We start from the raw sequence: 108,897 nt of genomic DNA on the forward strand, positions 1-108,897 counted from the left end.
CCAACTACTTCTATTTTCACCTCCAGTCTCTTATCCTCTCGCCATGACTATTTGTGCTTCAGTTATGACTGGACCAACAAATACCTATATATTTATCATCACATGCAAGTTTTTCATTGGATAATTTTTCATCCATACCACTCAATCTCAGGCTCTTCTCATTGCCCATCATTGGCCTTTTCAGCCGTGATTTCCTTGACTTATCCAGCTTCCTCTTTCTCCGTCTATCTTCCTTCTTTTGTAACTCAAACATCAGTGCCTCATCTTGCTCTTCTTGTCCTTCATCTTCATCCTTCGTTTTTACCTGGTCCTTTGTGAGAATTTTTAAGCATGTTAGAATATGCAGTTTTATTTCTGGAATGTTACATTTGCCCCTCCTCCATGGAATGTTAGTTAACTAAATGGAATGTTTTGTGACATTGGTCTCCGGGCCAGGAGTTTTCAGCCGATTGGACCATTGTTCATTGTATTTCTAAGATTATTACTTGGATTTTTTATTTGGAATACTCTATGGCCTTTGGTTTTCTGTTATCGGTTGGGTTTGTCCCACATTTTTCATTTTCTTTCAGTATCATAGGGTATTTACCTCTCACTCCATATTGATAAGTTTATTTCAGATTTGTCGTCCTCTGTGGTTTTTCTTAACTGATATTTTAATGTGGTTCTCCAATGCCTCAATCAGCCCCCATTCAAACCACTTTCTACGTGTTCTTTGTTCCAACTTTTTCTTAATATTTCTTTCATTATACCCTTAATCTTGACGTTGGTAGTCTGATTTATTTGCCAATGATATTTCATTTATTCTTTGTCATCTTACATATCTTCTTTTTTAGTTGAATTGCTCATTATTTTCCAAAACCTAAAAGACTAGGGAGAGTATATTCTACTTTTCTCTGATTCACCTTCCTTCCGTTTTTTACTCTTATCCTATGTGTAAATCAGAAAGACTTTTTTCCTGTGCGTGCTCTTCAATGTTACATTGCCACATGGTTTCCATCTGTGATTTTCCTTCCTGCCTCTCTATCCCTTTGCAACCATACTCTGTTTGTGATATTTCTTTTTCTACGTTTTACCGTCTATCTGCCTTCTTTTGCAACTGATATAGGGTTTTGGATATAGTTTGCTTGCTTATTCGTTTCTTTCGTTGTCCTCTCATAGTTTGTTCCAGATCTCTTTTTTATCAAATTTGACACCTTACTTTTTCTCTGTCGTCTCATCTTTGTTATTCCCAAGAGGAACTTCTTCAGTCGGGCATTTAGACGATTACTAATACATTAATCTCCCACTATTTGCATGATATCAAATTTCTTCCTCTTTGGACTATCGTATTCCACATGCAGTCATTCTTCAAATTTCCATGTGACTTTGACTTGTTATTTTTTAATTCTTATTTAATTTTTTCAGGAACCTTATTTCCTTTTTCATGCTAATTCTTATTGTTTAGGTCTCATTTTATAGTGAATTGTACCCGACGAGAGTTTCTTTAACGTTTGAAATTCACACTGTTCAGCCATATTGACTTGCTTATTATGTTCCATGGCGATGCAGTGCATACTGCTGGATTGGTTTGGTTGTTTTGAATTTCGCGCAAAGCTATACGGGGCTATCTGCGCGAGCCGTTCCTAATTTAGCAGTGTAAGACTAGATAGAGGGAAGGCAGTTAGTCATCACCACCCACCGCCAACTCTTGGGCTACTCTTTTACCAATGAATAGTGGGATTAATTGTCACATTATAATGCCCCCACAGCTGACAGAGTGAACATTTTTGGTGTGACGAGGATTCGAACTTGCGACCCTCAGATTACGAGTCGAGTGCCTCAACCACCTGGCCATGCTGGGCCACCATACTGTTGGAAAGATCACTTGAAGGTTTTCCTCACGATGGAATTTCTTTACAAATACGCTCGTCTCTGACCATACCACTTATGGCCTACATGGCTAAAGAACAATAGGATAGCTGTCCATCCCTACCATGTCTTGTATTGAGTAAGTCATCATGGTCTGCTTTTAAAATTTGGGTTTTTGTGGTCATCCATTGCACTGTTTTAGGTATTATTATTCCTTTAGACTCTCCACTGTGTTTTATGCGCCTCCCTTTTCTTCTAGTGGAGATTGGTAGTCCTTACTACCTTCCATTTCCAAGCTGGTGGGGTGGTGGATTCTAGGGGCATACTTTTTAATGATTTAATGCCTTAAAATTCTACATAGAAATATCATTCACTGCAGAGTAGGGTGGTGGTGTTCTGCTGGTGTAGAAGGCATAATAATCTCTACATTAAAGCATACAAAAACCAAGGAAGTAAGACGTCAAATTTCAGTTGAACCCATAAATTTGGATCTCTCATCCTACCCAGACCTCGATGTCAGTTGCCAATGGTTGAGTTTTGAATTTAGAGTAAAACCAACCAACATAAGTCCTCATACGTGTATTACAGATGCCGATCTTTCACGCTCAATAAATACTCCATCTGTGTCGTGGGTCATAGTAGAGGTGCTGAGGAATGTTACAGTTCCTTATGTTCTGCTGTCATTGATGTATCTTATTCCGAGGATGTTGCTGCACCTGGGTTGGTTCTGGTCAGTTTGACTCTTGAGAGAGTTAATTTCTCTGTGGTAGACATTTTATGAAGACTGGATATTGGGTTCCCAGATTGATATATCATTTTGCATTCTTAAAATGTGCTCTGTTCTGAAGTCGGGGGTGGTTTGAGATCCTCTATGTCACTTAAACTTGAAGAAAGTATGATCATTATCCTCCCACAGTATGTATGTCGGCTCCCAGAAGTATAGGTTTCGGATATAATTCGCTTGCTTGGTGCTGTTTGTCACACTCTAGCCACTCTACACCCACTTGGATTATCTCCTTTGATTTACTACTCGTATCTATCACACCTTTCTTGGATGGTTGGAGAGTATACCTGGTTCAGACGTGGTACTGTCTCTCACATCAACATTTTGAATCTGACTCTTGTCTCCAGAAATGATCTTTGGATGATTTTGACGGATCCTTTTTTTCTCTCACACTGGATACTCTTGATAAACTGGCCACATGCATAGCAGAATGCGTCTGGAGAGTGCTTGCAGCTTCTTGATGCTAGCTTAGATAAAATCAGATAGGTCTATGTGTTCGCTTAGGCAGCTAGAACTAAACTGAAGTGGTTAGTGGTGAGCAACTGTATGTATATTTCCATGGAAAGTTCTAGAAAATTCCAAAAGGTTTTTGTAAATTCTTGGAAGACATACCACATTCTAGAAAGTTCGAGAAAATTCTTTATTAGCTTCTTAGCACTGAATCTACATGGAATGTTCTGGAAAATGGGTAAATTTGAATATTTCATTACCCAGGTCACAAAAGTAAAGTTTGAAGAGAAAAATAGGTCTTTTTCATTTACATTAGGCATAAGCAATTGGGATATAAAACTTTCTACCCAGGAACAAGAAAAAGTAAAAATTTTGTAATGTAGTGTACTTTCTCTTATTGTTTTAGTGGATCAGGAACTGTCTATACTGCTGTAGCAACTGAGACTGGGTTGGAAGTTGCTGTTAAAAGATCAATGTAACGAAGCAACTTAGAAAAGACTTTATCATCACCGAACTTTTAATAATGAAGAAATATAAACATCCAAACATAGTCAACTATTTGGATAGCTTTCTTGATGGTGATGAACTATGGGTAAGTGTTGTTAGTGTTACGTACAAATTAATTCTCTTTTGTTTTTAATCTTACCTGTTATAGAGTGTAGGCTAACGTACTGTTTTTATTTAATTAATTGGTCAAATTCAAGCAACCCTACAAGTTTAAGAATATTTTTACATATCACTCTCAGAGGTCTGCTTTGTTTAAATTATAGTTATAAATAATACTTGATAGTTTTAGTGTGGGAGGTCGCAGCCACATTTGCTTCTGACACAATAACTTTCTATTTCCATTCTGAGCTTCTATCAGTGTGTTATCTCTTACCAGCATTCTTTAGTTTGTACTTTGATTTATTCATCTTCCTTGTATGTTTCACATACAAAGTTTTACACGTGGTTATTGAAATTATTTTATTCAGGAAAGGTTAACTTGTTAAATTAGCATATTATACAATACCCTCAAATGCAGCATTATTTACAAAACTGTAAACATTGGTTGGTGTGTAATACAATAAATATTAAATTTTCAGTTTCTCACACAAAATACAATCCAATTTAATATTTTATAAACATTGGGAATCAGATTACAGCTTTAGTTACCAATATATGAAAGAGCATATTTCATAAAATGTAAAACATCTTTTGAGGTAGAAAAATAAAAGTTAGAATTGAAGAAGTAACAAAACTGTAGAAAAGTGGTCTTTGTTAATTCACGCTTCCTTAACACTTGAAATTGAGTTTATATATTTTTTTTGAACCACAAATCTTTCTAGACAATAAAAATCTCACACTTAAAAAATGTTAAACAACTGATGTTACTTCAGTTCCTACTTCATGAACGATTGTTTGAAGAACTTTTCTGTTTTTTATTAGATGTATGATTACTGACAGAATCTTAAAATAGGAAAAATATATTATTTTGTCTCATTGTTAGGTATAATTTTATTAACAAATGTAAGTGAAATTTTAAACTTTATTTATTTAGATAATAATGGAATATTTAGGAGTTGGCAGTATGGCTAGTGTTCTTGCCAAAACCCATCTTTATGAAAATGAAACAGCAGCAGTATGTAAAGAAGTAAGTTATATTGATTGTTGTTAGTAACTATTAAGAGGTTTTATAGATCTGATGATTGTAATTTATTTTAACGTTTGTTCAACAGTCATCGTACTTCCTTGCCAAAACTCTGTATACTTGAGAGATGACAAATTTTAAATAACATTTCAGAGAGTAATTATGAAGCTCCATCTAGTGTAAACTCTCTATAGTTCTTTCTAGAGTTACAGAAAGTTTCATTTCCAGTGTATTATATAGAGCACATCTTCAACAAGTGTACAAAAATTATTATTAATTTACTATTGGGAAATTTCAACTGCACTAAATATCACAAGAAACTTATATCTGTGGTATTAAATGCATAGCACCTTTTTAATCTTCTATCACACCAGCTGTTAATTTCAAAATAGAGTAACATTAAGAAAGAAGTGATAGTTAAAAAAAAATAGATACTGTGTAAACTTACAAAGTGGTTCGGTATGAAAATGGGTTACAAATTTACAATTATAGAATTGATTTTGTCCAAAATCACAAAACTAATTAAAGTTATCAAGAGTACACATTTAAAAAACTACTGCAGGCAACAGTCTAGTCTTTCAAGATTACATGGAAACATGAAAAATCTACTATGTATGTCGTGCAAGCAATATTATGCTAAACATTGTTTATCTATAATAATAAAATGGTGTGTATCTTTGTGTATGTGTGGGCACCATAGCTCCAAAAGGAAAGAACCTTGAAATGTGAAATTTTGCACCCTTACTAAGTGGATCTTGATGGTGTGCATCTCTGTGTTAGTACTTATACACCTGTGTATGCATCTTCTTAATGTGGAAAGGAAAGGTAGCAAAACCATGTAGAAAAGAAGTGGTACCTTGTATAACAACTTCACGTGTATAAAATGGTCAATATATTTTGGTAAAGATGTTTTCCAATAATGAGTTTTATGTCATGTTGCTGAGCAAGAAAACTATATAGGTTGTAGTTTTATAGTGAAATAGGCTCAGAATATCTACAATCACATACTCATGTAGCAGAGGTGGTCTGAGACCCTTTGTGTGTGTGTGTGTGGAGGGGGCATGCCATCTCATTATGAGATGGGGCTCATACCATCCCACCAGTAATCAGAGTCATATGTAACCTATAAATTTCATACAAGGAAGCCCATGTGCCTTGGCACAATAGCCAGTTCACCTCCGTCACACGGAACATATCAACCTTAAAACATGACAGTTGCTGGGTACATTCGTTTGTTAAACATCTAATATATAGAGAAGCCAATGTGTTTTGGTAATCGTACTTACTTTTGTCATGTTGCTTAGCAACAAAAGTATCGCTTAATATTGTACTGTAAATATAAAATAAAATATATAAATAACAAAATGGAAAATATTAAAACTTCATTTTTCATTAAAACATTGGTGACATAACAGCAAATACCTTAATTCAGAAATGATTTAATTTTAAAATTACCGAGGGTAGTCACTCAAGGTTTGGGTGTCAACCTACAGAGCCAACACTTCACTCATGGCCAGCTTGATGTTGGATGTTAGTGTTAGTAAGAATCTTTACCTGTTGGCAACAGATGTTAAAACAACTAATATATCAACCTAATAACATGATGAAAGTACTTCTGGAAGTTATTAATGTGCAGAAACTTTGATATTTTTGTGTTGTTGTCTCCAGCTATCACAGTATATACATACATATATAAAATATTGAATACAATAAGCATACTGAATTAAAATTACACTTCTCTCTTAAAATATTTAACTTTGAAATAAATTCATATTTTATTTAGATACTCCAGGCAATACAGTTCCTTCATCAACACAATATAGTCCACAGAGATATCAAAAGCCACAACATTTTACTGGGAAAGGACTGGACCATAAAACTAGGTAAGTGTTTAAACATATAATGCCTTAGTGAACACAAGCATTTTTAAGTATTTTAGCTTGTTTGTAACAGTTTCACGTTAACATAGATTACTTGACAATGTATATATATTATAATGCTGAAACATCACGTGATATCAGTGGGTTGCTTGATTATATAAAAGTAACTTATTAATCAACATAAATTGCATACCTGTAAGTACAAATGTTTCCAATTCTCACGTTCAGTACAAAATATGTACATTTTATAACTTGATACATCTTCTGAATGATTTCTAAGAGAATATATCCATGTTTTTATTTTATTATTTTAAATAGTTGCTGTTATATTTCATAGTTTGAATTTACACTCTGGTTCTTTATTTTTTTCGTTTCTGCTTCAATATCAAATTTGAAAAATATTATTAAGAAATAACTCCCAACTAAAACTTGACTTTTCTAGCTGTATAAAGCACTGAATACTTTTAAATCTTAATTCGATTTTTTTCTGTAAACTTGCAACATATAATGAAATAAATCCAACTGTGTAACACAGCTACTTATTGTGCTGTTAATCAATAGGATTGTAACTTGACATAAAAGGAAGATTTTATGTGTACTTACTAGCAACAATACAATCTATGTCAAATGAACTACTAGCCCACATTGTTGCAAGAAATTATCATAAATTATTTTCTGATTTGATACCTAAACGTTTATAAATATATGATCCATATGAATAAAGAAAAGGAAATCTGTGGCAAATCGATTGCAAAAATGGAAATCATTTCATTTTCAGACTGTATTTTTAAGTGTTGGATTTAGGTATTTGGTAATTATAAAATTAACTAAATTGTATATTTAGTTGGATTTGACATTATTTAAGGGATTTATATCTACTTTTCGCATGCTGACAAGTTTTATTTGTGCATTTGGATGATTAAATATTTCTATTTTACAGTCAAAATTTACAATAAGAGCAGAAGAAACCTAAATTAGAGTTAAGCTAGTTTTTTAAGGCTGACTACCAGTTATTTATGTTTTCTTTTTCTCTCAAATGGTAACTTAATGTTTGTTTCTTTCCATCACATAGCTGATTTTGGAACAAGTGCTCAGCTCTCCCCAGAACAAAAGAAGCGAACATCATTGGTTGGAACTCGTCACTGGATGGCTCCAGAATTAGTAAAACAGATAGAGTATGGACCTGAGGTTGACATTTGGTCCCTTGGCATAACAGCCATTGAAATGGTCAATGGTCTACCTCCTTATCATCAAGAAAGTGGTGACATGGTAAATATTGGTACATTTACAACCAGTACCCAAATTCTTAAAAGCTACATATTTGTACTTTAAAACCCAATTGTATGCTTTGTCAAGAATGTCTTTCACCAACTACGGAGAATAGCTATAAGAAAAACAAAACAAAAATAACACTGTTCATATTATTCAAACATGAAGATGTATTGAAGATAGTGATGACAGCAACAATGAACATTTGACAAGACTGTATACAGTAACAAACAGTTAATTATTGAATGTTGTGGAATGTACATGTTATATTATTATCTTTCAACTTCTTAAACTATATTTTCTGCAGTAGTATGACTACCATTTTGTTACCCCCTAAAAATAAACACTAAAACACTAGATAATTCACCCACAGTATTTAACTACTATAAAGGTATACCTTTAGTGATATTTAGACATTATTAGGAAGGATTATCCAAAATTTGTACATACTGTTAAGTTAGGTTATTGATTTAGTCATCAAGTCACACTCTTTTCCAGGTATTTGATTTAATATCAAAAAATGGAAGACCGAACATTGAAAATAAAGACAACCTGTCTCCAGTGTTTCAAGACTTCCTGGACAGGTGTCTAGAAGTGGACATCAATAAACGATACACTGCATCTGAACTCTTAGAGGTGTGGTATAAATTACTGTTATTTTACGAGGCTATGTTTGTTTGAGTTGAACCTATTATCCTCATAACACACACCAAAAAAGCAGTTTCATTAAATGTAGGAATTCATTGTTATTACTGGCTGTTCATCTTATGTTGTGAAAACTTCAGCTTACTATGGCACCATCTCATAGAGATAAATTTGATGGAGAGATCAACTAGTATCACATAAAGCTCTTATGCAAACTATCTGCTCTACTGACAATTCTTGGACATTTTGGTCTGTGGAATGACAAGATAACATTGTATATGTGTTATTACTGTTTTTATCAAGATTTATTTGTGGTTTGCTATTTAATTTATTCCTTCTAGTATATACTGGTACAAAATGCTCGCTTCTTTGTACACAGTTAATACATTGCATACAGTACCATGACATTTATTTCAGGCCCTGAATTTTATCACTATATTCATTCAAACAGAACCCTTATGACATGTTCAAGGTACAAGTGTAGGGAATTCTAAAAATAATAAGTAACACTATCCTGGCTCATTTAATTGTTAAAAGTGATCAGTGAATCACCACCATCACTACAGTCAGTAATAACATGGAAGAATTTGTCCCATAAAATAGAAAGAATGACAAAATATTCTTTTGTCCTAACACTTTCACACAGTACTGTATAAAAAGACTAATTAACCAAACTGTATGTGATGTAGAATAAGCACTTTTGTTAAACTAATGTTTTTCTTAATTTTTACACAGCATCCGTTCATGGAAGTTGCTGATCAGTGAAGACAGCACAGGCCGCAACAGTAATAACTATATATATATTAAGAGCTCAAAAACCAGATATCCCAATATACATGTTGAAATATGGTGGCTATGAAGACTGGCATCATTCTAGGACAAGAACAGTAGCAAGTTGAGTGGCATGATTTCCTATAATTCAGTTTCATAGATTTTGAAAATAATATTCATTTTCTCTACCGAATGTGTAGCTTTGTGCTTAATTCCAAACAAACAAACTAAATTATGGAAATTATTTTATTAATTAGTAAATCTTAAACCATATCAAATGTTTCATAGTTTAAAACACAATGAATTTGAAACATAAATAAACCTTTTGCATGAAAAATCTTGGAATATGCTTTCATTGTTAAGGAACTTATCAAAGAGTGTTTTATTGTGGAAACCCAAGAGTATCCTTTAATATCCGAAGATTTGTGTGTTTTATGTAATATTTATAAGTTAACAATAATAAATCAATTTAGAATACATAAAAAATATATTTTTCATACATATATGCACATTATTTCAAGTTGCTCTCTACTATTTGTTTTCTATTCATTCCATATATCTGATGATTCTTTTGGGAAATATATTAACAAAGCACCTCTTACATAAAACTTATAAATACTATAACATATTTATCTATAATTTTCTTGTTTTATCAACTTTTTGATGTGTAGGATTTGGTTAAATATATAAGTTATAAATTATTCATTTCTTTAAGTTTCATGCCCTCCTGGAGAGTTCAGAAGTAAACAACAAGAAGAACGTGTTCCTGTCCCAAGGACCGTCACAGTGGTTATTTTGGATCCTGCAAATGTTCGGCTTGTCCAGAAAGACGATTTACAAACCCTGGACCCTCTTTACGGGATGTATGTAAATGTAAGTTTTATCAGATACTTACCATGAACACTATGAACAACTTTATCTCAGTTAGATTTAGAAACTATATTGCTGCAAGTGCTCAACTCTCAAATAGCTTTAGAACTTCTAGTCAGTATCATTAACAAGTAATGTTATTTATGTAGTTTAATATTATACACTTCTCTTACAGAGAGTAAAGATATGAACTTTATACCAAGTTCAGGCAATTTACCTGTTTCTATTATTTAGACAAATTATTTTGCTATAATTTTATTCTTTGGTATCCATAATTTTTTTTGAAACAGACGTTTGACTGGTTTTTGTTTAGATGTTCGTTATCAGTTACCTTTAAGGTTTTATCTTCTCTTTTTTTTTTGTTGGTCTTATTGTCACTTCTGTTATTTTTATTATCACCGTTTGTTCTCCGACCTTCCTGTTTGTTGTTTAAAAATACATTTATCTTATCTAGCGATCTGAATTATACGTTCTCACAATACAGAATGTAAAATACAGCAGAGTGTTGTTGTATTTGCAAGTTATGGCCATCTTATATCTGAATAAATACAAAAACGTTTCAAAATAAAAATATTCTTGTGTTATGGTTGACAACGACATAAAAGTGTCTTTTAAAAGTTTTGTTAAAGTTTTAATTTACTGGAGTACAGTATATTGTATACTTTTAACGACCATGAACTCCAGAAAAAATAAATAACAATCTGCTTAAAATTTCGTTTCTACCGTTCTTTTTTTCAGGAAATATCATTCATAAGAAGAATATTCAATAACATGTGAAACATACATTTATTTATTGAAACAAGCCTCATTTGACAATTATTAAAATAATTTTTAGCATACGAATTAAATGAATTCAAATGTTTGTGATAAAAATTACATTTATCTCTAGATGTCACCTCCTCCCCCAACTCCCCCTTAATCAAGGGATCGCGGATTCGAATCCCAGTCACATCAAACATTCTTGTTCTTTTAGCCATAATGGGGTTACAAAGTGACGGTCAATCCCACTATTCGTTGGTAAAAGAGTTGCCCAAGAGTTGGCGGTGGGTGGTGATGACTAGCTGCCTTCCCTCTAGTCGTACACTGCTAAATTAGGGATGGCTAGCGCAGATAGCCCGAGTATAGCCTTGCGCGAAATTTAAAACAAAGAAATCTGACTTTTAGCATTAGGCCTCTCAAAACATTTGACATCCTAAATAATGACCCTCTCTTAACGGCTTCACAGGGAAAATAGTAATATCCTTTTTCAGGGATATAATCGCCTGAAAACAGGTGCGGTAATTCCGAAGCTCAGAAGAGTGCCCAGAATGGTAATTGTTATGAAACATGTCTTCTCAGGCGGAATTAAAGCATATGCACACATTTTGTGTTATAGCATATGGTTCCCAGATGAATTGACAAGGAGGAAACACACGAGATCAGTTCCCCCATATTTTAAATTTACTGGTACTTCCCCGAAATTCTTGCTAGGTTTATTAACATAGTTATTATAGTGCCTATCACTCGTAATCACACTGAATTAGAATTTTAAAATTCTGATATTAAATTATATACTTTTCACTCATTCTTTCAGTAAACTGATGTGCAAATTACAACTTTTTGAATACAAAATTTGTATTCAAACAAAACAGGTTTGATCCATGTTGTTTTTATGTTAGTTTAATGAATTTATTTATTGTACGAAATAATTTGTTTTCATTGTGAAAACTAGAAGTTTTGATGAGGTGAAGAGTTCGCTCCTCAGTGGATTTATACACTGAAAACCCCGTATGTACAGAGCACAGCTAGCTTGTTATCTAACTTTGTACATAACTATAGAGAAACAAACGGAGGGAACGCTTATTTTTTTATCAATATCCAAAGGAAGTTCTATCTAGTTTTAGGTAGCCAGTGTTTCTTAACTTTATCATTGTAGTCTTATAATCGAAATAAGAAACCAGTTTTGGGTTGACAACATTTAAAGTCAGTTAACACTTAACATTAAATAACTATGTTCATGGAGTTATTGTTTTAATGAAAGTCTCCCGATGGGACAGCGGTAAGTCTATGGATTTACAACGCTGAGATCAGGAGTTCGATTGCCCTCGGTGGACACAGGAAATAGCCCGATGTGGTTTTGTTATAAAAAAACTATGTGTATTTGATCATTCGAAAAGCTTTTCATTCTCTACAGTTAATTAGAAAGTTAAGTTCTTGTTTTCTAATCTAAGTAAGTTGTCAAATCTATTAGACAAAAGTGAAAGAAGATTATCTCATACTTACAGTTTGTGGTCCTTACATATAGTTTTCAGATTTTCATGTATTACACGTGGACTGATATTAATAAGTACAATAAGTACAGTTCTATGTAATAATTTGTCTAAACATTTTCAAGATATCTCTTATTGTAGCTGTATTAATATCAGTCCACGTGTAATAAATGAAAATCTGATAACTTTGCATTGGGACCTCAAACTCTAAGTGTGAGGTAATCTTTCACTTTTGTCCAACAGATTTGATAGCTTACTTAGAGTTGAAAGCGAAAACTTAACTTTCTATTTGCGGTCATAAACAGTGCTTGTACTAACTTAGCTAATTCGGATCTACTGTTTTCCACCGTAAAAGCTAACTACAGTCAATTATCCTGAATTGTGTCATTGAAAACTAACATCTCAGCTCTTGTTTTATATATATATAATTTGTTTTTCTCTGATATGTATTGATATATTTGCGATACTTACCAATGATCTGAATACTTTTCTCATCATGGTATTCAGTTGGTTTTGTTAAATAATTCATATTATTCATTTGTTCACCTACAAAGTAAATAATTTCTCTCGAGATTTATCTCTGCTGATCGAACTGTTGTTACTGCACCAAATAAGAATTTTAAAACATTCCCATCTACGTTAATTAAACTGTGTTTTTATCGATTTCGTTCACAAAACGATACGTTATCTTATATATAATTTAATTCTAATGATAATTGAACTGTCTTATCTTGATATGATATTTTTTAACAACCGTCTAATACTAGCTGCGTTACGCTTAGTATTCTCAGAATATTTTATAAATTAAAAAATATTGTATATTAAAATTATCATCTTCAAATTATAATACATCGAACAAGATTTATTGATGTTTATTAATATAGATATAAAAGTGTTTCTTTATGTTGGTTTAACGTGTGTTTGCCCTTGTATTACAAGGAATTATTTGGTTTATCGTCTAATGATGTTGGATTCTCTGTTTGGAATTTAAAACTTACGTGTTGTATATTTATTTGAGTTTCAGTGTTCAATTTAAAAAGTGAGATTCTATTTTTTTGTGTTACATGAAAGTTGTTTTGAGTTTTGGGCTTGTTTCTCCGACATAAAATACGTGGAAGTTGCCATAGTGTATTTTATAAGTGACAGTATTGTATTTGCTTTATTTTCAGAAAAATTTAGGTATTTTGTTTATTGTATTTGGGGTTATTGACTAGGTGAGTATCGCGTTGTTGATTGAGGTTTCTCTACATCACCGTTATTTCAAATCTCATTCGTAATCGCTTTATAACCTACAAACGTCGAATTATATATGAGTTTTGTAATAAAAAGGTTTAAGTTACCCATTTATTATCAAAATTTATTAGCTTCAAGTGGATTCCTCAGAAATATAAATGCATAAAATAGATTATTACAATGAATTATTACTTTAGAGATAACATGAAATCAGTTTCTCTTAATTTTCATGAGAGGAAGTGTTAATGTTGAAGAATGGTATGAATAAGTATTGGTAAACATGTTGACATATTATTATTATAAATGTTACCATCAATGTTACACATTCTAAAGATAAACCCCAGGACCCTTTGTTTGTCCATATACTGGTCCAACTACTCCAGTAATGGGTGATATTGCCCAACTCAAGGTGCTAAGTGGGTCGACATATTATTTGAAGATGTTGATATTGACAGCTGTAATATACTCTTGGATGATGCATCACATTCCATAAGTTGATGCTAGAGATGTCCTAAAAAAGAGCTATTTCAGGGTAGTGATGAAGACGAACTCGTAATCTTATTGGCACTCGTATTGTAAACATACACTATCAATGACAGGCTGCCACTGATGTTCATAACAATAATACTTTACAGTTTATAGGGATTAGTAAGCCATACCAAAACAGTTTTGAAAAAGCAACCTGACAAATAATGTGACTCAATCTCATATAAAATAGCGGTAGAACAGAATTTATCAGAACTACTTTATGACACAGATTAACATTTCGTAAATGGTGTGATGCAACCGAAAATTGTTTGTTTTTAGGAAAGGTATGGAACAGATCTTTCCAATGTAAATATTTATATGCTCGAATCATTAAAAGATATTCAAATGAGAATATAAATTTTTTGAAACAAAGATATTTATTGTACTTGAGAGCATCGAAAAAATAATTTTGGTTCATCAGAACAATTTGGAAATAGACCTGCAACAAGCCATACGAACACAAATGTAAAAGATAAAAAACCTCCTAAGTGTCCCAGGCAACAGTACGCTAAATATTATCTGAGGCTAGGAACGAGATAAACCGGTGAGTAATGAAATTGATATGCATGTTTTTGTACACAGACATACCATTCAAGTCACTGATGTAGTAACTATGGATTTCTGTGTGATCAGAGACGAGATGGATTATGCAAAACCTGTATAGAGAAGTGGTGAGGCTCCAAAGTTATTTTGCTATAATGAACTCAACTTCTGTATACTGAAGAAAAATCTTATGAACTGTAAAGAAACAAATCATATCTACAAAGTGTTTTAATAACGTATTATGAATAAACAATATTTAAAATTTACAGCGACAGGTGTTATATCCCAATATTGTTTATCTTGATAAATTCACAAAAAATGAAGTATTAACTTTTATATTAACTTCAAATGAAAAATTTACTCGGAATGCATTTCATGCAACTTCTGCATCATATGGATATTATTTGATATTTTGTTGTTTGTAAGACACAATCATATACTGATCATTTTACCAACGTAATATTCCCAAAAGAATCTGTACTTTTATAACTGATATTAACATAAACAGTGACAACAGTTTTACGTTTATCTGTTAGAAATAAAAATTTTGCAAGGGAAACACCAACAGGCATCAAATGTACCTATAGATATAACGTAATATATAAAAAGATCGTGTCTAATTTCATAAATTTCCAAGTTTGTGTGATTAGTGTCATTAGTTAACTCCATTAGGAAGAACATAAAGAAACAAAAGTCTACTGTTAGGAAACTGTTTTGACACGTTTTATTTTTCTCACTAAAAGTAACATTAATGTTGTTATTTTACAGAGTGAGTCATAATTAATATTATAACTAGTGCGTCGTGCTCATTGTGAAAAACCTTAAAATTCAAACGGTGACACAAAACGTGCTAAAAAATATTAACTCTCTGTTGTTTTCCCCAGTGTATGTTCCAGCTGAGAACCTCAACTGTACTCGAGGATACCGAAGAGATGCTGGCAGGTGTTGTAAGTATATGTGACACTCAATTACTTTAAACTGTTCATATTAAACACAAATAGATGAAAGACTTTTATAAATATGGAATTTTAGCTCAGCAAATACGTTTTTTGATACTAAAGACTTTGTTAGAACAATAAAAATTAACACTGGGTAAATAAATGCTTACCTATGTACTTTTAACGCTTTCAGACCCATTTCCTCCTGGTCACTATGACAATGGATTCCAAACTTACTGCCTGCCGTGCCCAGGAGGGACTTACATGACATCTTTTGCTGCTAACACCTGAAGAAACATAAGGATAATAAATGTACTACTTTAAAAATTGTATTTCACAAACTAAAATAAAATGTATATAATTGTTTTGTTTTGTTTGGCGCAGAGTTACACAATGGATTATATCTGTTATAAGCGTCCTCTAGCCAGAAATAAAGAAATTAAATGCACATAGAAGGCCTTGTAATTTCTAATTTACTGAGTTAATCAATATACAACAAATCGACTGAATTCATAATTTTTTAGTTCTGCTGGTTCCACAAAGTACATCTTTATTTTCTGTGCATCTTATTATAAGAAAACTAAGTTATATTGATGCATGGAAACAATTTGTTTGATTCAGAGCAAAACCATATTTGTTACTGATATGTCAACCGCGAGGAATCAAATTCCGGGCTGTTGCACTTTAAGTCTGTAAACTTACTGTTATCCCACCAGATTATCGAAGAAAATGTTGTTTTTATTAATAAAAGTAGGTTTGAGTGCAGGTTTACGACTGCTCTTAAGCCATAAATATTTAACTAAGTTCCATCAGCTTTTAAAAGAATGTTTCTGATCTATATATTTATATATACACGTTACAATTTGATGACATTTGGTCAATTATTTACGCTGAAATAGTAGGACTTGAAATAAATATGGACTTCATCGGTAATAAACTGTATAAAAACATATCAGTAATCTGAAGGTTAATTATCTTTGTACGTCTTATCGCTTACTTCCTTAATACATGTGTTATTTCTTATTGAAAACAAACTATACTGCTCATAAAACGCCAATATAAGAAGAGTTCCAAACAACTGTTATGATATTTTTTCAATGTCATAAATAGTGTAATATATCTTTATTAATATATCACGGTACTAGTATTACTTAGTGATGATTTTAAATTAAGTTTATGAATATTCATGTAATTTGACACGATTATAAAAAAATTTAAACAGAACTTATGTGAATGTAGTGAAGCAAGCACGTGCTTCTCAGGTAGAACCGTAATCATGGCTGGGTGATCAGAGCAGTTGAGAGAAACGATGAATTCTCATGTTACTGTTCTATGATATTAGCCATTTTCTATTTATAACTATACCTTACTTTGAGTGGGTAAAACATAGAGGTTTCTTCTTAATTCTAACTGATGTCTAAAGTTCGCTTTAGAGAAGTTAACTTTCATTTTAAAACAATACACACCTCACTTCAGATATTTCCATATTGCGGTTTTAGGAGGATTTTGTGACAGTTTCACAGCTGTAACTCTCCAAATCCAATGCATGTGTTATTTACATGCAATTTTAGTTTGAACACAAATTTCACATATCATATTTAGTGGGAGTATTCGCGTACAGATAGCAGCAGCAGAGGCTATTTTTGTTTTGGTTTTTTTCAGGAGTGAAGTTCAGTAAACCTACACAATGGGCTGTGTGTGTTCTGCCCCTCACAGGTATTGAAACCCAGTTTCTTTGCAATTGTAAATACGCAGACATACCGCTGTACTTCTGGGGGTCGTTCAGAAAGTTCCAGAAGGAGTTTTTGTTATTATTGTAGCACGAAGTTTTACAATGAACTTTCTGTAATCTGCACTCTTAAGAAATTGAAACCCAGATATTTACACTGTAAATTCGTAAAGTAAGCGCTAACTGAAAGGTGAACATTCGAAGGAGAGCTAAGATCTATAGCAGATGTTCTGAAAAATTTAGTTAATTAATCCATATATAGGTGTTAAGATAATTTGCTATTCTGGTTCAATATTTAAAAAAAATACTTTGTTTAACTCAAATATATGACTGCAAATTAGAAACACAGTAATGTAGAAAAGACTTAATTAACATAAAATACTTAACATGATAAAATACAACCATTTGTTCGTTTTTAGTTATGAGTACTTTACATACACTCTCTGCTTAGTGAATTTTGTGCAAAACTACTAGAGGGTTATTGCATTAGTTGTCCTTAATTTTATAGTGATAAATTATAGAGGACGGTAGGTGGTTAACACTATCCGTCACCAACTCTTAAGTTTCTCTTTATCATCAAATACCAAGATTAATCATCAGATTTCTACACTCCAGTGGCTGACAAAACGAAAGTTTTCGGGAACTGGGTTCGTTCCTACCACAGGTAGATGGGCTATGTCTCAAACGTTACTTTTATGACAAAAACATGAAACACGTTTAAAAATCTGTAACACATCTCTCATCGAAACAAAGTATATCATGTAAAAGCAACAATCAATTCAGATTAACATGATTGTTTCAATATTTCGCAAAAATTCTTCTTACTTCCCTGGTCACTCTCTTAACAATGTTGCGTTACTTAAGATAGATGTAATTTTCAGATGAAGAAAATGACGAATAAACAAAACAGGCGCTTTGCAGGACAACCACAAGAATATTACTCCAAATAAATAAAATGGACACTTTGCAGGGGTACCATAAGTAATGTCACTCCTGTTACGTATTATAATTTATCTCGGATTTATTATGTTACGTATTAATATTTCAAACAGTCGGAAATTTTGGTTTAAAAGTTAATTAAATGTTAATAAGGATCAAAATTATGATATTTGCCAACAATATTAATATACGTAATTTTATTTGTTAATACAAATATATTTTACTATACAAACAACAATACACTTTATAATAACAGTGATTACTAATAGTTGTTACAAACGATGGTTTAAATACAAGTTTTACAAACTTACAGACAATATCCAGTCTAAAACTGAATATTGTTATTGAAGATCTAATGCACGCCGAGCCAATCAATTAGCTAGTTAGCTTGGTTAACTTCATAGCGCTTATAAGTTTGTTTTTTACCGACGAGATATTTAATGTCCTGGTAGAAATGAAAACGTCCGAATTTAGTTTAGTAAAGTTAAAAGGTTTCTAACGTTCTAAATCTGTAAAGTTCCTGGTCAAATTCTGTAGATTTCCAATTAATAAGCGTTAATCACAATTATAGCGTCCGAGGCTGACCTGTAGCTGACCAATAATATTCTGTTGCCGTTTTTAGGCAAGCTGCTTTTATACGAATCACGCGAGATTCAAGAACTTACAACAATGATCGAACACGCTAGCATGTTCGTAAAACAAATATCTTTTACAAATTTAGAGAACTGGTAGGACTTGCACAATACACATTCAACTATATACGTCACACTCATCAAACTGAAGAAATGTATGTATTAAAATAAACGTGTAACGCTAAATCCACTACCTTCCAAATAAGCAAAACAAGCGCTTTGCAGGGGAATTATAAGTAATGTCAAAACGAAAAATTAAATTTGCGTCTTGCAGAGGAGCCATAAATGGTAATGTCACTCGAAATAAATAAAACAGGCATTATACAGGGGATCCATAAGTAATTAACTTTAAATAAATAAAATAGGTGCTTTGCAGAGGAAACTTAAGTAATATCACTGTAAATTACATGGAAGTCGATTCTATATCTTATCAGACAAGAACTTCAAAATTTTATATGTAGTCTCAAAATTTCACTTTTCTCAGCTTGTTTATATTTTATTGAATATTGTTTGGTACCTGTAAGGATATATCTTACGAAGAGAGGTATCACTGGAAGTAGGATCCACACAGCTGTAGAAACACATTTAACAAATTTAATATTTATTTGTAATTCTGAGACTAGAACGAGAGCGAAAAGCATTAGAAACAGATATGAGTACTCAAGCCCACAGAGTCGCACATCTGAAAGTACTAGTTATGAGAAGGTAGAAGCTTCTAATGAGAACATATTTCTAGACTGACATGACATTCCGAAACTAGCCTTCAAATAGATTTAGCCCCAAAGCTATTAAATGAGTTAGTACTAAATTTATTAGCTTAGTGTACAGAAACAAAGTGATGATGTAGTTTTTCTTTTCAGATTTTTTTTTTTGCATTATTATTTATACGAGAGGTACATGGTCAGATGACAACAAAACGTATTCATACTGGGACTTCATAGAAATGTTGAATTCCACCAGACATACAACTCGAATAACATCTTTCACATCAAACATTTCTTTTTGAAATGTTATTATTAACTGTTACGTATTACTAGGTCATTCTTTTCTTAAATCGCTTTATTTTTACTTGTTTTGTTTCTTTTATATATCACTTGACTTGTGAGAAAAAATACTTAGATCTTGAATAATCCGGCAGATTTAGACCGTAAAAAAATAAAAATCCGTATCAGAAAATATTCTTGAACCATAAAGCTAAGAAAAGAACAAAAGTATTACAAGCTACAGTGGAGCGCCGTTAAGCTGCGGTATTTGGGGGGGTCAACCTGCTTAACCGCGGCTTAAACCTTTGTGACTGAAAAGCCGAAGTCGCCAACAGCTCCGCCGAGGAGCCTCATCCGGGCCATTGCGTGATCATTATATCGGATTATCGAATTAAAAATAATACTTAAATTATTGATCACTTTTTACACGGATTTACCGCGGATTAACTTTAATGTATGGAGAGGTGTGATTCGGTAACAATGGCGGCCTCCATAAAGCTGACATAGAGAGCGGATAAGGTAGATTAACGGTCGATTTCTATTGTAATATATTTTATTTATTTCCCAAATTAAAGCAAATACTTTTTAAATATCCCCTTGAAGTTATAAATCCAGGATTAAATTCGTAAGCCGCGTTTTTACACGTTCTTAAATTAGCGGTGAGCCGCGATAATCCTCGCTTGCAAGACTTGCTACAGCGGCTTAAGCGATTTTGCGGTTTACTGGTCCGCGGCTTAATGGCGCTCCACTGTATATAAACAACAACAGAAACTCCCAACCTGATGAGTCCCAAAACTTTCACTGTAAATTTAGTCACACATTCACGACTCATTTTATCCGTTTTTTTTACAAAATATGAAAAAAAGTTGACATTTACTTTTCACCAACTAAGTAATTATTTAGCTTCATTGTTTCTGCTGTAGAAAGGACGTGAATTTGGTCACTCAGATAATGTTGTTGTTGTTTTTTAGCTTTTATAGCATTGTTAGGTCACTATTATTTTTGACAATATTTTTTTCCTTTTCATTAATATACAGTAAAGTATAGATAATATGACCAAAGATTTAGAGATAAATACAAATAATCCTAAATAGTAGTCGTTACACTGTAGTTTTTATACAGTTAATAAAACAATGCAATCGTAAATGACTGACTGAACTACACAGAATCGTTTTTTTAGAACTGTTAGATGAAACGAAAAAATGTATTTGAAATTTGTTATACTTTAATTATTTATTTGTATAAAATTTCTTTAGACATTTTGACAACTCGAAATATTGCACTGAACTGAGCTACATAGTAGCATTATCAGACATTTAATTTCTAATAACATTTAAACTCTTGGAGATAATAATTTTTTTTAATCATGCTGGTACAGACTAGGTAAGACTAATGACTTGTAATATTTGATTTTGACTGCATTGGTTACAAAAAAGTGTTATTTTTCATCGGTGGCTTTAAATTAGTTTTCAGTGACGCAGCAGTCATATTTGTATTGAAAAAGTCTACTTCAAAGATCAACATCTGAAGTACACTGCACGTAACTGAATGTAACGTGCTTAAACAAGGAAGGCATGTTGAAACACAAAGATCAACATCTGAAGTACACTGTATACGTAACTGAATGTAACGTGCTAAAACAAGGAAGGCATGTTGAAACACAAAGATCAACATCTGAAGTACACTGTATACGTAACTGAATGTAACGTGCTAAAACAAGGAAGGCATGTTGAAACACAAAGATCAACATCTGAAGTACACTGTATACGTAACTGAATGTAACGTGCTAAAACAAGGAAGGCATGTTGAAACACAAAGATCAACATCTGAAGTACACTGTATACGTAACTGATGTAACGTGCTAAAACAAGGAAGGCATGTTGAAACACAAAGATCAACATCTGAAGTACACTGTATACGTAACTGAATGTAACGTGCTAAAACAAGGAAGGCATGTTGAAACACAGAGATCAACACATTACAATATATTATGCAAGCATCAAATACATGCTTCATCTTTCTAAATGTGGACTTCAAGTCGTGAATGATGAATTTGTTAAGACAAGAGGAAATTGGAATTTCGAGATGCAATTATTCATTGTGTTGAAACGTGTTTTATCGTTGGGCAGATTTTTACCTAATACAGGAAGTTTTCAGCTTCTACAGTAGCCTAAACTTTCATGAACTTTCTAGAATTTACCAATCACTATTCATGTAAAAGAAGAAAAAACACCCTCTAATGGACAAAAATTAAACTATTAAAAATAAAGTTATAATTTACAGTAATTGATTAGTTGTTATCGTACTTTTTGTTTTCATGATTTTGCTTGTAAAGTAAGGAAATAAGTGTCATAAGTCACTTGTTGCTTTGTTGTTCTAGTACAAGTAACCATCTGTTCCTTTTATTATTCTAAGCACTCTTGGACTTCAGTAAAGAGAGAGTTCAGTAAGAAAAGCACTTGTTGTTCTTTAACTTACCGTGAGAAGGGGAGGGTCGAAATATCTAGTTTCATTTTTCGATCTCAGTTCAAGCTTAACTGTTGGACGTGTTTTAACGTTGACTACTGTCTTGGCTTTTCTCCAGTCACAATCATATCAATGCAGATTTATTAGCTAATCTTACTGGTTTGGAGATCCTTATTGTATTTATTTGTTCTTTGAACGTGTTTTAAACCAACCAATTGAAATTTCCAGAGGATCAAACTGTTCTATAAAACTTTTTCTTGTGATTGAAAGATTGGTCTGTGTATTTGAACTTTTCATACTTTTAAATGCAAGGGAGCTTACAATAAAAAGTAAAGGAACTACGTAACGTTAGTAAAATGGGAATAGGTGTGAGGGGGACAATCCTTGCATCCATATATGTATAAAACGTATCTAAATGATGTAAAAACAGTCTCTGGTACGATCAAACAACACCATTTTTGTGAAAATTTTAAACATTCTGAAGAAACATGTCTGCTAGTGCTGTATTGCTTTGGCATTTCTTTCCTTTTCTGGTGCTCTAGTTTTCAAAATAAAAAATAATACATTTTATTTATAACTTCTCTATAGTCGGTTCCTATTCCAGTTGAGAAAAGATGGTGTTTGGCATCAAAACTGGCAAATTGGACACAAAATCATTATAAAACAAATATGGATAAGAATCACGTGGTATGCCAGAGAGCTAAGATATCACCCAGTAATCAATGCTGCCCCCCTATTCCGAAGGCGGGGATATACATTTAGTTTCTAAGAGAAACAAGTATTTTTTTTGGGTTACTAGAGTTTTTTCCTCAAGAGGGATAAGCGTTGATTTCGTTGTGTATGAAACATTTTCGTCGAAAAAACGTTTGCTTGTAAGAAGTGTGAAGCCAGCCAAGAAAAGACAGCGAGCTAGCTTAACACTCCTACGAAAATTGGGGCCTAATAGGCCCCAGAGCAACTTGAAAGGTTATTAATATTAGGCTAATAATTTTGTATTTAAATGAAATTGCCATTAACTGACCCTATCCCTTTATATTTTAAGGAGCAATAATATTTTGACTTTTCAGTCATTTGCGAAATAATATTTAAAATTTTTTTTAAAACATCCACTAAGGGTATTTTGGGGCCTATTAGGCCCCAGATCAAAAAACATAAAAATGACTTTATTTATTTCCTGAATAATTCTAGAACAGGCCTGGGCAACCGAAAAAAGCAAATTATAGTAAAAATATATTAATTTTACAACTTTTTTTTTCAAAAGATGGATATTTAAGATAATAACTCTACTCCAACAATAATTTTAGACGGTCCTGATTATTGCCTAGTTTGCCCACGCCTGTTTTAGAACATTCTAGAAACTTTACAGAAGTATTTAGAATAATCTAGAATATTTTTGAAGCTTCTAGAATATTCTAGAAGAATCCACAAATCCTATATATATAGGAGCTGAAATCTTCAAACCGTGTCAAAAATGATATCTCTTGATGAAGCTGTACATTTACTGACAAAACCATCCGACGATGAAAGTGAACATGATAATGTCGAAGACTACTCTGAAAGTTGTGATAATGATCCTTCTGAAGCCGAAAATGATGAACAAATCGCGCCGTACCCTATTGAAAGTGAAGAAAGTAATCAAGAAGATCTTACTACGATGCCAGTGAACGAACTTTTGTCCAAAGATAAGAATTTTCATTATTCAATAACACCTTCAAGGATCAACAGGAGAACCGCAGCTCTCAATATATTCAATGGAAACCCAGACATTACAAGGCAAGCTGCTCCAAGAGTCTCTACACCATTCGAAACATTCAAAATTTTCATTTCTGATAATATGATGGAACAGATCATACACTCAACAAACACCGTCATGAAAGAACCAATTTTTGAAGAAGACCTCTGGAAATGGATCGCAGCTAATCTTTTCCATGGAAAAAGCAAATCCAAAAATGCATAGATAGACGAAATGTTTTCAACCGAATTCGGTTTGCCATTTTTGCGAAAACTGATTACACAAGAGAAATTCAAAAAAATGTGCTCAAAAATCAGATTTGACATCCACTCTCAAAGAAATAGAGAAATAAAAAATGCCGCCATCTCTGGAGTCTGGAATTTTTTCATTGAAAATTGCAAAAACAGTTACAACCCAAGCGAATACCTGACAGTGGATGAACAACTATGTAACTTCAAAGGAAGAGTTGGCTTCAGAACATACATTCCGACAAAGCCAGGCAAATACGGAATAAAGATTTGGTGCCTAACAGATGCAAAGACAAGTTACCTCCTCAACGCTCAAATTTATACTGGAAAGGTTGGAAATACGACAGAAACAAATCAAGGAGAAAGAATAGTCAGAGAACTGAGTCAGCCATTTCTTGGAAAAGGAAGGACAATAACGACAGATAATTTCTTCACAACAATGACACTTGCCAAGTACCTACGAACAAAAAGAACAGGACTTGTTGGAACCATACGGAAATCAAGAACCTTCCTGCCTCCTGAAATAAATGCAAAATCTAGAGAGTTATCACCAAAGTTTTTCTACCATGATGACATCACTCTTCTCAGGCACTCAGACAAACCAGGAAATTATGTGCTACTACTGAGTTCTCAGCATCGGTCTGGTGAAGTGGAAGAAAATGGAAAGCCCGAAATCTTCAATCTTTACAATGCAACGAAGGCAGGTGTCGACACTCTCGATCAACTGGTGAGATATTATACAACAAAGAGGCGATCAAAACGCTGGTCAGTCTGCATATTCTATAACATTCTAGATCTTGCTGCGTACAATGCTTTCGTTCTATACTCGACAAAACATCCAGAATTTCTTCGTCAACATAAATCAAGAACCATAAGAGAATTTATACGGCAATTGGTGCTTGAAATCAAAGAAATTTACTGCAAAGATAATGACAAAACAACCTCATGTGAACCGCCTACAAAGAGGCAAAAGAGGACGATGCCATTTGTGCGGCAGATCAAAAGATAGACAGTCGAAAATTGTTTGCTCAAATTGTAAAAAAAATGTTTGTCAGAGCCATTCTAAAGTTGTTTGTAATTAATGTTGCTAAATCACTGTGTTTCTATTGGAAAAATATATGGGGGCTGATAGGCCCCAAAATCACTTTAGTGGATGTAAATATTTTTTTCGTAGGAGTGTTAAGCGAAGTGTAAGAGTATCAGAATTAATTTGCTCGTCATGGACCTGAACCGTTGATAAAATATTCAGTTCCAGACCAGATATAAGACTGTATATTGTTCGCGAGTTTGTAAAATATTTATAGCAACTATTGATAATAACCGTTAGTATACATTGTATTGTTGTTAAAATGTTAAAACATATTTGTGACAAGAAAGAAAATTGTGTGTTTCACTTTTGTTTGCAAATATCATAAATTTGATATGCATGAATACCTCGCACAATGTGGTTAATGCGTTGGAAAAAAAAACTACTGCATTGATTGAATAGGCACTGAACGGGGAATAGTTTCAATAGGAAAAATAATGATTCGTGGTGATCATAGAAATTAATTGATAAATTTTATTCTGAAAAATTAAAACAATGATAATTTTATTTTGAAAAAATGAAAACTATAAACATTCACTGATTAAAGAAAAATCTATCTAATCTAAGTTACACCATTTTTTTTTTTTTTGTGGAGTTCTCGGTAACATCGAATGGCATTTTTCAACGCTTATCTGGCATTAATACTGTGCTCTATGTCTGGATCATGATTCATAATTAAGTCTGAAGCAGTCTCCATTGCTCTAAACATTTTGTCAAGTTTATGTAAGGGAAATTATTTTTCCCGCTCTTCACTAGCACCTACGTTACATTGTGGACATTTCTTCTTCCTGCCCGATCTTGGTATAAATTAAGGAGTGTATCATTGTCGAGAGCTTGAGAATGTGTGTAAATGCACTCTCGAACATTAGCAACTTCCAAAGACTCGAATCCTAGATTGTGTCCAATTTCGACGACGTCTTCAGAAACATCCCTAATTTCGGACTCAAAGCCGCAGGAATCGCTTGCGCAATGAGGCAGAACGTGCTTCCGCACTGCTCTCAGGTCGCTCTCGCTAACTTCGAACCACGTTCATATTCTCGATAGCACTTCTGATGATGTAATTTTTTCAGAATTCAGTCGAAGGTAGCGCAGCTTCTGTAGTTGTAGTCTTTATTGCTTGAGAAAAGTTCGCTTCAAATAATAAACTTTAAACGTTGCACCTTGATTCATAAATTGCAGTAGAGATGTTGTATTGAAGAAAATGAATTTTGGCATTTTCCTTAAAGTCACAAAGTCCCGTTGGATAGCTTTAAAGTCTAAGTTGTTTTCTTTTGCAGTAATGTTCAATTGCAGGAGAAAAATAACTTTTTAACCTGTCTTCAAACAACCATTTCGTGACCCATGTTTTTTTATTTGATCGCCAAACAACTGCGAGAGTCTTCTTTGCACAGCTGATGAGTGTTCGGGGGGTTTCCGCACGATACACAAGCACAGGTTTTAATTTAAAATCGTCAGATCCATTTCCGCCTAACAAGTGTCAAACTGTTTTTGACGCCTTTAACGTGACAGAGTTTTCATTTTCTTATAGAAAAGTTCAAAAGGCTTTTTTTTCCCAAAATAAACCCATTTCATCAACATTAAAAATTAGATTATCTTTGTACCGACCTTTTTTAATAATTTCTATAGATTCATTAGGAAATTTTTCAGCAGCATCTTTGTCTACACTTGAACTTACGCCTGCAATACGAACATTATGAATACCAGAGCGTTTTTTAAAACGAAAGAACCAATCATGGCTTGCCGAAAATGTTTCAATAGCTCCCCATTCTTCATCGTTTTCTTTTAAGGCGTTTACAAGACTCGTAGCTTTCGTTTGAATTTCCATTTGACGTAAAGGAATTCGCTTCTGATTGCAATCTTCTATCCATATTGATAGCAGACGTTCCATATTCACCATTAGAGAGCTCCTTCTCTTTACGATTGTTTTCGAAGCAAAACAGGTGGTAGCTATTCCATACTGTTTGTACTGGTTCTTTCATTTTACAGTCTTATAGATGATTCATTTATTCCTTTGTCTCGTGCGAGTTATGTTTCTTTGGCTCGGTGTCATAACACATTCTTTTCTCACGCATAATAAAGAGATCTCTGTAAAAGGATAAATCCATGCTTAAGAATAAAAAGCTTAACTTAAACTGCCGCTGGATGTAAGTGATGCTCAGATTTATATTGTACAGTATATAAATGCGCATGCGCATTTTATAGGCTTGCAGAAAGATCTAGAATAAACAAGTGACACAAATTTATAGAAATATTTTCATAAGAGGCCCCGCTACTACAGCGGCATGTCTTCGGAAATACAATGCTGAAATCAAACGTTCGATTCCCTGTGGTGGGCTTAGCAGATAGCCCGATGTGGCTTTGTTATAAGAAAACACACACTCTTTCTAGAAATATTCATTAAAATGTTAGCCATAATAAAAAGAACCCAAAGACTTATACGTATATAAATATAGTCCCACTACAGTGAATCCCGTACTGATTAAGCTGCACTGTGCGAGGTATTGCCGTACATTAAATTAAATAAATTTGAAAATGTAAAATAATGTAGGGGTAGCAGGGACAAACAGAACACAACAAGTATATCCTTAAAGACGTTATGATGTGACAGCCATTCCTACTATTTGTTGGCTAAGAGTTGCTGGTGTGTAAAGTTGAATTTTTATCTTACTCTATCACTTCACTTGCGCAGGCAGCTTTCACGTAACGTTTCGTGAAATTCAACAAACAAACTTTATTTGAATCTCCTTTAATATTCAAGAACATTTCAAAGGCGAAGGGAAATATATAACAAGATATTTATGAAATTGAACATTTATAGAAACATAAATCTACGTTTCAAAAACCGAAGTGTTACAGTTACAAAAATTACATTTAACAAAGGATCTCATTCATGTACTATCTTGTAATTGATTTATACGTTAGTTTTGGGTGCTATTCTTCTCAGTTTTTGGCAGTTTAACTTAGAAATGAACAACTTGAAGAACTAGAAGCAAAAGTATCTTAACATCAAATAAAGATAAGTTTGATTGTTTTTTAATCTCGCGCAAAGCTACACGAGGGCTACCTGCGCTGGCTGTCCCTAATTTAGCAGTGTAAAACTAAAGGAAAGGCAACTATTCATCACCACCTTTCGCTAACTCTAAGATTACTCTTTTACCACCGAATAGTGGGATTGACCGTCACATTATAACGGGGATTTGAACCCGCGACTTTCGGATGATGAGTCAAGTGCCTTAACTACCTGGCTAGGCTGGGCCCGAGGAGGAAAGTGGAAGTTACATAATATATATTATAAATCTTAGGCCTATTTGTTTCAGGGTATCAATTTTCTTGCAACATTACAACAAAACTATGATAGTATTTTACCTGGCAGCCATGAACAGCGTAATGAACATAGTACGAAAGATCTATTGAAATCTTATTAGTTTTGAAGAACAAAATGTTTGATACAGCTAATTGTAGTCATTAATCTCTCTATGACACTATGGAATGCAGTATTTTTCACATAAGTTACATATTTGAATAATCTTTAACTGATGCGAACCCCCCCCCCATGGGTCAGTGGTATGTCTGCGGATTTACAACGCTAGAAACCGGGTTTCAAGACCTGTGGTAAGCAGAGTACAGATAGCTTATTGTTTAGCTTTGTGTTTACTTTAAAACAGTAGCTTTAACTGATATTTTAATTTAAATATTGTTACAATGTTTATGCATTTATAACTACTCAATTATAATTTATATGTATCATGAAACATCTGTTAGTGGCCTTATTATGGTTAATATCGTAAAACTTACTAAGATTTGTATTGCCAAAAGAAATTGCAAAACTTCGTATAAATTTTATTTGCTTTTACCTAAATTTTAAGTTGAAATCTCATGTAAGTGTTGTTATCGATTATTGAATCTAAATTATTGAATTGGTATTGCATAACATAAACATGATTACAATTTCTCTGTTCAGGCGTCTTTCGCACTACAGAAAACAACACACTTCGCAATCATTATCGTTAGTAAAACTTTTTCCACCTGACAATGTTACTTCAGTTCATGACGTCATTGAAACAAGAATACTTTGTGCGCATAGCAACACTGGTATTTCACTTAGAAACAAAACACAAAGCGTACAGTGCAGAGAAAATTCAATGGCTATTTACACTCAATTACTTTATATTTTCGGTAGTTTCCTGCTTGTTTCAGGTTTTAAATTAGTCTACGAAACAGAACGTGGTTCTACTCTTACATTAATATGTTCAACATAAGCTTATAAAAGAGCGAGAGAAGAACCAGTTATTTGGTACTCAAATCTTAATGAACTAGTTATTAATAGTGAGAGAACACAAATAAAGTACGATGGCGTATTAATGCTAACTGACGTGCAATTTGAAGACGCGGGAATTTACACGTTCAAAAATCGTGAAGGTGATTACAAACATGATGTCAGAGGTATATTCAAAGTTTTTTTTAGACCATATTTTCATTTATTAAACGATACTAATTCAACAGAAATAACATCTAAATCGAAATTGCTTATCTTGTTTTTAAATTTCTTTCAGCCATAACCTTTTCGTTTGATATTTCACTCACCATGTGTATTGGTTAAAAAAATAATTGCCTGTGCATGCGTAAGATTACACTATGTGACAAAATGTTTACCTTTTCTTGTTCCTGGGCCCAAAATGTTATTTCCTAATTACTTATGCTTAAAGTAAATGGAAAAGGCCTATTCTTCTCTTCAAACTTTGCTGACACGTGAAAGGGATTTATATTACAGTCGCAAATCTCGAAAAAGTACTCATTTCTAAACATTTTTGCATAACTTTAGTATAAATACATGTAAATCTTGATTCATGTGTTGTTTTATTCAGACATTATGTAAGTGAAAATGTGCAAATTTGCCCGTTTCTACATGTGTATTGACAACAAAATTATTTATATTGCTCATGTATACGTAAGATTATGATGACAATAGTATCACTTAACTTACTTCACAATAAAAATTTTATATCAATGTGTGATGTTTTAGTAAACAACCAAGCTGGATGTTCATACAAAGAAAAAAGAAAATTAATGCTGCCATTAATTATCGTTTGTAAAGCATTTGCCATTAAAAATTCGATAACCAATATTTTATCAATCTTACTGTATGTTTGTGATATTTATTTCTATTCATTGGTTAGAACTACGGAATTCCTGATTTTTCTCTCACAAAGCTTGGTAGTTAACGAAGTAAACAAGATATTATCTGACAAATCAGCCTGAGGAATCTAAAGATTTGGTGAAAAATTTGTAAATGTAAATATATCTTACTGATACACTAAACTTTCAATCGGTTTAAAGTTTCCATACTGTAGTTTCAAACTGTTAATACCAATGCCGTTCGATTCTTTTATTTTTCGCTAGGCTAGCTCTTAACCCTGTTAGTACAGTGATAAGTCTACGGATTTACAACGCTAAAATCAGAGGTTTTAATCCACTCGCGGAGTTCAGCAGATTGCCCGCCGTGGCTTTACTAACAGAAAACACACAAACATAACTTATTTCTACATTTATTTTTACGTATACAAATTAAATATTTTCATTCTAAACTTCGTTCTTACCATAAACGGATGTTTCTTTAATTGTATAAAGTTTTGATGGAGAGTACAGAGGATAGTGAAGCCTAATAATTATGTTTAATGTCACATTTGCTCATTTTTCTCAATTTGCTCATTACGGATTTTAGGTCAGTGGTGCGCGAAAATCGCGTTTTAGATTTCCTAAATGCTGGAACTCGTTAGTAGGTCTCATCTATAGCAATCAAAAATATTTTTTTCTTTATGCGTTGTAAAATATGTACAGGATGGGTGGAAAATGTTTACGTTGGCCAAGCAATGATATTACACGCCCGATGATTTAGTGTTTAAACTGGAATAAATGCGACTAAAGATTTTTTTTTGATTAAAAGGAATTTTAATTAAAACTTCATTTGTTAAAACTTTTTTCTTTTTTGATTTTCATATACTTGTGGTTAAATATTTTCAAATGACTTGCAAATACGTTGTTTTTTATATTATTTTTGAATAGGTTTAAATCCAAGTCGAAAACTATGTGTTTAGTTTAAGTAGAGTCCATATTTACAAAGAAAAATAGAAACAAAAACTCAAAGCTTAAAAACGTGTAGAATAATCTACTGTACTATTTAATCATTCATTAAAAGACGTTACGATTATAATCTTATAATCGAAATGATAAGCAACCAGTTTTGAACTGACAACAGATAAAGTCAGTTAACACTTAACACTAAATAACTATGCTCATGGAGTTATTGTTTTAATGAAAGTCTCCCGATGGGACAGCGGTAAGTCTATGGATTTATAACGCTGAGATCAGGAGTTCGATTGCCCTCGGTGGACACAGGAAATAGCCCGATGTGGTTTTGCTATAAAAAAAACTATTTGTGCTTGATCATTCGAAAAGCTTTTCAATACTTACCAATGATCTGGATACTTTTCTAATCATGGTATTCAGTTGGTTTAGTGAAATAATTCATATTACTCATTTCTTCACCTACAAAGTAAATAACTTCTCTCGAGATTTGTTTCTACTGATCGAACTATTGTTACTGCACCAAATAAGAATTTTAAAACATTCCCATCTACGTTAATTAAACTGCGTTTTTATCGATTTCGTTCACAAAACGATACGTTGTCTTATATATATAATTTAATTCAAATTATTATTGAACTGTGTTATCTTGATATGATAGTTTTTAACAACCTTCTAATACTAGCTGCGTTACACTTAGTATTCTCAGAATATTTTATAATATTGTAAATTAAAAGTATCATCTTCAAATTATAATACATCGAACAAGATTTATTGATGTTTATTAATATAGATATAAAAGTGTTTCTTTATGTTGGTTTAACGTGTGTTTGCTCTTGTATTACAAGGAATTATTTGGTTTATCGTCTAGTGATGTTGGATTCTCTGTTTGGAATTTAAAACTTACGTGTTGTATATTTATTTGAGTTTCAGTGTTCAATTTAAAAACGTGAGATTCTATTTTTTTGTTACATAAAAGTTGTTTTGAGTTTTGTTTCTCCGACATAAAATACGTGGAAGTTGCCATAGTGTATTTTATAAGTGACAGTATTGTATTTGCTTTATTTTCAGAAAAATTTAGGTATTTTGTTTATTGTATTTGGGGTTATTGACTAGGTGAGTATCGCGTTGTTGATTGAGGTTTCTCTACATCACCGTTATTTCAAATCTCCTTCGTAATCGCTTTATAACCTACAAACGTCGAATTGTTTGTTTTTAGGAAAGGTATGGAACAGATCTTTCCAATGTAAATATTTAAATGCTCGAATCATTAAAAGATATTCAAATGAGAATATAAATTTTTCGAAACAAAGATATTTATTGTACTTGAGAGCATCGAAAAAATAATTTTGGTTCATCAGAACAATTCGGAAATAGACCTGCAACAAGCCATACGAACACAAATGTAAAAGATAAAACCGCCTAAGTGTTCCAGGCTACAGTACGTAAAAAAAAAAAAAAATCTCAGTATAGGAACGAGATAAACTGGTGAGCAATTAAATAGATATGCATGTTTTTGTACATAGACATACCATTCAAGTCACTGATGTAGTAACTATGGATTTCTATGTGATCAGAGACTAGATGGATTGTGCAAAACCTGTATAGAGAAGTGGTGAGGCTCCAAAGTTATTTTGATATAATAAACTCAACTTCTGTATGCTGAAGAAAAATCTTATGAACTGTAAAGACACAAATCATATCTACAAAGTGTTTTAATAACGTATTATGAATAAACAATATTTAAAATTTACAGCGACAGGTGTTATATTCCAATATTATTTATCTTGATAAATCCACAAAAAATGAAGTATTTGCTTTTATATTAACTTCAAATGAAAATTTACTCGGAATGCATTTCTTGCAACTTCTGCATTATATGGATATTATTTGATATTTTGTTGTTTGTAAGACACAATCATATACTGATCATTTTACCAACATAATATTCCCAAAAGAACCTGTACTTTCATTACTGATATAAACATAAACAGTGACAACAGTTTTACGTTTATCTGTTAGAAATAAGAATTTTGCAAGGGAAACACCAACAGAAATCAAATGTACCTATAGATATAACGTAATATATAAAAAGATCGTGTGTAATTTAATAAATTTCCAAGTTTGTGTGATTAGTTTCATTAGTTAACTTAATTATGAAGAACATAAAGAAACAAAAGTCTACTGTTAAGAAACTCATTTGACACGTTTTATTTTTCTCACTAAAAGTAACATTAATGTTGTTATTTTACAGAGTGAGTCATAATTAATATTATAACTAGTGCGACGTGCTCATTGTGAAAACCTTAAAATTCCAACGGTGACACAAAACGTGCTAAAAAACAGATTAACACTCTGAGGAAAACAACAGAAAACAATTGTTCTAACAACGTCTTTAGTATCAGAAAACGCATTTGTTGAACAATAAAAATTAACACTGGGTAAATAAATGCTCAGTCATCTACTTTTAGCGCTTTCAGATCCATGTTCACTCTGACAATGGATTCCAAACTTACTGCCTGCCGTGCCCTGGAGGGACTTACATGACATCTTTTGCTCCTGACGCCTGTGTAGCTTGTCCTGAAGACGAAATTACTGATGAAGAAGAAGCTGATAATAAAGATCTTTGTAAATGTAATGGAATAAAAGAGTTTTAAAGTTTCTTTTTATTGTTTCCTTAACATTTTAAAATGTTTATTTTTGTTGAAACAGATTGTTATAATAAGACACTTCTCCATAACTTTCATGGTTTTTAGTGCTTTAAAAAGCTTTGCTTTTACTGGGAAATCCTACTATTTGTTTTTAAAGATGGGCTCAAACATTTACGACAAATAGCACTGAATAGCTATCTTAAAACTGGTATATCATTTCAAACTTAGGAACGTTTAACACTGAAAGCCCTCGTTCAGGTATCCGCGAAATTGAAAAACAAACAAATATATTTAATAAAGATATTTAACTAAAATAGTATATGTCCCAAAACATAACTTAAATCTATGTTTAATATTTTATTTTGTGTACATAATGTCGTTTCTGTAATAAAATAAAGGGGATTTGTCCAAATTCAAATCAAATGTTTTAATATAAGATTATAATTATATTGGATTATCAAAATGTTAGCACCGTCTCATAAGACCTGAATAACGTATGTTTGGAATGGAAATCCAGTAGGTTTATTGTTATATTGTCGAATAATGTAAATATGTTAAAAAACCTAGCTGGTTTCCGGTTATATAACTATATAGTTGTTATTAAATAACTATACTACTTGTCTGCTAGTAAGGAGCTCAAATAATATAATAGGCTTTATTTTTCTTTGCTAATTATCTGTTTAAACTGTAAAGAAATATATATATATACAGTTGGCAAATTGTTATCAATGTTGAATATAAAATATATTATAAATGTAAGAAATATCATGTTTATTTAATTAAAATTTTTAATATGTTAAATCAAGTTTATTTTTTAGGTTAAAGAATAACACACTTCCCTATTATTATTAAGTTACATTTGAAGTTTTCTTTCGGTTTTATCAAATCGATACAGTGCGTGAAACGGTTTTGAAAACAACTCTCTTAAGATCCAACTGAAGCGGTTCTCAAGGTTACGTTTCCCTGGGCTTCCAAACAGGCCTGGCATGGCCAAGCGCGTAAGGCGTGCGACTCGTAATCCGAGGGTCGCGGGTTCTCGCCCGCGTCGCGCTAAACATGCTCGCCCTCCCAGCCGTGGGGGTGTATAATGTGACGGTCAATCCCACATTATTTGGATAATGTGTTGGTAAAAGAGTAGCCCAAGAGTTGGCGGTGGGTGGTGATGACTAGCTGCCTTCCCTCTAGTCGTACACTGCTAAATTAGGGATGGCTAGCACCGATAGCCCTCGAGTAGCTTTGTGCGAAATTCCCAAACAAACAAACAAAATCCAAACCTACAGTTGTAAGATATCCTTAGTGGATGGAAGAGCTAACACTAATTTTGATTTGTCTTATTGCTTTGTGGTAAGTTACATGCTATATTCCAGTTATTGGTAATTAATGTATGTGAAATAGGGGGTGAGAGAGCATCTGACATCAATACCCAATTATCTTTTAATTGAATAGTAGGGTTGAATATTTGAAAATGTCAAGTGTGTTCAGTGTCCCTTTGATAGTTAATTTGTGAAAACACTTATATGAACCTAGTAAAGCTGAATATGTTTAATTAATCTTACAAATGAGGTCAAAATAACTTTTTCAGTTATAGTTAACACTTCTTACCAAATTTCTGTACGGTGATTTGTCAAGTCTTTTTGTAGATCTATTTGCTTACGAAAAAACCAACAAAAAAGACAACTATTTACTGTTAATCTTTATTAGTATTGTTTATATAGAAAACTGAAAGACAAAAATCGCGTTTTTATTTCTCATTTATTTTTTATTGATCTATTATTTTTATTCTATTATTTTTTAGCGTTCTTTGTTGCTTCTGCAATTTGAATGAAAAAGCCCGGGGAAAATGGAAAGCCCTGAAAAACCGCATCCTCGGGTCTTGTGGAGTTTTTTGCCTATACAAAGCTGGAAGACCAGGAGCTTGTAACTGAAAAGATCACCCCTAGTGAATTAGATGTTTTAGAAGCTGTTTCAAGGATCCCTGAATGTGAGAAGGCCCCGACAAATAAGTTTAATAAAAGAGAAAATAATATGGTGTAAAAGGAAAATCAAACAGAACCAATCATCTTGCAGACAATAAATGAAAAGTACCCAATAGAAAGGAAAACAGAAAGAGCGGAAAACGTGAGCAAGCCTGCAAGCAAGGTCTGATAAAATTAAATCAAAGAAATGCGTTAGCATAATTGTGAATGATGACAAAACTGAAGAGACATTAAAATATGATTCACTGACAACGGCTCGTATAAAGAAAAAAGTTCTTTTCTTTATAGTACTCAGTATTATACAGCATAAGTATATAACCATTGATAACGAAGATGTGCTCTTAATATTAAACTTTCACTTCATACAAGTTTATTTATACCTACATATATATATATATATATATATTGCACAGAGCAACTGAAATATAATGGGATTAATAGTACCCTGTTAATGTTAATGCAAAATTATTGTTATGAAATATTTACAACCATTCTCATATTTAATTTCTGTGAATATCTGACATCTTATTATCTGTATTTGGTTCAAAATTCAAATAATTTCTCATTTACCTTACGTTTCCGATTAATATTTAGTGGAATTGAGTTCACATTTTTAGAGTTAAAACATTTCACTTTAATGTAATGTATACTATGTCAAACTGCGTAACCAATATCATATCGATGTTGTGTGCTTAAAATACGTGTTGTTTAGAGCCTGAGGCATCCACAACTACAGAAAAATATGGGTTCAGAGAATCCTTGATGATCAGAGTCATTTGAATACATGTAATTCTTCTTCCAAAAGAGACCTATACATGTTCGATACTATTGAGGTCTGATAAGTCTGTACCCTAGTTAAACTGATCAATCACCTCTTCTTCAATGTTATTAAGACAATTATCATCCATTCAGCTGAAGCCAGAACCAAACATTACAATATATAATAGTGTAAAAGGTAATTCCATTGTTATTATGTATAGCCTTAATGACATTTGGAAAACATTAAGGTCGGAGTGTCCATTCGTGATTTTTCATTTCCACACATACTTCCACTACTGATATTAAAGTGAGTTATTTTGTGTCTTACTATAACTATAATATACCTTTTGTTGTTAACATTGCCAAGCGTCTTGTGTTTGTTAACAGTGTGTTCACTGAAATGAAGTTCTCTTGTAACTACGAACATCTGATTCTGTTTTTAACAGTTATCACTTAATTGCGGCGAATCGTTAGATAACGGTAATCTACTTAAAATGTGGATTTAATATCCAGTTCTCATCTTTGGACTTTACTAAGATTATTGAATATTTTAAAGTACTATAAACTGTGTGATTTACTACAGTGTTACAATTATGATAAGACAGTTTGAAAACTCTTCCTCTTTATAGTCATTTGTAGTTCAGTTTAATTAACTTTTCATGCTTAATTTATATAACAATAAAATGAGGAGAACAACTGATATTCATTTATAACAGTAGTTTTATCTTGTTTCAGCAAGTTAGTATTTGTGAACGTACAAAACATAAATGTAAAACATTATTTAAAGCTATTGTTTGCTGTATATTACCTTCCTCACAATTTGGGACAATGCTTGAGATATATTTCATAATTTCCAGAAAACGTTTATCGGATATCTGAAACCAATTTCATAATTTACAATTTTCACATAAACATTTATTTGGTTTTATTCATATTATAGTAAAATGATTGCTACATAAAGAATAAATTATATATTTTTAAAATGTTTATTAACTGATTGTTGTTGTTAAAACTTTCCTTTCGATTGATGAGTGTCGCCTCACTGATTATGATTTACATCTTTAGGCAGAAACTCCAGCTTCAAAACAAATAAAAGATGATGAATGTATCCAGAGGAAGGTGTCAAGCAACATCAGGCCTCCATCTACTAGGCTTGTCTACAATGCTGATAAAGTTATCACTGTAACACTTGGCAATAAACCAGAACATCACCAGAGACATGTTTTTATTGCTATTGAAAATACTGAAAACCGAAACAAATTTATTATTGGTAGAGCTCCGAAACCAACACCCATGGGTCAATTAAAACGTTGCCAAAACATAATCTTATTTTACAGGAAACTAAAAAGAATAATCAAATTAAACATCCCTCACAAGTTGTTTTTACAGGAGCTACGAAACTGAAACCAAAACCCGAAAATTATATAATCCATGAGCTGCACTCAAGCACATCATATTAAAAAGAATTACTTTACCTTATCTCATAAGTTACTATTTTTTACATTTTACTCACTGATATAAATAATAAATAAAACACACTCATGAAAAACAAAGAATATAATATTTGCCTGGGTCTTCTCTATTTTGGCTGTCAACTGTCATGAAACCTCAGCTCACTTTTCTATTTACTGAAGGTACTGATACAATCAATAATGTTTTTATGTAATTAAATAATACAACTAAGAACAGAGAACTGTCCTATAAATGTAATAATATTCTTTAAGAAATTAAGCTAAGCTCTCCTGTGTAATTAGTAATTCTCATTAGAAGAAATTTGAAACCAAATGATGAAATACAAAGCTGCGTAAAGAAAACAACAAACCAGATCGCTTGATAGATTGAAGCTTTAGTTTTGTATTGGGTATAAATGATATAGTGTAAAACACTAAAGATAACTATTAGCATTTGTGAAAGATGGAATTGCAGGAGGTTGGTCTGATTATCTAGTGAATGGTTTGTTGAAGAATAACAAATAGATCACTGTGTTAAGTTTTGTGTTAATTGAGCAAGAAACGTAGAGACGTAAAAGAAACAGACAAATACTGACATTTATTTATATAGATTCAATGATAGTGAACATTTTAAAAATTCAATTAAAACCCAGTAAAGTATGGCTGAAAGCTCAATCGTCGAAAACAACAGGTCGTAATGAAACTCCTTTATAAATATAAGGTAATCCATAGAACATTGTGGCTGATATCTATTGGTATAATATTCAAATTGTTTTTATAAGTAAGAATGTCATCTTTTTTACTTTCAATGAATATCTTGGCAGTTTTTCATCACTTTTATTAACAGGGTTACTATACAGTTCCTCTGCCTTTACTTTTAACGAAAGTTAAATGTTTATAGGAATAAGATAGCTCACACACTTGTCTTGTTTGATATATTTGAATAAATAGTATATTTCTTTGTATGCTAAAAAACTGCTTAATTTATCATGACTCACAACTCATGTTCGTACATTAATTTACTTGAAAACTAAGTCGATCACAGATATAAAACATTAAATGTGCAATCGTAACATCTTTTTTTAAAACTTCGATGTTCCAGAAGAAGACCTTTAATTGTAACTTAGTAACTGGGAAAAAATTATCATCACCTTGTACAGATCCTGTTGAAACTGTAGAACAGAAAAAGGACATTTTATATTTGAACGTTTTCATGCCCTTCTTTCAGTCCGCAAACCCCACATAACTTTAAAAAATGCTGTCATGCAGTAATCTTAGGGTAACGTGTTATAGACTTGAAGGATGTGACATTTGATGTAAATTAGAAAACAGATATAGTTTTATTCTCATATGATTATTATGAGTGTCTAAAACGTCCAATATATTCTGTATAACCCTTAAACAGTGGAATGTTGTACGTAACAGCATCAGTTGATGATGGCTGCTGTTTAAGAGATAAATTTGTAACAATCATAGATTGTTGTTCAATGTCAAACATATTCAGAACCATATACTTCACTGATAAAAAGTTTAAGTTTCTCGATTTAATACATTAATATGCGTAGTTTTCCAGTCCAATATTGACCCACGATGAGATGTGATCTCCATCAAGTTCATATGTAAAATCTACGAGAAACTATCCTAGAGGTGGATCGTTAGTTCCACCTCACATATGAACGATACTACACCACACAATACAGACAGATCTAACTTTCCAATATGTTGCGCAATTTCAGTCAAGTGTGAGAAGTGGTGAGTCAGCTGTAAAGATGTTAGTCACTCTGAGGAAAATATTCATATTTGCCTTCCAGTGGGGAGAAATAACTCCATCATTGCTAAAGATAACATCTCTAATAATCTTGGCTGGATCACGCATTAATGTACAATATTTTTAACAAATGCTACAACATCAACTGGGTGGCATCCATGACAGTAACACTCACTAAACTTTTAGACATTGTTTTGTTCCGTACAAAATAATCTACCCTTTAATTAAGAAGTTGTTTTTCTGAACTATTCACGGTATATCAATTGTTAATCCCTTTTGATTCCCCAATAAAATCAAGCCACCGTATACTGACTGACCTTATGTGTCATATCCACGGTTGAGGATCAGAGCGATTTGTAATGAAGGACTAGAGTTACTCGTTTATATAACCGTACACGTGAAACAATGCTGGTGTACATAAGAGGGAATTATCGTACGTTGATAAACATCTTGTCCTTGAATTAGATAAAGTACTATCGGAATGTGTTGTTATCGGAACGATATATGTGAATAAAAAATTTAGTTATCGGTTGGTTATGTACATATGTTTTAAACCTGTATAAAAATTCAGTGATAAAATATCTTAAAATTTGAGGTTCAATATCAAAATATTTTCTGTACATCTGTTTCTAGAAAACAAGGATGTAACTTTCCTCCTGTTACTATCGATGCCATTCCAGGAATTTCTTGGCTGACATGGTGCCTTATGAATAAAGTCTGATGTTTGGTATGAGTCTCTGGCAGTTATCTATGGTTCTTCTGTGTAACAAATATGGGAAATATTCCTTCTATAATTTTAGTAGGCCAAAGGTTTTTGAGAACACAGCTAAAGCTACAGGAATAAAACTGAGGTTGTTAATGATCCCAACTTGAGGTATTTTATCTCCACTGAATAAGATATTTGGCTTCGTGTAGTTTTGTGCTTAACGTCAAACAAACAAGCTTTATATCCTTCAAACTGTTTTTCCTTACCGTCAAATTCATGGACCACTTAGTAATAAATCTGCCTTTATTTGTATTAACGTATTATTAGCTATTTTTATATTTAATATTAGTTCTATTTGAACATATTGTTAGCGATACTACAGATGTTCAAAACTTGAAACAACTGAAAATTCACCCTTATAGCCTTTTTCCTCGCATAGCTTGAACGTTCAATGTGTCGGACTCTTTCTCGTGGTTAGTGTGTCGACTTGACTCTTTCTCCTGTTTAATGTGTCGACTGGACTCTTTCTCCTGTTCAGTGTCGACTTGACTCTTTCTCCTGTTCAATGTGTCGACTGGACTCTTTCTCCTGTTCAGTGTCGACTTGACTCTTTCTCCTGTTCAATGTGTCGACTGGACTCTTTCTCCTGTTCAGTGTCGACTGGACTCTTTCTCCTGTTCAATGTGTCGACTGCACTCTTTCTCCTGTTCACTGTATCGACCAGACTCTTTCTCCTGTTCAGTGTCGACTGGACTCTTTCTCGTATCCAGTGTGTCGACTGGACTCTTTCTCCTGTTCAATGTGTCGACTGGACTCTTTCTGCTGGAGACATTGTATCGTCATTTTAATTTCGTTGTCATAGTTTTCAGGGTGAAGCTTCAGTTGTGCTTGGTTTTCGTCATTAAGTTTTACGTATTATGCACGAGAATTCGTCATTTTATGTATAAGAGGAACGAATACGGTGACACCAAAGAGTGACTGATAGATGAAGAAAGAATACGCCGGAGAATTTTTTTTTTAAATCTTAATACAACGCCTCATTGAAATAAGCATTGCAATATGAAATACGTGGTCCGGATATTATTAACTGGTTTTAATGTGCACTGCTTAACTGATGGCAGAGGAAATGAAAGTATTCAACTAAGCCTATTTCCGTTAAACCATTAAAGCAACTGAATAGAAAATTTGATAAAAAATCACGTTTATTTTACTTTCCTGTATTTGTCTTTCTATCTTTGTTAACTCGGCACATAGCGCCCCAGTCTCACGTTCTGACGGCCCTAAGTTCGAACCTTACCGGAAGCACATTTTCTTTTTGCACTTCCTCTCACAAGTGTCTTAACAGTAAATCTGCAAGGAAACGACGCTAAAAATCGTGTTTGAATACCTCTGTATGGCAGATAGACCGTCTTGAAAGTTTGCACCCAGTCGACTTGAGCTCAAACATCTTCAGATATTTTTTCATTCAACCATTGCATCTGCTACTTGTCTATTTATTTATGGTTGTGTACACAATATAAAACTTTCCATATACCAACTCTCTATTGTCAGTTTTTTATCAGTTTCTATTTAAAATGCTCGCCAGTTCCTGAGTTAAGATACATAGTATTATTCCAATAAATTCTGCTCTTTTCATTTACATATGTTAGCCTACTAATCAATGATGGAACAACTTTAAAACCCGTTAAATGTATTAAACAATAACAGCGCGTGTAACATTCCAAAAAATATGATGGATTCAAAATTTCACTTGTTAGAATTGATAAATAATGTGAAGGAGAACTAACGTTCTGGGGATTACGTTGGATCCACAATTTCATTTTTGAGGATTCTATAAAGTGTTAAAGAAATCTTAGATCGTAACAAATATGTATGGAATATTAGAGTTCTCTTGTTCAAATGTATATTTTGGATCAATATATACTTGTAGATAATTTTCTAGACTCGTGTTAAAGTGAGAGTTCACATGTACGACTTACATATGACTACATTAAACCGCTCACATGAAGTTTGAAAATTACTTGTTCATTTAACAACAGCAGAGGTAGTTTTTAAACAATTTACACAAACTATGATGTGAGACAGGTCTTTAAACAATTTACATAAAGTATGATGTGAGACAGGTCTTTAAACAATTTACATAAAGTATGATGTAAGACAGGTCTTTAAACAATTTACCCAAACTAATGATGTGAGGCAGGTCTTTGAAACATTTACCCAAACTATGATGTGATACATATCATTAAACATGTATACAAACCATGATATTAGAAAGATCTTTAAACAATTACACAAACTATGATGTGATACATATCTCTAAACAATTACACAAACCATGATTTGAGACAGATCTTTAAACAATTACACAAACTATGATGTGATACATATCTCTAAACAATTACACAAACCATGATTTGAGACAGATCTATAAACATGTACATAAATCTTGCTCTGATGTACCACACCTAAACAAGAAAATATACTTATTGTGTAGCTCAATTGAAACAGAGGAATATTTTAATATATCGGTAATTATTTTCCATGAACCAAGATCTCGTTATATCTCTTTATATGACTCATGCATAGTGTTTCATAAGGAAAGTTACTTTGTGTAAATCAACAAACATAACATATTTCCGGATAAAATTATCTCAAATTCATGGGCCACTTACTAATAAATTTCATATCTTCCTTTATTTGTATCAAAATATTATTTTGATACAAAACCCCACTGATTTCTCCAAGCCCCTTCCCTTGGCCGTGTTTCGCTAGATAGTAGATAGGGACAGTGGGAATCTCGTTAATCCATTCATGCGCGTCACTAATTAGATGAGATATTGTTACATATGTGTAACATCTCTAAACTGAAAAAAATACCAATGATTTGGTTCTATAAACATAAAATTTACAGCCTTCATACTTAATTTTCCACGCCAATAATTATCTGAAAAACGTTGTTTTATTGGTTTCTTCAAGATTTTGAAATAATATCTGTTTTGATAAAATCTGAGATGATTGGGTTTGAGTTTTATATATAATTTGTAACTGTTATAACAGCCTACCGATTTGAAAACTCAGCTGAAATCTACAGATATTGACCTTTTGTAGAAATGTTAGAGTAATATACAACATAATAGGTGGAGCAATGATGATCATTTAATTATGCAAATCCTTTATCATAATTCGGGCAATTGAAACTTAAGCCAAGGTAACCTTTCAACGTACTTTTGATCGTGCCTATGAGAAGAACAAATAACAGAAAAACGGCCAGACTGATCATCATTAGAACGAGAACACTTGACCCTTGATATATACCTTGAGAAATGTGTATTATAAAATAATCAGCAAACATGTAAAGAGAATTTAATTACATGAAAAGACTTTTCCCTTCTTCATTCTACAAAATCACATAACTTGTTTTTGTCTCTTTCTTTAACTAGTAAGTTTCCTTATATGTTAATAGTTGAGGGTGAATGTAGTGAAATCTAAACTGTAAACTAGCTTGTCTCTCTGGCTTCCCATTTCACTAGAACTAGTGAACAGTGAGTTTAATTCCTACACAAAAATAACAAATATATATATTAATTCAAGCTTTATAAAATATAAAAATATTAATAAAGGGTAAATATGCTTACAAAGTCAAAATCACTTTTTGTATTCCATTGCAGAAGTAGATAATGTTTGTTACATAACCTTCCTAAACATTGCAAAATCAATTGACCAATATGTGTAACATGCTGACTTTATATACGTAGACTTGACCTTCAATCTCTAGTTATATATTTATACCATATAAATCTGAAAACATTAAATATATTAAAAGATACTTTTATATATGGTCGTCTAGAAACAGGTAAATACAACTGTACTACGTTACTTGGCTTAACGATAAAACAAAGGGCTAATAACGCTACAAATCGGGTTTCATTACTTTCGGTGATAAGAGTACAGATATCTTTTTATGTAGTTTTCTGCTCAGCAACACAACAGTTTAATACATTACGGCAAGTGATACATTTTAAAGATTATTTACGAATATTAAACTTTGATATTTGAGATAACCTCATGAGATTTAGTGGAGTATTTTGTTGGTTTGTAGTTAAACACAAGGCTACAGAATGCTGTGTCGATTAACCTAAGTGTTACAAGTCCGAAAACATATGCTGAGTTGCTGGGTGGCTTATTAGAGTTGAAGAAACAGTGAAAGGAAATCAAGTAAAAAATAAAATAAAAAATAGACAAACGAGACAGAAAATTAAAATATTATATAAAAAAGTAAAATAGAAATAGTAAATTATATTAATGAGCAAGAAAACCCAAATATCAGGAAGAAAATAGTGTTTTAAAATGTAACTTGTTTTATACCAATTTTGTTTTAAAAGTGTAATAGTAATCATTCTTTGCCAGCTTTCGGGATGCGAACACGACAGAAAGTATTAATTCACTATCTTATTGTTCACAATAATTGATAACATATTAACTATCGATAATAAGTTGTTAAGCACAGTTGAATATAAAATACGCTATGCTGTAGATACAACATTTCAGACAATGACATTTTTCTCGTATCTCAAGCTGAATATTAAATTCGTAAATTAAACAGTTCCAAACATAAGGTTGAATGTAAAATAACAAATATCCATGTATAACAACGTTTACAAACAACTGAAACCATATGTTTGTGAATTAGTTATACACGTGTATATACATTAGAAATATACGAAGGTCAAATAAATTACTTTTTTGAGACAAATCATATCAACAAACTTGGTATGCAATGTGGAATACTGATTTACGCACAATTACCGACATTATTCAAATATTTAAATTATTTTATGTTACTTTATTGATGATTGAAGACGACTTAACCACCTTCCGTTAGCGTTGTATACAAATCACGGTTATAGGAGGCCGAACTACATTTATTTGATTAGCCAGCATAATTTCTGCTGATGAGCCTTCAACTGACGAAACTGCAACCAACAGCAGTGGGTACGGTCAATCAAGTGAAGTATTATGTCTCAACGTTGTAGATTCTTTCAATTTTACCTTTTGTAGAAGCATCGATATGTATATAGTATAATGGATTTATCGCTGTATATTTATTTGAATACCTACGTTTGTTTCTGTATAGTTTTCTTTTTCCATGTGACGTATATCGTTGATTACCAATTGTGCAAGTCCCGCTTTTTTGAAATTTGTAACGAATGTTTGAAAGTGAAAAGCAACTATATTTATTTGACAAAAGCGCGCGAGAACAATGTCAAAATAACTAGAAACTTTCGTGATTCTTACACAAAGCCGAGAAACAGAAAACAGTCAGTGAGTTATAGGCCTAGGAAGCTATAACTGTAAGTTACGGCTATTAATCGGAAACTAGAGAATTGGACCAGAAGCGTTTATTGATTTTGAACATTACCAATCGTTCAACTTCAGAGAATAACTTCGGACGTTAATATTCTTACTGTGATATTTTCATCGATAAAGTTAACTGGTCAGGGCGTTAGAGCAAGCGAGGTGTAACAATAGGAACTTGGAATTAATTTGTTCGACGTGGAGTTGGATCATCCATCACATATTTAGTTCTAGACTGGATATCAAACTCAATATTGCCTGTAAGTTTGTAAAATTGTTGTACACAAACCATCATTTGTAATAACAATTAGTAATGCCCGTTATTATGAATAAAATTGTTGTTATGCTTTTGTATTAAAATCTATGTAAACAAAAGAGAAATTGTGTGCCTCCAGGGGCGTAGCCAGAAATGGCAATTAGGCGATATTTTTTAGTGCTTGATGCGCCGCAGGCGCGAAGTCATGTTAGGGGGGTCCGTGGGCATGCCTCCCCCGGGAAATTTTTAAATAAAAACATAAAAGAAAAGTCTGAATTATGCATTCTGAGACCACCTTTTTGGCAAATTTCAGAATGGCACACTGAGGTGTTTGTCTTATTTTTTAATAATAAATAAATATATAGGCCTATATATATAATATATAACTTAAACTTATCAGGCCCAGCAAAGTAGGCCTACAGTCTTGTCATCAACATATAAAATGTAGAGTCACCCAGGAGAGTGCAAAATATACGTATAGTGTCTATAATCTGTATTCAAATATCATGGACAGTGTATGTTCAGATTCCCTGGATTTCAAGAATTAACTTCACAAATAAACAGTGGGTGGCACCGTGGCAGGCTGGCAGCACCATGGCACTAACCTAGTACCATTGGCGCCATCTATAGTGAATGATTCACTATAGATAGCGCCAATGGTACTGTGAATATGACGTTGACAAACAGAAGTTGCGATAAACAATCATTCACTATGTCAAGCCTGAAAAAGCAAAGACACTGCATGGGTTATTTAAACCCATTCATGAGGCTGAACCTGATCAATCTGCTGCAGCTAATCAGGTTGAATCTGAATTGTCAGAGTCATAACTGTGGCCTTCTACCAGTGCTGCCACTACCACCTCAGGTCCAGTCTGGGACATTGGAAATTAGATTTCTGATTATTTCAGCATTGGTAAACAGGTAAGTCGACTCCTCGTTTTATTAATTTTGTATTAAAAATCATGCAAACACTCTGCATCGTTGGCTTTCACAGTGGAGATGGAAACTCTACAGCCAACGTGCAAAAGGTGCTTTCTGAAGGTACTGATGTCTTTTTGCTCCTGATGGTGCTGGTGTTGGAAGCCAGAAATTGGGACAACTAGTGAAATTTCCATACACAAACTGGAAGAAGGCTGTTTAAGACTTCGAGGCATGTGAATTGAAACAGTACCATCAAGACAGCAAAGAAAAAGCTAACAATTTTCTACAGGTCGTAAACAAAAGTTCAACTGTGCACTTGCAGCTTAATGCAACTTACAAGCAAGAAATTGAACAGAACCGGCAATTTTGCCCTACAAGGCAAAGGATGATGTCAAACTTTCAGCAAGCTTTAGAAGTACAAAGAGGAATGCTACGTACCTGAGTCCTCAAACTCAAAATGAAATCATCAATGCCTGTAATACTCATGTTATTGATGCTTTTGTCAACAGGATTAATGCTCCAAAGTGTTTCTCAATATTAGCTGATGAAACAACAGATATTTCAGGCATTGAACAATTTTCGCTGTGTGTTAGATATTTGCATGCCAATGACAACTTTGTTGCAATGAGAGGCAGAAACTTGGCTGATGTTATTATAACCGATTTGACAAAATATGGTACTGACATGGCTTACCTGCGAGGACAAGGGTACAACGGTGCTACCTCTATGAGTGGGAAATTCAATGGTGTCGAGAGACACATAACTAATAATTCTAACTTGCACCCTATGTACACTGCAGTGTCCATTCCCTAAACTTGGCAATTTCTGATGCTTGTAAAGAGGTTCCTGTTCGAAATTGCAAGGAGTAATTTCCAGCATTGAAAACTTTCTCAATACACCCAAACGAAAGCACGTTTTGGCCTTTTCGGTGTAGAATAAAGCACTTGAATCGAAAAAAAGTTTGAAAGGTCTCTATCTCTCCCGATGGGGCGAGAGGCATGATTCATTCATTATCTTTCTAGAATTAATCCATGCAGTTGAAAATGTCTTTGAGACAATATCAGGTTGGCAAGACAGAGTTTCTGCCACGCAAGCAAATCAATTGTTGTGTTCTATAACACAGCCAGAATTCATCATCACTCTACTTACTATTGTTAAATTGTTTTCCTTTAGTTTACCTCTGTGCAACTTACTGCAGCAACAGAACATTGATTTAGGTGCTGCGATGCATCACGCAGAAATAGTTGAAGATTTAATCCGTTCACTCAGAAATAATACTGTGAATGAATTTAACAACATTTTCTGTGAGGCTCAAACTGTGTGTAGTGAGCTTCAAATTGACATCATAATGCCAAGGCAGGCTGAAAGACAGATGTACCGTGCTAACCCACAAACCACTAGCCCTGAGGAGTACTTTCGTATTATTGTATTTGTACCATTTGTTGATCACTTTCTTGATCACTGTCCAGTCACAAAACTCTCCTTACAAACTTCATGTGTCTACTACTTTCACGATCTCCTACAGAACGGTCAGAACCTATAGCACAACAATGTGACCAAATTAAAGAATTGGTCAATATATACAAGGCTGTCATTGACAGCACTTTACTAGCTGCAGTAAGTGAACATAGGGTTTGGTACAAATCATTTGCGAACAACAGACCAAAAATTGTCATAGATGCATGTGCAATGTGCAATGCAGAAATGTTCCCAATCATTTCTAGACTGTTGAAAGTATTTGCCACGCTGCCTGTGTCAACGAGCTCAGTGGAGCGTTCGTTTTCAACTCTCAGAAGACTCAAAACGTATTTGAGAAATACCACCACTGAAGATCGATTGAATGGCCTGGCCTCATTATACATTCACCGTGATATTGAAGTTGAACCAAACTGTGTTGTAGATGTCCTGGCAAGAACGATCAGGCGTTTGAGCCTTTCATAGATATTCGATTGTTTTCTATAGTTCTGTCAAAACTTTCTGTATTAAAGAGTGTTCAATAAGAAATTTGCATTTGACCATTTGTTGTGTGTGAAATTATCTGCCATGAAATCACGGATATGTATGAAACTTCACAGGTGCGAGCACGTTTGGTGGGAAAAGGATTCGAACCAGCTGCTCGCAAACTGTGAGTCTAGCGCCTTAATCACGTGATAATGCGTGGCCTAGACATCGAAAGAGTAAAAACCACATTGATCATACAACTACGACATTAATCTAATTTTTTTGAGAGTATATTACTTTTTCTGAGAACAGTTTACAAGTTCTTCCTTTCGTCATTACGTGTTCTACGAAACTCCAATCTTATTAAGGTATTGCACTGACGTTAAAAAATTATGTGGTCTTAAGATTACTCTGCTATTTTTGAATGTGAGAAGGAGTTTGGTTTTGTTAGTATATTAGTCTACACGGTCTTCATAGGAATAAACATATATACATGCCGTGAACAAAGAGAAATTCAAATGTGTTTAGTCAGAAGTAATCTTGTGTGTATGACATGGGGTTAAAACTAATCTGGAGCTAACACATAATTTGTGAGTTATAAAAAGTCTTTACCAATCACCTATTTCTCTGTATCTTTTTTAACCTTTTGATCTTTTAATACACCTGTTTTTATCCGTCCACAACTTGTTAGCATCTTCCTGGCTATGAATGCACACACACATATCAAATTTTAAACTTTAAGTAAAAAATAATTATAAATCTGTAAGAACAGTTTTACTCAGATATACTTTATAATTTTGTAACACTTAGTGAGTGTAAGTCACAAAGAAGTGAGAAACCAATCCAGACTTTCATGTTTGTTAACATGTAAATGTGATGAGTTTCTCCAGTAGACAATTTGCCTATTGTTTTTTAACCCCTGATGCCAAAGCCTATGGATGTGTTTGTTAAAAGTGGACAATTTACCTGTTACTTTTTAACTCCAAATCCAAAAGCCTATGGTTGTATTTGTTAACAACTTTTTTATTACTTAACATACAAACTACTTATGTCTTGTTTATCGTACTGTTTTCTTAGTGGTTCACTTACTACAGATTTTTTATCTTACTATTTTATGATACTGCAGAATTCTATCTGAAGAAAAACAATGAAGATCGACTTTGAAAGTAGCTGTAGACAATGTTTGAATGTGACTGGACAGAGAGCATTATGTATTACTTGTTTTACATTGTGAACCGTAGTGTCTATCCATCCGTTCATCTGTCTCCTGTTTATGACGGTCACTTCTCCTATTGAGTGTGAAAAGCTACGGATGAAGGCAAAGATTAACATTAACTTTTTAAATAACAGTAGAACAGGTATGAATAATGTTGACAACAAACAGGATATTCTACACTAACTTGTTAGGAATTAATAACACTATCATTCATATATCAACATGTGACGTAACGGTATGTTATTGAGTGGCTCTTAGTAGAACACTTTCTATACAAACATCAAACATAGAAAACCAAAAACTCTTTAATACACTTACTTCACTTACATTTTTATTCTAGCTTATAGTTATTCTTACTTGCATTATCTGGATTTAGAGACTTTGGAATATTTGTGGCATGTTTGGAAAACTGACCAATTGAGTTTAGTTCAGCTGCTCAGCACACAGTTATCCTGCCTATTCCTGATCCTTCACTGTATACCTCCTTACCTTTTGTCTCACCAGAACACTAAAAATATGAGTTTTCAGTTACCAGAAGTCCCACCAGAGAGCCCCAAACATGAGTTATAAGTAACCAGAAGTCTCACGAAAACGTAACAAATATGAGATTTCACTGCCCACAAGTCACACCAGAACACTACAAACAGGAGCTTTCAGTAACCAAAAGTCCCACCAGAGAACACGAAACATGAGTTATAAGAAACAAGAAGTCACACCAGAACACTACAAACAGGAGCTTTCAGTAACCAAAAGTCCCACCAGAGAACACGAAACATGAGTTATAAGAAACAAGAATTCTCACCAGAACTCTTCAAACATGAGTTACCAGTAACAAGAAGTCTCACCAGAACACTACAAACAGGAGCTTTCAGTAACCAAAAGTCCCACCAGAGAACACGAAACATGAGTTATAAGAAACAAGAATTCTCACCAGAACTCTTCAAACATGAGTTACCAGTAACAAGAAGTCTCACCAGAACACTACAAACATGAGTTACCAGTAACAAGAAGTCTCACCAGAACACTACAAACAGGAGCTTTCAGTAACCAAAAGTCCCACCAGAGAACACGAAACATGAGTTATAAGAAACAAGAATTCTCACCAGAACTCTTCAAACATGAGTTACCAGTAACAAGAGTCTCACCAGAACACTACAAACATGAGTTTTCAGCAAAGGAATGTCTCAGCAGCATACTAAACAGTGATAAAACTTTCAGTGAAATTGAAGACCAAGAGTGTTGAAAGAGTCAGTAAAAGTGAAGACCAACAGTATTGAAACAGTCAGCCTGGTTGTCTTCTTTACTGATACGTCTGCATGACGTACATACCTGATTGACTACCGATACCTTTGAACAACATACATGCCTGGTTACTAATTTACCTATACACCTGAACAATGTACATTCCTGGTTGACTACTTTACTGATATCTCTGAACAACATACAACTTTAAATAAATATAATAATTATAAATATGTACAAACAGTTTTACTTAGATATACTTTAGACTTTTTTATGTAAGATTTATTCAGTGTAAGTCACAAAGAAGTGAGAAACCAATCCAGACTTTTATGTTTGTTCATGTGAAGTTTGATGAAATTACCCAGTATACAATGTACCGCTTGTTTTTAACTCCTAGTCCCAAATCCTATTATTGTATTTGTTAAATAATTCTCATTTCTTGACATACTAAATACTCAAGCATCGTTTTTCGTACAATTGTCTTAGTGGTTTAGTTTCTACAGATGTTTTACCTTACCCTTCTATGATATTACAGAATTCGACCTCAACACCAAGCAGTGAAAGCCAGCTTTGAAAGCAGCTGTAGAGAATATTTGAATATGATTGGACAGAGAACATTATTTACTACTTGTTTTATTTACATCGTGAGCAGTGGTGTCTGTCCATCCGTTTATCTCTGTCTCCTGTTTATGGTATTCTTTTCTCCCGCTGAGTTTGAAAGAAGTTGACGAAGTCAAAGTTCAACATTAACGTTTTAAATAACGAAAGAACAGGTACGAATAATGTTGAGAACAAACAGAATATTCTACACTAACTTGTTAGGAATAATAACACTGTGACGTGTTACAGTCTTGAAATAGACTGAATGAATGCTGTTATCGCTGCTTTCAAAACTGCACAGTGACTTTCCGAACACCCTGTATAATCTCACAAAAAGCAGATTACAATTGTAGTGTGTTATAAAATAGAAGGAAAGATAGTTTCACTTGATAATGAACCAGTAGACAGTAGAGATCAAACTTTAACAGAAACTGAAGGGAGGTCTTTAACAGGATAATCACAACAAACAGAATATTCTACACTAACTTGTTAGGAATAATAACACTGTCATTCACATTCTAAAATGTGACGTAACGGTATGTCATTGTTGAGTGGTTTTTAACAGAACATTTCCTACGCAAACTTGGAAAATAAAACATAGAAAACTAACACCCTTTTGACACACTTATTCTAGAATATCACAAAATATCACAATTTGTTTTTATCACTCGTATTAACTTGTGTATCCTTTTAACTTTAAATGTTTGTTACTTACTGGCATTTATTTGTGTACTTTAACATAATCATAAAACATTTTGTGGTTTTCTCTAGATTTATATGTCATATAATGCAAACATATATGTATAAAAGGTTAAAGCTGTATTTACAGAATATATCTATAGACGACATGTAAGACTTGTCACATTTCAAACTTTTTGCTCTGAGATATACACTAACAGTTATACACATAATCACGACAAACAACCCTTTATTCATACTCTAGGTACAATTTGTTTAACAAGTTTAAAGGATAAATTGTTTTTTATAACTCAACTTTAAATATCTGTCTTTTCCAACTGCTATCCCTCACTTATCTGTTTTATATTTCTGTCTTCATTTTCCTTCTCTTTCGCTTACGTCATATATTTACAACAATTGATTGACAGGTATTGCTTCATTTCTGACCAATACAAACTGAGAAAGACAATAATAAAATGGAACCATAATGTTATTGAATATTTGCGTACAGTATTAAGGAGACAAGATATTAAAGTAGAAACCGAACTGTGCGAAGAAAATGCAAAATGCTTTAGTCGAAAGTTTCTGTTTCTCACCTTACATTTCATGGGTACTTCGGCCAGTACAATGTGCAGGTATAAAGTTTTGTATAAATATTTGAAATGTGTATTCACATAAGATCATTCTATAAATTTGAATCAAATTATTGAAATGAAAAACATGAAACAATTTTAAGAATAAATAATTATTTGCATTTTAAAATATTCAAATTATTACATAAAAGTATACGAGTAATTTAAAACAATAATTTTTTTTTCTTATTTCTTTGGAGAATTTAATCTTTCCTTGTTACTTGACGTGTCCATAATTGTAACATTGGTTTCAATATAGCTACAAAATACATTTGACAAATTGTCACATATCTAAAGTAAAACAAAACAAAACAAGAAGTTTGACAGTCGACGAGAATGTAGGTTAAACATTATTTATGATGATGACTTCATTTGATGGAAGTTTCTGGTTACTAAGAAGATGAACAAATATGTAATTATAAAACACTGTACGACGCAACCAAAACTGTTTTGTTTTTCACAGATTTTGTCTAAACGATAACATCGTTGTTTCGTTTTACCAGAATCTTCATTATAATTCATAAACGTCACAAAAATGTGAAGTATTAAATATATTTATATACTATCTATATATAATATACGTAATAATGATGAAATCTGAAAACAGAAATAGCCAAAAATGTGTTCGTTGTCAAGTCACAGGGTAGCTTTGGTTTGTTTCGAATTTTATGCAAAGCTACAAGAGGGCTATCTGCGCTAGCCATCCCTAATTTAGCAGTGTAAGACTAGAAAAAAGGCAGCTAGTCATCACCACCCACCGCCAACTCTTCGACTACTCTTTTACCAACGAATAGTGAGATTGACCGTCACATATAACGTCCGCACGACTGAAAGGGCTAGCATGTTTGGTGTGATGGGTATTCGAACCCACGATCTTCAGATTAAGAGTCGAGTGCCTTAACCACCTGGCCATGCTGGGCTCACGCGGGAGTTTCAAATTTATATAAAATTTAGAGATTTATAGAAATATCTGAGACAAAACAGAAACTACGATAACACACAGCACAATATTTATTAGAAATACAGGGTGTTCGGAAAGTCACTGTGCACTTATATATTTATTAACAGATATGTTTCAATATAGAATACAGGAGGTAAATATGATTGAGAATTATAAACAATGTTGAAAATGACCCCCGTTGGCATCAATACTGGCTTGGATCCTTCTTATTTTGTTTCTAAACACCGCTATCAGTTGCTGGCTTGAAATAGACTGAATGAATGCTGTTATCGCTGCTTTCAAAACTGCACAGTGACTTTCCTAACACCCTGTGTAATCTCACAAAAAAAAGCAGATTACAATTGTAGTGTGTTATAAAATAGAAGGAAAGATAGTTTCACTTGATAACGAACCAGTAGACAGTAGAGATCAAACTTTAACAGAAACTGAAGGGCGGTCTTTAACAGGATAATTACAATGTGGTTGGCACAGAGAAATAGCAAGCTTTTCGTGGAACTGTTGACAGTTTAATCCACACTGAAATACAAGGATGAAGGTAATATTGACAACAGTAAGATACACATTTAGTACAAAGTAATCCAAATGGGTGTATAGCCACTACAAAACTACCACTGACAACAGGTGACAGGATTGAAGGTTTTAAGTGGACAATGAAATACACACAACGAGATGACCAAAGTTAGAAACGTGTACTTTTAGCAGGTGCATTCTATATCGAATTATCCAGTAAGGATGAAAGACATTTTTTTTAATGGGATAGAGAAAAATGGATCAATGGAATATTCACAACAAAGGTTTGGATTTCACAATTCACACGTTTTACGCTGAGTAGGCTTATATAAAAACTGAGAAAGTTAATTAAAAGGCTTAGCTGAACTGTGGAGACATTAGTAACGATAATCCACAATTACATATTGACAAACGGTAGAGCAGCATGAGAATACGGTGTAATGTTTCATGTGATGAGAAGGTCTCACATCAAAATGATAATCACGACCCTCGTCATGTTGACAAAACGTTAAAATCCCTGCACTATAGATCTCTTTTAGTAGGATGGTCAAATTCCTGAACTCTTTATGGTTCTTATTCTGTTAAAGATCTCAATGCCGTAAGATTAACCAGATAGTAAAACTTGTGTCTATAAAGATAGTAACGAAGATGGTACACTACATGGAAATTTCTAAAAACGCTTTATCAAAAGTGTAGCATCTTTTTACACAGTTATTTCATGACTTCCTTATATAGAAAAAAAGATTTGCCTTTCTCTCCTATTACACTATTTTTCTAGTGATGGTGAGCTTTTGGTAAGATAACACTGGTATTGTCGCAAAACTTTCTTTTGGAATACTTAAATGTCTTTTTTTCTCTCAATCATATCTTAATCATTAGGATAAAATATTATGGTATGGTAATCTATACTTTAACATACTCCATTGATAATTAGAGAGTTAAACAGCAGTATCAAATCATATGGCATGGTAGTCTATACTCTAACATACTCCATTAATAGTTAGAGAGTTAAACAGTAGGATAAAATCATATAGTATTGTAATCTATACTCTAACATACTCCATTAATAATTAGATAATTAAACAGTAGGATCAAATCATATGGCATGGTAGTCTATACTCTAACATACTCCATTAGTAGTTAGAGAGTTAAACAGCAGTATCAAATCATATGGCATGGTAGTCTATACTCTAACATACTCTATTAATAGTTAGAGAGTTAAACAGTAGGATAAAATCATATAGTATTGTAATCTATACTCTAACATACTCCATTAATAATTAGATAATTAAACAGTAGGATCAAATCATATAGTATTGTAATCTATACTCTAACATACTTCATTAATAATTAGATAATTAAACAGTAGGATCAAATCATATGGCATGGTAGTCCATACTCTAACATACTCCATTAGTAGTTAGAGAGTTAAACGGCAGTATCAAATCATATGGCATGGTAATCTATACTCTAACATACTTCATTAATAATTAGATAATTAAACAGTAGGATCAAATCATATGGCATAGTAGTCCATACTCTAACATACTCCATTAGTAGTTAGAGAGTTAAACGGCAGTATCAAATCATATGGCATGGTAATCTATACTCTTACATATTCCATTAATGGGTAGAGAGTTAGACAGTAGGATAAAATCATATGGTATGGTAATCTATACTCTTACATACTCCATTAATAATTAGAGAGTTAAACAGTGGGATCAAAATCATATGGTATGGTTATCTATACTCTAACACACTCCATTAACAATTAGAGAGTTGGTGCAACAATTTATGAAACAAGTTTTAAAGTAGCAAATTCTCACAGGTGAGTACCTGTTCCATATATTGTCTTCTTTGTTCTTCTCTTTGCCTTCTACAACCTCTGCATATTCAAGATTGAAAATTAAGCGATAATATATAAAGTATTTGATGCTGGATACAAAAATCAGCAAGTCATATGACAAACAGCCGATACAAAATTGCGATAGAATGGTATATATGAAACTATAATTTGTCATTGTTTGGTAATACGTAGTAGTGTGATGTTGTACTAAATCTGATTCCTTTTGAGAACAATAAGTAATAGTTCTTTCGAATGTAAATTATTAATACGTTAAAATGATAGACTGGGGACTTACAATTTCGAAGAAAGGAACCATGGTGTCGTCAGAAGTAAGTTCCTGGACTTATAAAGCCATATTCTGGGGTTTGATAGCTTGTGGTGGACAAAGTACAGATTGGGGCTATGTACGCTATTTAATGGCATTATGAAACAAAATAATATGGATCAATTTGGCAGTCTAGAACTAACAAAAAAGAGATTCGTAATAAAAGTCATACCTCAGACATGAGAAGAAAATTGTAGCGCCTTTTAACAGGCAAGAATTCACAAATACAAAGGACAATGACAAAAGCTGTCTACATGACCCAGGCAACAGTAGGCAAAAGAATCAAAAAGGATCTCTCTCTATGAATAAACTATACGAGTTGCTTCAACGAAATATCCAGGATTAGAGATCCAGTTGTTGAAGACTCTATGAATATATCTATTCAAGATAAATGCAGTACGTCACGACACCCTACAAAGAGTATGTGCACTTTGTTAACTATGAAAACTTTGGTGTAATTTTGTGTTAGGAGACTGGTGAAACAAATTTTCAAAAGGTACATGACATACCGCGAAACTTTGTCGAAAATATTCACAATTATTAGTGGAATTGCAACCAGAGGTAAGTTATGAATCAAGAGGGTAGGTACAAAGGTCAAAGTATTTTAGTTTTGGAACTTCGTGTAAAGCTGCTCGAGAGCTATTCTTTATTCAGTAGTGCCAGACTGGAGGAAAACCAGCTAGTCAACAATACCCACTGCTTACTCTTGGGCTATTCTTACCAGTGAAAACTGGGATTGACTATTACATCATAATATCCTCCTTTGACTGAAAGTTCGAGCGTCGTAACCACCAGAACAGGTCAGAGTATACTCTCGTTACAATCAAATCAATCTTCTTCTTACTTTGTACTGCATATAAATACAGAATTTGTCATGAAAAGAGGCCTAATCAAGGACATGGACGGCTTTCTTTTAGTGGACATTATTCAAAATCGATGTCCCCAGATATCGATTTCATACAGTTCCATTATTGGCTCTTCGGTCATTCAGCGGTAAATTTGAAGGTTAAAATAGCCCAATTTGTAACTTTGTGCTTGACAACAAACACGGCCTTCAGTGTATGTGTTAGTTTTTATCGACAGTTTGGGTAGCATATAAGAGGTTCATGTTTATTTGATAGTTTGAACTGCATATCTAGTATTTCTGTGGAAATATAAAATGGTATAAATCTGTTTCAAGTTTATTTGAACTTTCATGGTCGTAATATCAAAAAGTATTGATTTCTCTGTTGAGAGTTATATAATTTTTGGAATAAAACATCAGGTTTTTATATACCTTTATAGATGTGTTTGAATCTTATTTGGCCAAATCTACTGAAAAAAAATCTAAGTTATTTTATGCATGGAAGAAAAAACATTATTAAAAACGAAAATGTCATTCTAATCTGGAATTGATCAGTTACTGAGTGCTTTATGTGTTTTGGTAATATTATTTGTTAAAATCCTCCCATACATATTTTAACTAAGGCTTATTGTATTTACTTGCTAGAAAATTTTCCACTGCATGTGCTGATATACATTTACTGCAATGTCTACGCCTTCAAAACCTCAACTACATGACAAGAGTGAAATGACGAAAAACAAAACAAAGAGCTCACCTTGCTGGTGAATCTGGATTTTATCTTGCGGAAAAGAATTCCTGGTGACGAAAACGAGAGCGAAGAACATGAAGACGGTGCCGGTAACGTGTTTGCTCTTTCGGCCTCTTCGATTATTTTTTTCTCACCAGGGCTCTTTGGATTATATTCTGTTTTTTGTAAAACTCTGCAAAGTTGTTGAAAATGATTGGTACAGGCATCCCAACAACCACTACACCAGCAATACAGCAGGCACTCCCAATCACTTTGCCTGGTAAAGTAACGGGAACCATGTCTCCAAAACCAACAGTCGTCATGGTAACACAAGCCCACCAAAAGGCAGAGGGAATGCTGGTGTAAAGTGTTTCAGTTTCGTTTTCTCTGCAAGATAAGCGAGACTAGAAAAAAATACGATGGAAATTACAAGGGATAAGATGAGCAACAAGAATTCTTGGATACTTTTCTTCATTGTATATCCCAAACTTTGCAAGCCTCTCGAATGTCGAGCCAGTTTTAAAATTCTCATAACCCTTGCCACACGGAAGATTAGGATAATTTCGTGAATGTTTTCAAAATCTTTAGGGACAATATTTATAGTTACAAGAATTGAAGACACGATGAAAGGGGTAATAACTAGTAGGTCAACGATGTTTAGTTTGTTTGTTTGTTTGTTTTGGAATTTTGCACAAAGCTACTCGAGGGCTATCTGTGCTAGCCGTCCCTAATTTAGCAGTGTAAGACTAGAGGGAAGGCAGCTAGTCATCACCACCCACCGCCAACTCTTGGGCTACTCTTTTACCAACGAATAGTTGGATTGACCGTCACATTATAACGCCCCCACGGCTGGGAGGGCATGTTTAGCGCGACGCGGGCGCGAACCCGCGACCCTCGGATTACGAGTCGCACGCCTTACGCGCTTGGCCATGCCAGGCCTGTTTAGACAAGTGATTTACTTTCATTAAAATCGGGTCACACTTTGTAACGCTTAAAATATTGACAATCGATAAGAAACTCGCGTAGCCGATTGGTCTGTGACCCAAACATAGTAATAAAAAAATGTTCATTGTGAGTAAACGAAATAATAATTTGATTCAAGTAAGAGTTTTTCCTTTTATGATTTGTAAATAATCCTTACATGAGAGACAAAATGAATATTATTTTCGAAATCTGCGTAGCTAAATTACGAAACATCGGTTATTAAAACGAAAACAGCTTTTATAAAGTTCTAATTCGCAAACCTGTGTTACGTAAGAATTAATAAAAAATACCAGTTATAAAATATCATAAAAAGTACATTTTGTAATATAACAAATAAGGAATAATTGCAGCAGTAGTACCCGAATAGAATGAAAACAATGATAAATTAAATAATGTTCCCAAAGCTGGTGGCCCTTTGAAAAGCTCACTGTAGATATAGCACCAGTTTTTCCCTCATGGCTCCCACCCACTGAACTGTTAGGTGAAAACTAAAGACGTGTAACAATTCTACCATGTCACATGTTATTGTTGCATGATAATATATTTTGTAACCAACTTATTGTTCTTTCTGTTTCGTGCTATGTCCCGATAGTTCATCCACAACAATTCCTTCTGAGTTTTGTGCTTTCTAAAACTGATGATCAACACCCATATTGTTATTTTGTTTGAATTTGAAGATCCAGCAAAACAAACAGTACCGCTCTTCTGCTTCTTGAAATACAGATTTTACATTTTAATTCGGTTAAAAAGGGTTAGGAGAACAGTGAACGAATGTAAAACCATTCCTTGTTACCCATTAAAAATTTACTTCCAATACTTACATATGCACAGAAACGGTGATTTGGAGGCTATTGGACTTTGGCCTGATTAATTGAAGATTTCGATACCCCCTGAGGCTATTATGTATGTATCTATTTTCCCAGATTCAACTATACCTACTTCGAAGTTATTTTAGTGTACTAGAAGTCCGATCAAGGCCTGATGCGTGCTTCTATCGATCTTTTAACATTGGAACAGTAGAGGTCAGCGATACTTCTGGACTTAGAATGCTAAAATCCGGGATTCGATTCTCATCAGTATACGAAATACAGATAGCCCATTGTGTAGCCTCGCGCTACAACAAACGAATGAATCTAGGAAAGTTTTCAACCACAAATTGTAACAGGAGCTCAGTTAATGCCAAGTCTTTTGTCACTGTGAATCATCTTATACTTAAGTAACAAATCTCATGAGAATAGTCCTAACATCATGAGATAAGACATTCAAAACGGTGAACGTACTCTTCTACAATATATAAAGCCATAAGTTTAAGAATAATCTAAATATTTTTTTTCAAGTTACTAATATGCATACGCATGTGAAAATAGTTTACTTTTAACTAAGTACAAAACTGCACAATAGGCATTCTTAGATAATTCCTTCACAGGTATTAAACCCTAAAAAGTTAGCGCTGTAGGTCCCCAAGCTTATGGACGTGCCACGTGGGAAGGGGAGAAGTAATTGGAGGACTAGTGAAACAAACAAATTAGTAATGAATGTACTTTATTTATACGACTTCATATAAGATAAAAGGATAATAAAATGAATGCAGTATTCATCTGGTAGTAATAACATGAATAAATAAAAATGAACGTACTTTGGCAGCCACTTAAATATCAGGTCTTTCCATTAGTTTCCAGACAAACTGTTTACATTGCGCATACTTTCCTTCTTCAAACTTTTCAACTTCTGTTCTAAAAGTAAACCGTTGAACGTCTAAGTCAGTAAAAATTGATTCATTTTTTTCATAATACTTGCTCATATAACAAGGCTCCATACAAGTTTCTTTTAACATCCAGTAATCAAAATCTTCAGTGAGCGCCCTCACACAAAGTTCGTCCACCAAATGGAATTTTCCAGTGCGGTAAAAATTAATAATCGAAGTGAATGATGCAGGACTGTGATCAAAGAAAAACTCGTTTTCATCAGGATTATACTCGTCACAGTATTTTTCAAATTCCTCAGGATCTCGGCATCGTCGTAGACGACCTAAGCGGGTTTGAGGGAAGCGCTTCAAAGTATTCCACATCACTTGATGTTTGACACCACCAGCATTTAGAGTCACCCTGTGGTTTTTTGGTTTCAGTAAGATCAGCCACAGAGTCATTTGGAGACAAATCAAGAACATCTTGTGTTTGCGCATCATTTATATCCATTAAGGAAATGGGTAAATTAGAAGAATATTGTGACTCTTCCACAGATAGGATTGAATGGTTACTTTCTATTTGATGCCAACCAGAGACATCTCGATGAAGTGAGTTATTCGTATGAAGTTTCTCTACCAAGTCCATTTCTTCAAGTGATACTGATGACCCCAGCGAAGACATTCAAGTCAGTTTTAATTCACTTGAAATATGAATTCGTTTCATAGGTACTGTAATGTGGCTTCAGAAGCAATTGAAATAAGAATATTTATGATAGGATATGTAACATCTTTCATCTTAAAATGTGAAGGGTGATAGGTTTTTGCAAAAGTTTTCAACTGAAAAACGAAAAAAAAGATGAAAATCTGCAAGAATACGAAACAGTTATTATTATTTTTACAAAGAAATACAAAATGTTTATTCTATCATGCAATAAATCTAGAAACCCCGTCACACCAAAGCATGCTCATCTGTTTCAGCAGGTGGGGGCATTATAATGTGACGGCCAATCAACTTGTCTTTTGTAAAAGAGTAGCCCAAGAGTTGGCGGGGGGGATAACTAGCTGCCTTCCCTCTAATCTTATACTGCTAAATAAGGAACGGTTAGCGCAGATAGCCCTCTTTTAGCTTTGCGCGAAATTCAAAACAAACCAAACTCTTTGTGCCTCAACTAATAGGATCGATTCTGCGCTTGGACAGGGTAAAGGAAGGACATACCTCTGAAAGGCTCTAGATTTCTACGTGTTATATTTTGCTTCATATTTTGTTAGTGTTTTTACTTTTCACTTCGAATTTTAGTTTTACGCCAGTAGACAGAAGACCTTATTTGAATTGGCCCAAGACAGGAAATACCCCTTCGCTAAACAACGAGGCGACATGCCGGTCGGGGAGTCGGAGACCAGGGAAAGCGATGTAGCGTCTGAGACTGAGGGAGCAAGCCCGTCTGTTTCAGGGACAAAAAAAAGTAAGTCTAGTGACTGTGGCCAAACAGATAATGATAATTTAAAATTAAAATCTTTAATGTTCATAGCCGAAAAGAACTAAAAGCTAAGTTAACGCCGGTTAAAGAAAATACTGTAAGGACTCGAAAAAACGAAAACTAGTAAAAGATATTATGATTTCAGCATGTGAAGACAATGTACCTAAGACTACGGTTATAGACTTTAATATGCCAAAAACTAGCAGTACTAGCAACCCAAACCCCACCCTGGATATTCAAAACAAACATGTTCAGACAAAGACGAAGTTCTTTCTGACGACGAAGGCTTCACGCTTGTGCAGACTCGAAGTCAGAAAAAACAAATTAAACAAAGAACAACCACCACAGACACACATACACAAATCGCACCAAAATCACCTAAGCGCAGTTATAATCCAAGGAGTTCCTGGTAGTTACAACCAACCACAATTGGCCAAAGAAATATACAGGTGCAAACCTAATACAAAGATTACTAATATTAAGCGTCTGCCCAGAGGCGGTGTTCTGGTTCAAGGACAGGAACCCGCTGACTTAAACAGTCTACTAAAAGCTTGGCCTGCAGACGCATTCAAAACAGGAAGCATTACAATACACCTACCAGGAACTAAACCAACACCGAAATATTTTGTGATACGAGGTGTACATAATTCAATAGACATAGAAGACGTTAAGGAAGAGTTAAATTACACAAAACATAAAACACATTTCAGTTGAGCATATAATTTCAAATATTACTAAAGACCCACAAACCTAATCAAAGTAGTCACAGACAACAGCCAGGATATTACACAATTCATTAATAATGGTATCACTATGTGGTATCATAAGTACACAGTAGAACAAACAAAAATACCAGCAGTGGTTGTCACACAGTGCTACCAATGCCAAAGGTTTGGACATGTAGCAGCAGCATGCCAAGCAAACGCGCGTTGTGTGGGCTGTGGGAGAATCACCACATTACACATTGTACAAAACAGAACCCCAAACCCAAATGCTGCAATTGTGGGAAGAACACACGGCAAATTATAAAGGTTGCCAGAAATATAAATCCATAAAAACACACTTATACGAAATTAAAATCCCAACATGAACAAGCCGCCACCACCACGAACAATTAAGGAACCCACACCTACCACTCCAGCACCACAAAGTACAACTACACAGACAAACACATACGCTGCAGTGGTTAAAAAATTCATCATCCCGACATGAAAACCATTACCAAGTGAAGAGGAAATACCAAACCACCTCAAAATACACAACCAACAACAATTGAAACAACATTGACAACTGCCATAACTTCCACCTTCTCGGAAATAATGGCAGAATATACAAATCCCACAAACACCAACAGTCTCACAGACATAATTGTTAAAATCATATTGAAAAACATACACAAGTTCTTGCCGCAAATTTTAACCTCCATCATAAACTCTACTAGACATGGATAACTTCACAGTTCTACACATCAATATCCAGGGTGCTCTTGCTTCCAAGAAACATGAGATTGAAGATACAACAAGCTCCATAAAACCTGATGTAATCATAATTAGTGAAACTCTTCTATATAACTACCATAGATTTAAATTAAACGGCTACTCTACTATTAGACATGACAGGAAGGATAATAGAGATCCAAACAGAGGTCTTTTATTATTGAATAAGACTGAACTTATAGTTCAGGAACTTACTATCCCTTCCAGTAATGAATCTATAGTTATTAATGTAAAAACGCAAAATCAGACAGACGTTACTGTGGCGGGCATCTACTGCTCGCCTAGTACCGTGTTAGATGTAAATCTATTGAATATATTGTATAATAGCAACTGTAATCTTATTATCGGCGACCTAAACAGTAAACATATAGCATTCAACTGTCGTTGCTCAAACGCAAATGGCAAATTACTTTATCAATTTCTGGACGAATCAAACATGACTTTATTAAACGATGCAACACCGACACATATCTCGTACGCACATGGCACCAGTGAAATACTGGACCTATGCCTGTGTTCGTCAAATATGAGTCGCAAATTCGTAATTTTCATGTTGGTCACGATATAGATAGTGACCACCTTCCAGTTTGTGTATCTTCAATCTCACCCCACTTAAATAAAATCATAGTGAGAGACCAACTGAACTACAAAAAAAGCTAATTGGCCAGTTTTCCAAACTATATTAAATGAAACCTTACCTCCAGAAGTACTACATATTGCCGCGGACGCATCAGATATAGATGCATACTGTCATATCATCTCTGAGTGTCTAAAACATGCAGCCAACAGTTCGATACCGAAACAAAAACACTTCACAACAACTCATTCATGGCAACCACATAAAGATATAATACACTTAATTAAAACAGACGTATACTCCGCAGACAGTACATTCAAAATCGAAACCCCACACTTAAAACTCAGATAAACACAATAAGAAATAAAATACGAAACTTAATCAGACAACAGAAACAAGAAAACTGGGACACCTTCTGTTCCGATCTAAATCATAAAACTGATCCTAAACAATTCTGGACACATTTGAAAAGATTTACAAACACAGGGAACAACAACACAGTATATCCACCACTGGAACTGGATGGAGAAACAGCATACACTAACACAGAAAAAAGCCGAGATATTTAAAAACACCTAGAAAACACGTTCAAAACACATCATGAACCAGACATGAACAGATACTTTTATAATACAGTCACAAACTTTATTGACCAAAACAGAAGCATTTTACACCTAAATTTCCAGTCAACAATATTACACACCAAGAAAAAAAAAAAGACTGGAGCACTCATCAACTGGTAAAACATATCACTGTTACAGAAGTAGTAACTGCTATTAAAAACACAAAAACAAAGCTCCTGGAGAAGATGGTATTCAAGCTATCCTCCTAAAACAAGGCACTCAGAGATTATATGAACACCTAACAGCGTTATTTAATCTCTCACTATCAGCTGGATATATCCCCGTTTCTTGGAAGGAAGCAATAGTATTAATGTTCCAGAAAGAAGGAAAGTCAGCGAATAAACCAAACAACTACCGCCCGATTAGCTTAACCAGTTGTATTGGCAAAGTATTAGAGAGGATAATTAGTAATCGTCTGTCAGTTTACTTAGAAGAAAATTCAAAATTACCAGAAATTCAAAACGGATTTCGAAAAACCGCCAAACTACAGACCACCTGATTCGACTTACAGAATCAATTACCGACAGCTTCAACAAAAGAATGCACTGTAGCTTGCTTTCTCGACATTGAGAAAGCATTTGACACAGTGTGGCATAACGGCTTAAGACATAGATTGCTTGAAATGGCATTACCTCAGGAAACTATTCGCTGGCTGTCCAACTTCCTGGATAACAGAATGTGTAAAGTAAATGTAAATGGGGCCCACTCAGGGTCCTTTTCACCCGAAGCAGGAGTCCCGCAGGAGGGGTTGTTAGCCCTATATTATTTATCATGTACGTGAGTAATATGCCTCTGTCGGACCTAAATTTAGGTTATGCATCACAGTTCGCTGACGATGTAGCAGTCTGGAAAAGTGCCCCCACTCCGTCAATAGCAGCAACGAACCTACAACCAGTCCTAAATAACATCGAAGAATACTGCCAGAAATACAGAATCAAAATTAATATTCCAAAAACCCAAGTCATAGTATTCAGCAGACTGAATAAGCTGAAAAAAGATCCACCAAAACTCTATATGAATGGATCACTTTTACTGACTGCTACTTCTGCTAAATTTCTAGGTCTAACCTATGACTCAAAATTAACGTGGCTACCACATATTAAAAATGTACTGATACGAATCTGGAAAAGAGCAAACTATGCAAGAAGTCTTTCAGGTAAAATCCAAGGAACATCACCAGACAACATACTTAAAATCTACAAAACGTACATTAGACCAACAATAGAATATGCATCACCTGCCTGGATTAACATAGCACCCACACATGTACAGAAACTTCAACGTATACAAAATTCTGTACTAACTTCAGCATACAAAGTACCACGTAGCACCTCAACCACATTCATGCACAAGTATGCAAACATAGATACAATAGCTGAAAGACTCTTGCATAATTCTCTAAAATATTTCAATAAGAATTGGCACAAAAAATGACTTAATGTGTGATCTCGACAGATATCACGTACATGATGTAAATGGTACTAAATACCTCTCCCCTTTTAACATATATTTAAGAAATGTAACACAAGCTGGCCACTATGCACTAGACACTTAGTCCTTGTTTCTTTTTATTTTTATAATTATTATTATTTTTCTTTTTTAATCATTATTATTATTTTTATTTTCTTCTCTTTTTGAATTATTATTACTTTCTTTTCTGTGTGAGTGTTTATGTTACTACAAGTAGTAGTAGCATTCTCTCAATCGAGAAAAAGGAGAAAAAATACAAAAAAAATATATATATATATATATATGAAAATACAAAAAAAAAAATTAAATGGAAAAAAAAACAACAACAACAACAAAAAAAAACTTCTTGTTCGTCCATGCATGGACCGAGCCCTGAAATGGACCTGAGTATGATGTTATACTTTTACTCTGGCCCAAAGCTTTAAAAAAAAAAAAAAAAACCCTAAAGACAGACGCTATAATCGTTCGGGAGGGAGGAAGAGGTCAAATGTACCTGACCCTCCTGGGTATTTAACAACATCAATACCCAAATACCCACACAGTCAAACTTGGAACTCAACTAATAAATTTGTACCATTTATACCTGTACCAACGAATTTCATTAATCATTTAAATGCAATATTTGTTTTATTTAAGTTTTTGGTAGTTCATGGTACTTTAGGGATACAGGGAGGGATAAATTAATGAGCCAGAGGTGTATTGCTGAATTATTGTTATGTGACCCCTGTTAGTCCGACAAAACGGATAATCCAACAAGGCTTTGGAACGAAGAGTGCAGGAAATTCGGTGGTGTAACTTTACCACTTAAGAGTCTTCAATGTGTGTATTTAGATTATTTTTATGTTTTTGTTCTTGCTTTTAAAGTGTTTTGGTGTAAATATCTATATGACTAATATATTCATTTGTTTTATTTGTACCGTTTTTATGCACATGCCCTCAACATATGACGGATTAAATAAATTAATTAAAAAGTCACTCGTTGAAATCACTACTGTAATATTCATTATTATTTTTCAAATGGGCTTATTACTTTATTTATAACAAATTATTTGCATATTTGGAAAAACAGGAATACAGTTATGGATTCATTCCATACTTGGAATAATGTATATAAAAGCCAGTTTTATTTTGGTAATGCTGTAGTTTGTCTGTGTCTCAGCAATAAAACTATGACCTGATATTGTTGTCTTATGTGTTTGTTTTTCTTTTAGCAAAGCCACAAAGGCTATCTGCTCAGCTCACCGAGGGGAATCGAACCCCTGATTTTAGCGTTGTAAATCCGGAGACATACCGCTGTACTAGCGGGCTGCTGTTGTTTTAAATACGTACATAAAACTTGGAAGTTTATGAAAGCTGGCTTGAGTTCTACTTTTTTCATCGCTTTACCTTTTACTTCATACACACGTTTATCTTAATGAAAACGTTTAGAAGTTCTTGTCGGGTTTTCGTGAAGTCTGTCAGTTATGTTATCACTTTTTAAAAGGTAAAACATATTTTTCTTTATTTCTCCCACCCGTATTGTCATTAGTCTTAACTTATGATGACATCTCAAATTAATTATTATATTTAAATAATCTTCTTTCGACCTTTAAACCGTAATTTCTAGGTTATATTATGCAATTAGAAACATACGTCTTGGTACACGTGAAATACCGATGAATTTATGTAACCTTCCACTTATCACAGAGCCATTTGAGAATTGTTTTGTTTTGAATTTCGCACAATGCTACTCGAGGGCTATCTGTGCTAGCCGTTCCTAATTTAGCAGTGTAAGACTAGAGGGAAGGCAGCTAGTCATCAACACCCACCGCCAACTCTTGGGCTACTCTTTTACCAACGAATAGTGGGATTGACCGTCACATTATAACGCTCCCACGGCTGAAAGGGCGAACATGTTTGGCGCGACCGGGATGAGAACCCGCGACCCTCAGATTACGAGTCGAACGCCTTAACGCGCTTGGCCATACCGGGCCACACCACTTAAGAAAGACAACTTCATGAAATAGATAATTTGAGTCTTGTTCAACAATTTCTGCTGAAAGGTTATGGGTAAAGATTTGGGCAACAAGAGTATGTTATTGAAACTATGGTTTCTTACCATCAGAAATTATTTATTACTAGCCTTAAGATGAAGAGGTAATGTAATATATATGTAAAATCACTGTATCTTTTGGTAACACATTAAAACTGTATTAAAAATTTAAAACATCGTGTTATACAGAATGGTGTCATTAAACTATATGGTGTGCTAAGAAAGTAATAAGCCATTAACCTCATATCTATAAAAAGTAATAAAGACGATTTTTCGAGAAACAACATTTAATGTAAGAAAAGAAAAATTCATTGTAATTTAGGATTTTTTCTAAACTTTATTGCAGTACAATGTATGATTGTTTTTCTTTTATAATGATGGGGGAAATTTAATAAACAAACTCACTGAACGAAGGAAGAGGACGTTGGAGGGGGGGGTAACAAACCCAACTCCTCATTTCTTAACGGGCGAGGCTAGTTACATCATAAACACCAGTGACTATGAGTCAGAAAGAATTAAATATATTTTACCCCAACAGATGACGCTATATTATATTAGTAAAAATATTTTTGCCTTAAGTAACAGATTTTTAAACATTTAGTCAAAAAATGTATTAGAATATTTTAAGAAACGTTAATGTAAAAAAGAGTTTTTAATAAAAATTCGATGTATTCATTTGCTACGCTATTTTAAATGTAGGTCAGAAAATAACATTTTTTATTTTTGTAAATGTTACTAGGAATTTGTACATTGTCCTTTACCATAAAACACAGCTTTTACCATCACAATTAATAATTCGCTGAATTAGACATTTGACAAATCAGGAATATTTCTTTGAGTTTTCTTCTTGTTTTTATTATAAGCCTTTGCCAAGAAGATTTGAACATACCATAAAAATATCATATATAAGTCAAACTTCCAATGAAGAACCACCTATACCTAAAAATGTTTTATTTTTAAAATACTAGAAAATTAATCAGCATTCACCGTAATATGACAGAAAATCAAGTTGTAATAACATAAATTTAACCTAAATTTAAAAGCTTTCACACAACATGTTAAAAGACTATAGAATAGCCAGTTATTTACAATGAAAAAAATTGATAAAAATGCTGACTCGGCGAAACGTTTTAATATAACATAGGAAATTTAATTATGTATTTTTTCATGGAACATAAAAGACCTAAAACAAATAAATACATAAGTTACATGAGGCAGTTTTAAAACTCTCGATTTCGCTCACCATGAAAATATTTCGAAAACAAAAACCTCCCAATTATACGGAATTTGAAACTTGAAGAACATATGAATTTTGTTGTTACACGAAAAAAAAAAAAAGAAGTAATTTAGTTTATTTAACTTCATATTCAAGAAAGACATAATTTAGAATAAAAATATTTCTTAAATTTCATAATTAAACAGTACTACAGGTTAAAAATATGAAGATATTATAGAACTTTATTCAACGGTTTGCCTATTTATAACAGATAATGTAACCTATGTCTATCAGGAACGACATTTAAAGAAGACAAGCCTAAAGAGAACCTTTCTTTATTTTTCATTTGCCATATCAATACCTGTTAAGCCACGAATTAACTTTACGAAATATTATTAAACATAATGTTAACTCTTATTTATTATCATGTACAGTAACACAGTTCTTGAGCAAAATTCTGATTTCGAAAATATTACATACACGAATGTTCTTGTTTGTTTCGTGAAGCTGTTCTGAAAACAACTATTTAAAGAAAATAAGTTTTGGCATATATAACATTTATGTTTTTTACAACTCTCGAGGCCATCTACTTGCAATTCTATGTTTTCAAAAATGGAAGAAATCCAGTATTGCCAAGATTTTGATATATATCAAATTTAATGGTGACATTTATTTTAATGCCAATGCTGATTATAACATCTAAGAGATACGTTACTTTCCTTGATGTTAGGAATTTATAAAATGCTTATAAAGATAATTTCCATCTTTGAATATTATCGCCACCTAAGTTACTTTAATACCCACCTCGATCTGAACCAAACGTTAGCCTAATATTACTCATTAGTCTATTCTCTTCTATATTTCAGGTTATTATTATACGATCGGAAATGAACGTTTTGTTTAATGAATATTTATAAATGCAAGTTACATCGATATTAAAATTATCAACGGAAGATTCATTAAATCATTGATGTGTAACTACACCTTACATTATTCCTTATTTGAAACATTATTACATACTTAGAATAAACAAGTATTCACGATATTTTGTAGACACTAGTTGAACTACTATTAGAGAACAAGTTTCATAGCAAGTTAAAGTTTAGCTTCTCGAATATATATATTCCTTGGAACTCAGCACATGAAACAAAACTAAAACTCAACATACTAAGAAACCAAATAAACACAGCCATGAAACTATGCTCACCAGATAAAATGAAGGATGAATTAGACCAAATAAAACAATACTTCATCAACATCAATAAGTTTCCTCCACAAACCGTAGAAAACATTATACGCACACACCTAGACAGAAAGCAAAATCAACTAACAAAATTAAATATATCTCACGAATTAAAAAAATCACGAAACCATATACTGCTGCATACCATATATTTCCGACATCAGCGGAAAAATAACCAACATTTGGCAAAAACTAGTAACAAAATATAACATTCCGGTTAATACCAAATTTATTCAAAAACCAGGCACAAAACTAAGGTCCATACTATGTAAAAACTACATTGACAAACCATACCAACATTATTTATAAAATACAATGTGATAACTGCCGCGACTTCTATATTGAAAAAAACAAGTAAAAAAATGGAAATCAGATTCAAAGAACACAAAAAGTCACCTTCACACATTTTCGAACACTGCAAATCAAATAAACACAACATAACCATAAAAAACACCCAAATACTAAATAAAGAAACAAACATAAACAAACGCAAAATTAAAGGAGCCTTACTTGTACAATAACTCAAGCCCAAAATAAACCAATACAAAGGAACACCTTTATACCTATATTAAAAATAATGTAATAAATAATAATACTAAAATAAATAATATAAAATTATATAATCAAACATCTAAGTACGCTCTCTACATTCCGACACTCAATTACACAACCTCCTTCAAACATGTGGTCAGCTAACGGTCAGTTACCTCTTTCTTTCTTTGGGAACCTCCTCTACATAAAAATTTTCTCAATCCATACCAGCCATTTTTACATATATAAATTTAACATCTCAGACTCAGTGCAGATGGTCTCAACTCTTTTTACTCTTACTTTATCTCTTAAATTTATTGTTCTTGCTTTTAAAACGTTAATAATGGCTTCTTCCCATACATTTTCAGTTTCAACTCTTCAAATTCAAGAATGTACCCATTTATAGTAAGAAAATTGGGTTTTAAGAGACATTTATCATTTATGTCTGCAAAATATATACTTTCTGCATACCAACATAATCTTAAATGTGGCAATGTCCGATTGTATTCAGTAATCTGACACTTGATTCATCAACCTCTTCTTCGACCTCTATACCTCTTCGACATGAATGAGGCTTGGCTAACGCTTATGGATCTGGATCCTGCGAGATCAATCCTCAATTTGCTGATTTGACTGTTACATTTGATAATTTACCTACTGACACAACTCCTGAAGTTGTTGATTTGTCACTACAATTTGTTGATTAAACTTTCACTGGCCTGCGGCATTTGTCAATCCGGTCTGTTGGTTTATCAATTTCTTCAAGAAACGCCTTAAACTGGCGATGATTAAGTGCATGACCCCGAATGAAGTTCACTGCAGAAATGACTGGTTTCAGTATGCAAGAAATATCTAAGTCTTTTCTACAGAGTGCTTGCTGATGTATGATGCAGTGTATGAACAGAGCGCTTGGGAGTTGAAGATCTTCCGACTGTTTCCTGATCAACCCCATCAGACCCTTCTTTACTACAGCCATGTTTTTTCCTCCATCAACTGTTACACTTATAAGTTGATTCCACTGAAGGTTATAGTCTTGCAAAGTTTTATGCACTTCCATGAAAATGTCTTCTCCACTTGTTCTTCTGTGCGTGCTGCAAACTGATGCCAACTCTTCCGTGATCTGAAAGTCCAAATTAACTCCACGAATGAACACGAGACGTGCTCGAGAGATCAGTAGACTCATCCTGTGCCAGAGACTACCATAAGAAGTTCCTAGCTTTTTGGCGTATCTGTAATGCGATGTTCTCTCCAAGTTCTTCTGCTCTTCGTACAATTGAAGTTGCTGAAAGGCTGATACTTAAAAAATGGCTTTTTCAGGACACAGCAAATTTGCTGCTTCCATCATACACTCTTTTATGAAGTTGCCGTCAGTAACAGGTTTTCCTCGCTCTGCCATCCGTTGCACTATTTTGTAACTTGTATGAGTGACAGATATATTTTCAGTAAACTTTCTCGTGAAGAGATTCTTTCGAGATTCAAAAACACGTTTCATAGATTCAAATTTCTCAGAAAAGAGCTTTCCTGAAAATTTCAAATATGTTGATAGATGTTTTGTTTCATAATGACGCCAAAGATTGTACTCTTTCAAAACGACAACACTTTCGGTACATATCACACAAGTAGCTTTCTGGTTTTTTGTTTTCACAAAGAAGTACTTTTCTCCCCATTCTTCATTAAAAGCACGACACTCAAAGTCCACTTTTCTCCTTTTAAAAGCAGCCATAACGATGGGTGAAAAAAAACAGGATCTGAAAATGAAAAACAGAACGCTGTGAGAAAAGTATTGTACAGGTCCAAGAACGAGTTACGAAAAGCGCATAACCCGACTTATTAGAGAAATGAGCTTGCTGAAGCGGTAATACTCAGCTGCTGAATTTACAAGACGAGTCGATAGGACAAGGGTTAGGTCTGTTCTTGTTTTCAAAATCCTAAGGCTTTCATAGATACGTGCCTCGATATGAATAAACGGGCAGCAAGGACGAATGAAGAATTTTCCTATTGGTTAAAAATGCGCGTGACAGCCTTGATTCTTTTTAACATAACGTCTTGTGTTTGCCAGATTAAAGCGAACATCGGTGCGATTTATTTTGTTATGACAGTCGGACATTTTTTGTTTCCAAGAGGCTAGCTGCTGGCGGGCCGAACAAAATGACCTCGAGGGCCATATCTGGTCCGCGGGCCGTAGTTTGGTGACCCCTGATTTAAAGAAATGATCTATAATTTTGTTTTTTGAATTTCGCTCAAAGCTAAATGAGGGCTATCTGCGCTAGCCGTCCCTAATTTAGCAGTATGAGACTAGATGGAAGGAAGCTTGTCACCACCACCCATCGCCAACTCTTGGGCTACTGTTTTACAAACAAATAGTGGAATTGACTGTTACACTACAACGCCTTCACGCCTGAAAAGGAAAACATGTTTGGTGTAACAGGAAGGTAATAAGTATCTCAAAAAATAAATTAACTTGGTAGAAAAAATAAAATCGCCCTAAACGTACAGAAACAAAAAACAATTTATTTTTTTTACGAATGCAAATTTTATCAACCGTTGCAAAAATAAAATACTTAAGCTAAAGAAAATATCAACCAAAGTGTTGCGTAAATTTAAATTCGAAGGTTTACATCTTAAATATCTGATGATATATTTGTTCGTCCTTAAAGTGAAATTAAATAAACAAATAATCTTGAAATTTTTTAAAATTCTATTACAGTTTTTCTACTTTGTGGCCAAAAAGTATCTTTCCTTTCCAACAAATAAACATCCATTGACAATCTGCAGGCTTACAACGCTATAATTCGGGTTTCGATACCCATGATGTGTACAGCACAGAAAACCTATTGGGTATCTTCGTGCTTAACCAATACAAAATCTTACTGATGCCAATGAATCATTAGTTTAATGCTGTTTAATTACCCTGAGCTTGTAAAATCCGTTATTTTAAACACCGCCGTATACAATAACTCATTGTACTGTAAAAATGTTTACTTCCAAAGATTAGCTCCCCAATGGCACAGCGTTACGTCTGCGGACTTACACTGCTGTAAAAATGGTTTCGATAGCTCTTATGGGCAGAGCACAGATCACCTATTGCATAGCTTTGTGTTTAACTACAAACAAACAAAGAAACTCAAATATTAAGCATAAGAACAAGCCAGTTCCAAATACTTTGGATGTTTGAGATGTGCTTAACTTTTTTTTTAAATGTTATTACAGACAAAGTCTACTTACTTTCCCATTCAGAAGAACCCTAATTAACATGAATCATTATTAATAAACGATTAACCCTTCATTTGTTCAATAATAAAACAAGAAAAAAATACGTGAATACAACACTAATAATCTTTGATAAGATAATCACTAATCTTCTCTTTATTTAACAAAAACATTATGTAGGAACCAGTGATACACTAAAAAGCACTAAGTAGGTGTGCAAAAACGGTTATTAGCGAAATTTTCAATAAAAAACAACAGTCTCAAATCACCCCAGATAAACAAAGTTATTGTTGGCTCTTTAGACAGTTTCACAAAAGTTGTCCAAATTTAGATTCATTATTGTAGCAGTTGTATTTTGTTTTAAAGGTTTGTTGGTAGTTAACAATAAACCTACGCAAGGGAAATTCTGCACTGTGTCCACAAGGGATATCGAAAACCGGTTTGTAGCATTGTAAATTCACAAACACACCATTAATTCTATTTTTATTTACAATTATTTAAATTAAGTTGTCTCCACAGAATATGATTGAGACAAAATTAGTTACTTATAATGAATTATTAAAATGGATTGAAATTAATTTTCTACCCGAATTTGTTTTTCACATTTTCTTTACAATCGTATACCACTAAATTAAAAATGCTTATCATTACAAAAATAGTTTGTCTTTATTATTTGACGTTAACATTTTTTATACCATGTCACCTCATAACGAGACCGTGGCATAATGGTTAGCGTGCTCAGAACGTGAATCAAGGATTCTCAACACTTTGGTGGCATGAGTGCTCTATAAGAGTGGTAGTCAGACCAAATATTTTTTTTACTCTTTTCATTCAATATCAGAGCTAATCAACTGACTAGAAGGTAAAACGTGTGATCAAAACAAGCTTTGTGTACAAAATACAACGACTCGTATGAGCTGATAGTATCTAAAAACCAATTTTGAAGAAGATTTTTTTACAGATGAGTGTCATGCAACTCTTGATAGACCAGATGGATGGATCAGGGGAAGGCTGAGACGTCATCAAGGAAGAGAAGGAGGAGTGATATTTTCAGCTGGTATCATTGGTACTGAGCTTGTGGGTCCATTTAGAGTACCTGATGATGTAAAAGTGACTTCTGAAGCCAATGTTGCATTTTTTAAGGACAACTTAAAACCTTGGTATGGGACCAAGTCTATGGGATTCAAAAGAAAAGCCATTTTTATGAGATATAATGCCCCATCTCATGCTGCTCATGGTGCATTGAGTTACCTTTCAAAATTAGACTTGAAAACTAACTAACTTACCGAATGGCCAGCTTCCTCTCTAGATTAAAACCTCATAGAGAACTTGTAACATATCATGAAACTTACGATTTATGCTGGTGTAAGAAAGTTTACATCAAAGGATGATCTCTGAAATGTTGTACTATCATCTGCAAGGGATGATGAAGCAAAAGACATTTAAAAACTGACCAACTCTGTCGATGATAGGATCATCAAAGTCGTGTCAGAAAATGGTTGTTATACCAACCAATAAATGAGGTATTCTCTTCTGATTCTTATGTATTAAGCGGTTTGTGGGTTTTCTTTGGTTAACATAGATTAATTGTATCAGTTTTATTTATTATTACCTCTAATGGCTGTTATTTTGTGCTGTAGAGTCAGTCATTTGCCAGGAATTTGCTTAATTATTTTCCACTGTATAACTCATGGCATTTTAGAAAACCTTGTTTGTTAGTAGATTTTGATGAGAATTGCACAGCTTGTGTATAACAATATGGAAGTTAATCTACATATATTTAACCTAGATCATAAATATACTTTTCAAAATATTCGTATGAACAAACCTTACATAATTATTTGACACGCACTTTACTGAACTGTGTGATCATACCTCTCCACATATCATAAAACTTATTTTATCAGTTTAATACAAGTTATTTCGTTCGTATTTTTGAAATTCAGTGTGTAACTATTGGCGACTTGCTCGTCCTCAAAGGTAGCCACTTTCACCACGTGGTAACCTTCAAAATATGTACCGAAACAATGACTAATTTATCTCAACATAATGACTCAGCAGTATATTTAAAGTTACTAAGTTGTTTCACGGATATTCTATTACACATTTTTATTTTCTCTCATATACTGTCTTTTGCTGCCCATTTATGCAGTTCATCTTTTAACTAACACGTTACACAATTTCCCTTCAATAAGAAGCCCCCCCTCCAGTGGCACATTGGTATGTCTGTGGACTCCCACCGCTAGAAACTTGGTTTCGATACCAGTGATGGGCAGAGCACAAATAGCCCATTGTGTAACTGTGTACTTAATTCCAAATAATCAATTAGAAGTCTCTTTTCTTGGCCGAAAAGGGGAGGAAACTTTCTGCTGGTTCGCCATTCATTTTGAAAGACTGGAGTGAGATAACGTTGCAGAAAGAGGATATTTATGCTTCTCAAAATCCAACCTAACAGATGAATCCTGACACTGAACGTAAAGCTTCTTGGTCAATAATTTGTAAGAGCCTAAAGAGAGATCTGTAATGTTATTCTTTACACGACTCTGATTTTAAGTCATAGTATGAGATATAACATTTGCATTTAACTTTGTTTCTTAGAATAATTTTTCCAATGCTTCGATTGTATTTGGTGTTCAAGTCGTAAAGTTTAGGATTTTTAATAAGTTAGCACGAAAATGTAGTTTTATTTCATGAACTCTATAATTTATCGTTAAATAAGGCGACGGGTTGCTAGGTGATAGTGCACAATTATAGAGTGCAATATTAATTTTCGATATAAACCTCTTAAACGCATAATGAGTTAAATTATTCACTTACAAAGCTCCTTTTGCCAAGTGCGAGCCATTTCTTGTGGCGTTGGCGAAGAGGTACTGAAACATGTAGTCACTTTTAATGCTGCCATCGCCAAATAAATTTATTTACTTTTAAAAGTTGTTTTTACTTTTCAAAAACATTGTAATCTGCAAGTCAAATTTTGTAATTGACAAAAAAAGTATTGAAAATTGTATATTTAATAGAAAAAGTAAAACGTATGCATATCTATCACCCCGGCTGGGAATAGACGGTCTCTCGCGCGACAGGCGGAGATACTCACCACTATACTTTATCCTGATTACAAATAAAGTAAAAATAGATAATGATAGTAACGTTATCAATAGGTATGCTTAATACTGTGTATGTACATAACAGAAAGTTAATGTTTGTTACTTTTATCAACGCTTACTCTTAAATTATGTTTTTATTATTATCATATCATCAACTATAGCAGCCAATTTTCTATCGTACAAATATTTAGTGATTAACTGAAATTAACAGAAAATTATCGTACAATTACTTTACGTGAAAATATTGACGACGGAAAATAATTTCCTTTTGTCCGTGATGGACCTGCTTTGCAGCGCTACCTATTATTAACTCATGTCGCAATCTGTTATTAAACACCAAAATAATACATTTCAGTTACTAGAAAATGAAGGAAAGTCAAATGAAATTATTATTAAAATGCAACTTGAAATTATTAATTTTTCAAAAGAGTTTAAAAAATAGTGCTCAAGTCTAGAGACGGTCTATGTCAAGCTACTTTTAAAAAGTTGGAACTAAATTGTACAGTATTATAAATTCTAACGTCTTGGTGATCCTAGCCTTAACATTCTTGTTGCAACAACTGAAACAAAGTTTATGAAGTATATTAAACTCAAATTAAAGCATGGGCTTACCGAGCTGAATTCCAGGGCTTCATACTAATTAGGGGGCCTCAAGCTATGACTATAGATGTATTGCATGAAGAAGTTCTGTCTCGAGGGGATCTGTGAGTATTTTGTCTAAACGTTTCCGATTAGTAAATATCTTTTGATTTAAGTGATTACGCATCCTTTCGTTTACTTGAGTTAAATGAAAAAAAAGTCATAATGAGCTACAACCATTTCAATAGAAACTCGATTATTAGTGTTTTGAGCCCTCAAGCTTACCGTTGAGTCATCAAAGGCAAACGTTGTCTTAATTGTTGCCATGAGTTGGGTACCTGGTGGTATGGATCATATGTGATTTGAACCGGCTAAAATCTTGTCAAACAGGTTTCTACACTTTTGTTTATCCTTGATTTTGTAAGTACAGTTGGCTAAAGTGACATACTTTTCATGAGTGTAGGTAGATGATGCAGCACTGGTAACTACTTTTCATGAGTGTAGGTAGATGATGCAGCACTGGTAACTACTTTTCATGAGTGTAGGTAGATGATGCAGCACTGGTAACTACTTTTTATGAGTGTAGGTAGATGATGCAGCACTGGTAACTACTTTTCATGAGTGTAGGTAGATGATGCAGCACTGGTAACTACTTTTCATGAGTGTAGGTAGATGATGCAGCACTGGTAACTACTTTTCATGAGTGTAGGTAGATGATGCAGCACTGGTAACTACTTTTCATGAGTGTAGGTAGATGATGCAGCACTGGTAACTACTTTCATGAGTGTAGGTAGATGATGCAGCACTGGTAACTACTTTTCATGAGTGTAGGTAGATGATGCAGCACTGGTAACTACTTTTCATGAGTGTAGGTAGATGATGCAGCACTGGTAACTACTTTTTATGAGTGTAGGTAGATGATGCAGCACTGGTAGCGCTATATAAACGAGGTTTTAAGACAAATGTTTTATCCTTCTGTTTCATATCATGTACTCACAGTAGAGGAGATGTTATTACCAGCTCTTCTTTGTAGAAAAGTGACGATATAGGAGCGATTTCTGTATGTCTAGCAGTTTCGTATTTTATTTTGTTTATTTAAGTTTGTCATTTATTGATTTTGAATAAATTACTCTTTTTTTCGATAAGTTAACTCAATATTTAGAAAACAGTTCTTGGAGTTACTTATAACAAATATGCAATATTTCCAACTCTGAAATTCAAAGCACGTGAAATTTCGTTAATACGTATTTGAATATACATATCCTCAAAAAATTGGTGATCCTTTTATTGATGTAATAATAACGAAAGAAAATAGGAAAATAGATTTAAATTTCCATGGCGTACATATTAAACAAAAATTTATTCTGCTGTACATTTAGGTTTTTTACTGGATATTTTATTGTGGTTTAGGGCAAAGTTGTTGTTTTTAAGTTTGAACTGTAACTAGCCGTTATTTTCTTCTCAGTACCAGCTTGACGGAATATTTTGATGTCTCAGCTTTCTGTGCTATTGTTGCTTGCAAGTGCTTCTCTAACACGTTGGCCATGTCAAGCTGGAAGTGCCAGTGGTCAACAAACCTCGGATCAAACAACAGATATCACAACTTCAGACTTCTGGAGGCACATCGACCTGAAGTCTCAAGAAATACCAGAAGAAATTAAACGAAAGGTCGCAGACGTTGATGTCAAAGAAACCAGTATCACAGTCGATGTAAGTTACTTTAGTGGTATTAGTTTTTCTATATCCTTTTAGCGTGAGGCTACTAACTCATGCGGATTCACTTACAACTAAGATAATAGGTATTATTATAAAACCTCTACTAAACACTTAGATAGACCAGAATCTTAGTTTTCAGCGTATGCTGACAACTATTTTGTTATTGTATTCTCAAGATACTGCTATAGGTATTAAAACGTAATTAAAATAAAGTACAGAACAACGTTTTGACCTGTTAACCAGAATATGACTTAAGAAGGTCGAAACGTTCTTCAGTATTTTATTTTAATTAAAGTTTTAATACCCACACCAGCTACCTTGAGATACATTTTTACTCCATGGGTTGTTGTTAGTGATCAGTATCAAAACATAATCCTTACTTCAAATTAATTCGTTTACAAATGGACAACAAAAAGCCTAGATATTCCTACATATTTGCTCTATTGATGACAAATTTAAGTAAAAAAATGAAACTTATTTTATAATGGAGTTGTGACAGTTTATAACGTATATGAACGTTCACATTATTTGCCTGTATACGTACTTAGTTTCTACTATTAGCTTTACACGCCAGGTTATCTACTGTTCAAGTGATGATGTCAGAGTAGTGACAAGATGACTATTAATCTTTACTTGAAATAGTACATTTTCTTTTGCTATACATAAGTTAACCAACTACATCATATACTTAACTGAAGCTGCGATAAGTTCCAAGTTCTTTCACATGATTTAGCTCAAATTATGTTCCAAACAGATGTTCCGACACCACAACTTGTAATCATAACCAGTTTTTAACCACATTGTTATAAAAAATTTAGATTTTTTGCAATTTAAGCAGTTTAGATTAGCACCATCTTGATTCCTGTATAAGCAAAGATGTCAATAGGTTTGACAATTATCAACTTACTGGCTGTAATGGTTTCTTAACAAGTATAGCTATAGGCTTTTACTAACGGAAACAAGTTTTGTTTTTGTGTAAAAGTTTAACAAGTTGTAATCAGTCAGTGAAATTCAAGTAATTTATTCAGCATTACAGATTTATTTCCTTTAGATAAATTATTTAAACCCTAGTATTACCGATATACACTATTGTGCAAAATTGTAAGGACAAAATCAAGGATGAGGTTATAGGTTTCTGTCTAAGAACATTGGAAGGTAAATCGCAGGTGAAACACCAAAATGTTATTAATCTTCATATTTAGTACAACGGAAACTTGGTGGAAGTGTTGAGTACAGTAAACATAGTTTAACAGAAACTCAGTGGAAGTGTTGAGTTCAGTAAAGAGCTAATATTTTGTCCCCCTTTTGGTTTAATAATTGCAGATAGTCTTTCAACCATAGTTGCAACACATCTAATAAAAGTGTCTTTTGGGAATTTACTTCAAATGTCTGTAATACACTTCCATAAAGTTTATTTAGAAGTAATTTTTGACATGTCAAGTGTTTGATCCATCATGTTCCAGATCTACTTAAGCTGGTTGAGATTGGGACTCTATGGGGTCATTGTATCATTTAAAAGACTTCAGCTGCTTCTTGTCCCAGATCTACTCAAGCTGGTTGAGATCGGGGCTCTATGGGGGGTCATTGCATCTTTAAAATGACTCTAGCAGTTTCTTTCTTAATGTTTGAAAGAAGGTAGTTATATTCTAGGTAGTAGAATCCATAACCAATAATACACAAACCACTGGATATACCATGCCGGATCAGTATCTGTTGGTATCTGTACTGGTTCATTATTCCATTTATTTTGCAAATATCTTCTGTTGCATTAAGAGAAAAACGCCTCCATTCCATTACATTGACTCCACCTATATTTCATGGTTGGTGCTATGTATTGAGATAAGTATCTTTCACCTTCCCTCCGTCGGACGTTCGACCTACATTTTGAACCAAATATTTCAAAATTGGACTTATCCACTCATAAAGCCATTTACCAATCATTAGCAGTCCAGCTTTTGTATTTTTTAACAGATTTCAGTCTTTTCATGATGATTGGAGGTTATAAGTAAAGGTTTTCTAACTGCTTCACAACCAAATATTTCATTCTCATTGAGTCTTCTTGACACTGTATATCAGGACACTTTTCTGTCATTAGGTTCATGGCTGTTTATCTCGTGTAGTCTTCTTTCTGTCCTGAAAGCTGCATAAACAAAGATACTTAACATCAGTATAACTGAGTTTAGGTGTTCCTCTTCCTTTCCTATTTTCTAATTTACCTGTCTCAGTCTCATGATCTAGGGTGTACTTGACAGTTCTAAGAGAACATTTCAATTCTGAAGCAATTTGCTATAGAGTCCAATCAACACAACGTAAAGTTTTTGTACGAACTCTCTGCTCTACTCACAATTCTCTAAGCTTTTTGGGCCATGAAAATAAAACTTAATATAATGTGTTAAACACTCTCTGTCTGAAGGTTTATTTGTGGAGTGTTATTAAATTGATTTCTAACATACACCGGTACCATATGTTAGTTCCTTACTAGCTTCTTTCTATATAGTTAACACACTGCATTGGGCACCATGACAGTTATTTCAGACCTTAAATTTAATCAGTATGTTCATTCAAGCAAAACCCTTATATGTCCTTGGTACAAGTTTACGGAAATTCTAAAGAATGACAAGTATTCTCATACTGATTCATCGGTTGTCAACAGTAAAGTATTACCATGTTGTTCTAGGTATAAAATATTTGAGTTTTCTTACATGGTGACATGGAAAAATTAGCCCCACAAAATGGAAAGAATGACGAAATATTTTCTTGTCCTAACACTTTTGTGTTTGTGTTTTCTTATAGCAAAGCCACATTGGACTATCTGTTGAGTCCATCGAGGGGAATCGAACCCCTGATTTTAGCATTGTAAATCCGTAGACTTACCACTGTAACAGCGGGGGACAACACTTTTGTTCAGTACTGTAAGTACTGTAATTGAATACTTGTTAGATATGATTTTGGTTTGATTTGTTGTAAATTTCGTGCAAAGCTACTCGAGGGCTATCTGCGCTAGCCATCCCTAATTTAGCAAAAATAGAGGGAAGGCACTACCACCCACCGCCAACTCTTGGGCTACTCTTTTATCAACGAATAGTGTGATTGACCGTCACATTATAACGCTTCCATGGCTGAAACGGCGAGCATGTTTGGTGTGACGGGGATTCGAACCCGCGACCCTCAGCTTACGAATCGAGTGTCTTACCCACCTGGTCATGGCGGGCCTGTTGGATACATGTACCTTAATCAAAAATGAGTGATATTGAGAAAAAAAGAAGATATAATGCGACTATTTTCACAAATGTATATTGAATTCTCTATTTGTTTCATATATAAAATATTTGAAGTCTTGCGTATTTTACAAATCGAATATTTGAGTTTGCTATGTGCTTTATATATAAAACCAGTAATTTCATCCTGTTATAAAGTTCTTTATATTAAATGTTGTAATAATAATATAGATGTAGCAATATGATGTAATGTGTAGAACCTTCCTGTATGGAGACACCTAAACAGTCTGTAATGTTAATGTTAACTTAACACTGTTTCAAAACTGACTAACAAATGATATTTTTTATAATGGAATTGTGAGAAGGCTTAAGGACTGTTTGATAATTTTGACTGATGGTAAAGATAGTTTGTACTGTTTATTATTTTATATCATATTAAACAACATGACTGGTAATATTGCAACTTCCCAGGTAGGAAATACAAACAGGTAGTCATTTACAAAACTGTCACAGTTTGAAACAGTTGTACATAATTTTTTAGACTTTCTCACGGAATCATGTTCATGTGATACTTAGCTACAGATAAGCCTTAAAATCGTGCATACAGAACTATCTAAGTGAAGAATAAATCGAACACGGATGGTAGGGTAAAGCAAGTAAACCAAAGTTTAATTTAAAACAATAAAATAGTTTGTTCAACACTAACACAGTATTCTGTTACCTAGGAGCACCTGGCGTTCGACTCACGAACTGCTACTGATTATGGGTTTGAATCTCGCCATCAAACATGTTCGATCTTTTAGCCGTGGAAGCGTTTTAATGTGACGATCAATTTTACTTTTCTTGTTAGCGGTGGATAATGTTAACTAAATTCTTTCCTATGCATTTAACAGAAGCTTATGTATTTCCTGTTTGAATAGGCTGTATTCCAAGAAATTATAGTAGAAGGATTAACTCACGTTTACGGACAACAAAAAATTTCGTGAACTGCAAGGACAATTAGAGTAAAAATTTAAGGATATACCTGAATACATTCATGATGTTAAGAAAACATAAATAAATACAAAAAAAAAATATTTGAAGCCCTGTAGCTTAAATGATTTCAAAAGGCGGAATTTTGTTCATCAGGGATCTTCGAATAAAGATATATTCGAATAAACTGGAAACAGTTTTATTCAGTAACGAATAAAACTTTATTATAAATGCACACCATTTCGACCTGATTATTTCATTATCAGGTACAAGGAGTTGACAGTGACACAGTAATACACACACTAAAGAATAAAGAGATCACATGACTGGAGATTGCTTCACAACATGGTATAGGTATCTTAGTACCCTGGGTGTTGGTTTTTGGGCGGGGCTGTTTTGTTCAATTAAGATAGCTTCCTTCACTCTTTGTTTATCGTTATTTGGTTCTTTGTTTAAAATTACACTTTTTTTGTGGATATACTGTGGATTTTTGAGTTACAATGGTGGAAAACATGAGAGAGTTTTTCATTATTATGTTCAGTGAATCTGATTTATAATTTTCTGTCGATTTCTCTGATGTAAAATTCTGGATAGGTTTGGTCTATTTTGGATTTCGCTCAAAGCTACACGAGCGTTATCTGCGCTCGCCGTCCCTAATTTTGCAGTGTTTGACTATAGGGAACGCAACTAGTTATGACCAACCACCGCCAACTCTTGGGCTACTCTTTTACCAACGAATAGTGGGATTGACCGCAATTATAATGTCCTCACGGCTGAAAGGGCGAGCGTGTTTGGCGTAACGGGGATTCGAAACCGCGACCCTCGGATTACGAATCGAGTGCCTTAACCACTTGGCCATGCCGGGTCGGAAAACGTTTGTTCCTTGTCATACAATTTAAAGATATATTGTATATGGAAGGATGCAATTTATTAATATTTCAGTTATGACACCTGCGAACTGTAACCATCCTGACAGTCAGTCAGTTTAATTAAAATTATATAGAACCAAATAAATTTCATAAAGCTACATCAGTTGTGCTTTATTTTTACAGATTACCTAAAGTTTATTCAGGCTTGAGAAAATTATTCAATAACTCATATTTTTATATATAGCTATACAATCTTCTTAAATTTTCCTCATTTGGATATTTCAAGAGATCTGTCATTACGTTCTTACCATTCGTACTTCTAATAGCAAAATGATATTACACTGCAATTTTAATTTTTGCATACGAGTTCAAATTATTTTGATTGTTCTTAAGCATAGAGATATACAAAGGGCTATTTATACAATGCCCATCACGGATATCGAAATCCGGCTTTTAGCCAGTAGACTTGCAGACTTACTGCTGTGATCACCGAAGAAGGAGGTTCTTTGGAAAGTACCTCTCATACTGCACCTTGCACAAACTGTGAAAGTTCTTGTAACAGGTTCCAGAGATTTGATGTGACAATCTTTTTGTTTTTTTATTTGGGAGTAAAGCAGGCCTATTAAGAACGGTTTTTACATTGTTAATAACAAAAACAGTCCACTGTGAAGGAGTACTGCCATCTTTAGACTTCTATCATTTCCAAACAACTCATCTTCATAGTCCTAACCTCTGCTTAAGTATTCTCTTCAGTTGAATTTCTACACGTTATTCGTCATTAGAAGAAAACTAGACCTCATTTCAAGATTTATTGTACATCGATATTTTTATAAAGCCAAACATTGTTGATTATCATTTGCATTGAATACAAACCTTTCCTATATTTGTATCTTTGTGGTTCCTGAACCGATATTCTATTGTCCTGATTCCAAACTTCTACAGTTTTACAATGCAACATTTCTTTATCTTGTAACTAAAGATTGGTACTTTCTCTTGACAAAACGGATGGAGAGTCAGTGACATCCCTCAAATCAAAAGTGCATTTTGTAGTTTTAATTAAAAACCCACATTCGTCACAACAAAGCTATAGGAGTTTTAAAAACGTCTCCAGCTGTCGACAATAATAGGAAATATGCTGAAAAAGTGAAAGATGTTGATTCCATGTTTTCTGTTCTTGTGGAATTATTTACTACTAGAATATCACATATATAAACATTTTTCTAAAGTTACGTTATTCTCATTGGAAATTACGTTTTATGTGTTTCCCACGTCCCAAACAAAAACCACCAATAAGCTGACTTACCAGTGTTTTTTTCCTATTATTTTAGTGCAGCCTATTTGAATAATCTGTCATATTTATATTCTTTTCCATAATGTACCTAGGGCATTAACAATTGTTTCAGTTGGTACTCCCAGAACTTCAACAGCTATGTTTCAGTTAGTTAACCAGCAGAACTCATCCATCACACAATTTGTCGTTCCTTTACAAGAAAAATCGCTGAAAGGTTACAGCAGCAACAGGCCTAAGGAATATTTCTGTGAGGAGAGACACACAGGATGATTGAAATCAATCGAGGCTTTAGTGTCATATAAACTGTAGAAAACTGTATGCAGTGTCTTTTAGTTTTTGTTTAGTAGGAAGAGGTCTATTAATCCACAAGGATCTTGCTACGGGACAGTGAGGCAGGTCCATGTTGGAAAATTAGAATTCAATGAGTGAGTGCGTCATCAAATAACTGGCCTGCACTTCGGGGGGCCCGATGGAGAGAGGTCCAAGCTGCAAAAGAGAAGACGTAGATTTATTAATACGTGTATCCATGGAGGGCAGAAGACTCTTCACGTGATGAGAGAAAGTTTTTATAAGAGAATCGGACAGATTTGTCTGTACCTCCGCTGTACCAGTAGAGTTCATATTCCAAATCCACCAAGTTGTAAGTGGATGTAGATTATGTTGTTCCATATGAAATATTTAAAGTGGCTGTATAGCCTGTTGTTGTTCCATATGAAATATTTAAAGTGGCTGTATAGCCTGTTATTCCTAATGGAATGTTTCTGCTAAGTGGACGTAGATGCTGTTGCCCCAAATGGAATATTCCTGGTAAATGGAATGTAGATGCTGTTGCCCCAAATGAAACATTTCTGGTAAGTGAAATGTAGATCCTGTTGCCGCAAATGCAATATCTGTGGTAAGAGGATGTAGATCCTATTATTCCAAATGCACTATTTGTGGTAAGTGGATGTAGATCCTATTATTCCAAATCCACTATTTGTGGTAAGTGGATGTAGATCCTATTATTCCAAATCCACTATTTGTGGTAAGTGGATGTAGATCCTATTATTCCAAATCCACTATTTGTGGTAAGTGGATGTAGATCCTATTATTCCAAATGCACTATTTGTGGTAAGTGGATGTAGATCCTATTATTCCAAATGCACTATTTGTGGTAAGTGGATGTAGATCCTATTATTCCAAATGCACTATTTGTGGTAAGTGGATGTAGATCCTATTATTCCAAATGCACTATTTGTGGTAAGTGGATGTAGATCCTATTATTCCAAATGCACTATTTGTGGTAAGTGGATGTAGATCCTATTATTCCAAATGCACTATTTGTGGTAAGTGGATGTAGATCCTATTATTCCAAATGCACTATTTGTGGTAAGTGGATGTAGATCCTATTATTCCAAATGCACTATTTGTGGTAAGTGGATGTAGATCCTATTATTCCAAATGCACTATTTGTGGTAAGTGGATGTAGATCCTATTATTCCAAATGCACTATTTGTGGTAAGTGGATGTAGATCCTATTATTCCAAATGCACTATTTGTGGTAAGTGGATGTAGATCCTATTATTCCAAATGCACTATTTGTGGTAAGTGGATGTAGATCCTATTATTCCAAATGCACTATTTGTGGTAAGTGGATGTAGATCCTATTATTCCAAATGCACTATTTGTGGTAAGTGGATGTAGATCCTATTATTCCAAATGCACTATTTGTGGTAAGTGGATGTAGATCCTATTATTCCAAATGCACTATTTGTGGTAAGTGGATGTAGATCCTATTATTCCAAATGCACTATTTGTGGTAAGTGGATGTAGATCCTATTATTCCAAATGCACTATTTGTGGTAAGTGGATGTAGATCCTATTATTCCAAATGCACTATTTGTGGTAAGTGGATGTAGATCCTATTATTCCAAATGCACTATTTGTGGTAAGTGGATGTAGATCCTATTATTCCAAATGCACTATTTGTGGTAAGTGGATGTAGATCCTATTATTCCAAATGCACTATTTGTGGTAAGTGGATGTAGATCCTATTATTCCAAATGCACTATTTGTGGTAAGTGGATGTAGATCCTATTATTCCAAATGCACTATTTGTGGTAAGTGGATGTAGATCCTATTATTCCAAATGCACTATTTGTGGTAAGTGGATGTAGATCCTATTATTCCAAATGCACTATTTGTGGTAAGTGGATGTAGATCCTATTATTCCAAATGCACTATTTGTGGTAAGTGGATGTAGATCCTATTATTCCAAATGCACTATTTGTGGTAAGTGGATGTAGATCCTATTATTCCAAATGCACTATTTGTGGTAAGTGGATGTAGATCCTATTATTCCAAATGCACTATTTGTGGTAAGTGGATGTAGATCCTATTATTCCAAATGCACTATTTGTGGTAAGTGGATGTAGATCCTATTATTCCAAATGCACTATTTGTGGTAAGTGGATGTAGATCCTATTATTCCAAATGCACTATTTGTGGTAAGTGGATGTAGATCCTATTATTCCAAATGCACTATTTGTGGTAAGTGGATGTAGATCCTATTATTCCAAATGCACTATTTGTGGTAAGTGGATGTAGAACCTATTATTCCAAATGCACTATTTGTGGTAAGTGGATGTAGAACCTATTATTCCAAATGCACTATTTGTGGTAAGTGGATGTAGAACCTATTATTCCAAATGCACTATTTGTGGTAAGTGGATGTAGATCCTATTATTCCAAATGCACTATTTGTGGTAAGTGGATGTAGATCCTATTATTCCAAATGCACTATTTGTGGTAAGTGGATGTAGATCCTATTATTCCAAATGCACTATTTGTGGTAAGTGGATGTAGATCCTATTATTCCAAATGCACTATTTGTGGTAAGTGGATGTAGATCCTATTATTCCAAATGCACTATTTGTGGTAAGTGGATGTAGATCCTATTATTCCAAATGCACTATTTGTGGTAAGTGGATGTAGATCCTATTATTCCAAATGCACTATTTGTGGTAAGTGGATGTAGATCCTATTATTCCAAATGCACTATTTGTGGTAAGTGGATGTAGATCCTATTATTCCAAATGCACTATTTGTGGTAAGTGGATGTAGATCCTATTATTCCAAATGCACTATTTGTGGTAAGTGGATGTAGATCCTATTATTCCAAATGCACTATTTGTGGTAAGTGGATGTAGATCCTATTATTCCAAATGCACTATTTGTGGTAAGTGGATGTAGATCCTATTATTCCAAATGCACTATTTGTGGTAAGTGGATGTAGATCCTATTATTCCAAATGCACTATTTGTGGTAAGTGGATGTAGATCCTATTATTCCAAATGCACTATTTGTGGTAAGTGGATGTAGATCCTATTATTCCAAATGCACTATTTGTGGTAAGTGGATGTAGATCCTATTATTCCAAATGCACTATTTGTGGTAAGTGGATGTAGATCCTATTATTCCAAATGCACTATTTGTGGTAAGTGGATGTAGATCCTATTATTCCAAATGCACTATTTGTGGTAAGTGGATGTAGATCCTATTATTCCAAATGCACTATTTGTGGTAAGTGGATGTAGATCCTATTATTCCAAATGCACTATTTGTGGTAAGTGGATGTAGATCCTATTATTCCAAATGCACTATTTGTGGTAAGTGGATGTAGATCCTATTATTCCAAATGCACTATTTGTGGTAAGTGGATGTAGATCCTATTATTCCAAATGCACTATTTGTGGTAAGTGGATGTAGATCCTATTATTCCAAATGCACTATTTGTGGTAAGTGGATGTAGATCCTATTATTCCAAATGCACTATTTGTGGTAAGTGGATGTAGATCCTATTATTCCAAATGCACTATTTGTGGTAAGTGGATGTAGATCCTATTATTCCAAATGCACTATTTGTGGTAAGTGGATGTAGATCCTATTATTCCAAATGCACTATTTGTGGTAAGTGGATGTAGATCCTATTATTCCAAATGCACTATTTGTGGTAAGTGGATGTAGATCCTATTATTCCAAATGCACTATTTGTGGTAAGTGGATGTAGATCCTATTATTCCAAATGCACTATTTGTGGTAAGTGGATGTAGATCCTATTATTCCAAATGCACTATTTGTGGTAAGTGGATGTAGATCCTATTATTCCAAATGCACTATTTGTGGTAAGTGGATGATAGATCCTATTATTCCAAATGCACTATTTGTGGTAAGTGGATGTAGATCCTATTATTCCAAATGCACTATTTGTGGTAAGTGGATGTAGATCCTATTATTCCAAATGCACTATTTGTGGTAAGTGGATGTAGATCCTATTATTCCAAATGCACTATTTGTGGTAAGTGGATGTAGATCCTATTATTCCAAATGCACTATTTGTGGTAAGTGGATGTAGATCCTATTATTCCAAATGCACTATTTGTGGTAAGTGGATGTAGATCCTATTATTCCAAATGCACTATTTGTGGTAAGTGGATGTAGATCCTATTATTCCAAATGCACTATTTGTGGTAAGTGGATGTAGATCCTATTATTCCAAATGCACTATTTGTGGTAAGTGGATGTAGATCCTATTATTCCAAATGCACTATTTGTGGTAAGTGGATGTAGATCCTATTATTCCAAATGCACTATTTGTGGTAAGTGGATGTAGATCCTATTATTCCAAATGCACTATTTGTGGTAAGTGGATGTAGATCCTATTATTCCAAATGCACTATTTGTGGTAAGTGGATGTAGATCCTATTATTCCAAATGCACTATTTGTGGTAAGTGGATGTAGATCCTATTATTCCAAATGCACTATTTGTGGTAAGTGGATGTAGATCCTATTATTCCAAATGCACTATTTGTGGTAAGTGGATGTAGATCCTATTATTCCAAATGCACTATTTGTGGTAAGTGGATGTAGATCCTATTATTCCAAATGCACTATTTGTGGTAAGTGGATGTAGATCCTATTATTCCAAATGCACTATTTGTGGTAAGTGGATGTAGATCCTATTATTCCAAATGCACTATTTGTGGTAAGTGGATGTAGATCCTATTATTCCAAATGCACTATTTGTGGTAAGTGGATGTAGATCCTATTATTCCAAATGCACTATTTGTGGTAAGTGGATGTAGATCCTATTATTCCAAATGCACTATTTGTGGTAAGTGGATGTAGATCCTATTATTCCAAATGCACTATTTGTGGTAAGTGGATGTAGATCCTATTATTCCAAATGCACTATTTGTGGTAAGTGGATGTAGATCCTGATATTATATGATGTTATAGATTGTGCTCGGTAACATACGCTCATTGGCAAGTCAAAATAAATTATAGATCTTTACATTTTGCACTTTTTTATGACTCAGTGACACAGCGGTACCTCTGCGGACTCACAGCGTCACAAACCTTGGTCTTCATTTCAAACAAATAAACTCTTTAATAAAATAAGTTGAAATATAACATTCATTTATTTTTTGTGTGAATTAAACTGAATTAAACCTGAACGTCTAAGTGAGTATTGTATTTTGTGTATGAATATATTATGTAGATTCATCATTCATTACTGCGTGGATAGGTACGTATAATACATTTCGTGAAATATGAATTTCTTTTGTTACTTAGATATTGCAACTTTACTTGTCAATTTGTACAAACCTGTTGTTACTTAGAAACTACTTGTCAATATGTATAAATTAATACATTATTCACACAGTTATTTTTATTTCGGGTTCAAGTTGAACCTGAAAATGTTTTTTAGAAGTAACACTTTGCCTCAAGTTTCACATTTGTTAGAACCACAAAAATATTGTTAGAAATTATAACCACCGTATATAATATATACATAGTGTGTAATTTATATAGATAGATGGGTTATATTTAAAATAAAACAGAAGTTGGTAATCATATCAATTTGACGTTTTGTTACGATTTTCTAAAAAAGAAAAAACGAAACGTGTTTGTGGTTAATATTCCGTTATTGTTTTATTTTTTGTAATCATATTTTTTTTCATAACTGTAACCAGAATGTCAAAGTTCTGTACCGTGAAGCTTTACCTAAGGACACTTCCAATTTCCACATCTCCATCCTTCTACTGCACGGAGAAGCGTTTTCTTCCAAAACCTGGCTGGACCTGGGCACAATACAAGTGCTGGCTGCAATGGGCTACCGGACTGTGGCAATGGATGTACCTGGTGGGCTTTCTGTTCATTACTAACTTAACATTACAACATTTAGAGGTAGGTGTCAGTTCATCACTGAATGAAGAGAGAGGTAGTAAAGACCTTTATCATAAATTAAATTCTTTGTTTGTTTTTTTAAATTTCACACAAAGCTACACGAGGGCTATCTACGCTAGCCGTCCCTAATTTAGCAGTGTAAGACCAGAGGAAATGTAAACAGTTAACATCACCAACCGTCAACTCTTGGTCTACTCCTTTACCAATAAATATTGGATTTACGACTGAATGGGCAAGCATGTTAGGTGTGACGGATTTAAACTCGCGACCCTCAGATGCGAGTCAAGCGCCTCAACCACCTAGCCATTTTGGACGCTGACCAGTTGTGAATAGTTTCAAACACAGTTGTGTATCTCTTGTGTAGTGATATAGGCTATCATGTTAAGTATGTAATTAACTAGCATGTTTTATTCTTAGGAATTGAATGTTTTTAAACGAATATGTTTAATGATCTATCAATTGTGTAAATCTACAATTGTATTTCTTATTTTCGACATAAATGTTATGCAAAAGTTTAATCCTGGTGACCTTTAACCTGCAGTCTAAGCGGTGCGATCTTTCTTTGTATATATATTATTTACTGCACATTTATGTTTGAATATTTGTGTAACAGGTTTCGGTAACAGTGAGAGGGCACGCATCTCTGACCGCGGCGAGTTCATTAACGACGTAGTTAAAGCCTTGAACTTGATACGTCCTGTAGTGGTCAGTCCTAGTATGAGTGGAACTTTGGCTCTTCCGTACCTGGTAAAACATTCAACGGACATGGGTGGATATGTTCCAGTTGCACCCGGGGCTACAAGCATTCTTGAAAGACAACCTTGTGGTAATGGTCAGTCAAAAGAAATGTCCCTTGACAGTGTATGTGAAAGCCTAAAGGATTACTTTTCACTTCCTCCTCATGACTTAAGTTGTCTTAAGGTAAGCAATTTAAATGTCAACATCAAACGAAACATATAACTGATAAAGTGTGTGGGGTAGAAACCTTCTCAAACGTAAGATACCTGATAAGCACATTTCACGAAATTTAAGAAACATTTTATCAACGTACTTTTGATCTCGAAATATTCAATAAAATAGTTACCTAAATTAACCCACAATTACTGAACTTACACTCGCGATTTAGATATAACTGAATATGTTTACTTGTTCATGTGCATTTCATCATTTATCGAGTCTTGTGTTCAGTTGAGTTACGTACACGAAGTAAACTTTACTATTTATTCTCCTAAAATAATTATAAACATCAGTGGCAGCCTGTCATTGATACTGTATGTTTACAATACGAGTACCGATAAGATTACGAGTTCGTCTTCATCACTGCCCTGAAATAGCTCTTTTTAGGACATCTTTAGCATCAACTAATGGAATGTGATGCATCATCCAAGAGTATATTACAGCTGTCAATATCAACATCTTCAACTAATATGTCGACCCACTTAGCACCTTGGAGTTGGGCAATATCACCCATTACTGGAGTAGTTGGACCAAACAAAGGGTCCTGGGGTTTATCTTTTATTTAGAATGTGTAACATTGATGGTAACATTTATAATAATAATATGTCAACATGTTTACCAATACTTATTCATACCATACTTCAACATCAACACTTCTTCTCATGAAAATTAAGAGAAACTGATTTCATGTTATCTCTAAAGTAATAATTCATTGTAAGTACTTTTAACATTATTGTAATAATCTCTTTTATGCATTTATATTTCTGAGGAATTCACTTGAAGCTAATAAATTTTGCAGAATTCCACAATGGGTAATTTAAACCTTTTTATTACAAAACTCATATATAATTCGACGTTTGTAGGTTATAAAGCGATTAGGAAGGAGATTTGAAATAACGGTGATGTAGAGAAACCTCAATCAACAACGCGATACTCACCCAGTTAGTAACCCCAAATACAATAAACAAAATACCTAAATTCTTTTAATAATAAAGCAAATACAATACTGTCACTTATAAAATACACTATGGCAACTTCCACGTATTTTATGTCGGAGAAACAAGCCCAAAACTCAAAACAACTTTCATGTAACACAAAAAAATAGAATCTTACGTTTATAAATTGAACACAAACTCAAATAAATATACTACATGTAACTTTTAAATTCCAAACAAAGAATTCAACATCATAAGACGATAAACTAAATATTTCCTTGTAATACAAAAGCAAACACACGTTAAACCAACATAAAGAAACACTTTTATATCTATATTAATAAACATCAATAAATTTCAAGATGACACTTTTAATTTAAAATGTTTTATAATTTATAAAATATTCTGAGAGTACCAAAAGTGACGCAGCTGGTATTAGAAGGTTGTTAAAAACTATCATATCAAGATAAGACAGTTCAATTATCATTAGAATTAAATGATATATAAGATAACATATCGTTTTTTGAACGAAATCGATAAAAACGCAGTTTAATTAACGTAGATGGGAATGTTTTAAAATTCTTATTTGGTGCAGTAACAACAGTTCGATCAGCAGAGACAAATCTCGAGAGAAATTATTTACTTTATTGGTGAACAAATGGATAATATGAATTATTTCACTAAACCAACTGAATACCATGATGACAAAAGTATTCAGATCATTGGTAAGTATCACAAATATATCAATACATATCAGAGAAAAACAAAATAAAATATATAAATCAAGAGCTGAGATGTTAGTTTTCCATGACGAAATTCAGGATAATTGACAGTAGTTAGCTTTTACGGTGGAAAACAGTAGATAGGAATTAGCTAAGTCAGTACAAGCACTGTTTATGACCGCAAATAGAAAGTTAATTTCTTGCTTTCTACTCTAAGTAAGCTATCAAATCTGTTAGACAAAACCACATCGGGCTATTTGCTGTGTCCACCGAGGGCAATCGAACTCCTGATCTCAGCGTTGTAAATCCATAGCCTTACCGCTGTCCTATCGATAGACTTTCATTAAAACAATAACTCCATGAACATAGTTATTTAATGTTAAGTGTTAACTGACTTTAAATGTTGTCAACCCAAAACTGGTTTCTTATTTCGATTATAAGACTACAATGATAAAGTTAAGAAACACTGGCTACCTAAAACTAGATAGAACTTCCTTTGGATATTGATAAAAAAATAAGCGTTCCCTCCGTTTGTTTCTCTATAGTTATGTACAAAGTTAGATAACAAGCTAGCTGTGCTCTGTACATACGGGGTTTTCAGTGTATAAATCCACTGAGGAGCGAACTCTTCACCTCATCAAAACTTCTAGTTTTCACAATGAAAACAAATTATTTCGTACAATAAATAAATTCATTAAACTAACATAAAAACATGGATCAAACCTGTCAAATTTTGTATTCAAAAAGTTGTAATTTGCACATCAGTTTACTGAAAGAATAAGAGAAAAGTATATAATTTAATATCAGAATTTTAAAATTCTAATTCAGTGTGATTACGAGTGATAGGCACTATAATAACTATGTTAATAAACCTAGCAAGAATTTCGGGGAAGTACCAGTAAATTTAAAATATGGGGGAACTGACCTCGTGTGTTTCCTCCTTGTCAATTCATCTGGGAACCATATGTTATAACACGAAATTTGTGCATATGCTTTAATTCCGCCTGAGAAGACATGTTTCATAACAATTACCATTCTGGGCACTCTTCTGAGCTTCGGAATTACCGCACCTGTTTTCAGGCGATTATATCCCTGAAAAAGGATATTACTTATTTTCCCTGTGAAGCCGTTAAGAGAGGGTCATTATTTAGGATGTCAAATGTTTTGGGAGGCCTAATGCTAAAAGTCAGGTTTGTTTGTTTTGAATTTCACGCAAAGCTACACTCAGGCTATATGCGCTAGTCATCCCTAATTTAGCAGTGTACGACTAGAGGGAAGGCAGCTAATCATAACGACCCACCGCCAACTCTTGCGCTACTTTTTTACTAACAAATAGTTTGACCGTCACTTTGTAACCCCATCATGGCTGAAAGCACGAGAATGTTTGGTGTGGCTGGGATTCGAACCCGGAAACCCTTGATTAGGAATCGAGTGACTTAATCACCTGGTCATGCCAGGCCTAAAAGTTAGGAACCGTGTCCTTATGGGCAAACCTGTAAACATGTGTAAATGTGAATCGAGTTGGGGAAGGAGGTGACATCTAGAAATAAATGTAATTTTTATCACGAACATTTGAATTCATTTAATTCTTATGCTAATAAATTATTTTAATTGTTAAATGAGGCTTGTTTTAATGCTAATAAATTATTTTAATTGTCAAATGAGGCTTGTTTTAATAAATAAATGTATGTGTCGCATGTTATTAAATATACTTCTTTTGAATGATATTTCCTGAAAAAAAGAACGGTAGAAACGAAATGTTAAGCAGATTATTAATTATTTTTTCTGGAGTTTATGGTCGTTAAAAGTATACAATATACTGCAGTCTGTACTCCAGTAAATGTGGCCCGGCATGGCAAAGCGTGTTAAGGCATGCGACTCGTAATCTGAGGGTGGCGAGTTCGCATCCTCGTCGCGCCACACATGCTCGCCCTTTCTGCTGTGGGGCGTTATAATGTGACGGCCAATCCCACTATTTGTTTGTAAAAGAGTAGCCCAAGGCCACCCAAGAGTTGGTGGTGGGTGGTGATGACTAGCTGTCTTCCCTCTAGTCTAAATTAGATATAGATATATGCTAAATGTATAGATATATGTGTGTATGTGAAAATATATTTTTATGTATTCTAAATTGATTTATTATTGTTAACTTATAAATATTACATAAAACACACAAATCTTCGGATATTAAAGGATACTCTTGGGTTTCCACAATAAGGCACTCTTTGATAAGTTCCTTAACAATGAAAGCATATTCCAAGATTTTTCATGCAAAAGGTTTATCTATGTTTCAAATTCATTGTGTTTTAAACTATGAAACATTTAATATGGTTTAAATTTACTAATTAATAAAATAATTTCCATAATTTAGTTTGTTTGTTTGGAATTAAGCACAAAACTACACATTTGGTAGAGAAAATGAATATTATTTTCAAAATCTATGGAACTGAATTATAGGAAATCATGCCACTCAACTTGCTACTGTTCTTGGAGAAATCTAACAAACACAATCTGTTAATTTTCTTGTCCCAGAATGATGCCAGTCTTCATGGCCAACATATTTCAACATGCGTTTTGAATATTTGGTTTATGAGTTGTTAATGTATATCTAGTTATCACTGTTGCTGACCAGTGAAAACAATACAGGCCACTACAGTGATAAACAGATATACATTAACAGCTCAAAAACCACATACAGTTTGTTTAATTAGTCTCTTTATACAAGGTTGTGTGAAAGTGTTAGGACAAAAGAATATTTTGTCATTCTTCCATGTCATTACTGATTAAATGAGCCAGGATAGTGTTACTTATTATTTTTAGAATTCCCTACACTTGTACCTTGAACATGTCATAAGGGTTCTGTTTGAATTAATATAGTGATAAAATTCAGGGCTTGAAATAAATGTCATGGTACTGCATGCAATGTATTAACTACGTAAAATGAAGCGAGCATTTTGTACCAGTATATACTAGAAGGAATAAATTTAATAGCAAACCACAAATAAATCTTGATAAAAACAATAATAACACATATACAATGTTATCTTGTCATTCCACAGACCAAAAGGAGGAGAGAATTGTCAGTAGAGCAGATAGTTTGCATAAAAGCTTTATGTGATACTAGTTGGTTTCTCCATCAAATTTATCTGTAGTGGTCCCATAAGGCTGACTGCCACTGGTCTCAAGCACGACATAAATGCCAAATGATAGAAAAGTGTCCAGATTTACAGTATCAAGAAGATTCGATGATAATGGAATATTTGATTGTATAGCAGTTAAAAACCTTTACCTTCTTCTCCAAATATTGTCAAGAAACTGTACTGCTGATAATTGGAAAGAAGTGACATGGATGGATGAGTCCTTGTTTGAAATAGTTCAAAGTGCACATTGTACATCCCATGGAAGAAAGGCGAAAGTTACTTCAATGCATAGCACCTGCGATAGAGCAGGGGAGAGACATTGTGATGGTTTGGGGGTGTCACCTCAGCAGGAGATTTTTGCAAACTGTATGAAATAATGACCTCAAACAGTCATCCAACCTATGCAGAAATTAATTAGCTGAGAGATACGCTGCTGAAGTCATTCAAATGATACAGTGGTTCCCACAGAGCACCGATTTCAATCAGATTGAGCAGATCTAGGACTAGATAGACATACAACTTGCCAAATCAAAAGTTAGTTCCAATGTAAATATATGGGAGTGTATCCGACATATTTCAAGTAAAATCCCAAAGAAAACTGTGATTAAACGTCTTTCAACAATGCCTGAAAGACTTTCCATGGTTATTAAAGCAAAAGGGGGGACACAGCAAATATTCACTGTTTGCTGAACTCAAACATTCTCACTAAATTTCTCTTGCACAAAATGTGAATAATAATAAAAATATTGATATTTTACCTGTGATTTACCTTCAACTGTTCTTTGAAAGTTGCCTGAAATCTGATTTTTGACTTTGTTCGAACACATTTGCACAGTACCATAAGATGGACTTAAATCAAACTAAACATTTTTACAGAGTAAAAATTGATATCTTATGGAATTATGAATATTACAAAATAAATATCACACTATGAGATGTGCTAGAGTAAGCTGAAGTTTTCACAAGATGAACAGTTTGTAATAACAATGAATTCCTACATTTAATGATACTGCTTTTTTGATGTATGTTATGAGGATAATAGGTTCAACTCAAACAAATATAGCCTCGTAAAATAACAGTAATTTATACCACACCTCTGAGAGTTCAGATGCAGTGTATCGTTTATTGATGTCCACTTCTAGACACCCATCCAGGAAGTCTTGAAACACTAGAAACAGGTTATCCTTGTTCTTAATGTTTAGCTTTCCATTTTTTTGATATTAAATCAAATACCTGAAAAAGAGTGCGACTTGATGACTAAATCAATAACCTAACTTAACAGTATGTACAAATCTTTGGATAATCCTTCCTAATAATGTCTAAATATCACTAAAGGTATACCTTTATAGTAGTTAAATACCATGGGTGAATTATTTAGTGTTAGTGTTTATTTATAGGGGGTTAACAAAATGGTAGTCATACTACTGCAGAAAATATAGTTTAAGAAGTTGAAAGATAATAATATAACATGTACATTCCACAACATTCAATAATTAACTGTTTGTTACTGTATACAGTCTTGTCAAATGTTCATTATTGCTGTCATCATTCCACTGTTCATCATTATCTTCAATACATCTTCATGTTTGAATAATGTGAACAGTGTTGTTTTTGTTTTTATTATAGGTATTCTCCATAGTTGGTGAGATATTCTTGACAAAGCATAAGATTGGGTTTTAAAGTACAAATATGTAGCTTTTAAGAATTTGGGTACTGGTTGTAATTACCGGTTACCAACATTTACCATGTCACTATTTTCTTGACGATAAGGAGGTTGACCATTGTCCATTTCAATGGCTGTTATGCCAAGGGACCAAATGTCAACCTCAGGTCCATACTCTATCCTTCTTACTAATTCTGGAGCCATCCAGCGACGAGTTCCAACCAATGATGTTCGCTTATTTTGTTCTGGGGGAGAGCTGAGCACTTGTTCCAAAAGCAGCTATGTGATGGAAAGAAACAAACATTAAGTTACCATGTGAGAGAAAAATAAAACATAAATAACTGGTAGTCAGCCTTAAAAAACTAGCTTAACTCTAATTTAGGTTTCTTCTCCTCTTACTGCAAATTTTGACTGAAAAATAGAAATATGTAATCATCCAAATGCACAAATAAAACTTGCCAGCATAAAAAGAGTTGATAGAAATCCCCCTATTTATATATATGTTTCTTGCTTAGTTACAGAACAAATAGTACTTAATGATGTATTTTTGAAATTGCTGGCCTCAAATGTCAAATCCAACTAAATATACAATTTGTTTTATAATTACCAAATACATAAATCCAACACTTAAAAATACAGTCTGAAAATGAAATTATTTCTTTTTTTTTGCAATCGATTTGCCACAGATTTCCTTTTCTTTATTCATAAGGATCATATATTTATAAACGTTTAGCTTTAAATCAGAAAATAATTTATGATAATTTCTTGCAGCAATGTGGGCTAGTAAAAGAGTAGCCCAAGAGTTGGCGGTGGGTGGTGATAACTAGCTGCCTTCCTTCTAGTCTAACACTGCTAAATTAGGGACGGCTCGCGCAGATAGCTTTCGTGTAGCTTTACGCGAAATTCAGAACAACGAAACCAATCCAGCAGTATGCACTGCATAGCCATGGAACATAATAAGCAAGTCAATATGGCTGAACAGTGTGGATTTCAAACGTTAAAGAAACTCTCGTCGGGTACAATTCACTATAAAATGAGACCTAAACAATAAGAATTAGCATGAAAAAGGAAATAAGGTTCCTGAAAAAATTAAATAAGAATTAAAAAATAACAAGTCAAAGTCACATGGAAATTTGAAGAATGACTGCATGTGGAATACGATAGTCCAAAGAGGAAGAAATTTGATATCATGCAAATAGTGGGAGATTAATGTATTAGTAATTGTCTACATGCCCGACTGAAGAAGTTCCTCTTGGGAATAACAAAGATGAGACGACAGAGAAAAAGTAAGGTGTCAAATATGATAAAAAGAGATCTGGAACAAACTATGAGAGGACAACTAAAGAAGGGAATAAGCAAGCAAACTATATCCAAAACCCTATATCAGTTGCAAAAGAAGGCAGATAGACGGTAAAATGTAGAATGAGAAATATCACAAACAGAGTGTGGTTGCAAAGGGATAGAGAGGCAGGAAGGAAAATCATAGATGTAAACCATGTGGCAATGTAACATTGAAGAGCACGCACAGGAAAAAAAAAGTCTTTCTGATTTACACATAGGATAAGAGTAAAAAACGGAAGGAAGGTAAATCAGAGTAAAGTAGAATATACTCTCCCTAGTTTTTTAGGGTTTGGAAAATAAAGAGCAATTCAACTAAAAAAAAAGATATGTAGGATGACAAAGAATAAATGAAATATCATTGGCAAATAAATCAGACTACCAAAGTCCAAGATTAAGAGGATAATGAAAGAAATATTAAGAAAAAGTTGGAACAAGGAACACGTAGAAAGTGGTTTGAATGGGGGCTGATTGAACAAAACATTCCATTTATTTAACTAAAATTCCATGGAGGAGGGGCAAATGTAACATTCCAGAAATAAAACTGCATATTCCAACAAGCTTAAAAAGTCTCACAAAGGACCACGTACAGACCAAGGATGAAGATGGAGGACAGGAAGAGCAAGATGAGGCACTGATGACTGAGTTGCAAAAGAAGTCAGATAGACAGAGAAAGAGGAAGCTGGATAAGTCGGGGAAATCACGGCTGAAAAGGCCAATAATTAGCAATGAGAAGAGACTGAGATTAAGTGGTATGGAAGAAAAAATTATCCAATGAAAAAGTTGCATGTGATGATAAATATATAGGTATTTGTTGGTCCAGTCATAACTGAAGCACTGATAGTCATGACGAGAGGATAAGAGACTGGATGCGAAAATAGAAGTAGTTGGTGGTTGAGGGATGTGGTAAGGACTTCAGTGTAAGGAGTATCTCACTGTTGTTGAAGCCACCAGAAAACAAGAGGACCAAGAGACCACGTCATTGGATAGTTTTTGTCTGAACAAGAAAGATGATCTGCGGCTAGATTGAAACACCGAGAACGTGACTCACAGTGATATAGATATCCTGTGTGTTGGCCAAGAAACTAAGGTCCAACAAAAAAAATCATATTGAGAAAGGGTGCCACTTTGGTGATTCGGATACGCAACCACTGCGAAACTGTTGATTGAATCATGACAAACGATGTCTGATCAGATGGAGTAAATGATCCTAAATCCAGAAGCTCCAAAGTGTTGATATGATAAGACTTCTCAGTTACAAACCAACACCCCAAAGCCTCCCTGTTGATCGACCATTTCCCTCTATTCATGAATGTAACAAGTAAATTCGAATGAAGACGATAAACTGGAATATACTTGCCTATGTGTAGATTTTGTCCATTTACTAAAACAGATCGTTGTTTATCTTAGGAGGAAGAGCAATAGATGCCTGCAAAGGTTCCTGTGCAAAATTACTAATTGTGAAGAGCTCAAATATCAACTCAATCACAAGGGATTAGAGCAGTCAGGGCAGACCACAATCCCAAAAGCGACAGCACCTCGTCAACTGTAATAGATGGAGGGATTTGTTTTGGAATTTCGCACAAAGCTACTCGAGGGCTATCTGTGCTAGCCGTCCCTAATTTAGCAGTGTAAGACTAGAGGGAAGGCAGCTAGTCATCACCACCCACCGCCAACTCTTGAGCTACTCTTTTACCAATGAATAGTGGGATTGACCGTCACATTATACACCCCCACGGCTGAGAGAGCGAGCATATTTAGCGCGACGCTGGCGCGAACCCGCGACCCTCGGATTACAAGTCGCACGCCTTACGCGCTTGGCCATGCCAGGTCGTAGATGGAGGGACCAGTAAGAATGCAGTGAACTGAAACATCCATTGAATGAAATCGGTGAGTTGAAAATTAGGCCTTACTAAGATTGGCATTGAAAAACACCCAAATGGGTCAGATATTAGGAATGTTGAAGGAAGACGTCTCTGGTGTGATTAAACAGCCCACCCGACTTATCATCTGGAGAACGTTAAGAGTATAAAAAGCAAACTCCTGTTCAGAATGAGCTATCAGTAACCAGTCATCCATATAATAATGAAAACGTATCCTGAGAACAGAGGAATATCGAGAGAATCCTAAACCTATTCAATAAAAAACACAAGTGGTCAAATCAAGGATTAGTATGCAAAGCTGATAACTCACCCCAAAGATATGGTCACAACTGCGGAGCTATAAGGGAAAGATTTTTAAATGCTACTGAACGTATAACAAAAATTAAACAAAAAGCAACATATTTTCTTATGAAAACAGAAAACTGACTGATGAAGTGATATAATTAATGTAAAATAATACATTCTAATTAATTAGTTCTACGTTCCAAAAATGAAGTTTTTATCTATAATATTTTAGTACTGAGTACAAATTAAGCCACTATACCATTCTTTTGAACACAAGACTTTCAAACTCACCCTTGGCCAATTTGTTTCATCTTTGTATATTTCTCATTGGGATCTCCCTCAGAAACAATACTTCTCAACACTGTCATAATTTCCTCGTCTGTCACTTTTTTTTTCATTTTCCTTGGTTGACATCTTATTGCTGTCTTTATTTGGCTCCTTCAAAGAAACAGCAGTTCTAAACTTCTCCATGTTTTCTTTATCTGTCACTTTCTTGTCATTGCTGTCTTTATTTGGCTCCTTCAAAGAAACAGCAGTTCTTAACTTCTCCATGTTTTCTTTATCTGTCACTTCCTTGTCATTAGATTTGGTGGACACAGTCTTCTTAATTATGATGACATCTTTCCCAAGTGGTGAGTAGTTCTTGACTTTCTCTTTTTCAACAGATATTACGTACTGGTAAAGATACGTAGTTATTAATTTTGCAACTCTGACGTAATCAAAAGGGTATTTAGGTAGAGGTTAGAGGGCTCAGCTCCAAAGCCCATGATCGTAATGGGAGCCCACTGATAATTTTATTCTATGTAAAATTACATGGGTGTAAAATCCACAGAAATTAATAGCTTCTGGGATTACACAAACTTAAATATGCCTCTGGAAATATTAATTCTAAGCCAATGATATATTTGCAGGGAAACTGTGAATTCAGTGTACTGTCACCAGTAAAGTCATCAAAGAGATGCTTTTGAATTATATAAACCCAAGACTGTGGAAAACTACAATAACCTAGACTGCCATGTGTAAAACCCAATGAAATAACCCAAAAGTGATATTGAGCACTATGGTCTGAAATTTATAATTTAAACCAACTGAAGCTTTGTGCTGTCACTTACTGTTTGTATTACAGTAGAACACTCCTGAACAAGCTGTAACTGTTTGTATTACAGTAGAACACTCCTGAACAAGCTGTAAAGAGAAATGTTTGTATTACAGTAGAACACTCCTGAACAAGTTGTAAAGAGAAATGTTTGTATTACAGTAGAACACTCCTGAACAAGCTGTAACTGTTTGTATTACAGTAGAACACTCCTGAACAAGCTGTAAAGAGAAATGTTTGTACAGTAGAACACTCCTGAACAAGCTGTAAAGAGAAATGTTTGTATTACAGTAGAACACTCCTGAACAAGTTGTAAAGAGAAATGTTTGTATTACAGTAGAACACTCCTGAACAAGCTGTAACTGTTTGTATTACAGTAGAACACTCCTGAACAAGCTGTAAAGAGAAATGTTTGTAACAGTGTTTGTATTACAGTAGAACACTGAACCTGAACAAGCTGAACAAGAGAAATGTTTGTATTACAGTAGAACACTCCTGAACAAGCTGTAAAGAGAAATGTTTGTATTACAGTAGAACACTCCTGAACAAGCTGTAAAGAGAAATGTTTGTATTACAGTAGAACACTCCTGAACAAGCTGTAAAGAGAAATGTTTGTATTACAGTAGAACACTCCTGAACAAGCTGTAAAGAGAAATGTTTGTATTACAGTAGAACACTCCTGAACAAGCTGTAAAGAGAAATGTTTGTATTACAGTAGAACACTCCTGAACAAGCTGTAAAGAGAAATGTTTGTATTACAGTAGAACACTCCTGAACAAGCTGTAAAGAGAAATGTTTGTATTACAGTAGAACACTCCTGAACAAGCTGTAAAGAGAAATGTTTGTATTACAGTAGAACACTCCTGAACAAGCTGTAACTGTTTGTATTACAGTAGAACACTCCCGAACAAGCTGTAACTGTTTGTATTACAGTAGAACACTCCCGAACAAGCTGTAACTGTTTGTATTACAGTAGAACACTCCCGAACAAGCTGTAACTGTTTGTATTACAGTAGAACACTCCTGAACAAGCTGTAACTGTAACTGTTTGTATTACAGTAGAACACTCCTGAACAAGCTGTAAAGAGAAATGTGGAGGGTCTAACTAAAGAAAAAATAACAAATTTGGAGGCTCTCATTAGCACTGCGGGCTTATGCTGCTAAAAATCAGGTTTCAATACCCGTGTTGGGCTGAGCACAGATAGTTTTTTCTGTACAGGGTGGCCCGTAAGTCCCTACCCATCCATATATTGTGTCTGAACAACGTTATAATACTAATGATGAATTGAAGGCAGCTGTTACCGCGGCATTTGGAACAATAACAATAATTAAAACCAAGCTACTAACAATCCAACACACACTCCTCACAACAGGATACAGAGTTCCAAGAACTACATCATCTCAATTCATACATAAATATTCGAACATACCAACCATACCAGATAGACTCCTACATAGTAAAATAACGTACTTTGTTAAGAATTGGATAAAAAATGAATTACTATGCGAACTAGACAGGTACCTCATACATGATGAAGTTTGTCCTAAACATCTCTCCCCAGTTAATTTATATTTTAAATATAAAAATAATATAAATTGATTTTTAAAAAGTGCTATCAACAAACTTGACATTCTGCTGATAGAATAAAATAATCACTATATATGTACCACAATACATGGACATTGCCCTGTAAAGGATCAAAATAATATTCAGTTCAAATTCCAACACTGCAAGACGACATATTTACGGAGAGGAGGAAGAGGTCAAAGAGACACGGTCACGTCACAGTCACGACCAGTGCTTGACGCCGAGCAAGAAAGACGTGTGTTTTCCCTCCTTCTGCCTTGCTCGCATGACGTTCTCGTTTCCTGGACCCGCTGTGCCAATCACGGCTCCTGTTCCGCCGGTAATCGTCGACGGTCTACCACCCCACCTTTCGCCTCTACAAATAAATATGTTTATCGCCCAAGCTAAGCCTGGCGCTTCCATAGACCTATCTAGAACACGGATCCTTCGCCGAGGAGGTATTCTACTCCAGCCGTCAACTCCTGCTGACTTTTCATACTTTTGCGAACCGTGGAAAACTCAAATTAACATCAGATGCTCTACGACAAAAAGCCCAATAAGCCTTTTCTCTGTTTTCCTGAGAGAAATACACCCTTCCATACACCCTAGCGAAATCAAAAACGCCATCGAAAGCCAGATAAAGTCTGATATATACGCCGTGCATCGTATCTTCTCAAAATCCACCAAACAACCAACCAGCTTCATGAAAATAGTAACCACCACCAAACATGTTGCCGATGCCATTCTACATAACGTTACTATTATCATATTTTTTATTTTAATACTGAACGCCCCCGACGTCGCTCAACCAATCCAAGAACACCCAAACAACCAGAATATGTTTCGCAACCTATTGCATCAACTAATCCGCCTTTCGACCGCCCACAACTCAACCGTACTGAGCCCGAGAAGAGAAACAACAAATCTTGCCAGAACACACCTCTCATTACATGTTCCACTCCCTCTAACCAAATATAAACCTCGCGACTTGCAACTAAAGACGGTTCAGTTCAAACAGAATCCAAGTCTACAAACACTAAGACGTCACAAACTTAGATTAAAGGAAGACATAAATCTGTCCAGACCACTGTAGAACAGCCAAGTCAATGAGCATCACCTGAGATTTTATGTGCATCTCAACGATTAAATATATTTCAAGAACTAAGGTGCAAGTTTCACCCAGAATTAACTATTTCGCCAGTGCCACCTTAAACCAAGTTTCGCCTCTCATCGTGCGTTTTTTTTTTTTCATTATTAACCAATTTTTTCTCTCCGCACAGCTATTCTCGGACACGATCTGGGTAGATTATCCGGCGCCCAGGTCGTGAAAGTGGGTTTTCTCGGGATACTCCCGTTTCCCCCCACACCTAAATCTTAGGCATTGGATCTATAGATCCCTGCTGGGGCACTTTGATCCATCGATCCATGCCCGGCCCTGAATTGGCCCGTTTGTGTATTGTTCATGTTTTATCCGGCCTGCTTTATGTTGTCTCTCCTCGTCTCTTTTTTGGAAGGGTTTTGCTTTGTTGTCTGCCACGCCTACCAGACTAGCATTTACACGAATAAAATCACACCCATCAATCTGTATATCCTTTATATCCATTCACTTAGTTATTTTCTAGTGCGGGGTTGAAGGAGGACTGTTTGGTCTTCTAGCACCCAAGGGAATTAATGGTTCGCAAGAAATATTAATCTTATACCTAAACATCTGCCGTAATTGTGTGTGTGTGAGGTCAAAGAGAACCTGACCCTCCAGGGTATGAACATATCATACCCAAACACCGAGGCCTGGCATGGCCAAGCGCGTAAGGCGTGCGATTCGTAATCCGAGGGTCGCGGGTTCGCGCCCGCGTCGCGCCAAACATGCTCGCCCTCCCAGCCGTGGGGGC

At 34.0% G+C, this 108,897-nt stretch overlaps 3 protein-coding genes, 1 long non-coding RNA gene and 1 pseudogene across 5 annotated transcripts in view; 4 read left to right on the forward strand and 1 right to left on the reverse strand.

Moving 5' to 3' along the window:
* The window catches only part of LOC143248111 (uncharacterized), a 5,182-nt gene extending 1,621 nt beyond the window's left edge, over nt 1–3,561 (forward strand). Inside the window, exon 2 of the mRNA XM_076496544.1 lies at nt 3,489–3,561. Within this exon, the coding sequence (XP_076352659.1) occupies nt 3,489–3,561 (73 nt within the window). The remainder of the gene's footprint in view (nt 1–3,488) is intronic.
* Nucleotides 3,558–9,934, forward strand: LOC143249032 (serine/threonine-protein kinase PAK 3-like). The gene is made up of 6 exons (XM_076498224.1): nt 3,558–3,674; nt 4,623–4,715; nt 6,496–6,595; nt 7,665–7,861; nt 8,360–8,497; nt 9,242–9,934. Exons 1-6 carry the CDS (start codon nt 3,606–3,608, stop codon nt 9,269–9,271), a joined length of 627 nt encoding a protein of 208 aa, XP_076354339.1. The 5' UTR covers nt 3,558–3,605; the 3' UTR covers nt 9,272–9,934.
* Nucleotides 9,935–11,820: 1,886 nt separating this feature from the next.
* On the forward strand, nt 11,821–16,061 carry LOC143249033 (uncharacterized). Of its 2 annotated transcripts, none has more exons than XR_013027385.1 (3): nt 11,821–12,030; nt 15,585–15,647; nt 15,832–16,061. It is a non-coding gene; the product is annotated as an uncharacterized LOC143249033 (long non-coding RNA). The 2 variants fall into 2 exon arrangements; XR_013027383.1 differs by lacking the exon at nt 11,821–12,030 and adding an exon at nt 12,078–12,185.
* Nucleotides 16,062–55,059: 38,998 nt separating this feature from the next.
* On the reverse strand, nt 55,060–62,033 carry LOC143248112 (potassium voltage-gated channel protein Shab pseudogene; annotated as a pseudogene).
* An 18,060-nt stretch (nt 62,034–80,093) lies between these two features.
* Nucleotides 80,094–94,931, forward strand: LOC143249034 (putative protein-lysine deacylase ABHD14B). The gene is made up of 5 exons (XM_076498225.1): nt 80,094–80,190; nt 80,596–80,840; nt 93,212–93,380; nt 94,039–94,346; nt 94,770–94,931. Exons 2-5 carry the CDS (start codon nt 80,619–80,621, stop codon nt 94,788–94,790), a joined length of 720 nt encoding a protein of 239 aa, XP_076354340.1. The 5' UTR covers nt 80,094–80,190; nt 80,596–80,618; the 3' UTR covers nt 94,791–94,931.
* Nucleotides 94,932–108,897: the final 13,966 nt, after the last annotated feature.

The sequence above is a fragment of the Tachypleus tridentatus genome, chromosome 4, assembly GCF_004210375.1.
Source record: "Tachypleus tridentatus isolate NWPU-2018 chromosome 4, ASM421037v1, whole genome shotgun sequence".
NCBI lineage: Eukaryota > Metazoa > Arthropoda > Merostomata > Xiphosura > Limulidae > Tachypleus > Tachypleus tridentatus.

Coding starts and splice junctions, on each gene's coding strand:
- LOC143249034 (XM_076498225.1), top strand. CDS start 80,619: ATGTCTCAGCTTTCTGTGCTATTGTTGCTTGCAAGTGCTTCTCTAACA. Junction 80,841..93,211: donor AAACCAGTATCACAGTCGAT/GTAAGTTACTTT, acceptor AACTGTAACCAG/AATGTCAAAGTTCTGTACCG. Junction 94,347..94,769: donor ATGACTTAAGTTGTCTTAAG/GTAAGCAATTTA, acceptor AGCTCTTTTTAG/GACATCTTTAGCATCAACTA.
- LOC143249032 (XM_076498224.1), top strand. CDS start 3,606: ATGAAGAAATATAAACATCCAAACATAGTCAACTATTTGGATAGCTTT. Junction 4,716..6,495: donor CAGCAGCAGTATGTAAAGAA/GTAAGTTATATT, acceptor TATTTTATTTAG/ATACTCCAGGCAATACAGTT. Junction 7,862..8,359: donor ATCAAGAAAGTGGTGACATG/GTAAATATTGGT, acceptor ACTCTTTTCCAG/GTATTTGATTTAATATCAAA.